Source organism: Eublepharis macularius, chromosome 10 (genome assembly GCF_028583425.1).
Source record: "Eublepharis macularius isolate TG4126 chromosome 10, MPM_Emac_v1.0, whole genome shotgun sequence".
In the NCBI taxonomy this organism is placed as follows: domain Eukaryota; kingdom Metazoa; phylum Chordata; class Lepidosauria; order Squamata; family Eublepharidae; genus Eublepharis; species Eublepharis macularius.
Genome location: NC_072799.1, coordinates 35,328,621 through 35,472,799, shown reverse-complemented (window position 1 = coordinate 35,472,799; position 144,179 = coordinate 35,328,621). Strand labels below are relative to the sequence as shown.

At 41.5% G+C, this 144,179-nt stretch overlaps 1 protein-coding gene across 1 annotated transcript; it reads right to left on the bottom strand.

The window, feature by feature from the left end:
- Window positions 1–53,044: 53,044 nt before the first annotated feature.
- Window positions 53,045–89,817, bottom strand: UGT8 (UDP glycosyltransferase 8). Its single transcript, XM_054990304.1, has 5 exons — window positions 88,996–89,817; window positions 66,704–66,846; window positions 58,779–58,855; window positions 55,650–55,869; window positions 53,045–55,240 (listed from the first exon to the last, which is right to left on the bottom strand). The coding sequence occupies exons 1-5, from the start codon at window positions 89,815–89,817 to the stop codon at window positions 54,877–54,879; spliced, it is 1,626 nt and encodes a 541-aa protein (XP_054846279.1). The 3' UTR covers window positions 53,045–54,876.
- Between the last annotated feature and the right edge of the window lie 54,362 nt (window positions 89,818–144,179).

The following is a 144,179-nucleotide window of genomic DNA, read 5'->3' as shown; positions in this document are numbered from 1 at the left end:
AGAGTTAAAACAGTAGAAGACGCGATGGAGAATTTAATAGACACGCAACAAACAGAGATGAGATTGGTGAAGGGGAGGATGTCAGTTGCAGAAACTAAACACATGGAGAAGCAGCTTCGTTTTCGTGGTCTGCCAGAAGTGGAAGGGAAGTCAGCGCAAGAACAGATGACTGAGGTGTTGGCTGAATACCTGGGGAAGGAGGAGGAGGAAGTTGTGGCTATCCTAGATGTGGCGTACCGTGTGAACTCGAGAATTGCAACCCAGAGGAAATTACCAAGGGATGTGATTGTGCAGTTTACAACTAGAAACATGAAAGAGAGGATTGTGACAAAACAGTTTCAAGATCCATTGGAGATTGATGGCAAGACGATCATTATAATGAAGGAACTGCCCAGATCAGTGTTATTGGACCGGAAAAAATATAAAGTGCTAATTCAGACTTTGAAGGACATGAATATCAGGTACAGATGGGAGCTACCGGAAGGAGTGTCCTTTGAGTTTGGAGGGGCAAAAAAACGCATCAGATCTGAGCGAGAGATGGAGCGATTTATTAAGGACAATGAAAAAGACTTACCAACAAAACTATGAATATGGAGTGTAAAGTATTATCTTGGAATGTAAATGGACTAAACTCACCGAATAAGAGGAAAAATATTTTTCATTGGCTACTAAAACAAAAATGTGATATTGTTTGTTTGCAAGAGACCCATATCAGAAAACAGGATGTAAAATATTTAAAATCTGGAAAATTGGGCAAAGAATTTGTAGCGGCCTCCAACAAGAAAAAAAGAGGAGTAGTGTTGTACATAAAAGAGGAGCTGCAGCCAAAATTTGTTATGAGAGATGTGGAAGCTAGATTTGTAGCAGTGGAATGCAATTGGAATTTAAAGAGAGTGTTGGTAGTCGGACTTTATGCACCTAATGGTGCAAAGGAAAGCTTTGAGGATTTAAGGAAGCATTTAGACGATCTTGCATATGACCAGATAATTCTTGCTGGAGACTTCAATGGAGTGACAGATTTGGAACTAGACAAAAAGACTACAACAGCACAAAAGAAAAGAGGACTATTGCCAAAGCTCTTTTTTGAGTTGATTCAACAAGAGACTCTCGAAGATGTATGGAGGAGAGAATATCCTAAAACTAGACAGTTTACTTTTTATTCTGCAAGGCATTTTACACTATCAAGAATTGATATGATCTGGGCCTCAAAAGACTTAGCGTTATGGACTAAGGAGGTAGAAATAATGCCGATGGTAGGCTCAGATCACAACCCAATTATGTGGAAATTTGGAAAAAGGAGAAAAAGGAAAGCCTGGAGAATAAATGAGGACTTGTTACAGGAAAGAGAGAATATGGAAATACTGAGAAGAGAGACAAAGTTTTTTATACAATACAACGTGAATAAAGAAGTACCAACCAACAAAGTTTGGGATGCGTACAAGGCGGTTGTAAGGGGCATACTAATGGACTTAAATGGCAGAGCAAGAAAAAAGAAAGAGGAGAAAAGACAAGAGATTGAGGAGAAAATAAAAGCCAAAGAAACACAGTTAAAAAAGAGACCAGGGAAAAAGAAAATATACCAGGAAATCAAAATTCTTCAAGAACAGCTAACAGCAATGAGTAATAAAGAATTGGAGTGGAACCTTAAAAGACTGAATCAAAAAGCGTTTGAGGGTGCTAATAAACCTGGGAAATATTTGGCATGGCAATTGAAGAAGAAAAGGGAAAAGAAAATAATAAATAAAATCTGTGAAGAAAATAAAACGTACTTGGAGCAGACTACCATTAGTAGAGCCTTTTATAAATTCTATGCTAAGCTGTATAATAAAAAAGAAGTAAACAAAGAATCAATAGCATCATATCTGGAGAAAACCAAACTTCCAGAAATCTCGGAAGCTTGGAGAAATAAGTTGAACAGTGAAGTAACTGATGAGGAAATAAGCAAGGCAATACAATCCGCAAATCTAGGAAAGGCGCCAGGGCCAGATGAACTTACGGCTAAATTTTATAAGACAATGGCCAATGAACTGGCACCATTCCTAAAAGAGGTGATGAATGGAGTTTTTAGGGATCAAAGGATTCCAGATACTTGGAGTGAAGCGAATATATCATTGATCCCAAAAGAGGGCCAAGACCTGACTAACGTGAAAAATTACAGACCTATATCACTACTTAACAATGACTATAAAATTTTTGCGAAGATATTGGCGGAGAGATTGAAGGGGTGGCTCTCGGAAGTCATAGAGGAGGAACAAGCAGGCTTTTTGCCAGACAGACAAATAAGAGACAATTTAAGGACAGTGATCAATGCTATTGAATATTATGACAAGCGTTGTGACAAAGAGGTTGGTTTCTTCTTTGTAGACGCTGAAAAAGCGTTTGACAATTTAAACTGGGACTTTATGTTTGCCACTATGGAAAAGCTACAACTGGGAGAAAGATTCGTCAGAGCAATTAAGGAAATTTATAGAGACCAGACTGCAGCAATTGTAGTGAATGATGAACTGACCAAGAAATTGACGATTAGTAAAGGAACAAGACAAGGTTGCCCGTTATCTCCATTGTTGTTCATTTTAGTATTGGAGATTCTGATGATACAAATACGACAAGATGAGGAAATACGAGGAATAAAAATAAAGGACTATTCATATAAGGTCAGAGCATTTGCAGATGACATAATGTTAATTGTAGAAGACCCACTGGAGAACATGCCAAAAGTGATAGATAAGATCAAGGAGTTTGGAGACTTGGCAGGTTTCTTCATTAACAAAAAGAAGTCAAAGATATTATGCAAAAACATGACTAAGCAGAAACAACAATTGTTAATGGAAACAACGGATTGTGAAGTAACTAGTAAGGTGAAATACTTGGGAGTTGAGCTGACTGCAAAAAATATAGATTTGTTCAAGAATAATTATGAAAAATTATGGACTCAGATAGAGAGAGACTTGATCAAATGGAATAGATTGAACTTGTCATGGTTGGGCAGGATTGCAGCAGTTACCTTGTTACCAAGAGTAATGTTTTTGCTACAGACAATACCAATCATCAGAGACTCTAAACAATTTGAAAAATGGCAGAGGAAAATATCAGATTTTGTTTGGGCAGGCAAGAAGCCTCGAGTGAAAGTAAAAGTTTTACAAGATGCAAAGGAAAGAGGCGGAATGCAACTGCCCAACCTGAGACTTTATCATGATGCAATCTGCCTAGTTTGGTTAAAAGAGTGGATGACATTAAAGAATAAGAAACTATTAGCCCTAGAGGGATATAAAAAAATTTTTGGATGGCACGCATACCTATGGCATGACAAAGTAAAGGTCAACTCGATGTTCCTGCATCATTTTGTAAGGAGAAGTTTATATACAATCTGGAAGAAGTATAGAATTTACCTACAAGAAGGAACCCCCTTGTGGGTGGTTCCATACGAGGTGATAGATCCGAGAGTTGTTGATAATGAACAACAATGTTTAACGTACAAAGAAATAACTAAAACTGAAGTATCTAAACTTAGAATAAAGACGCAAGAGGAACTATCACCTAACTATGATTGGTTCCAGTATAGACAGATTAGAGACTTATACAATTCGGACTCTGCAAAGGGGGGCATACGAACAGAGAACTCGGAACTAGAGCAGACCCTTCTTAAAGAAGACAAGAAAAGAATATCCAAGGTATACCAAGTACTGTTGAAATGGTATACTGAGGATGAGATAGTTAAAACACAGATGGTGAAATGGGCTATAAATTTCAACAAAGAAATAACAATGGAGGCATGGGAATACTTGTGGAAAACTACAATGAAGATAACGACATGTACTAATATTAAAGAGAACATTTACAAAATGATTTATCGTTGGTACATGACACCAAAGAAGATTGCGCTAGGGAACTTGAATACTTCTAATAAATGCTGGAAATGTAAGAAACATGAGGGCTCCCTCTATCGTATGTGGTGGTCGTGTGAGGTAGCTAGGCAGTACTGGGGGGAAATAATAAGAGAAATGAGTGAAATTTTACAGTTTCAAATAAATAAGAACCCAGAACTCCTGCTGCTAAACTTGGGAATGGAGGGAATTCCAGCCCATCATAGGACGTTGATATTTTATATGACTGCAGCAGCTAGACTTTTGTATGCGCAGAAATGGAAAGTACAAGAAGTGCCAACTATTGAAGATTGGATCTACAAATTGCTGTATATGGCTGAAATGGACAAGATGACAAGAAAATTGAGAGATCTGGACTCAGGGCAGTTTAACACAGACTGGGAGAAGCTGAAACAATATCTGGAGAAGAAATGGGAGGTGGGAGGAAAACTGTGGCAGTTTGAGAACTACTGAAGTATAATAAAAGTATAAAAGAGAGGGGTGACTTTACCGGGGGAGGAAGAGAAATGTGAATTTATAAGCAGTTAGATTAATAGATTGATATATATATAGATATGTATAGGTTAACTGATAGAATATTGATAGAGAATAATTAATGATAAGGTTTAAACATGAGGATTGAGTAACTAACAATATTTTCTTTCTTTGATAAGATTTATATGCACCAAACTGAATGTACAGAAGAGTCAAATTGATTGACTATGTGATGAGCTATATAGAATTACCATAAAAAGATGAAATGAGTAATATATAGAGAACAAATCAAATTGTTTGATTTAAATGTGGAAAATTTTTATGGTTTATGATATATAGGTTTATGATATATAGAAATATTCAAAACTGGGAAATGGGATAAATTGTTTATCCAAAGACGTACAGTTTGGGTGTATAACAAGAAAAGTAGTTAAAGATGTACTGCTTAATATAAAGGAGAATGTATATCTGTTTTAGACAGAGGAATTTAATAGAAGTTAGAGAAAAAGGGACAAAGGGTGGGAAAGCTGTTGGAAGTCAATAAAAGGGGGGGAAAGGGAGGGGGTTAGAAACGAAAAATTTGGGGAAAATTGAATGTAATGTAAAAATAATAATATTCTAACCCAATAAAAAAATTTTCAAAAAAAAAAAAATTGTCTCAGGCAATTGGTTGTCTTCTCCCTTCTCCTTTGCCTTTCCAGAGAGCACAGGTATTTCAGTATCCCCAGGGAAGGTGGGAGAAAGACTGCCTGAACTAGTTTTTCTCAGGCTCTTGGTAGTTCCTTCAGGAACTGATGGCATGACCTTCCTGGGCCAAGTTTCCTTGTCTTCTTGTCCCGTCAGGACACAAGTCTTATCTTTCAGTGCACTGAACAATGTTAAGGATCTCAAGCATATTACAACCAAAATAATACTGTAACATACAGCCTATTAACAAAACCATGTTAAGAATGCAGACTATAGAACAACTGGTGTGTAATCTAGACCTCCAAGAGAAGTATGACTTGCCCTGAATTCTGTTGTCTTGTGAAGGAGAAAAACGAAGTTCTGGACTCGGCTGAAGAGAGCTTACAGCCCTATGAACTAGCCAGCTCTTGAAGTAAAACATTCTAGCACCTGAGCAGGACCAAGGACAGGACTGGCAACCAGGGCTTCCACATGCGTGGGGAGGAGACTGAGCATGGCTGGGAGCAGGATTCACAGAACACGCCATTCGTGCTTCAGCAAGAGAGGCAGGCTCTGCGTTGCATCGAGGCAAACACTTACATGTTCGGATGTTCCAGAAATAGAGATCAGTCTTTTTCTGAAAGTCTCAGATAGGACATGATTTCATAGTCTCTTACCACACAGCAAGTTATGCAGCAAATACATTAGAGACAGAAGCATAATTTACGAGAGTATATCAAAACATCAGTCTCTGGGTAGATGAGGATCAATATACTTAAAGAAGTGCCTCTTATTGATCTGCAGGATCAGAGTGCCTTCTGCTCTGGCATCAGCCCTGTACGCACAGTTCCAGAGCTGTGTATACCAGGGGAGGAGGGAGAAATGCATAGCCGGTTGTGCTATATTGATTAAGTAGATAAAAGGTCATTTTGGAGGATTTATTTCCAGATCTTCCAGAAGTATACAGCTCAACAATTCACCAAGACAACCTATATATAGCATTGATATTTTAGGGGGGAGGACAACGTTTGGGAATAAACAGTCCAACTTAATATAGCAGAATGAATATCAGCATGGCTGTTTTGTTTTCTAAAGATTTCCTCCCCCCACCCCCCCACAGCCCAGAGGAGCAATCTGCCACATTTGGTTCTGAAATAAATTTTATACTCCACAAAAATAACCATGACAGCTCTGCACTGAAGCACTAGATTGAGCTTTATGAATACTGATGTTAGAAAAGATGCAATACTTCGGCTGTTCAAACAGCCTGAGATGGTGGACATTGAACCTGCAGAAAAAGTTCCTGGCAGGCCACTACCAGAACTGCAGGGGCTGCTCAGCTCAGACCTGGCCAGTGGCACCAATGATGAGTGTTGGCTCACCGGCTGTCTCCTGCACTGCTGCAAACCGATAGCAGAGCAGGAGGGAGCAGTGGGTGGATGCAACACCTACCATTGGCACTGCTGGCCAGAACTAAGCTCTGTAGCCCTGGCTTGTAGCTCTGAAGGAATTGCTCTACATAGCATGTTCCTGGGCCATTTTAACTTCACAGGATATCCCAAAAACGTTTGTGAAGAAGAGAGTGTGTTCAAATGCAAGACTACTTCAATGTCATATCCAGGGCAGAATTGCCAAAAAATGGGGGTCAGGGGATGAGGTTGCCAAGTCCCCTTACCCTTGTCATCAAATGATGGTGTGATGTTACTTCCACAGAAATCCTGTAAGTGATGTCACATCTCTCTAGGATTTCTAGAGAGGACAGATGTCACTCTGCAGTTTTCCCCAAAAATGACAGCGTGCTGTACTCAAAGGTGATTTTTTTTTTAACATTAGTCTTCACTTACCAGCTGCAGGAGTGGCAGCAGGAAATTGCAAGCCTGGTCCAGTGCTAAGTTTCATTTTCGTGTGTTTACACTTTGCAAGCTAGGTACGACTTTCAGAAACCAACAAGAATTCTGGCAACGGAGACTTGTGCAATAACTGGAATTAACACCTCTGTTCTCTTAGCACCACAAATAGCAATCTCAGAGCCTATGTAGCCTTCCACATGGGGTTTGCTCCATAATGTGGCCTACTGCCAGGCAGCCAATTGCATGACTGCTTGCCTGCCTCCCACCCCGACTGCTTCCCCACCTTTCCCCATCCAGAGGAGACCATACTCCTTCCTTCTCAAGGCCTCTTTAAAAGCAGCACAGCACAAAACACATGCCAGTTCCCAAATTCGCATGGGAGTCCTTCTTGTATCTCGCAAGAGTGCAGGAAACCCTACCTGTGCAATTTTTATGGAGAGCTGGAATAGGAAAGAGGCAAGGAGGCTTATTTGTCTCCTGGGTAGGGGGGCAGCAACAAGAACAGCAGCAATGAGGCATGGACAACAGGGTGGGAGGTGTAGGGATACCATACCCCCAGTGTAGGGATACCATACCCCTCACACCCCACCCCCACTTAACTGGACGGCGGGGGGAGCACCTTCTGTGCATGCTCCCCTGCGCAGCACCCACATGGATCAGCCCAGTTTGGCCTGGTTTGGGTCGCTGTGGAGGGCAGGAGCACTCCTGTGCTCTGCAGCTGTTCAAAACGGGCCCGGTCTGTGCCAAAACGGGCCCGAAACAAGCCCGTTTTGGTGTGGATTGGCCCCATTTTGGGCCGCTGCAGAGGGCAGGAGTGCTTCTGCCCTCTGTAGTGGCCCTGATTCAAGTCTCTGCGGAGCATGGGTGCCCTCCAGGTGGGGCTGCCACATGATGACGTCACTTCCCGGAAGTGACATCATCTTGCTTGCGGGAGCGTGCGTGCGCAAAGCGTGCGCACCCCCCACCCCCCCAGAAAGGTGAGTTCCAGGCCCCAATCCCCCCACTGGGAGGTTGAGGGGGCCTGGCAACCCTAGGGAGGTGGCAACAGGTATTGCCAAAAAATACCTTGAGCCATAATAATGATGACAACTGCACTTATGCACCAGAAGTATGCTGACTCACAAAGCTCATATCCTACCACAAATTTTGTTTGTCTTATAGGTGCTACTGTACTCTTGCTCTTATCCACCAGTCTTCTAGATAGATTAGTGCCTCGGTCCTCTCAGAGCAGTGAATCAGGGTTATTATTATCCTCACAACAAAGCTGGGGAGCTGGGGCTGAGAGGAGTGGCTTACCCAAGGCCACGTGCTGAGCCCATGGCAATATTGGGATTGGAACAAGCAGAGTGCTGAAGAGCTAATATAATGTAGTTGTCAAAGTTTCCAAACTTTGTAATTTCAAGTTTGATTCTCTGTCAGGAATTCATGAGGCAGAAAGCCTTGTTTCTTAGCCACTCCCTCCCCAACTGCCATGTGGAGATTATAGTATTTGCCTACCTTATGGGGCTGTTGTCGAGACAGCATATTTATTTATTTAAAGACGCGTAGCCTATCAGTAGCAATGGAGAGCTGCTGCAAGTCAGATCTGACAGTACAGACCTGGATAGACCTATTGTCTGACTGCATGTGCTAAATCCAACCAGAGTGGATATCGCTGTAGAAGTGTTAGTACTATTTTGTGTATTTCATCCAAAAGTTTCCATGCTCAGGCTTGCTTGCTTGCTTACTTACTTACTTACTTACTTACCCTCTTGTTTCTGTCCTTCTTTATTTATACCCCACTTTTTTCCCTAATGAGGCCTCAAGCAGATTACAGCGATGTTCCCCTTTCCTTAATTTCATCCTCACATCAAGAACCACACGAGGCCGAGAGTGTGTGACCGGCGCAAGTTCACCCAGCAAGCTTCCGTGGCAGAGTAGGGATCCAGCCTGTCCCAAATTCTAGCCTGACTCTCTAATCACGCTATAATGCTGGCTCTCCACTTAACTAAAATCCAAGCAGAGAGTTTTATAGAAATATAATAATTTCTTTTTCAAAGATTGTATTGAGTTGTTAGTTAAGCAAAGGTGTGGAGAACAAGCCCTGACCTAGATGGCCCAGGCTAGACTGAACTTGTCTTGTTTATTTGTTTGTTTATTACACTATTTATAGTCCGCCTTTCTCACTGAAACTCAATGTGGATTACACAGTGTGAGTCAGCATTGTTAATTCCAAGACATTTCTATAAACATGTAAAGGGTATATATATCTGTAAATTTGCAAAGATTTAAAACTAGCAGAAATCCAATATAGAGTCAAAGAAATGGTCAGGGTATATGAAATTCTAATATAAACAGCCAAGAAACTACCCAATAGGATGAACTTTCAGCAACAGACAGTACATAGCAGTAAAGTCTATAGTATCCCTTTCTCTTTACTGAGGCATCTCTTTTGAGACCACTTTCTTACAGTACAGCCCTCCTATCTGAGTAAAACGCTCTCTTGAATATTCAATTTTGCATCATTTGTGGAAAGCCAGGAGAGTCTGAGCTTCCCTAACTTCTTCAGGTAGGCAATTCGATAAAATGGGGGCCACCACAGAGAATGCACATGTATGGGCAGCTGTTGATTTTATCCATGTACAAGATGGCACCTGCAGAAAGTCCTGTCCTAGTGAGCAAAGCTGTCATGGTTGAACACCAGGAGAGAGGCAGTCATGGAGTTATGATGGATCAAGAGCATGAAGAGCTTTGTATCAGGTAGGTAGCCACACAGAACAGCAGTATTTGAATCCAGTGGCATCTTAGAGACCAACAGGATTTTCAGGTTACACTTTCTCAAGTTCATTCACTTGTTCATTTTCCAAGCTTATATATGCTATCAAGTGCCAGCATCAGCAATGCCCTTCTGCCCTCCTCATTGGAAAAAACAGGTCATTACAAAAGAATAAATGGACACAAATCTGATATTAAAGATCACAACACTCAAAAACCAGTGGGATAACATTTTAATCTTCCAGGACATTCCATTGCAGACCTAAAAGTGGCTGTCCTCAGACAAAGAAGCTTCAAGAACAGATTACATGAGATTGCTGAACTTTAGTTCATTTGCAAGTTCAGAACAATAGAAGCCTTGAGACTGGCTAGAGACACAGGATTCTTATCTTACTACAGATGCTAATTTCTGCTCTATCCAAGCTGCATTGTACCATTACATCCTGACTAGACATGGGCATGAACCACATTACGAACCAAAAAAACCCCACGAACCATCTGATCTTCTGTTCACAATCTGGCGGTTCGTGAGGGTCCATTAGTTGGAAGCCCAGTTTGTTGCGTTCGCCCGCGGTTCGTGAAGCCAGACAATCAAGCACCATCAATCAATTCCCTTGGAAATGGAGCGGGGGGAATGCCTGAACTTTGTCTGCACTCCTTCTGTCACCCTGGAAACCCGAATTGAAGCCCAGCTTACCTTGATCGGCAGGTCTTCCTTCCAACCATGGAGCCGCAAATTGGTTACAATTGGTTACATGGGAGAAGACACCCGGGGGGAGGGGGAGGGGATGTTCTGTAGCCATGGGCACTCCAATCTCATCCCTGCAAACTCTGATAGGCAGTTCTGATGGCCAACCCCTTGTACACTGGACCAACGTCAACTGGTGGCTCTAATTGTATCGAGTGGGAGTTTCCTGGGGGCCTCGGATTGGAGAGGGTATAACTCCAAGATCCCTATTGCAATCTTGACCAAACTTGGTTGCTGGCTGAAGGAGAGCCTGCTAAACACTCCCTGTGAATATGGGCTCTCTAAGTGCAACAGGGGCCGTTCTGACGCCCACAAACCATGCACCGCAAACCGGTTCGGTAACAGGAAATGTTCATTTCGGTTCATTAGTTCGGGTTCGTCGCTGGCACTGAACCACGCACCACAGGTTTGTTAATTTTTTTTGGTTCGTGCCCATGTCTAATCCTGACTCCCTTCATTGCTTCACTCCATCCACTTCCTGACTGGGATATAAAGGATCAGGGATCTCCACTCCTCCTTGCATCTGAAGAAGGGGGCTTTGACTCTTGAAAGTTTATACTTGAAAATCTTGTTGCTGGACTCAAAAAGCTTTGCATGCAATAGCCAATACCTTACATTGATTTCAGTAACTGATAGGTAGCCAATGGAGTGACTGCAGAATGGGAATAATATTCCTGCTCCTCATAATAACTGAGCTGCAGCATTCTGCACCAGCTAGAGTCTCTGGGTTAACTATGTACAGGGCATTACAGTAGTCAAGTCTTGATGTTATCATAGCATGGATCCAGGTGGCCATACACTAAGCAAGGTTGGCCCTGGTTAGTACTTGAGTAGCAGACCACCAAGAAAATCCATGGTCGTTATTCAGCAGCAGGCAATGGCAAACCACCACTGTTACTCTCTTACCTTGAAAACCCCAGCAGAGGTCGCCATAAGTTGGCTGTGATTTGAAGGCACTGTACACACCTGATAAAAAAGTTAATTATCCATGATTAGATCTTTTGCTGTTTTGGCTTGGCTATTTCTATTGCTTCCTTTACTTGTATGGCAGATTGTTAACCAAATAGATTTTTAAAAACTTACAGGAAGACTGTCTAGTTTCTCCTTTCTATCTAGAGCTAAATTCTGAATAATGTGTCAATGTGTGTTTTGCTGGGAAGCAAACACAAAGAGCAATGCAAAGCACCCAGCCCACTTTCCACTACAATGTCTGTGCCGTGTTTTCTTTATCTTACAGCAGCTGGCTTCCCAGATATTTCTGGATCTTTTTGTTCTGACATTGTGAGGTAGGCGATGAAGCCAACAAATGGAAGCAAGAAGCTACTTAGGGGGATGGTGAGAGACAAGACAGTCCTGCTATATTTTGGCTTTTCTCTAAAATCATAGGCAATGGATCAAAATGTATTGAAGATGGAAAGGAGACTATAAACAGAGACTATAAATATTACCCAGACTGCAGTCCTTTAATTCTACTGAAGATGAAAAGGAAGCTATCAAACATTACCAAGACTGTAATCCTATGCACATTTATTTGAGTGTAAGTCCCAGTAAACACATGCAGAATAAAGATGCTTATGATTTAAGTGATCTTTATGGTTTATGGGAATCAGGTAATTCCCATTGAATTCCATGGCTCTGAGATCATGGGTATTTTCAAAGCACAAGAGATGGTTTTAGCCATAGCAGAATGGAAGTCACCGTCTGCTATGCTCAGATAGATACAAGAAGCTGCCATGGGCTTTCCTCGGCAACTCCCCTGAAGAAAGCTAGAAGCAGCTTAGGAATCATATTCTCCCAATTCCCCTATGCCTCTGCTACTCCACCACCCTAGAAATTTGCAGTCTTTGCCCAAGACCTTAGCTGTGTTCTGTATAACAGTTGCTAACCATTCAAGCAGTCATCTGTTGAAATTTCTTCAGAGATACTCACATCTTGGGATAGGGTATAAGAAAGATGTAGACTGGTACTAATGTGCTCCAAACATTTTGGTCCTGGAAAGGTGCAGAGAAATTGCTTTCACATTCATGGAACTGATTGTGATACATGAGGTCAAGAAGAAATGTTTTAACAAGGTTCTCTTGACTGAGAACTTAGAGGCTATTCCATTTGCCCCTTCCACCAATAGAATGCAGCACATCTTACTTGTTTGAGCCACAACTTCCATGCTTGAACACAAGTTCCTCATACACAACACAATGGACCACAAGCAAGGATCTGTGCATTTGACTATGGTCAGCTTGGTCCTCCCCCAATCACCTGTTTTGGAGGAGGGTGAAGAGCTAAGTTCAGTCTTCACTCTCTAAAGAGGTGATTGGTGGTGTCCCCAACAGAAATACTTCTGTGGACTCAGTCCAGCCTAGATCACTGTGCACAGACCTACGTTTTGTATGCAGGGCTTTTATTCCAATCGGTGAGCTTTGATCAGGATTCATCAAGAGGATCTCTACCTGGAAACCTGTTCCTGCAAATGGACTAATCTTCCTATACTGGGGTGCAGATATGAATTTGAGATGTGCAACCTCTGGTAAAGAAGTTAAGGTTTGGGGAACATGCAAGTTTTGTGCTTAAATCCACTTTTCTGTTACTACAGACATGTGCATGTTGAGTCATTTTCTGACCACCTGCTCGCTTTTTTGTAAAGTAAAAGTGACGAAGCGTACCACCTATGATTGCATGCCTTTCATTTCTCATTTGAAATCTTTGACTAAGTAGACATAAATATATGTATATACAGACTGCGCTTTGCAGATTTAGAGGAAACCGTAAATTACAGCTCAGATTTGCTAGAAGATTTTAAAGAAGTTATAGATTAACTCTGACTTTCAACCTTAAATATCTAAAGCAGTTCACTTTATTTCAGTCGCACTCTGGGGTGCTAATGCTGTTCTACAACAGTTTAGCACCTTTTGTCAACATGGTATGTCTCCTGGAGTTCAGTCTTAAAATCAGAAGTGTTATTTTGATTTCTCGCACAAACAGCAGTCCATTTATTTTCCTTTAAATAAATTTAGAATGTCCCTGAGGAGGGAAAAAACGGCAACAGTGAGCCATCTCTATAAATTATTTAGCAATTCTTACAAAAATAAATTAAACCCAGAGGATAGACATTCTTTGGTGAAATTTTGTTGTATGTACAGACATGAAATAATAATGCTTAGCATTTAAACACATTTACATCATCAAAGGGTAATGCAAATATTAACTATTCAGTCTCCCTGCTGTCTTTTATAGAAGCTTTCTGATACTTAAGTGAGTTTTCTGGGGGGACATCCAGGACCAATAGCACCATAAAGACCAACTAGATTTCCAAGGTATGAGCGTCCAAAGGTCAAAGCTCCTACCTTGTAAATCTAGTTGGTCTTTATGGTGCTATTGGACCCAGATCTTGCTCTTTGACTGCAGACCAACATGGCTACCCACCTGAAACTATCTTCTGGGGGAAGGAAATCCTGAATCCAGATTACACCAAAAATAATTTCATGTTTTGGAGGTTTGTAGACGTTTATAGCCGTGTCTCCTTCATTTGTAAGACAACCTTGTGGGGTAAGTAATTGTCTTTCTTATTCTGCACACAGAACTGGGGTTAAAAGTTGATGATTTATATGCATCCACATACTGAATGGGTAGTAACTTCACACTAGAAAACACATCTTTAGCTCAAGAGTTTCAAGTAACAAACCTTTGATGGCACACTGTTAATCAGAAGGCAACAGTAGACTTAAGGGCCAAGGCAACCACAACAAATTCTGGTTTCAAGTCCTGTTCTCATATCTGAAGGTCATTTGCAACTGTGACAGAAGAAACATTGGTTAATTCCCCCCAAGTTGGCTCTGAGCGCTAGACTGTCCATAGCAGGACTCACTGCTGCTTAAAATGAAGTGTTAGCATTTTTTTCTGACTCCAAATTCCTATACTGCTTGTGCACTTATTCTATATGGATAACTCTCTGACAGTATTAAGTGTCTTAACAAAAGATAAAAAAGACTTCTTTATAGTGGTATCAAGGGTCATCCCAAAGGGCAGCAAGGGTAGGTGGTGTTCCCCCCCCCCAAATATTTCCTGTACTTATTAAGGTCCCATAACATGGATTTGAATGATAGAAGCCTACAGGTGGTTAATTTTTTTTCATTAATTCACTCCTGTTCTCCATGCAAGCTGCTTCAGTCAGGCCAGGTCTAACTCTACCAGAAGCAGGGCTGGGGAACTCATCCATGTGAAGCCAGATGCAAAGAAGAGGGTTTTTTTTAACATGAATTCACCTTGCAGGTATTAGAAGACACTGACACTCACAGTCATATGAGGAAGAGGAAACTATCTTGTGAGGTCCAGACCAGAGAGCTGTAATTCTAGAACAGAGCCAAGCCCCTTAACTAGTCACTGGTATTGAATCATAGACTCATAGAGCTGGAAGGGGCCTTACAGACCATCTAGTCCAACTCTGTGCCCAATGTAGGAACAGCCTAAAGCATCCCTGACAAGTATTCTTTCAGCCATTCCTTGAAGACTGCCAATGAGGGGGAATCCACCACATTCCTAGGTAGCCAATTCCACTGCTGGAGTACTCTTAATGTAAAGAAGTTTTTCCTGATACCCAGCAGGTACTGTCCCACCTGTAGTTTAAATACAGGTAGTTTCAAGTCCAATCCTCTGTTGTCAACAGGAACAGCTCCCTTCTAAATACTTAAAGAGAGCAATCATGTCTCTCCTCAGCCTCCTCTTCTCCAAACTGAACTCCTCAGTCTTTCCTTGTAGAGTTTGATCTCCAGGCTCCTGATCATCCTGGTTGCTCTCCTCTGCACCCGTTCCAATTTGTTCATATCCTTTTTGAAATGAGGTTTCCAGAATTGCACACAATATTCCAGGTGGGGTCTGACCAATGGGGTATATAGTAGGACAATGACTAGAAGTGTATCCCTCATCCAGTATGTATGTTTTGCATTCTTGCTACCCAGGTGGAGACCCAGCACTTATTGATGTTAAATCGTATCTTATTCAAATCTGCTCACTTTTCCAATGTGTTCTGATCTTGTTGAATTCTATCCCTATCTTCAAGGGTGTGTGCTACTCCTCCCAGATTGGTGTCATCTACAAATTTAATGAGTAATCCCTTCACACCATTGTCCAGATCATTTATAAAAATATTGAAAAGCACTGGGCCCAGAACCAAGCCCTGTGGCACTCCTCTGGACACCTCCCTCCAACCAGACATGATGCCATTGACAACTACTCTTTGGGTGCATTTATCCAGCCAATTCCCTGTCCATATAACCATCCTAGACTTGAGTCTACAGTACTTCACTTTACCCACTAGAATAGCATGACGAACCATGTAAAAACCTTTACTGATATCCAGATAAACTACATCGACAGCATTCCGGTGGTCCAGTAAGCCTGTCACTCAATCACAGAAGGAGATTAGTTGGTCTGGCAGGACCTGTTGGGGACAAATCTGTGTTGACTTCTCCATATCACCATGTTGTCCATCAGATGCTTGCAGATTGATACCTTTAACATCTATTCCAGTATCTTCCCTGGGACAGAGGTTAGGATGACTGGCCTGTAGTTCCCAGGATTGTTCTTTTTCCATTTCTTGAAAATTGGGATGACATTTGCCTTCCTCTAGTCTTCTAGCACATCACCTGTTCTCCAAGAGGCCTGGAAGATGATCAACAAAGAGCCTGCAAGCTCTTTTGAAAGTTCTTTAAGTACTCTCGGGTGCCCTGCATCTGGGCCAGGTTATTTGTACACTTCCAGTGCAGCAAAGTACTTCCCAACAACTTCTCTGCCCATGTCAACCAGCACCTCCAATGCCAAGCCTTGCCTGCTGCCATCTCTAGGCAGTTCTATTCTCTCCCTCAGGGGAAAAAAACTGAGGCAAAATAGGCATTGAGCCTTTCTGCCTTCTCTCTGTCCTCTGTCAAAATTTCTCTATTTACATCCAACAATGGAGTTATTTCCCCCTTTACCTTCTGCTTGCTCCTCAGGTATCTGAAGAATGGTTTTTGTTGTGGCAAACATTTCCTTCCCTCCATTTCTTCTACATCTCCTTTTTCTTCCTTCGTTCATCACAGAGCTCTCTGTTCATCCACGTTGGCTTCTTAGATCCTCTACCACATTTCCATTTTGCTGGAATGGTGAAAACTTGAGCCTGCAAGAGCTCTTCTTTTAGGAGAGCCCACCCTTCACTCACTCCATTCCCTTTCAGCATTCTTGTCCATCAAGTAACTCTCATCATATCTCTACCTACTGGAGGGGGGAGTTTTGCAAGTTTCTTGCACATGGATTTATTGATTCTGCATAAACAGTTGCACTGAGCTTTATTAAGGGCGTAGCTAGAAAAGACACAGGGAAAGTTCAGACTGGATCTTTCCAGTGTCTTCTTTAGCTATAGCCAACAAGATCATGATACATATCAGGGATGCATGGAGAGTAGATTGCTATGGCTGAGTACCAGTGTTGCTTAGATAAATACGTCAGTTCCTATTTTGGCATGACAAACTGGAGGAAGGTTGGGGCCCACATAGGCTCTCATTTCAAATGAAGGTCTGAGTTCAAACAAAAGCTCAATGTGTTTCTCAGGACAAACACCTGTTTGCATGGCTGTAAATTCAAACAACCGTATATACTTTCATTTGAATGTGAAAATGATGTCCAAAAAAAATGGAATGTGAGTTATTATGAAGCAGCTAACCTAACTGTGACAGGAAAGGCTACTAGCCATTTTAGTTCTCTTAAGTTTATTTCAGAAGTCATTTGATGAATTGCAAGTTAGTGCAAAATAATGAACTGTTTTTGATAAATAGGGTCTCTGGGGAAGGAGACGCTATTAAGGAAATATGTGCCGAAACATAAAGACCAGAAGAGAACCTTGGATTATGAATCATACTCTGTGCCAGTGTCAACTTGCTTTCTCAATATTTGGCATTGCAAATTAATTTGCAAACCGCAAGCCAGATATGTTAACTTAAGTCGATGTTGACTACTGCATCAATGGCCGTAGTAGCCAGAGACTCTGAATGATTTGCAGCATCGAGGCTGTGAAGTTTCCAGTCGCTAAACATTACCTTTGGTGGATTTCAATAGTATTCAACCCTCAAGAAACGTGGGATTTTCTCTTCTAAATTGCTGCATAAGATTATCAGATTGTATTTGTGCAATTAAATAAACATGTGGATTTGATAATCTGCATTATATCTGCATTTTGATTTAGGAAGAAGCAATTACTCATTAATAGATCATACAGTACCAGGGTCAGTCACTAAGTTCTACATTTAAATATCTTAGCAGTTTGGGGGGAAGCCCTTTCTCCACCTTTACCTCTGGAAAGCAGTCAGATTAGATAATGTGATGATCTAAGGCAAAATATGATTCCAGTGGCACCTTATTAAAGACTAACAACATTTATTCCAGCATAAACTTTTGTGCATCAGAGTTTACTTATCAAATGCATTGAAGTGTACATCAGTGCATTTGATTAAATAAATTCTGAGTCACAAAATCTTATGCTGAGATAAATTTTGTTAATCTTAAAGTGCCACTGTACTCCTGTTTTATTTTGCTGCAGGGCTACACATCTGGAATTATCAGTATAAGGCAGTTTCATTTGCAACACAGTCATGTTTAATAATAATAGTAGTAGTAGTAGTAGTGCTTATATACTGCTCTTCTAGACAGATTAGTGCCTCATCCAGAGCAGTGAACAAGTTAGTGTTATTATTATCCCCACAATACAGCTGGGGAGCTGGAGCTGAAAGGAGTGGCTTACCCAAGGCCACCTACTGAGCTCATGGCAGTAGTGGGATTCGAACCAGTAGAGTGCTGATTTCGAGCTGAACCACTCAACCACTGTGCTACAGTAGCTTTCTGGTGAAATTATCATTGGGAAGGTCTTTTTGTGTGAAGATATGATATTGTGTAATCCCAAGGCTGCTGTTCAGAAAAGTGTACAGAAAAGGTTGGTCCCACTCCCACTCTATTAAAGATCATTTTGGAAGGAGTCGTCGTTATGGGACCTTATGCTGCTCTCTACAGTCTCTTATCATCTTAGATGGGTTAATGCTGTCTTCTTTGCTATTTGGACTTCACAAGTGGGAATGGGCATTCCCTGTACCTTCTCCCCTTCCCCCCCACCGCCCAATACCATGTCTCATTTTCTTTAAGAGAGAGAAATGATTGCTGTCACACATACTCACTTTTACTTTCTCTCTCTTTCCCTGCCCCCCACCCCATCGATCTATCTCTTTATCCCACTCCCATCACTTACTGTAATTCTCCCACTCTCTCTTTCTTTCTCCCCCAACGCCTGTCAGTATTTCTCTCATTCACTTCCCCCAACCCCAGCTGTCATTCTTTCTCTCTCTTTCCCGCTATCTTTGCCTGCTGTCTCTTCCTGCTCTCTTTGTCTACTGTGACATACACTCACTCTCCCTCTGTAACTATAATTCAAAGGGAGTTTTCTATGTTATCCAGTGTCCCTGCAATTTAATGTATGTGGAAATGACTAGTAGACCAGTCAGAGTTCGAATATGTGAATATAAGAGCTGTACTAGATTAAAGAAACTGAACGCCCCACTTGATAATCACTATCTCACTGCTGGCCACACGGAGAAGCAGCTGCGATTCTGTGTTGTGGAATGTATACAGAACACATCTTCAGGCTTACAGGAACTCCTGCAGAAAAGAGAAGTATTTTGGATCCATCACCTCCAGACATTGATGCCTTGGGGACTAAATAAAGACGTGGACTGCACTTGCTGTGTCTGATAAAGATTTGTTTTGGACATCTCCTTGGGTTCCTAATTTGACAGTGTTGTGTTCTTGTAACTTTAGTGTTTTCTCCCTTCTTGCATCTCTTTTCTTCCCCCTCCTCCACCTCCCTTGGGAGCATATCTCTATATCACATGGGAGATATCGCATCACCCTTCTACCTTTTCATGTAGTTGAATTTCTTGAGGTTAAAGTGCTACTTTAGTTAAACGGCATATTGATTGAACACACCAAATACATTGGAAACCAAGCCTCAGGTTTGTTTGAGATTGGAGAGCCCTGGGGGGTTTAAAGAGTTTAGTATGGACTAATTAGTTCGTAATATTTTTTTCTATAGATTACAATATCAAATGAAGAGCATCGTGTGAGTGCAGTCCTTTGTCTGCAGCAACATTTGTTTTATACCGCAATACAAGAAGTAAATTTTGTTTTAGTGTTTTTCTAAAAATATTTCTAGAGCACAGTGGTTGCCAACACTAAACATAAAAAATTTTCCTCCCCCCCCCCTTCTCTTTATGATGTTTTAGCTAAAGCAGTGGGAGCATCTTTATGTTGGTTTCTGAATGTGTGGTTTGATTATAAATATTGGACAATTGACCACTGAGGAAGGCCTTGGGGCCAAAATGCGTATGGTCTGTCTTTGTGTTGGTTATTAGATTGTATCATCATCTGTGTGGAGAACATTTTAGTAATTCTTAGCATATGCATGTAGCCTGCCATTCAGGCCTTATGTTTTTAACTTGTTTTTAACCTATATTTTGTGCACATTCATAAAAAATACTTTTTTTGAAATATATTTTACATTTTAGGTTGTAACTTGACCCCTCTATCTTTTTTCCCTTGCAGACCACAGAACCAAACATGGTTGTTGCTTCTTCCAATTAGGATACCACAGCAAACTGAGGTTAGTTACAGCTGGGAGGTCTTCAGTTTGTCAACTGCACATGAAGAGATGAATGGTGCATGAGCCTGAGGACTCTTAAGTAAACCAAAGTTTGTTTATGCCAACGGAATTCAGAGACCATATATAGTTGAGCCTGAAAATGGAATCTAAAATGAAATTGAAGGTAAATCAAGTTGTCACTGAAATTTCATTTAGAATCCGTTTATTTCATTTTTATCCAGCTCTTCTTTCAAGGAACTCCTGATTTTCTCTTTCTCCATTTTACCTTTACAACAATTCTGTGAGATAGGCTAGGTAGAGAGAGAAAAAGAGTAAGTTTTTTAGCGAGAGCAAGGATTTGAACCTGTGTTCAGCCAGACATAGTCCAATATGCTAACCACTTAACCATTCCCTGAACACAGTTATCTATTCTCTGATTAGGCTACTATCCTGTCTTGAAGAGAGTGTTGCCTTTGAATGGAAACTGGCTCATTGTGTTGCCTGGTCATTGATGAATGACAAATATTTTATCAGCTCTTTTCTAAGTTCATTTCCATCTACAGTTCAAGCTGCTGGTTTTGATCTATAAAGCCGTAAAGAGTTTGGATGAGGGTATCTGACAAACTACTTTCTCTTACACAATCCTGCCTACCTCAAGGTAATTTTCTGATGTCTGCTGTGAGACTTCCTGAGATTCGGTGGCTGGTGAGCAGAGTCAGGACATTCTCTTCATTTGCGCTTAACCTGAGGAACTCCTTCTTGAGAGATCCTGAACAGGCACCCAGTTGCTTTCCTGCAGGTGCCCTGCCAAGACATCTTTATTCTCATAGGCATCCGAGGGTGGTATAGTGGTCTGGGAGACCCAAGTTCAACTCAGAGCTAAGCTACAAGTGATGCCTGACACAGTTGGACACTTGTCAGCTTCCCTCAAGTTTTGATGGGAAATGTAGGCATCCTGGTCTTGCAGCTGTAATGGAGAGCCAAGCTGTAAAACCAGGACGCCTACATTTCCCATCAAAACTTGAGGTAAGCTGACAAGTGTCCAACCTGTGTAAGGCGTCACTTGTAGCTTGGCTCTCAGTGCTCGACAAGGGAATCTTGCTGGGTGACCTCCTGCCAGTCGCACACACTCATCCTAGCCTACCTCACAGAGTTGTTGAGAATGATGTAAGCCACCTTGTTTCCCTATCGGGGAGAAAGGTGAGGTACAAATAGAGTAAAATAACATAAAATAAAATAATGACCCTTGCTGTTTACTGACCCTGTATTTTGACCTTTTTTAAAAAAAAAACAAAACTGCAGTGTTGGTTTGAAGTTCAATATTGTGCTTATGTTTTTAACTGTGAACTGCTTTGAGAGGTCTTTTTAAGTTAAAGACCAGTATAGAAATGTCTCAAATAACTAAATAAAATGTTGGAATCTCTCTTTCTTGGCAACCAGTCCCGCAGCCATTCAAAAAATACTTGCATGCTTCCAGTACTCAAAACAAAAAATGAAACAAAAATCCTCATTAAGTGCAAGGCATGAATTTCTCAATTCAAGCTCTGGGGCTTCTGTGAAGAGCAATTGTTTATGAAAATGAACAGTCAGGGGGTTATAGTAATGCATCGTTCATTCCTTACACAATCCCCAATGCATGAGAGCCATCAAATAGAAAACATATTTTAACAGTGTAGCAAATATTCATGATCTTCACTTAACTGGTAAACTACACGTTTTTTAATGGACCCTAACAGACTTCTGGAGGGCTACAAATTTATCTAAGTGCTCATTAACCATCAACAAATAAAATGAGAAAAGCTTGCTTTGTAATTATTACCATGACATTTGCCATTATTAGTGTGTTCCTCCTGTTCGGCAAGAAAAACAAAACTCAGGGACATTATAGCAACAAATATATTTATGTTGGAAAGTTTTGCACAGGGAATTGTATGCCACTGACTTGAAATGAAATTCTATTTATTATTGAAAATAAAAGCTTCACATACAAACTTCCTAATGATTTTCATTAATGCAAACGGGATACATTTGTCATAAGGTTTTCTAAGCATCACAACAAAAGCGATGGTTAGCTGCAGATATCATGACATCATTTAAATGGTAGTAACAATAAATTGCAAACAAGAAATCAGGAGATTGAGACTTGGAGGGGCAGCCATGAAGAACAGCCTTAAGGAAGTGTTGCTAGTGGCCAAGATCAGGATAATTCATACTATGTAATTCCTCATTACTATGTATGGCTGAGAAAGTTGGACAATGGAGAAAGCTGACAGGGAAAAAATTGATTCATTTGAAATGTGATGTTGGATGACAGTTTTACACCAAAAAGACACATAAATGGGCTGTAGATCAAATCAAACCTGAATTCGCTGTAGAAGCAAATATAAAAACTGAGGCTATTGTACTTTGGTCACATGATGAGAAGACTCACAGGAAAAGACAATAATGCTAGGAAAAGTTGAGGGCAATAGGAAAAGAAGAAGACCTAATACAACCTAGACTGACTCTGTAAAGGAAGCCACAGCCTTCAGTTTGCAAGACCTGAGCAAGATTTTCAATGATAGGATGTTCTGGTGGTCATTCATTTGTAGGATTGCCAGAAGTCAGAAGCAGCTTGACAGCACATAACACACAACAACAACAACAAATCAAACACGTTTCTCACACACATGGACTTTACAATCAAGACAGTATTGTCTACTTTGACTAGCAGACATTTTCCAGAATGTCAGGTAAAGATTTTTCACATCACTGGGTCCTTGGGTGCTGGGGAATGAGTTTGGAGCCTTTTATATGCAAAGTAGATGTTCTACCACAGAGCCAAAGCCCCTCCCTTCATTTGAGTGGTCAACCGTGGATTGAACTGTGAATATTCCTCTAGGAGAATATGCTACTCAGGGCTTTTTTTTCTGGAAAAAGAGGTGGTGGAACTTAGTGGGTTGCCCTCAGAGAAAATGGTCACATGGCTGGTGGCCCCGCCCCCTGATCTCCAGACAGAGGGGAGTTTAGATTGCCCTCTGCGCCGCTCAGCAGCACGGAAGGCAATCTAAACTCCCCTCTGTCGGAGATCAGGGGGTGGGGCCACCAGCCATGTGACCATTTTCAAGAGGTTCCAGAACTCTGTTCCACTGCATTCCTGCTGGAAAAAAGCCCTGATGCTACTAGAAAAGTGGTGAAAATCTCTCCAGCAAAAATAGAAACAAAACAAAATCATGTTTCCGTATAGCAATGGGAGTCTGATTTGAGATTGCTTCTATATAAGATAATAGTGCTTCTACACTCGCAGATGTATTGTTCCTACTCATCCACCTGAGAAAAGCTTCACCAGATGGTATTTAGTGCAGCACTAATGTAAAATAAAGAGATTAAAAAGAATTGATGGGTCCATCATCAAGCTGGAGAAATCTGTGGGCAACAAATTGGATTGATGGCTGAGATGTTCCAAAAATAAAACCTCAACAAGTGTTGGAACTTATTAGAAGAGTGACTAAAAATACTCATACACAAATCCAAACCATAGAGTATGAAAAAGGAGTCTTCTAGAAATCCTGTACCCAGGGGTTGCAAGGGCTATGACTTTGGCAGGAATAGGGCTGCAGTACCAAAATTGTTATTGCTCTCTACTTCGATGATGCCAAGTATCATCGACAGGTGATGATCAGCACAATCTACGCCATGATCATTGTTCTAATTGATGGGCAGATTGCTGTATATACAGTGCAACTCCTTTCGATAATGATTTCAGGACCGGATCACTGAACAGCTCCAACAGTCACACCGGCCAGTGTTGTGTTATGTTTTGTGACAGTTGTAATGACTTTAAGTGTGTGTGTGTGTGTCTTTAAATGTTTGGTGTGGTACAGATGAACAATGAGGGTGAAAGAGAGGGATGAGTGAGTAAGCTGATTGGTTGACGACTGAGAATATGGGCAGAGTGAACTGCAGTTTTAGTTACTGAGCAGAGAGAAAAGTTTCAGTCTGGGCAGAGCAGGCAACCTGCGTGGAAGCCTGAAGTGTGTGTGTCTGTGAGAGAACATTCATCCTGCTTTCTGGTTTTGACAGGCAAACTGTGTGTGCACCTGACTGAAAGTCTATGTGTATCTGAGTGAGAGAATAATTTTTCTGAAGCAGGCATATTGTGTGTGCACCTGAGAAAGTTTATGATGATCTGTGTGACTGAGCCTATGAAGAGAAACTTTAAGAACTGAGAACTATCTTTGAAACCATCAAGCTTAATTATCAGTATGAAACCGATACACTTCTTGTAAAAATAAAAGTTGATTTTGTTTTTTGTTTTTTATCCCAGAGTATCTGTTATTCCTATATCCCATTCCTATCCTCAGGGCCACATAGACCCACGAAGGAGCTTGATGCTTGGGCAAGTTATTAAAAAGGAAATTTAAATTACTTATTTTGGAATATAGTTCTTGGTGGCAGCAATCTACCCAGTGAGTGTAAGAAGAGGTTTAAAGGAAAAATCTGAGAAAGAAAGGGCCTCGTAACAACAGTACTCACTGGTACTGAGGAGCAACACCTTTTTACAGGACTTCCCCAAGTTCTGATCTTCATGTACCAGCTCATCCCACTCAGCCAGAAGAACAGAGAGTGGACTCTCAGCAATAGCCTAGCGGGGAATTTGCAAAGAGAAATCTTATATGAGTACTGAGACTTTTTTTTTTTAACAAAAAGCACTGGTTATGATTATTTCTCTCATATCTTCATCAGTTTAAATGGGACATTTAAGAAACAGAGCAAAATATTTGCTGTCAGAAATTGTGTCATTCCTCCATGACCATAGATTCACCCTAGAGTCTCCTGGGGGTCCCATACAAACCGTCCACCAACCTTACTTCAATCAGACTGATTACTTAGGACCTAATATTTCAACAAACATTATACTGCTTGTAGATAGTGCAATGGCATTTTATTTGACTCTGCTTCAAATATTTGACTCTCCTCTGTAGAGTGGAAATCATTATAAATAATTTAGGTGTATTAATTTGAATAAAATTATCCAGATAGTACTCCCATGTGAATTAAGGATTCCATAATGTAAATGAAGTGCTCCTTGTTGTTGTTTACATAAGGTTAAGTATGCAGACTTCAATGTGTGTACAGGGACACAAGCACAAGGATACCTTCAGTCAAGATTTTTTTCATCATTTATTTTTTTAAAAAGAGTGAAAAATACTGTAGTGAGGTTTGTATTAGCCTTGCAAAAATCTGATTTTACGAAACTTCCTTACATAGCTTTTAGTCTAATCTTGAAAATACTTCATCTCCAACCTTCCGTTTTCTAGTTTCTAGGAGAAATTCTTGTGGGACCTATTTTTTAAAAAAACACACCTATGTTCAATCATTGGTTTAATAGTATTTCATTCTCTATTGTGCCATCTAGTGGCTAATGTAGGTCATAGCCTATAAATTTGCTCCAGTCCTGCTTTGCTTTCTGACAATGATCAGGCAGAATTTCAAAGGGGACATTTAGAACACAGTCAGCCTTTGTGACACATGGCAAAAGAGCATTATGACTGTTTTGATCCTGAAAGCTCACTAGATAAAAGGAAAGGTCCCTTCGGCCCATACAATGGCTGAAATTTGAGACATTAAGGCCTGAAATAATGCTATATCATGAAGAAACTCTGTCATTTTCCCCTCCTCTTTTTTGCAATGTTCAGTTCTGATTTCCTATATGAATTCCCTTTATAGCAATGGCCCTCACAATGCGGGCAAAAGGAAAGGTCTGTGAAGGGTTAAAAAATCCTCTCTCTTTCCCTGATGCTGCCTACAAAAATTCTTGTTTCATCTTGTTCATCTTTTCGAAAATCTCCATTCTCTCTAGAAGAAAAATTAGCATGGCCACATGTTCTTTGATATACAGGGAAAGGAAATTAAGATGGAAATGATTCCAGAGGACGATGGTCTTGTGAAGAAATCTATGAAAAGTCGGAATGTGTGAGTTGCACCACAGAGCTTTATCTTAGGCTGTCTGTTTATTTTAGAATACATATGCCACTTCCCCACAACTCAAAACAATGCATAAAATCCATAATACTTTCAGTAACCAATTTTTAACAATCGTTCAAATAGGGCACAAAATAATCAATGCGGGTTTGAATAAAAAACCTTCACAAAACACAACAGCCAGCTTAATCAAATACCTGACAGAATATCTGGCACCCCTATTGAAAGCCCTGCAGGAATAAAGCTTTCCAAATATCTTCAGGGAAAGGGTTCTAAAGCAGGCAAGGAAACAGCCAATGGAAAGGCCCAAGTCCTTAGCACCATCCCTCTCACCTTTTGGAATGGTGGTGCTGCCAATAAGGCCTGGTGTCAAGATCTTAACTATGCTTCTATAAGAAGAGGTGGCTTTTCAAGAGACATTCTGTGTTGCAGTGGACGAAGAATTAGAGTAAAGCTTGGAAGACGCAGCTTCAAATTCTTGTTTGCCATTAAAAAACCTCAGTAGATGGCCTTGCACTAGGGTTGCCAAGTCCTCTTGGCAACCATTGGGAAGATGGGAGGACAGGGGGGGTATTTACAAAGATCAGCCCTCAAAGTGCATGTGCACACCGGGAAGTGTGATGCCCAGAAGTGACATAATCAAGTGGAGTGGGAGGTGCAATCCTATGGAGAGCTACTCAGTGCAATCCTATGGAGAGCTACTCCAGTCTAAGCCCATTGAAGTTAATGGACTTAGACTGGAGTAACTCTCCATAAGATTGCACCGTTTGAGTTACTTCTTAAAGAATTGGCCCTTGTGCAAAGTTGTTCATGTTCATCATCATATCGGGCATGAGAGCATTTGTGTAGCCATATGCCTGAACTGCCTGTTGATGATAGGTGATCTCTGGGCAGCCTGCCTCTTCCCCCTGATCACCAGCAATTGCTGAGCAGAGAGGCAAATTGCTAGAGTTTGCCTACCACCTGTGGGCACCTGGCAAACCAACCTCAAACCAGTCTTTCTCTTTACCTCACAGGATTGCTGTAAAAATAAAAATAAGGAAGAACTATGTATGCTGCTCTGAGCTTCTTGGAGGAAGGGCAGTGTAAAAAATGTAATAAAATAAACTTGGGTACTCTATTGTGAAAGCCTTTAAAGATTTGGATCATAGGGCCAAATTAGACATTGCAGCTTCCATGGGTCCAACCCATGGATGCCAAAGCCATTTTAGAGCTGAATGCAGCCATTAATGAGGTCACAGCACAGTGGGACCAGGTGATCTTATTCCCTTTCCATCATGCCTTTTCACATGCCGATATATCCTGTATGTGTGAATAACAAGATCACCAGGTCCTGCTGTACTGTGGATCAGGAGAGAATCAGGCCCTCGTTGCATTTTTAAATGACCAAATACAATTCTAAAATGCAGTCAACATTCACAGGTCAAACCACGGGTTGTCTAATTTGGCCCGTAGGATGCTCCTTTGACCAGTTTGTTCCAGATATTGCTGGGAGCAAAAGTAAGAAAAAAATCTACTCTTAGAACAAAATGGTACAGTACAAGAAAACCTCATAGCCACAACTGTCCTTACCAGGCATTTGGGGAACCATGTTCCAATAGGTGACTATATTCCTGCCTTTAGCCGCTAGGTCTGTGTGTCATTAAAATGAGTAAAGAAGCAGATTTAGTTCAGTTTTCATTGCAGAGGAGAAATGAACATGGTAGGCATGTCTTCAAGGTGGGCTGTTTATCCCAAGTGATTTCTCTGCCCCTGAGGTTCTGCTGGGGTCTTTAATAAGTGGCCTCCATGCTTCTTAGCTCTCTCTTGTTGCCATCAGCTGGAGCTGTTGGCATCGATCTAGCAATGTGCAAGTGGATTAAGCTCTGTTTTGCTTGCTCAAGATCTAGTGCCCAGAAACTGGTTATGCAACAACAGAAATACAAGTGATGATGTAATAAGTTAGCACAAGTGACTATTGCAGTCTTTTTCTTGTGTTTCTGCTTGCACAGGAATGATAGTGCAAGAGGATTTTTTGCTCTAGGTCCAACCTATTGGCCTTTATTTATTCACTGAAGACAGTAAGAGTCTTTTTACATGAGACACCTTGGCACATGTTCATCAAGTGCAGGGAGATGCAGTGTTAGCCAGGAAGCGTAGTTTAAAAAGACAGAGTTGAAAGAGATCACTCCTCAGAGGGCTTGTTAATTTCATATTTGCCAACCTCAAGGCTCTGTCAATTTCACCTCTCCAGAATAAAACTGTGTGGAGATGAATGTATTGCCAAGAGTGATGTTCTTGTTACAAACAATTCCAATTATCCGAGACTCCAAACAATTTGAAAAATGGCAAAGGAAAATATCGGATTTTGTGTGGGCAGGCAAGAAACCCCGTGTGAAAATGAAAGTATTACAGGACGCCAAAGAGAGAGGTGGAATGCAGCTGCCCAATTTAAGACTATATCATGAAGCAATATGTTTGACATGGATAAAAGAATGGATGACGCTGAAGAATCACAAATTACTGGCTTTGGAGGGATATAAAAAAATATTTGGATGGCATGCATATTTGTGGTATGATAAAGTAAAAGCAGACTCTATGTTTTTACACCACTCTATTCGGAGAAGCCTCTTCACAATTTGGAAGAAGTATAAAAATTACCTACAAGACGGAATTCCTTCCTGGGTGGTTCCGTATGAAGTAATAGATCCGAGAACTGTCGATAATGAGCAGCAGTGTTTAACTTACAAGGAGATAACATGAGTAGAATTTTCAAAATTGAGAATAAAAACAGAGGAGGAGTTGTCCCCATGTTATGGATGGTTTCAATATAGACAGATCAGAGATCTTTACAATTCGGATTGTTTGAAAGGAGGAATAAGAATGGAGAACTCAGAATTAGAAGATGTAATTTTTCAAGAAGGTAAAAAGGAAATTTCAAGGATTTATAAAGTACTTTTAAAATGGTTTACAGAGGATGAGACAGTAAAAGTCCAGATGGTGAAGTGGGCTATAAATTTTCACAAAGAAATAACAATGGAGGCGTGGGAATACCTGTGGAAAACGACTTTGAAGATTACGACATGTACAAGTATTAAAGAGAATGTCTACAAAATGATTTATCGTTGGTACCTGACACCAAAGAAAATTGTGCTAGGAAATATTAATATGTCGAATAAATGCTGGAAATGTAAAAAACATGAAGGATCACTATACCACATGTGGTGGACTTGTGAGGTAGCGAAGCAATACTGGGGAGATATAATTGAAGTAATTAATGAGGTTTTGCAAACCCAAATAAATAAGAACCCAGAATTGCTGCTACTGAACTTGGGAATGGAAGATGTTCCAATGCAGTACAGAACATTGTTATTTTACATGATTACAGCAGCAAGACTTTTATATGCGCAGAAATGGAAAGTACAAGAAATACCAACTACAGAAAATTGGATTTACAAATTGCTGTACATGGCTGAGATGGACAAAATGACAAGAAAACTTAAAGATCTTGATCCAGGACAATTTAATGCAGATTGGGAGAAATTGAAACAATATCTAGAAAAAAAATGGGACGTGAAAGGGGAACTGTGGCAGTTCGAGAATTACTGAAATGTAATAGAAGAAGAGAGAAGTGACTTTACCGGGAAAGGGGGAATTTAATTATTAAAATCTAAGCTACCATTGGGGTTATGATAAAATTAAAAATTATAGAGTATTAAATAATAGATGTTTTACTATGGATATATAAGATTAAGCTAGTTAGATATTATTTACAATATATAGCTTAAGTAAAGAGTATATAATGGATATTTGAGTATAACAGTTACCTTATAGACTTAAAATAAGCTTAGAATAAGAAATAGTAAAAGATGGGTGTGTAATAGAATATTAGAGTCTAAGCTAATATCAGAATCAGGATGATTGTGGAAAGTAAAGAGTTTAAGTAAACGGAAAGTAAAATGGATATAATGTTATATTTTTAATATCTTGATTGCTAATATATATTATTATGCTAGCATTATCTTATGTAGAATATATGGTTTAACTGAGGTATTTAAAGGGAAACTTGTATTACAGAGATATTTTTAGTAGAGATTTAACAAGCTTAGAGAAAAGAGTATTAAGTGTGTGTTTAATAGAATATATGAGATACTAAGTAATTAAGTAATAAGATAGACTAAGGGTTGGAAAACTGTTGGAAGTCAACTAAAAAGGGGGGAGGAAAGGGAGGGGGTTAGAAATAGACTTACAAGGGGGTAATGTATGTGTTGAATGATATTATAATCTAATCCAATAAAAAATTTTATTAAAAAAAAACAGAATAAAACTGTGTGGGATTGCAACCAGAGGGCAGCGAGGAATGGAAATGGGCTGGAGCTGCCTTCTAGAGCTGGGCTTGGACCTGGAGAGGTTATAATGAGCTGAAGTTTCCCTTCTGGCATTTCACAGCCTCTTCATACAGCTCCAGTGTATAGCAAAGCCTTTGCCCTGCCGCCAGCAATGTCTTTTAAAATTACCCTGTCCGGCTAACATTGCATCTCTCAACATGTGTTCTTCACGTGTCAGATGTCTCGTGTAGAGAGATTCTTACATGCCAGCTTTTCTCCCAGATAATTGGGAACCAAAGGTGTTTTTAAAAATGTCAAAACAATTGTTAAAAAAACAGCCCACAAAATATAATAAATAGCATCCATTTCATCATATCATGGATGAATGAGTTAGTGATATCCAAGTATCTTTATATTATGAATATATGTGGAAAGATTTCCCCATAGGATTCATTAGTGATAATTGTTAGGGAATTTCTATGACCCCTGTTCTAAAAGACCTATGTCTGAGCATTTATTGGAGTTGACCTTTTGCACAGAAGGCAAAAAAAAATTTTTCTTGTAAGCAGATTCCTTCTGACACTGTGGTTAAGTAAGGTTAGAAAGCTCTATTGCAAGGACAGTATCTCTCTTGTTGGGAAATGTAATCTGAACGCAGAGTACCTTTAAATAAATTTTTCCTTAACAATAATGATCAAGGAATATGTGATAACTTACATACACGTTATTTAGAAATTCAAATGTGAGATTTCTCACTCATTCACCTTGAGATAACACCAAACTGAGAGGAGTAGCAAACACTGTTGAAGATAGGGATAGAATTCAATTAGATCAGAACACATTGGAAAAGTGGGTAGATTTGAGTACGATGCAATTTAACATGGATAAGTGCCAGGTTCTCCACCTGGATAACAAAAATGCAAAGCATGCTAACTGGATGAGGGATACACTTCTGAGTAGCTGTGTGTGTGAACAAGATCTTGGGATACAGGTGGAAGGGAAGCTAAATATGAGCAGTCAGTGTGATACAGCAGCAAAAAAGATGATGCAATCTTGGGATGTATCAACAAAGGCATAACATCCAAAGACCAGGATGTCATCGTCCTACTATATACTTCATTGGTCAGGCCCCACATGGAGTATTGTGTGCAGTTCTGGAGACCTCATTTCAAAAAGGATGTGGACAAACTGGAACGGGTACAGAGGAGAGCAGGCAGGATGATCAAGACTATAGAAATTGGGAATGTTCCGTTTGGAGAAGAGGATGTTGAGGGAAGAAATGATTGCCCTCTTTAAGTATTTAAAAGGCTGTCACTTAGGGGAGGGAAGGAAGCTGTTCCTGTTGGCAACAGAGAATAGGGCTCAAAACAATGGATGGAACTACAAAACTACAGGACAGAAAGTATCTGCTGCATATTAGGAAAAACTTCTTCACATTAAGAGTAATCCAGCAGTAATACCTAGGGATGTGGTAGGTTTCCCCTCACTGGCAGTCTTCAAAGAGAGGTTGGACAAGTACTTGCCGAGGATACTTTAGGCTGTTCCTGCATTGGGCCGGGGGCTGGACTAGATGGTCTGTAAGGCCCCTTCCAGTTCTATGATTCTATGGTGTTGGCTGTCCATTCCAAAATAGATCCTTCATTAGGACAAATTCCATTCACGAGTGCTGTTTTCCGATGTTATTCTCCATTATCCTGAAACTACACCGGAAGTTCAAAGCATTTGACTATAGGAGACATTTGTTCTATATAGCTGTGTTTCTGAGGGAAAAGATCAAGATATTAAGAATAAAGGTGGTTTAGCTATTACAGATAGAATTCTTCAGTGAGTGGAATACAAAATGTTTGGTGGTAGAAATGTATTGGTTTCGTGTGAATTGTCAAGGGGAAGGCAAAGCAGTTATCCTGATAATCTTGGGCATGCGTTAGTATTCAGAACGTTATTCACAAAACAGTTTTGCCGCACAGTATTTACTGTTTACAATTTTAACAGTTACTTAGCAGTAGTCAGGTTTATCACAGAAGAATGATCTGAAAGGGTTTCATTATGTGATCCAAGGGAATTGACAAGACAATATCTAGACAGTGAAAGCTGCTACCAAGAACCCGACCGTTCAGGCATCCCCTCACTTTTTCTATTTTAGCAAAGTGAAAAGAGCACAACAGGAGGAGGGCAGCTCCAGGGAAGTGCTGACACTTGTCAGAGCACTTCAGATTGGCACAGAAAAAACAACCAGCCCACCTCCACCCAATTCCAATAAATATAATGCTGAAAATGATATATCCCAACCAAATATGCTGGTTTTCCTTCTACGTGTCCTCTCCTTCCATTTTGTCTTTTTTGACTGAAAGAGCATACAAAATATTGTTTAAAAACAGTTTTGCAAATGAGTGCTATTTTCCCTAGGATTCTTTCCCAGGTACCTTGTAGCATGTTCCAAAGAACAGTCAATTTTTAAAAATATTATTGAGTTGGATTGAGATCACCACTGTACAGTTAGAATGTCACTTCCAGCTGCAGAAGAATGTAGATGGTTTCCTCCTTCCCATTGGAATTCCTCTGTCAGGAGCCTCAGGACCTTCCCTGGATCTTCCTTAGCTAGGGAGGAAGACTCCTCAGAGGAAGACTCCTCAAGTGCTGAAGAGCACCCCGTGGTCACTAGTATACTACACTCCAGAGCTGTTAAAGGCCCAGCAGAACCAGAAGATCATGTACCTCTTCAGTGAATAAGTCCACCACCAGCACCCCCGTAGTGTTCCAATGACACAAGGAATAAAGAAGGCAGAGGACTGGGCCAATGCACCCCTGGCAGCTCAAGGCATCCCGAAGTCTAGTCTCATGAAGGAGGAAAGCACCACGCTCAAGAAAGCCCTGAAAAACTAGTGGTGAGGATCAAGGGGGAGAAAAGTCCTGTGGAATAGTCTGACAGTCAAATAAAGGGAGAAATTTGGTTTCCCTTTGGAGCTGATACTGTCATCAGCGAGTGTGATAGGATTATGCAGAATTGTGTAGTATCTTGCTCTCTCTCTCTTTTGGCTGTAGGGTTTTGTCTTGTAAATGGCTAGAAACTTTGGGGGGTTGGCCTCATTTGACTGGCAGAAAGGATGTGGTCCCAGCACCAAGAGGCAGAAAGGAAGGGGCCAAACAGGAGGCCTGATGATAACAGCTTGCTGAAGGTCACTCTGAATGACAGCCTAGAGCAGCCCAGATCTAAGAATATTCAGCTCATATTCTTCTTGGCTTAAATTATACTTTCATTGAGTAACAGAAACGGTCTAATCCTAAAATGAATGGATGAACACTGCATCTTTGTGCCTGGTTGCTGAGAGGAACTAACAGAAAAAAAGATAATTGTGCATAACAATTGTGCAGAACATGAACACTTTGATCAATCTGACTCACCTTTTAATTTGTATTATTTTGATGCTTCCTATGTCTTTAATAGTAGCAGCTGGCCTACAAAATGTTCCAATTCATAGCATTTAGCATGAGGAATTTACTAAGAGTTCAGTCATTGAATAATAGCTAATGTTACAGCCTTGGATATATTGTTTTCCCCAACAAGGCAGTGTCTGTGCAAGACAAAATCTATCTGATGATTTTTTGTTTTAGAAGATGCCATTAATCCAGAGTCAATGGGTCTTGCTTGGCAGCATCTCTGGTTTATCTCCAGAATGTGAAAGGTACACCTTGTAAATGGTAACATTACTAAAAACATCTGATTGTTTGGAATAGTTTTGTATCCCCCTCTTCTGGCTTTCTTTTTTGCAACTATTAATAGATTCAATTTCTTAAGTGTAACAAAATGCAGTTTCCTTCAGCCCTCTTAGCATCAGCGCTATTCTTGATGACTTCATTAAAATGGAAAGCTGACAATAAAGTTTCAGTGTGAAATGTGAAATGAGCATTTGGGGGCTTATATTCTAAAACAAAAACTCAACAAGCTTTTGGACACTTGAATTAATTGAATAAAACCCAATATATTGCAGCCAGATAGTGTGTACAATTCTGAATGTAAAAATCAAATTACTTACCTTTTGGGGTACCTTTAATGTAGAAATGGTGGGAATAGTCTAGATGAGATTGCACAGTGAAACACTTGTATCACACACAGGTGGTGTGATTTTTTTCTTTGTTATTGTGTGTTCATATCATATTTGTAACTCCCAAACCATCAGAAACCCCAGTATGAAACTGATATACTTTCAGGGCTATATACTGAGGAGGACTATAGGTGCTTTACTCCACCTGGAGCACTATTTTGCTCCAGTTAATAAAACACCCTTTCCGCAAGGAGCTAAGGGCAACATTTGTGGTTCTCCTCTGCCATCCTCACAACCAAGTGAAGTAAATTAGGTTGAGAGATGACAACTGGCTCATGGTTGATCCATGAGCAGGGATCTGAACCCGGTTTCCTCTCATCCTTGTCAGACACTTTTGGTAACCTGTTCTGTTTATTGACTTCATAGATTTGTACACAGATTTGGAGTATAGGGATAACTGGAAGGAATTCTGAAAGGAATATGTTGATTTGTCAACTGAGAAAATATACAATACTCTTCTGTCTGGAAGAGTATTGAGGTGGTGGCAAACTTTGTTCCCTGCTCAAGAATTTAATCTAAAAATAAAGAGGCTTTCCCCACTAGTAAATGCCAAACAACAAGAAATCCACACCAGGGAAAGATTGTTGTTTGGCAAGAATTTAATCTGGCCACTGATGTATCCCACCCTGAACGTGTCACAGTCCCTGCCTTCCATAGGAAACAGTAAATGCAACACATTGAACTGACTAGGTAATTAAAGGTATTCAAACATTTCAAATTATTCATAGAATTTAGATCACTGCAGGAGGTGGTAAACTGTTGTAGTATAAAGCAGCACAAGCGATTGCATGTTGACCAAGAACAACGAGATCTGGTACTTGAAATTAGGATTATAGGTCTGCTAGACCCACAGGGGATTTGGAATGTGTCTTGCACCATGGGAAGCAAGCAAATTATTTAATCAGAATGACTACAACAGTTTAATTGCAGATATGCTTGGGAATTCAGTGAGGGTAGTTTGACATTCTCAAGATTATACCTGTGCTGAGATTCTAATTATTACCCACCCACACTCAAGTGAAATTGTGTCTTCTCTTAATCATCCATGAAGAAATTTCATGGGATGTACGTCTATTTTTCCATTTGCTGATCTTTAACCAATATGCTACACAACAATGGCTATTAGGTAGATTTTACAAAATGGCTGTGGTTTACAGCTGCTGATTGTAAAAACATATTTATGTTGCCCTGTTTTTATTTCTGTTTTCTGAGCAAAATGCCATTTTGAGGTTCAATTTAATATGCCCATGCTATTGAGCAAGTATTTTTAAAGGGGATATTCAAATATCTTTTTCTAAAAAAAAACAACCTACTGACAATTATTTGTACCAAAAGATGAAAATTCAGCTTTATTTGCCTGGGTTTCATGCCCTGAAAGGAGATTTGATCTCGTGACCTTTTATTTCTCTTTGGATCCTAAAGTGTGAATGTTTTCAGCTAATGTTTTCAGTCCCATTGGATAGAGGGCTGATTCTCAAACTATGAGTCAGGAGTCAGGGGACTCCAAAGTGACCTTCTTGTAAATGGGCTTTGAGGACAGGAAAGAAGAAGAGGACAAGAGGCTCAGTGGAAAATCTGGGGTTTTCTTCTGCATAATGTGCAAAAATACCATGAAATACAGTCTGTAGCTCATTGATGCTCTATAGTTATAAATGGTAAGCATGAGAAATTATAAACTAGTTTAATGATAACTAATCTGAGATTCCTGTGGTTTATGTGGGGGAGAAAGTAGCACCAAGTCACTTTGCAAGTATGTCTAGAAGTGAGTTCCCACTTCAAAACGTTTGCGAACCACTGGGTACCGAACTGCAAAGCAAGCCATCCACAAGGGGAACAACAGAACCAAAAGGTCTACATGAATGAAATCTAATGCACTGGGATGAGATCTGAAGGGTTAAGTTGCAGGCTGCTGCACAGCAAAGAATGAACACACGTTGTGGTGATGGGGCAGCTTCAGCTTGCCCTGCCCCTGGCATTTGGCTGGCTGACCGAAACCGAGTCACGGCTTGGACAGGGCTCGGAGAGTCGGAGTCTTTCAGCTCCTACCAAGGGGCAGGAAAATTGGGAAGGGTTACTGAGAAGTGGAAGCAGCAACCATTCCAATTAGCTGCAGAGGGTGTTTGACAAGTAAAGCCCCAATGGGTGACTCAGAAGAAGCCCTCTGCAGATGACCCATCTGCCATGAGTATAAGTGAAGGCAAGTAAGTGAAGGCAGGTAGAGCAGGCACAAGTGAACTGGCTCCACACCCCATGGGATCACTGTGTGGTCTGCATGGGGTAAACGTGCAGAGGAAGTGCCCGCAAGTATGCCTCCTCCTTATGATTAGGGATGCTGCTGAAATGTGATGTAAATGAGATCCAGTTACAGGGATTGGAAAGTATTCTGTTACATTCTTATCCCTAAACTGTAACAAATTGAGGGCAAATACTAACAATTGTGGAAGGGGGGAGGGTAACAACCATGGGTGACCCGGGTTCTCTATAGTGCCTAGCCACATAGTAAGGAGAACTGGCAGGGGAGGGATACAGGGTAATATCACTCCTGGGAGTCCTGGCTGAAAGAACTGCACTGGCTGCCTCTCTGTTAGGCCACAATTCAAGGTTTTATGAAACGTGAGATGTTTTATGCTGTTCTGATCCTCTGGCTGCATTTTAATAGATATGTTCTCTGGAGAAGCGGAATTAAAATCTCTGAATGAACATATTAATTTTTAAACTTCTCCCCAGATTTCTGACTGAAAGAGCATGTATGGTAAAATCCTCTAGGCTTGTGGGTGTCATGGCTGGTAGTTTGCTCAATTCATATTTGAATGTCCATCAAAGGAATTTGTAAATGATAGCTAGCCTATGTTTTTGCAACCTCCTCTGTGTTTACAAAGGTATGCAGTGAGTGGGCATTATGAGGAGGCGCAGCAAGCACAGACAATGCTAATCTCACAGAAATATCAGTCCAACATGAAAGATAATTCCCTAAGTTTTACACAAACCACAGGCATTCAGATTCTCTCCAAACTCTTGTAGCTGCTGCTGCTTAAGCTATGCATATGATTTTAGCCTTTAGATGAGGGTATGGTGCTGACAGACATTGAATTGTTTTTACCACTAGGTGGCACCAAAGACTTGGAGATAGTTTTCATGAAACGTTAATATATTAGATCAGAACACCCTTAACAAATAGATCTTTATATTAAAAAACATGACAGCACAATCCAAAAAATATCTAACAGTTTTCCTGATTGTATGCATTTAATTCTCTTGCTGACAACAACTGAATGTAGAGATAGCTTTGCACATTCATAGCACAAGATCCAGCCAAATATATGATGTGTTCCCTTCTGGGTGTGTTAATTCAATGGCGTATTTCATTTATTTATTTATTCATTCATTTGTTTGTTTGTTCATTCATTTAAACCCAACCTTTCTCCCCAATAGGAACCCAAAGCAGCTTACATCCTTCTATTTTATCCTCACAACAACCCTGTAAAATAGTATGTTAAGCTGAGAGCCTGTGACTAGCCAAATGACATGTAGCAAGCTTCCATAACAGAGCAGGGATTTGAACCAGGGTCTCCCTAATTCCTAGCCCAACCCTCTACCTACTACACTGTGCTGGTTATCCTGCATGGTGTGTACACTCAATGGTTTCTGTTTTGCAGCTTAGGAGCTCCTATTCTAGTAAAAGTCAATTGCCAGCTATTTTCCAGATCATCTGGCTCATCATGTCCTCTAATTAAGGTAAAGTTTAAGGGGGGGGGTCAGTGGTTGGTCTGGAGTGCTCCAGTTTCTCAACAAGAGATTATTGTAAATTACTTATGGTAAGGTGTGACAGAATCGGCATGAAAATGTCAGGACTGCCAAATGCTGCATCCAGCAAAACGCAAGAAAAGACTTAAAACAACAGTAGGAAGGGAGGATGACTGACATGTAGTGTAGTGTAGTGTAATGTATTGGTTAAGAGCAGCAGGACTCTAATCTGGAGAACAGGGTTTGATTCCCCACTCCTCCACTTGAAGCCAGCTGGGTGACCTTGGGTCAGTCACAGCTTCTCAGAGCTCTCTCAGCCCCACCCACCTCACAGGGTGATTTTTATGAGGATAATAATAACACACTTTCTAAACTGTTCTGAGTGGGTATTAAGTTGTCCTGAAGAGCGGTATATAAACCAAATATTATTATTATTAAGAGGGTTTTAACTAGAGGTGGGCACGATCCCAAAAAAATTAACGATCAAACTGATCGTGGATCCGCGCCGGCGGCGACCCCAAATCACCGACCCACACCGGTCATCTCCCGTTTCCGATCCGTGGATCGGGGATTGGGGAGGCCAAAGCAGGGCGCTCTGTTATTCCCAGCTATGTGGGAAGGTGGGTGGTGGCGGAAGGTGGGTCTGAGGCTGGGGGGGGGCAGCTTCAGGACTGCTCCTGCCCCCTTCGTGCGCATGCACACACCCGGACTATGGGGCGGCGGGCGGCTGGGCAGGAGGGCTGAGAGGCTGCTGGCCCAGCCAGGCACAGCGGGTGGCTGGGGAGGCGTGCGTGCGTCCTCCCAGCCCTCCCGCTCCATTGCTTTGCGCACCACTCCAGACACCTGCTGCGCCTGGCCCACGGCTGCTGCGCCCAGCCGGGGGGGGGGGTGTTGGCGGTGGCAGCAGCACAGCTGGGAGGCTGCAGTAGCTGCAGGCCAGGCATGGAAGGTGGCCAGGGAAGCACATGGGCAGCTTCCCTTCCCTCCTGGTCAGCCGCCCACGTGCTGCTGCTGCCAGCTTTGCAGCATGTGCCCCCGGCCCCGGAGCCGCCTCCAGCATCTCAGCACTGGAGGCGATCGCCGGGGTTTCCTCAATGGATGCACCAGCCCTGCCTCTACGTAACCTTGGCTGGGTAACATCACAATCTATACATTCTTTAAGGGTGAGACAATGAAGAAAGTTAAAGTTACAGACACAAACATGCTACTGAAAGCTTCCCAGCCCAGGAAACAGCTTCAAATATTTCAAATATTTTTAATGTCTTTTTATCTCTCGTTTTACATTTTTAATGATGTGTTGATGTTGTTTTAGTTGGTTTTAATAATTTTAAAATGTGATTTTATTATATATATTTTAACATTAGCCGCCTTGGTAGCCTTTATGAAAGGCAGGATATAAATTTTGTTAAATAATAAAAGAAATGGGGGCTTCCATAACACCATCAAGTCCAGAGTCTAAAATAGCTATTGTGCCACTGACACCTCCATCCCAGAATCCTCTGCAGTCCTCTGGGTTGCTCATGCAGTTGGACTTGTTCTGGTGAATGCCATGGAAATATGCCTGACTATTCATAAATGATAAAATATGAACCTATTTTCTGCTTGCTTCAATGAAGATTCAAAACCTAGAACAAAATAAACATGACCGTAGGTGCTTATACATTTCCTCCTGTGAAGTAAAAAGGAGTCCCGTGAGGTGGTGGTGGTATCGATTTTGAGAAACCACATACAAGAGTGTCTTGGAGCATAGGGTCTTGTGGGGGCCTGCTATCCCCTCCTGGGAGCCCCCCAGCCCCACAAACACACTCCTTTCCCTCCTTCCCTCTTCACCCTTGGAGCAGGCAAGGACCTTATACCGGCTGCTACCACTCTGGTTTGGGAGTTCAACTAGGGAGAGCCTTGAGTACCACCCCCCATTCTAGGAAGTGACATCATCATGCCGGCCATGGACATGCTCCCACGCTTTGTGTAGGGCTGATTCTGGCCATTTGGGGACAAAATTGGGCCCAGCAAAGCGTGGGAGCACGTCCATGGCTGGCATGATGATGTCACCTCAGGAAGTGATGTCATCACGACCCACTGGGACACACCTGGTAAGCGCTTTCCTGTGTTGCCTACCAATGGCAGGCGATCGCTGGAGGGTTTGCCACCTCCTGCTAATTGCCAGTGATTGGCGGGCAACCAGGCGAACCCCAAGGAGATTGCCCGCCACCGGCGGGCAACTGGTAAGCCTATTCTTGACTCTAACTTCAATTTCATACACCCACAGCAAACATTTTCCTTGATGAAACACATCTAGTATCATCCTAAGTAGAAAAATATGCAGAACTGCCCTGCTTTTCATCCATCAACTGCTACCTCACATCTAGGCTTGCCATTTTCCCCACTCTAAGCCTCTGCCCCCTGCCCCCTCTCACCTGGCTGGCGGAGGCGGAAGGTGTAGGAATGCAGTAGTGGGGCAAAGCACATTCCTGCAGGCTCCAGAGCACCCCTGCATGCCCCGTCAGGAATGACATCATCCCTGAAGTGATGCGAGGTGCTCTAGAGTGTGCATTGGCTTCACATGAATGCAAAGTAAGTGCCCCCCATGCCCCCTAATCCTCCAATTTGCCCCCCAAGGGACCTGGCAAACCTACTCACATCATAATTTGCAGAAGCTTTGGTCCCCCGATGGATAACCTCAGCTGGGAAAGAGACAGAATGCAACTCTTTGGGTCCTCCTGGATATGTCCTAGGGATCCCATTCTCCCAGCCTCTGCCCCCTGCCACCGCTTACCTTGTCAGCCAGGGGGAGGGGGGAGAAATGCAGGAAATGGGACTGGGAGCCCAAACACTAGTTTGGGGGCCTTCACTTCCTTGTCACACTGGGAATCATTCACACTGACATCATTCCCAGAGTGACAAGGAAGGCCTCCAGAGTGTGTGCATGCCTCCCTTGACCTTGCCCACCCCCCACCCCCAGTTTGGGCCTAGGGTTACCAAGCTCCAGGTGGTGGCTGGAGATGTCCCAGAATTACAACTGATCTCCAGGCCACAGGCATCAATTCCCCTGGAGAAAATGGCTGTTTTGGAGGGTGGAATCTACGACATTATACCCTGCTGAGGTTCCTCTCCTCCTGAAACCCCGCCCTCTCCAGGCTCCACTCCTAAAATCTCCAGGAATTTTCCATCCTAGAGCTGGCAAGCCTATTTGGGCCCTACAGTACCTGGCAACCCGAATATGCCAGGAGTTTTCCACGCCACCCATCATAGTGTCCTTCTGGAGCACCTTTCTGGGCTGGGCCTGGGAGAGACTGTTTTGCAGGGGCTCCAGCCCTAGCTGGAAGGTCGGCTTCAGAAGGTGGTGCTGGGAAATGGCTGCGGTGCCCCTTGGCCTGTGGGGTTCTGCAAGGCTTATCTCCTACGCTTCTGAACGTCTAAATGAAACCACTGGGCGAGATCATTCAGAGGTTTTGGGTGGGTCATCACCAACATATGGATGACGCTCAGCTCTGTCTCGCGCTTCCAGTTGATTCCAGGGAGGCTGTAGAAGGCCTGAACTAGTGCTAGGAGGCAGTTTGAATGTTGGCTAATAAAATGAAGCTTAATCCTGGCAAGACGGAAGCGTTGCTGAGGAGTGGCAGGTCCAACCCAGGATTGAATGTGTTGCCTGTTCTGGAAGGGGTTGTGCTCTCCTTGAAAGAACAGGTCTGTAGTTTGGAGGTGCTCTTAGACCCAGGGCTACTGCTGGATAAGCAGGTGACAGCTGTGGTCAGGAGTGCTTTTACCAACTTCAACTGGTTAGCTAGCTGCAGACTTTCCTAGGCAGAAAAGATTTGGAGATGGTGATGCGTGCCTTGGTTATAACTAGACTAGATTAATGCAACACGCTCTATGTGAGGCTGGCCTTGAAAAGTGTTAGAAACTTCAGTTGGTGCAGAATGCTGCAGCCGGGATGTTGACTGGTGTAGGGATGATATCAGTGCAGTCTTGGCCCATCCGCACTGGCTCCTAATCAATTTCTAGGCACAATTCAAGGTGCTGGTGTTGACTTTTAAAGGCCTATATGGCTTGGGACGAGTATACCTGAAGGACTGTTTACTCCCTTATGAACCTACTCAACCTTTATGGTTCTCCTCTGAGGCCCTGCCTTCTGAGATTAGGCATGTGGCAACCAGGGAAAGGGCCTTCTTAGCTGTGGCACTAAAACCCTGGAACACTTTCAAGATTTATTTGTTTGCCTGACATTCCATCAGTGATTCCCTTTTCCTGACCTATGTTTTAATTCTTGTTTTTTTCTGTTATGTTTGTTTTAGCTTTAGGTTTTAAATATTTAATGGTTTTTAAGACATATTTTTATTATGTATGTTTTTAATCTGCTAGCCACTTTGGTGGCCCTCATAACAGCAGAAAAGTAGGGTATGAATTTTGTGAATTAATAAATGAGGTAATTCCTGCTTTTGTTATTAGGGATAGTAACATAATAACAACGTTCGATTTATATACCGCCCTTCAGGATGACTTAAAACCCACTCAGAGTGGTTCACAAACTATGCCATTATTATCCCCACAACAAAACACTTTGTGAGGTGGGTGGGGCTGAGAGAGCTCCTAGACGCTGTGACTGACCCAAGGTCACCCAGCTGCCTTCAAGTGGAGGAGTACCTCTCCAAGCATTTTCATAGCTTAATTGTGAGTTTGCCTTTAATAATGTTAGAATGATAGCAGATGAGGGAAGGTATCATGGGAAGCTGTGTTATACTGAGCCAGACAATAGTTCATTGTTTTCCAGTCTGATTGGCAGCAACTGCCTCAGGTCACTGGGAGAGGTCTTTCACATCACCTCTTACCGAATTCTTTTAATTGGAGATGCTGAGGATTAAACTTGGGAAGGAAGTATGGCTGCTTCCAAATTGTCATAGGAAAGTCAAACTCATTAAGAACATAAGAACATAAGCAAAGCCATGTTGGATCAGGCCAGTGGCCCATCCAGTCCAACATTCTGTCACACACAGTGGCTAGAAATCCAGTGCCATCTAAAGGACTGTAAGTGAGGCCAGGACACCAGAAGCCCTCCCACTGCCTTCCTTCCAGCACCAAGACAACAGAGCACCACCTCCCCACAAAGAGAATACCATCTATCTCCTGTGGCTAATAGCCACTGATGGACCTCTGCTCCATATATTTGTCCAGTCCCCTCTTGAAGCTGGCAATGCTTGTAGCTGCCACCACCTCCTGTGGCAACGAATTCCATGTGTTTATCACCCTTTGTGTAAAGTAGTATTTTCTTCTATCTGTTCTAACCCGACTGCTCAATAATTTCATAGAGTGCCCACGAGTTCTTGTATTGTGAGAAAGGGAGAAAAACACATCTTTCTCTACCTTCTCTAACCCGTGCATTATCTTGTAAACCTCTATCATGTCTCCCCTCAGTCGTCTTTTCTCCAGGCTAAAGAGCCCCAAGCGCCTCAATCTTTCCTCACAGGGAAAGTGTTCCAACCCTTTAATCATTTTAGTTGCCCTTCTCTGTACTTTTTCCAGTGCTATGATATCTTTTTTAAGGTGTGGCGACCAGAACTGTACACAGTACTCCAAATGAGGCCTCACCATCGATTTATACAGAGGCATTATGATACCGGCTGATTTGTTTTCAATCCCTTTCCTAATAACCCCTAGCATAGCATTAGCTTTTTTTATGGCAGTCGCACACTGTGCTGACGTTTTTAGTGAGTTATCTATCATGACTCCAAGATCTCTCTCTTGGTCAGTCTCCGCCAGTTCAGACCCCATCAACTTGTATTTATATTTTGGATTTTTGGTTCCAATGTGCATTACTTTGCACTTGGCTACATTGAACCTCATTTGCCACATGGATGCCCACTCTTCTAGCCTCGACAGATCCCTTTGGAGTGCCTCACAATCCTCTCTGGCTTTCACCACCCTGAACAATTTCGTGTCATCTGCAAATTTAGCCACTTCACTGCTTAATCCCAATTCCAAATCATTAATAAACAAGTTAAAAAGCATTGGACCCAATACCGACCCCTGTGGCACCCCACTGCTCACCACCCTCCACTGTGAGAAGTGCCCGTTTATACTTACTCTCTGTTTCCTATTAATTAGCCAGTTTTCGATCCACAAGAAGACTTGGCCCTTTATCCCATAGCTACTGAGCTTACTTAGGAGCCTTTGATGAGGAACTTTGTCAAAAGCTTTCTGGAAGTCAAGATAAACAATATCTATCGGGTCTCCCTTGTCCACTTGTTTGTTCACTCCCTCAAAGAACTCTAACAGATTGGTGAGAAAGATCTTCCCTTACACAACCCATGCTGAGTTTTCCTCATCAGCTTTTGGTCATCAATGTGCCCACTAATTTTATTTTTGATAATAGTTTCCACCAACTTACCCGGTATTGACGTCAGGCTGACTGGCCTGTAATTTCCCGGATCTCCCCTGGAACCTTTTTTAAAGATGGGGACAACATTAGCTACCTTCCAGTCCTCAGGAACAGATGCAGAGTTTAATGACAGATTACATATTTTTGTGAGGAGATCTACAAGTTCACACTTGAGTTCTTTCAGAACTCTTGGATGTATGCCATCTGGGCCCGGTGATTTATCAGTTTTTAAATTATCTAGCAGTCGCATAACCTCCTCTCTCGTCACCTCAATGTGACTCAGGTCTTTCAAAACCCCTCCCAAAGTCAGTGCTTCCGGAGTGGGCATGCACTTCTTATCTTCCACAGTGAAGACAGAAGCAAAGAACGCATTCAGCTTCTCGGCCATTTCCCTATCACCCTTTAGTAATCCTTTTACGCCTTGGTCATCCAAGGGCCCCACTGCCTCCCTAGCTGGTTTCCTACTTCTAATATATTTAAAGAATTGTTTATTGTTTTTCTTTATGTTCTTTGCAATATGCTCCTCATATTCCCTTTTTGCCTGTCTGATCACAGACTTGCACTTTTTTTGCCACAGCTTATGCTCCTTTTTATCAACCTCACTCCGACTAGTTTTCCACTGCCTAAAAGAATCCTTTTTACCTTTTACAGCTTCTATTACATTGCTTGTTAACCATGCTGGCCTTTTCCTAAACCTATTTGTGCCTTTCCTAACCAGCGGTATATATTTAATTTGAGCTTCCAGGATTGTAGTTTTAAATAGTCTCCAAGATTCCCCAAGTGTTTTGACCTTTTTTACTTTCCCTTTCAGTTTCTTCTTCACGTACCCCCTCATCTCAGAAAAGTTACCCCTTTTGAAGTTAAACATGGCTGTGTTGGTCTTATTTGGCAATTTCCTATTTATACATATGTTGTACTCAATAACATTATGGTCACTGTTCCCAAGTGGTGCAATCACATTTACATTTCTCACCAGGTCTTCAGCATTACTGAGGACCAAATCCAGGATCACCTCTCCCCTAGTAGGTTCTGTAACCATCTGTTCCATAGCACAGTCATAGCAGTCATATGTCATAGCATATGACATAGCATTATATAGATGAGCATTTGAAGTTGCCTTATATTGAGTCAAGCGTTTTATACATCTACTTCAGTCATCTTCTCTGGCCGGTGGCAACTTTCCAAGACCTTAAGTTGAAGGGGATCTTTCTCCTACCAGAGAAGCTTTAACTGGAGATGCTGGTGATTTTGCACTAGAGGTGGGCACAATCCCCCCCAAAATACTGATCAAGCTGATCGTGGATCCACGCCGGCGACAACCCCAGATCACCGATCCACACCGATCAAGTCCCGTTTCCGATCTGGGATCAGGGAGGCCAAAGTGGAGGGGCACCCCCCCACACACACACACACCTAGAGCAGAGGAGGGGAAAAGTTTTTAACCCAGCGACAAGCAGCCTCCCCTAAGGGAGGGGACGTTTTCACACACACACACACACACTTAGAGCAGAGGGGGGAAAGTTTTTAACCCGGTGACGAGCCGCCTCCCCTCAGGGAGGGGACGTTTTCACACACACACACACATACACACTTAGAGCAGGGGGGGGAGTTTTTAACCCGGTGAGGGGCTGCCTCCCCTCAGGGAGGGGACGTTTTCACACACACACACACTTAGAGCAGAGGGGGGGAGTTTTTAACCCGTCCCTGCCTCTCCAAATAGAGTGAGAGAGAGAGAGAGACCCCGTCAATATGTTTCAGCCAGCTTTTTAAAAAAAAGCAGGGATAGAATCCTCCATTCCTCCCCACCCGATTTTAAAAGCAAGCAGCCAGTCTTCCAAAAGCATATTTTAAACAGGAAGAAAGTAAAACCAGGATCCACACGGATCCTCGCGGATCCTATGGTTTTTTTAAATAGGAAAAACACAAATGAAACATCAAATTACATATCACAGCCAGGTCCACAGACTGAAATATAAAAAACACAGATCCAAAAATATTTGGTGCTGCCACGGTGAAAAAACATGAATCTGAGACATGGATCCTCATGAATTCATAAGATTTTTACATTGAAACAAAACAAAAAGGCTGTCATATTTTAGATCTTTTGGTCCTGTTTGTGGCATTGGACATGATCTGGGACAGTATACTGGATTTTGGGTGGCCCCAAGTAAAAACCTAGAGGATCCATGCGGATCCATGCTTTTGAACCGTATTTTTGTGCCGTGGCGGTTCCACGAAGTAGTGGATGGCTGAATTTTTTGGTCCCATTTGTGGCAACAGACAGTCTGTGATTGTGTGGTGGATTTTGGGTGGCCCCACTTAAAAATCAAGAGGATCCATGTGGATCCGTGCTTTTTTAGCATGTTTTTGTGCCGTGGCACCACCACGGATTAGTGGATGCATGATTGTTTTGTTGCTGTCTGTAGACTAGGACATGATCTATAATATGACAGCCTTTTTGTTTTGTTTCAATATAAAAATCATATGAATTCATGAGGATCCGTTTAAAATAATCTGGATCCAGCTTTTACCCACTCCCTTTTAAACACACACACAGAGCCGTGAATGAGGTTTTCCCACAAAATACAGTGTTTTAAAAGCAGGTTAAAAACAGAGAGTGACAGACAGAAAAACAGCCATTCCTTCTACAAAGCCCCATTTTTTTAAAAAGCAAAAAACGTTTGGAGATCCCATGGCTACAGAACACCCCCTTCCCCTTCCCTCCCCTGGCTGTCTTCTCCCAACTGGTGAATGCTTTGCTGCTCCATGGAAGGAAGCCCTGCTGATCAAGGAAAGCTGGGCTTCCATTCGGGTTTCCAGGGCGACAGAAGGAGGGGGAAACACAGCTCAGGCATTCCCCTGGCTCCGTTGCCAGGGCAATAGAATGCTGGCGCCACAGTGTCTGGATCACAATCAGATACCGATCGATCCGATCAAGCCCCGAACAAGCCCCCCCCCCCCCGGACTGGTTGCTGTGGATGGCACCGATCAGCCGGGTCCCGATGGCACGGACGCCATTATCGTGGTTATTTTCCTATTGTAATGCTGATCGTGCCCATCTCTATTTTGCACACCGGGCATAGGCTTTACCACAGGAGCTGTGGGTGTCTCATGTTATAGGTACTGTGAGCCTTATGTTATGTTATAGGGTAGGTTTGAGCCTATATACATAGTGAAAGTGTTGCATTAACCATAAACTGGATGCTACTCACACAGAACATCACAACAGTTTCCAGGTAATTGCCACTGTGTGGATGAAGTAACTTCTGACTAGTTTCTGCAGTTCTCACATGAACTGGAATATTGGTGGTTTATTATAGATCCTTCTCGGAGTACTGCACTTCTTCAGAAATTGCAGTGGTGGTGATGAGTGCTGAGACTAACAGAGATTGTTTGCCACTCCCTGCCCTGCATAGCAATCCTTGTCTCCCTTAGGGATCTCCCATCCAGTTACTAACCACAGCTGATCTTGCTTAGTTTCTGAGATCTGATGAGATAGAGCTTGCCTCAGCTATCTGGGTAAGGGTTATTCAAAAATTAGTTGAGGGTTAATCAGAGATAGTATTTTCTGTAGTGGCTTCCCAGTTGTAGAACACCCTTCCAAATCACATTAGTTAACATCTTTTAGGTACCAGGTAAAATTTGCCCTGCTTGGCTGCGTGCTTTTGAACACATAGATTATTAGTAACAGCTTCTTTTAACATACTGAGTCCTACTGCTGGGTGCTTAAATAAGTTTTAAGTTGGATCTGTTGTTGTACAGAGCTTTTGTATTGTTGTTATATTTTTAACTCTTAGCCACTTTGAAAGTTGTGGTAGACACTTTCTCAATAAACTAACTCTTCCTAGGGGTGAACTACATGAGCATGTCTGTTCAAAAATGTGTTTTCCTAGTTACCAGGTTACAACTAGGCATACATCACTTCCTTCAAAGGATGCTCACTGTGGAGTGATCTACAAAATATTTCGCCTGACTCTATATGATTGTTTTAATTCTGGGTTAATTTGCTTTGCAAGAGACCGTGTATAAATTGAAGGACACTATATACATTTATATACATAAGTGTTAAAAAATAAAGTATCTGAATGTGGATAAAATAGCTTTGTTTGCATTTTGTTTTACATGTTTGCTGTAGTGGTTAAGAGCGCGGGACTCTAATCTGGAGAACTGGGTTTGATTCCCCACTCCTCCACTTGAAACCAGCTGGGTGACCTTGGGCTAGTCACGACTCTCTGGAGCTCTCTCAGTCCCACCCACCTCACATGGTGTTTTGTTGTGGGGATAATAATGGCATACTTTGTCAATCGCTCTGAGTGGGCATTAAGTTGTCCTGAAGGGCGGTATATAAATCGGTTGTTGTTGTAATTATTATTATGTTACCATTTATCAGGCAATTCTTTATTTGCCAAAACAAAAGGTTATCCAAATAACAGATGCAGCTCATTCACTTAAAGTAGCACCTGGTTTATTGAAAATGTTGTACTACTCAATAAGAAGTTTGTGAACTTCTACATTCTCATCAAAATTGACCAAGAAAACAGGAAGAAATATAATCAGTAACAACAACATTCGATTTATATACCGCCCTTCAGGACAACTTAATGCCCACTCAGAGCGGTTTACAAATTATGTTATTATCTCCACGACAAAACACCCTGTGAGGTGGGTGGGGCTGAAAGAAATTCCAGAGAGCCGTGACTAACCCAAGGTCACCCAGCTGGCGTCAAGTGGAGGAGTGGGGAATCAAACCCGGCTCTCCAGATTAGAGTCTTAACTACTCTTAACTACTACACGAAAGTGGCTCTCCAGTTCCAAATTCTGAACAAGAAATGGCTTTAAGGCACAGTGGCTCTCTCTCACTCTTTGTGCATGTATAAATGAAAACACCTCTCCCCATGTGAAACATATTCAGACTAAAGACAGGAGTATAGGGATCCTGAATGGGAGAATGCTGCTGTCTTTTTTGCAAGAGAGAGGATGCTAACAGGAGCTGCTGCTTACAGCACTGCATCTGCTTCACCTCTGTGGTCTTACTTGTCCATTTCCATGGCTGCGCATTCCATCTAGAACAGCAATTGTGTTTCACGCAAAGCAGGATTGTTAACTACACACTGTTTCTTTTCCGTTACTCCAGCCTTCCTTCTTTTATGCCCATCAAAAGTTGCCTTCTCTCTTGTCTTATGCAACAGAGAAAATGGAGATGTAGATTGGTTTTCACTCTGCCTTTTACAAATACCTCTGTGAGGTCACTTTGCATCTCTTCTCCAGGCTTGATAATCACAGTCTTTGTATCACAGTCACAATCACAGTCTGAAACATAAGGCAGTTACCACTTCTGTTCTCCATTGTATTGGCACCCTAAGGGCTTATATAAAGGCAAAAGGGGAAGGGGGAGAGATAAGAGAATAGCATCTGTGTTCAATTTTTATTTTCTTTTTGAGACAAATATTGGTTTTTTTAAGCATTAGTTCTAATACCCTTGGCTCACTTCTAATGCTAACTCCCTTTGGAAGACATTAGTGAGCTCCTACCAGCAACATTTGACAATATGTGTTGGATGGATTAAAAGAAGTACAGTTACTTCAAATACTTCAGCACACCCACTGGAATGTGTTAATTTTCATTTATCTAGCACAGGGTTCTGCAGCCTGTGTTTCCAGAGTCAAATGCAGTTCAGTATAGAACCAAACATGGCTCTTTAAAGGAGAAATCAAATCTTGAAGTTGGAGTGGTAGGTGGGATGCTACAACAGAGAGCATGTGAACAGAGTGGCATGTACATTTTATGGTGAAAGGACTTCTTTGAGATGATTTACAGAAAAGGAAATAATAGAGGTGAATGGGTACCAGTAGTACAAGTGCAAACTATGCAGAGATTTATACTGGTGCACTAAAACAATTGCACAGGGTAGTCTTTCTGCATATTTATTACTCGTTGCGAGATCCTGTATGCCACTTGCAAATAAATGTTTGGGCTGAGGAAACTATGTTAATTATCCATAATGTTTTGTATTTTGTTAGGCAAATGGACTTTCTTATACTGGCTCTTTGGTGACGTCATGCTCTGAATTTTGACCTAGTTTGGCTTGTTCCTTGTAAAAGGTTGCACAGTCCTGAACTAGCAGAACTTCACCTGGTAATCCAAGCTGTTTTTTAAACTGCTGTATGGTTCAACTGTATTTTATCACTTTATCCAGTGAGCTGCTGTTCAATAAACACAAGACCAATGTCCTCTTGGGCTCATAGAACTTGTGGAATTGTTTGGATCTCAGACTATATACATAGTACTTATGCTATCTATGAGTTATTCCACAAAATACCAACTATATAACATGTATAATCATTAACCAGCATATAAAACAACATGTTGAACTGTTTTCCTTCCCCTCTATAAAAGAAAAATGCAATATTTACAAAAGCAAAATGCAATATTTACATAAGAGATTTCCGCACTGAAAGGAATGGTTTTTGGTTTCTTTTCAACACAAAACAAGTTCCCAGGCAATCTGAGGCAGAAATAACGGAGTCTCTCTCTCTACATGAGACATCTGACACGTGAAGAACATGTGTCGGGAGATGCAATGACAGCTGGGAAGGGTAGTTTAAAAAGACAGAGCTGGAGGCAAGGCAAAGAGAGCTCCAACCCATTTCCATTCCTCGCTGTCCTCTGGTTGTGATCCAACACTGTTTTAGACGGTAGAGATGAAATTGACAGAGCCTTTCGGGAGGCAAAGATGAAATTAACAAACCCTCTGAGGAACCATCTCCATCCACTCTAGCTTTTTAAATTACGCTTCCTGGCATCTCCTACACTTGACAAACATGCTCTGAGGTGTCACATGTAGAGAAACTCTGAGTCAGAGATAAATGGAGGGAAAGAAGAATTAGGCATGCCTTTCATAAAATTGGTAAGAACTTGCATATTGATGGGCTTTTCAGAAAGTTCTTGACAAGTCCGTTTATCTACTAATAAAAGGGACCTGTGGTTCTTAATATTTCAAAAATTAGGCCTAATGCCACTTCCTTTTAAGATAAATGAACATATTCAGTATTTTAGAGTGATTCAGTTTAGAAAAAGATCCTACATTTTCATTTATAAGGTTGGATATAGCCAGCTTTTTCACTTACTTGTTCAATTATTAAAGCCTCTGAACCACAGGTAGGTCCCATGACCCCCAGCATAACCTTTAGGTGGTCAAAAGAGGCCCTTTCTCCTTTTTCACCACAGGAAATTTGGTTGAATGCCACCCATAACCCATCTATTTGTTACCTAATCCTCTGAGGAGGCCATTTCTGCATAGTGCCTCTCCACAAACAGCAGCGGCATCTTATGACGTTCGCTTCATGGATTCCCCTGACTCTGTGGAAGCTTTAAAATGGCTGAAGCTACTGTTGGTTTTGTTTCCTAGTTTCAATTACCTGAACTGCTGATCAATAATACTATGAACCTGTTTGTTGCTCCAAGTTAGTGAGCTTTCTTTAATGGTTCTCTTGAAGCATCAAAATTGTCAGTTAAACTCTTCCCACAGTATCACCTAGACAGGCTCGCCTTTGTTGGATTCCTTCCCAACAACCTTTTCCAACCATTTTTTTTTTAGTTTGTCAAAAATTTCATCCCATGATTCATCCATTTGTTGTATTAAAACACATTTGTTAAAAAAGTTATTCATCAGTTGTAAGTCTCTGCGCCGTGCTGGTTGCACAGAAGGGTTGGATGACATTCAGTTTAACGGAAAGGATCTCTTGTATAGAATACGGGTAATACAATAAGAAATGAAAAGAGGGCCATGTTGGAGGAGTTCTGTGATGGGGTGGAGATTCTTCCTTAACTTTGGCAAGTCACTCTCCTTTTTGTAATATGGGCAATAGAATTCCTTCTGCCCAAAAAGGCATCAATTTGATTGTTTTTCCTGAGGAAGACTGTAGCCTGGTTTCTTTCCAGACAGCCCAAGCACACACTGCAGTAGAAGTAGTCATTTTAAACATCTTATCTTTTATAAGTGAGACATCTTTTGGAAAAAGCTAGGGGAGTATGAAAGTGGGAACACAGATGAAGACAATGAAAAGTACCATTTATATCCTCTTTCTTGGTATCCTGAATAACTTTTGTGGAAATAAGTTCCACTGAATAGACCTGAATAGGATTCCTAGTGGACCTGTTTGCTTGCTCTCTAAATTAAGCACACCTGAATATCAAAAGATACGTATTGTGGTTTTGTTACCAGGGGATGAAAACATGTTAGATCAAAGGTATAATTATATAGGAATTGCTTTCTTACCAAACAAATCAGAGTCTGAACTCTGAAGTAATTTCAGGGCTCATTATTTCAGCAAAACTGATTGTGCAAACAGGGCCTAGGAAACTGAAGTCTATTCACACCATCATTTTTGAGGCTCAAGAATCATGACTAGTTGAACAAATATATTAATCCATACACTGTGTAGTATAAATGGTATAAATGGACAAGCATGTTTGAACAAAAATGTGCTTCCAACAATTTGATTCTATATTAAATCCATGTTTATTGCTTAAGTTTTTATCACAGTGGAGATTAAATTATTCTTAATCATCCGGTCAGTGCTTGTGTACTTTCTTCAATACGAAAAACATTAAAACCAACTCATCCATACACTCTAGGTTCTGTCACTCTCCCACCATTCATTGCCTCTATGTGTTCCTTTAGTTGCCACGTATTGACAGGATTGTAAAAAGATAAAGCTAACAGGCTTATTTATAATATTTTCTTCAAGTATCTGGAAAGCAGTACAATTGCTTGTACTGAATATTAGAAACATATTTGCAGTGCTACTTTATTGCTATTAAGATTGAGGCTCCTGATGGGATAAAATGAAATTTCATGTCACCGTGTACAAAGATGATCTTAGCATTCTGTATTGTTTCAGAACGTTTCCCATGTTAGTGAACAATACTCATTAAATGGACTCCCCCCACCCCCCACTGCTGTCAGACATGGGATTTTCAAAATGTAAATAAATAAAGTATACACTCACAACATGTGTAGTGCAAATTCCAAGTAAACAGAATGACATGAAAATTAATAAACTCATAGTTGCCAACGCTGGTTCAACAGGACAGTCCTGATTTTATGTCCAATGCCCTGCGTTCCCATTCTTTGTGTTAAAGCCAGAAAAGTCCTGTATCAGTACAGTGATTCAAAGAGTGTTGTGCTGAAGGGCTGTTGTGGACATGGGAAGAGGCAAACGTCCTAATCAGGTTTAACGTCATACATGAAATCAAACCTCTAAGATAGCGGCAACTGACCAATAGATTGCCTCCGTTTTATTCCAAGAACTGATGTTGGCAACTATGTAACATGGATTTGTGACCCAGACCAGTATAAGGAGCACAAACAGAACTATTCAAAGTGAACCTCTGAAACACTGTGATTTAGGGAAAAACTTAATTGTAATAATATCCATAGCAATAATGCAGTAATTAAAAGGAAAGACGTTCAACGTTATATCAAACCTCCAAAGTGGTTTGATTCTGCGTTGCTCAAGGGATATGGCAAAACCTTCTCCAAAGAGCCTGGGGAATATTTTTTCCCCTGCACTTCATTTATTTTTGTTAACTATCCAATCTATTCACACAGCCCTTTTAATTCCTGGAGTAAAATACCCATATAATGGCAAAAATTATAGTTATAAGGGAAAGGCAAAAATACAGCTAAAGTATACATAAATATAAAATTACAGCTTACTGTACTCTTGTGCAATTTCCATTTCTGCACAGAAATGGAAAAGTAAAGAAAAGTTAAATAGTCTATCAAAAGTCTGGTGTATTAGTATCATATTCTTTGGTGCTTTTTCAGAATATGATTTATATGGCTGCATTTTGATCCAGCAGTTGATTAACTGCTGTGTACCAAACTCCAGAAAAGATGACTTTAAGTAACATCATTGAACCTTAGAGAAATACAACAAAGCTCTCTCCTCTAACGTAAGATTGAGTCTAGGAAAATAGGAAATACCTTTGCAAGTAATGGGAAACCTTTTCTTATTGGGGACATATATGTCTAGATTCACAAATGGAGAGTCCATAAATATACTTACTGAATTACATCATAGAATTAAGGCTTCTAAACTTCAGTGCCAGAATAACCTTTCTGCATCAGTATTAAGAATAAAATACATTTTGCATTTTAGGTTGTGCTTTGTTTTTTTTTTTTAAAGTGTTTCTTTAGTTCTGTAGAATTTAATTGCATAAGATTACATACTGTAGGGGAGCGTTAGAACTGTTTATTGAGGTTTTACTTTAGGTAGGTGTTAAACTAAGTTACAGCTATAAAATTCAATTCTAGAACTGATTCTCTGCTAATGTACATAGGGTAGTTGGCTCATTTCACCTTTTTTTCATGTTTAATGTGGCCATTTCTTCTATACTTGCCATTTGGTATCCCATTTTGGTAATGTCCATTAACAGTAGTGTGTTCATCAACAGACCAAAGATGTTTACTTTGCTTGCGGACAAATTTTGCTATCCTGGCCAAAACGTAGCAGAGTAAGGCAGTACTAAGCAGTATAACAAAGGCAACATCCAATAAGAAATACTGATATAAAGATATGGTGTAAACAGCAGCACGTAGATGGTGTGCTCCATTGTGCCGAAGGATATAATTAATCCAGTAGACGGTTCGATCAACAGGATGACCAGGTTGGTCTTTGTGAATTTCAGACAGCTTCTGAGCCCGTTGTCGGTAGCTGTGGAAACGAATAATTAGAAGACAAACTCAGAATATTATGCAGTATTGCTACACATTGCTTCATCATCCACACATAATGTTATACAAATTAACCTATTAGACTCAAAGTCTTGGATCCAATGCCTTGCTTCCTCTTGTCCAGCAATGTTCTCAGTTGCAGAGGTTATATTATCTGCTGCAGTGTGCATTCCTCCAGTGCTTCTGCTCACATAAGACACGTCTCTTATAGTGAGACAAAGGCACCTATTGCCTGATTAAGACATTCTGCAATGAAAGATCTCCTGCACAACTGATGGAGAGCTGTACAAAAGGGAACAAGGTACAGGATCAAGGCCATGGTTACTAGCTACTTCTTAAAACTTCTATCAGTGAAAATTTGGCAAAAGAAAAGAAAATGGCAGCATTACCTGGGATTATTAATAACTTTCACCAAAGCTTCATATAATTCATCCTCAGTAATAGTCTTCCAGTTTAGTAATATCCCCATGCCTTTGGACTGAACTCGGGTCATAGTGTCATAATGGTCTCCAAAGAGAGGAATTCCTACCACAGGTACACCATGGTACATAGTTTCAAAAATGCTGTTCAGACCACCATGACTAAGGAAGGCCTTAATATTAGAATGACCTAAAGAAGTAAAAGGCAAGTTATAGGAAGAATTGCTTTTCACATAACATATTTTATCATTCAATATAGCAGAAATCTATGCGTATGAAACAGGAATGAAAATAAAAATGGGCATTTGAATAAGCAGGACATTCCCATCTGCATGAAGTTTCTCTTGTCTTTTTTTTCCAAATAATTTTTATTTTATTAAAGCAAAAAGGGGTACAAAAGAAGAAAGAGGGAAAGAAGGGGGAAATCAAGACAAATATAAAACTATGTGCTACAAGGGTTGTTAAAATACAGAGTGCAAAAAACATGATCTTTATCAATATTAAAATAGAAATTATTATTATTATTATTATTATTATTATTATTATTATTATTATTATTATTGAGTCTAATTAGTATATATTTCCCATCGGAACTACACAAACCGGATTCAAACCTATTCCTGCTTGTTATTTGATAGTAAGAAAACCTCATTATTTCATTATTACTCCAAATTATCCTTTCCATTTTAACAATAACAATTATTAGCAATATCAAGTTTCTCTTGTCTTTTGACTTGCAGATGGGTCAATTGTTTCCTCTACTGCAGCCATATCTGAAAATCATGTAACGAAGTGATTGCTTCCTGACTACCACCATCCCCAGTTTTCCATGAGATCAAACATCTGCATCCTTGCTTCCTGATGTTAACAGCAATAATGTGAACAAAATCAAATGCTTCACTTTCCTAGTGACAGCACATGAGAGGCTCGATGAATGTCTATAGTAATATTTGTAATAGTATATAGTCTATAGTATATATAGTCTATAGTAATCTTTGTAATCTCTTGAACATAAGGCACAGTTACCACTTCTAGACTTCAATTTTTTAGCATCCTAAGGGCTTAGCTTCTATTATTGTGTTGATGCATAAGAAAGACCTTTACATCATTAGTAGTAAGGAAATAACATCAGTGGCAAGCACTTACAATTTAATGTACTGTCGAAGGCTTTCACGGCCAGACACAATGGTTGTTGTGGGTTTTCCGGGCTGTATTGCCGTGGTCCTGGCATTGTAGTTCCTGACGTTTCGCCAGCAGCTGTGGCTGGCATCTTCAGAGGTGTAGCACCAAAAGACAGAGATCTCTCAGTGTCACAGTGTGGAAAAGATGTTGGCAGGTCATTTATATCTACTCAGGAGGGGTGGGGTTGAGCTGAGTCATCCTGTAAGGGTTTCCCAGGGTGTGGAATGCTAATGGCGGGAGGCTTCACTGTATCCTGAGGAGGTTCTTTTGCATATGCATTGATGCTTGATGTGCTAATCTTCTCTGCAGGGCTATTGTCAGGTGTAGAGTGTTTTGTTAGCCTGGTGTTTTTCAGAACTGGAAACCATGCTCTGTTCATTCTTAAGGTTTCTTCTTTCCTGTTGAAGTTTTGCTTATGCTTGTGAATTCCAATGGCTTCCCTGTGCAGTCTGACAAAGTAGTTGGAAGTGTTGTCCAGTATTTTGGTGTCCTGGAATAAGATACTGTGCCCTGTTTGAGTTAGGCTATGTTCAGCCACTGCTGATTTTTCAGGTTGTCCAAGTCTGCAGTGTCTTTCGTGTTCTTTTATTCTTGTCTGGATGCTACGCTTTGTGGTCCCGATGTAAACTTGTCCACAGATGCAGGGTATACGGTATACTCCTGCAGAGGTGAGGGGGTCTCTACTGTCTTTTGCGGATCGTAGCATCTGTTGTATTTTTCGTGTGGGTCTGAATACTGCTTGAAGGTTATGCTTTTTCATAAGCTTTCCCATCTGATCAGTAATTCCTTTGATATATGGCAAAAACATAGATGGATGGGGTGGCCATGGGGAGCCCTCTCAGCCCAGTTATAGCAAACTTCTATATGGAACATTTTGAAAAAACAGCTCTAGAATCAGCACCCCACAAACCTAGTGTATGGTTCCGGTTTGTGGATGATACATTTATCATTTGGAGCCATGGGGAGGAAGAATTGATGGGGTTTTTGAATCATCTCAACAACATCCACCTGAACATACAATTCACAATGGAGAAAGAAATCGAGGGAAAACTCCCATTCCTGGATACCTTGGTCATCCACAAAGCAAACTTTCAGTTAGGTCACAAGGTCTACAGGAAACCAACTCACACTGATCGGTACTTACACAAAAACTCACCACCCCCGACAGAAAAGAGGCATAATGAAAACGTTAGTGGATCGTGCAAGACGGATATGTGAGCCGCACTTTCTCAATGAGGAAATTAATCATCTAAACCACGCACTTTAGGCAAATGGCTACTCCAGAAATGAAATCCGAAGAGCAATCAAACTCAGGATGAATCAAACAACCAAGGAAAAACAGTCTCCTACAGGGAAAGTGTTTTTGCCATATATCAAAGGAATTACTGATCAGATGGGAAAGCTTATGAAAAAGCATAACCTTCAAGCAGTATTCAGACCCACCCGAAAAATACAACAGATGCTATGATCAGCAAAAGACAGTAGAGACCCCCTCACCTCTGCAGGAGTATACCGTATACCCTGCAGCTGTGGACAAGTTTACATCAGGACTACAAAGCGTAGCATCCATACAAGATGCCAGCCACAGCTGCTGGCGAAACGTCAGGAACTACAGTGCCAAGACCACGGCAATACAGCCTGGAAAACCCACAACAACCATCACTTACAATTTACATCATAACTGGAAGAAGTGTTTTGCTCAAAACATACATGAACAACTCAGATAAGGTTACTATCAGTCTGGACTTACTCAGTTGAGTAATCTATTTTTCTATACACATTTAGGTCTTGAAAGCATTTGTCCCTAATCCAGCAATCAAATAATCTAGCAATCAAATATCTAGTTAAAGTAGACATAAAAGGATATTTGTGTCTGAGCATGTAAGTTTAAAGACTATCACTGTTTCCCATACTCACCAAGCAAATCATTTTGTGGTAACCATTCTATGAGTTTTGTATTGTTGCCTAAATTCCTAGGTTTATTTCCTGAAAACCTAAAATATACAAGAAGAAAAATCATTTCAAATTCAGGTTCATAAGAAAAAAATATGTATATATACATTTGTTAGTCATTTTTCTACTGATCAAAGTGACTTATCACTAAAGGTAAAAATCCCTGACAGCAAAATGCAATGCAAAAAACTATACAAATATAAACAAACAAAAATATATGAAGTGTAGCACACAGAAGGCTATCCAGCCCTCATGCTATGCCTTGGATTTGCAAGTATGTTATTGCAAAGAAAAATCTTTTAATTTTGTGAGATCAGAAAATGTTCAACATGCATACGTTTTTATTTTCAAAGCTTAAATTATCATTTCACAACTGCTAACATCTAATTTTTATTTATTTATTTATAGTCCGCCTTTCTCAAGGTAGATTACACAACGAAAGTGAAATACAATTAAGCAACAGCTAGGACATTCAGTGAGCAGATACAACAGAGAATGGTAGCAGAAAATTTGAAACAAGCACAAAGGCAAGGACAGAAATGAAATCTTTTTGAAACAAAGTGTAACTAGTTAACATGGCATATGTAGATATGCTCCCTAGTAGGAGCATATCTACAGCAGCAGAAAGTTCACAGCAGCACAGTCTATAGTCCCTGTCCCTACCAATGCATCTCTCTGAGCTATTTCTTATGACACAGCCCTATAATCTGGGTAGAAAGCCCTCCTGAATAATTCCATTTTGCATAGCTTGTAGAAAGCCAAGAGAATGGGAGCTTTCCTGACCTCCTCAAGAAGGCCATTCCATAAGGTGGAGATTACCACAGAGAAAGCACTATTTTTAATGTTCATCATCACTGAAATCATCTTCTGAGTCCTCAAATTCAACTGTAAAGTCCACATTTGGGTGTGTGTTTTTTCTGGTTGCCACGTGTGTAATTTACATACAGCAGTGCAAGTAAGTCCACTGGGCAGATATGAGCAGTTTGGCAGTTGACAGGAAGACACATACTTGCATGATAACATCTGCAAAATTGCAATTGGTGCTGGTAGTTCATGCATCCAAGTGGTGACAGGATTGTCATCTCTATCATCCATCTTTGGCCTAGGTACATTTGGCTGGCTTTCTTAACTGTATCTCCACATTCCTGCTGGGAAGCTGGCCCTAAGCATGTGCATGAATAGACAATCCTTGCATAATGGATGCTGGCTGAGCTCTGCCTCTCCATGCTTGGCACAAAAGTGTTCCTAGCATAGTTTGTTTACAGAAGCAGTTCAGTTATTTGGAACATACATTTGACAGGTGAACTGCTGTGCCTTCTCAAACAGCTCTGTAGAGATATCCCATGTCTTCCCTAGTTGACTGTGTTCTAGTAGTTCTTGATTTTTCTCAGTAGTTTCAACTGAGTCAACTTTCCTCAGTCTGCGAAAACACTCACAGTTTGTGAAGGCATGTAGTCAAGGCAACGGACACATTCTGTCCAAGGTAACTTCTGTGTTTGCTTATGTCAATAAATCTTGTGTGGCTCTTTGTTCCACATTTAACAAACATGGGGCATGGTATTTCACTTACAAATCCAAGGTATACTAATATGTGTATCTGTGCCTTATGAAACAACAGATTTTGTCCCAGCCCTTGCTGCGTGTAATGCATGTAGTAGCAACCTAGTGTCTGTGTCTTCTTGTTTAGACCTCAGCTCACATACTTCTTTCCCGATGGTTTCTGGTAATCTTGAAACAGGCCTCATTAGTTGCTCTATAAAATGTTTTCTCTTCCAACCTCTTCATGTAATTCGACATTGTTGGACTAGGAATTTGATGAGCACAGGCTCAGTGGATGAGCTGCACAGATATCATTTTACTGATGGATTTGGTGCGATATTATTCTCCTGCAGGCAAACAGTTATTCCTTGCATCTTTCAGCATTTTTATAGACATTTCCAGGTATACATCAAAAACACTGCCTATCCTTTCACTGTGGGTACCTTCATGAAATATAACACAGAATATAGATTCTGTTAGCAGCTCATTACCCTTCCTCTTTTGTACTAAATTCATTCCATCAATGATGCAGGTAGATGGGACTGGTCTGTTTTCTGCAGAATATACATTTTTCTCCCAACACCCTGGCAAGCATAGCCTTGTTAATCTTCCGGACTGATCCATTTTCTTTTGCAAGTGCCAAGGCAAAAGTCTTTGAGGATGAGTTAAGCCATTTCTGATATGCATTTGTCTAATTTGGGCAGCAAGGACCATATGCCCAAAGAGGTTTCAGTCAGCCTTGAGGTCAGCTTCCTTAGTTTTACCATAATAGCATAACTTTTATTGATACTGGAAAATGTTCTCAGGTTCTGCTTGGACAACTTGTGATGAAAAATGGTAATTTGTAGAGTTTACTTCCAAATGCATCTTTTTAAATTCCTAATACGCTGCTTCTCTAATTTCATGAGCTCAAATGATGAATCATGCCTTTCAGCTTCAGAAACATGCTCCTGAATTCTGATGTTAGATAAGACTTACTGACAGCTCCTGGACTGAGGCTGTATCTCTTTGTTCTTCCTGGTGTTTGAGTATCTATGTTCACTGTTGCTTCTATTGTCAGGTATACAGGAATTTACCCAAATGGGTTGCTAGATCCTAACTGCACTGAAAATCTACCTTGCATGAAATAATCATGTATGTCTGGATATTCAAAGGGAAGAGTGGTCATGTGGGCATAAGAGTATGGAAGGTAGTGGGCATCATTCTGACAAGTGAAGAACCATGGGCTCATTGCCCAGATCCATGTCAAGTGAAACATCCAATCACCTTCAGGTGATGCTCTAATTAATCCCAGAAGAATTTCTACTGTGTCTAGATAAGATACTCAGAATGCTGACAGACATATCTGAGGTTATTACTGAAGTCCTCAAAGAGCTCCATAATCCTTGAACATGATGGATAATCAAGGATTTCCTTCAGTAAAGCTGTATGTACATCTTGGCAAAAATTGCTGTTTATTATCATTACATTCAAATACACAATGTCTTATCCATGAATGTCCTTCTACCATAACTAGAAACCCTGCCATGAGCTTTGTGAATTAGTTTGTGAAGTTTGACTGCATGTTTATATTTGTGACCATCTATTACCTTAGCTAATGAATCTTCTGCAATTGTGCCTAATTCAATGGACAAATGCCACAGTCCAGCATTTGTAACTGGTTATCAATGACAGCCAAAGAAGTGCATACAATGTGAAATACACTCATTCCATGCTTACCTTTTTAAGGATGTTTCCATACATTTTCTACAGCTTTTGCATAAAGTGCTTGATCAAAACCACTCAATCTTAGACAACTAGATTGAATGAGGTTGATAGACTGGTTTAAGAATATAGAAATAATTGACATTTCAGTTTTAGGAACATTTATTGTTGGCAAATAGCTAACATTGTCTTGCATCACAGACATCATCACAGACAAGTATGTTAAAACCTGTCCAGCTGCAAGTTGATTGTTCTTCATTGTTAGATATGCATGCCAGAAAATATGAGATTCTTCTGCAAAGCACAGCAAAACAATGTCTTGGTGAATATCTCTAGACTATAAGTTATAAGAAGGCATGTGAGTAGTCAGCCCGGCCTCCACCATTGAATAGCTGCTTATGATATAAAAATTATAAGCCAGTGAATCTGATGTGCTTTAATTCGCATTAGCAAACCAGCCAGCTGAGCAAAGCTTTGCTGGATCCCGCCCGGGAGAATGAAACATGAATGAAATGTGAATACAAGGTGAGCAACTGGGCATGGTTGCCTCCTGCCTCCCCATGCTGCGGAACGTGCTATCTTTGACAATAGAGGTGGTCGTGAGTCACCACCTTAAGCATTCCAAACTCCCCTCTTCCCACTGAGTAGATCCTGTCCTGCAATCGAGGACCATCAATCAACTCTGATAAGTTTGCAGTTCTTCCGGGAACATTTAATCAAACCTCTAAATTCATCAGCCAAGCTCTAGGAACATTTAATTAACTGCCTTTTCTTTGTAAAACACCAGGAGTAACTAATCTAATGTCTTTGTCTCACCCCAGTAGCACCAATCAAAGGTACTCAAACCTTTGTCATTCCCCAGAGGTGACCATTAAGATCCTTTGTCTTAACGGCTGAAGTACTCTCCACAGGAGAGTACTCCAAGTACTCTTATAGGGCCTGATTTGCCCTATAAGAATCTGAGCTTTGCCCCACTCAAACTGTGCACGTTTATTCAGATCCGAGCACTGTACCCTCAGAGTCTCCCTTTCTGAGCCTCTCCTGGTCGAGAACGCTGGCCATTTGAAGCCCTCTTCCTCTGTGGACTACTTTCTCATCGGAGAGGTAATTATCTCCCAAAAATCCCTGAAACCTATTCCAATTTTCACCGCTGCTTTCCTAGGAATCTTGTGTGCTTTTGACTTACTTCCTGTATGTATGCATTTTCCCCTTTAAATAAAAATTACTCTTTGTTTTTGACGAAAACATGTCTTGTCAGTTTCTTTGGAGTCCATAAAAATTGGTGAAGATCTTGCTTGTTACCCCTCTTGCATTGCCTTCTCCTTGCTGCTAATTCCCCCTACTCTCAAGGACACCAATTCAGGTAAGAATGGTGGAGCCCGTGAGCAACATCCTGCACTTCTATTACTCATGACATGTTATAGATCTACAGACATAGGGAATCCTGCCCGTAGGCACTCTCGAGAACAGGTGTGTGTGATTGTGAAACTTTTGTGCTTGAATCTTTAGTATCCCCTGATTTGGGGGTTGGGATTGGAACCTTTCCCCCTTTTCACTACTTTGGACTATGTTGTCAAGATGCCCCTACATTCCATGTGTCGCAAGACTGTGAGTTTAAGTGGATTGCAAATGGGCAGCACGGATTCATCCTTCCGAGCTCATCCTTGTTCCAGGGCTATATGTGGGTTGGGTGAAGTTAGGATAGGCCTGGCCCATTCCTTCGTAGAAAGTAGAAAGCAACTGTTAGGAGTCAGGGTAGGCTCCCTCCAGTCGTTTAGAGGTCAGGACAGGCCTCTCTAATAGACATGAGAATTTAAATTTTGGCTGCTTAGCTGTGTAACTTTGAAAATCAACCACTGTGCTGCATAACTTTAAATCAGCCGCCAAGTTGCACAGCATGTTAAGTAGGGTTAGCAATTATCCCTGTTGAAAAGTACGCGCTCCTCCTGTCTGAAAATTAGCCAGATTAATATACCTTACCAGTTGGCCCAGATTGATTCCTTAAAACCCTCTCTCCCCTGCGCACTGCAAACCCCAGCTGAACTGCAGACTTAAGTTCCACCAATTTCATTTCCCTCCTTATAACCCTGCCAGATAGCAGGACCAAGGTTTAAAAGGCTAGAGTAAGCCCCCATTCCCTAGGACCTGGTTCATTTGTCTAGGTCCATTGCTGGGAGGACAACCAGCAGTGGTTCATGATTCATTAAGGGCTCTACAGCTGAACAACCAGGTAGTGTGAGCAGGAGCTCCCTGGCTAAGGAGTGTGGACCCTCTCTGACCAAGATTTCTTTTTGAGGGAAAAAAGGTTAAAAATGTTCAGAGTCCAAGTCTTGATAAAATTGAGAAATTGATCATGAAACAGGGTCAGAATCTCTGGGAGGTGGTCTCCTTTAAAGGTCCACATCCTGTTCAAACTTTAAGAGAAGCATTTAAAAAGAGTGTGAGGAGAAATGAGAAGCTCTTGACATTGGAAGGTCATGACCTGGGATTTGGATGGCATGCTTATTTGTGGTATGATAAAGGTCAACGGAGACTTCAAAAATCATTATATTAGGAGATCCATTTTGAGAATTTGGAATAAACACAAACCGAGTTTATCACAGAAGACACCACTTTGGATTTCAAAACAGGAAGCATTTTATAGAAGGGAGATGACTACCAAACAGGGATGGTTGACTTACAGAGACTTACTAGAATTCTCACATGGAGACTGTAAATTAAAGACAAGGGAGAATTTAAAAGCTAAAGGTTATGAATGTCAATGGTTTTTCTATGCTCAACTTCTAGAAAGGTTCAAATCAGATAAAAAATTATGGGGCTTTGATTATGAAAAGACAGTTTGAAAAAGAAGGAACATTTAATCATCTTTGGTGGACTTGTCCTAAAGCTAAAAAATTTTGGTCACAAATTCATATAATAATACAAAAAATGTTGAAGATCAATATACAATTTAAACCAGAAGCCTTTTTGTTGGGATTAATGGATAAACATTTGGAAAATCAACATGGTATTTTATTTCTATATATGACCACGGCAGCTAGGCTTTTATATGCGCAAAAACAGAAAAGTACAGTATTGCCTTTAATCGAGGACTGGATTACGAAAATGACGAAGTTAGCAGAGATGGCTAAACTTACAGCTCTGATCAGAGATAAAACATTGTCTATTTTTATGGTTAACTGGAAATCCCCTATTGGAGTTTCTTCATGAGAGAGACAAGGAAAAATGAACTGATGATTTGTGGATTTAATTTTTAAGAAGATAAATTTGGGAAAAATAAATAGAAGGGGGACAGTATTGGAAATGACAAATTTTGGAGCTATCAAAACTAAAAGTATAATGTTTGTTAAAATATGACAGGTGTATAGAAAAATGGAAAATAAAGCCTGTATTATTGTTCTTTGTTATTTCTAATCTTTGTCTTTCTTTTTTGTATTCTTTTTTCTTTACTTTTTAAAATTTCTTTGCCCTTTTTACTGGGCTTTTAATCTTACTAATAAAATTTTAAAAATTCATGAGAAAAAAAGTGTGAGAAGAAGCTTAAAAGTTCTAAAAAAGACACATGTGCAACATGGGATTTATGGATCGCCCTCAATGACTGAGCAAGCACACCCCAAGAAGCTCAAGAAGCAATTAAAATTCAGGCCCAGGAATTAGATAAGTTAAGGTCAGAAAGATTCGACCACCTGGTAGATAAAAACATATTTGTTTCCGCTGCCCAAAGGAACGAGTTAAAGTTAGCTGAGTCCCAAGCCTGTACCCTAGATCTTGAACTCTAGGTAGCCGAGTTACAAGAACAGCTTGCCCAGACGCGGCAAGCCATCCAATTCCTTGCCAGCCAGGCAAAAGAACAGCATGCTGCAGTAAGTCACGAGGCATACCAGCAGAAGAACGATTCCCTTAAACAGCAGCTAGGACTCCAAACTGCCCTGATCACCTCCATCCACCTGGAGATTCTCCCTGATCTCCCAAGCCCCGACTCCTACTGGTCCTTACTGAGGGACTCTGTGCCCTCTGCCCCATTTAATGTTCAGCCTGAGGAGAAACCACTCGTTCTCCTCCACCCAGTCAAGGAAAAAATTGTAGAGAAATGCACTGTGAATAGCAAATGCGAGCACCAGGAAATCATGCAAGAAGCCCCCTGGATGCCCACCGAGGCCCCTTTAATAAAGAAACAGGAATTAGCTGGCTCACAATCATCTCTAACGCTCACCTCATGGCCACCGGAGATGACCTGACCCAATTAGCTAGATTGTGTGCATCTGGAACAGACGTGCCAGCCACTGAAACTGCCATTGCCACCTGTGGTCTCACTACCCTTGAAGCCAAGCAATGGATGAAAGAAGTTGTCCACTTAATTTGGTCAGGACAGACGGCAGAGATGCTATTTGTTATGGAGCGCCAGCTCCAGGCAAGAATCCCAAAGCTCATGTTGCCCGTTAAAAGCTCCTTGCTGTTGTGGCCAAGAAAGTAGAAGGCCAGGATGGGGTCTACAATTTTGACTATAAAGTTTTTAAGCAGCCCCTATATACCAGCTTAAACTCCCAATCTAAAATAACCTTGGACCCCATAGATACGATCTACATCTGAATACACTAAAAATGCTTTAAACCTATTGCAAAAATTCATTGTAGTATTACACTTACCTCCAAATAACTCTTTGAGGAAGTCTTGCCAGAGCATGTGCCAATTTATGTGCTATATCTTCAGACAAATATTTCACTCCTGCTCCAAATGAAACAAGTACAAAGCCATTTTCATTAGCACCATCCACCCATGTCTGGAGATCCTGAAGAAATAAAGACTTGCTGTCAAGACTAACAAGCATAATACTGCTTACTTTGTATCTAAATATTGGGAAACACCTTTATTAATAAAGGATGAGATGTGGAAAATCCACATGATGCTAAAACTTCCATTGAAGCTGTGTCAGCAATGTATTTGTTTATAAGCACCATCCAGTCCTTCTACACAGGGCATGAGTAAAATGCAAATAACACTGCTTTGTACCAGATCAGTGCAGAATAAGCAGACAATCCAAGGGAAAGGAAGCTCCCACTGGCACCCCATTTATGGAGCTGGAGGTAGAAAATAGGAAGGGATCAAACAAAAGTTTGGGCACATCACTTTAGAAGGTTCCTTTCTATTTCTCTTCAGTCCCATAAGGAAGGGGATACTATTAGGGGTGTGCGGTTCAGAAATCCGTTTCAGGGAAAATTCCCGAATCGGAACCGATCCGTAAAGATTTGGAAATCCCGAATCAAAGCTTTCTGAAGCATTTGGAATGCCTCAGAAAACTTCGGGGCTTAGTTTAAAGGGCCCTGCTGCTGCTTGCAAGCAGTGGTGGGGCCCTTTAAACACCATCCAAACAGCCTCCACCCCCACTTACTTTGGCCCTGCGATGGCTTCGGCTGTCCCCGCCGCCCGCAGAGCCGCAGAGGGGCGGAGGAGGCGGTGTGGTAGGAGGTGGTGCGGCAGCAGAGGAGCCGGCTGGCTCCAGGCCGCCGCTGCCATGCGCCGCCACTGCAGCTGCCACCATTCAGCTGATCACCCTCCCCCCTCCCTCCAGCACAAGGTAAGTGGGTGAGGTGTGGAGGGGTTGCCGTGGGGGTGGGGGTGGAGGAGTCGCTTCAGTATGCTCCGAATATTTACAGAGCATACCGAAGCGAGTAAAATACCACAAATCGCTGCTTCGGAATTATGGTACTCCCGAATTTCCCCCCGCTTTGGGTAAACCCGAAGCGGGAAACCTGAATCGACCTGGCCCTGCACATCCCTAGATACTATGCAAATAAACCATGAGCAAATAATACATCCCTCTGAATAAACTGCTGAGAGGACTCGGAGAGCCCCCTATCGCTGCTCCATAATGGTGCACTGTGCTTGAGATGGCTATGACACTGCATACTTTTTATGCACATACAGGGCCTGGATACACTGAGTAGATACACTGACTGCTCGGGTCCTCAGCCTTCACAATTTTCTCTCTATGCAAGCAAAGAAATATCAAATTGTTCCCAAAGAATGTGCCATAACAGCCATTTTACTTCCTAAAATAATATCCAGCAGCCAAGAAGTGTTAGCCTAACAGTTATAATCAACAGAAAATGAAAGGCTTTTTACTGTAAGTCTTAGAATAGTTTACTATTGAAAAACTAGAAACCTAAGGTATCTTTCTATGTTTTAGAAGCAAAAGGAAATACCACAAGGAATACACAGGTGTTACTGATAATAATTCCAACTGAAATTAACAGCTTCCCTACCCTTTCTTTCGTAGGTTCTGCTAACATTAACCAGTAACAGTTTCTGTACATCACAGCTATTTCTTGCTTATTGAAAATGTATTTAGAATGGAAACAAAATTAGCTATCTATGAATACAGCCATATATTTTGTATAACAGTGAAGAAAACCATGTTTCATACTAAAAATCTAAATTTGTGGTAAAGAATGAGTGGAGTATGTAGAGGTGTTAAAATTGCAACTCAGAACGAAGCTCTGAACAGTTCAACAATAGCTACTAGCTTGGGAAAATAAACAAAAACTTTGCCAGACAACAGAGGTGCAGTGTTGGGAAAAACAAGTAGGTGAGATAGAGACAGCAGTGGCATGAGCTGTAGCTATTCTTGGCTATACGGAAGCAATGTTATGCGACTCTTATGTTTCAGTACACTTATAATTAAGAAAAGCCTGAAAATTGGAAATTTTCACATCTCTTAGGAAAAGCCCTGACCATGAAATTTACCTTGTACAATCCAGCACAAAGCAAGCCAAATCACACATGAGGCAAGTTTGGATGTCCCATTAAATACTTCAATCAGTCCTGGCATTTTCAATAGTCAGAGAGAATACATATCTAAGCTTCTGGAACACAAGGTGTGTCTATTTACGACCTCAAAACATTACAAAAGGAAGTACTCCTCCACGGGCTGAATATAGACACTGAAAACTAAATGTTATTTTCTTTTTAACCTATCAACTGTTATCATCTAAGAAAAGCTGCACCTTTGTACACTACTGCTATTTTTCCAAGCCTGTAGGGAAGTTCTTTTGATTAGTTTCAGGAAAGCATTTTGGTACACACACATTGTAAAAATATAAATAAGATGTGGCTATCTTACAGTGTACTTGTATCCATAAAACCACCAATAACACATAGATCTGAGCATGAAACCTTGGCATATGCAACTCTTCACGTAGGATGGGCAAGCATAGAAGCCCTGATAGCTGGTGGTTCCTAGCAGGCATGGAAACATTTGCTCCAGTCCAGAGCTGAGCAATTTCCCTAGCACGTTAACCGTCCCACCCCCCGCCCATACACACACACATACAGCTGCCACTGTTCTGAGCTGATATAGTTTCTGATACCAAGAAGGCAATAAGCCAAGCCAATGACAGCACATGCTTTCCAAGTATGCAAGAGCAAGCAGTCCCATGTTCCCCTTTCAGAGGTTGCCAGGAGAAGCAACCGTGTGCACAGCTTGCAGTCCAGTCTTATCCATTTTCACCTATTGAGTACAGCGGGGAGGACTACTCTCAAGAACAGGGTTTTCTCCTCTGGCTGGGGAAGTGAAATGCAGTTGAAAAACCTGAAAGCACATAGAGCAAGACTACAGAGAAGAAGTGGGAGGGGGGACCCTGAGCACCCTTTAAACTTGATTGGATGTGAAGAATGGTTCATATGCTGTGATGTGAGAGAAGAAGAAATCAATGAGGAATGTATCAGCCATGCTGCTCCCAGGCACATTTTTGAAGTAAAGTGGCTTAAGGCATAGTTGGAAGACAAACAGTTGAATTTTCCTTTCTAGTCCACAACTAGAGATCTAAATAAAAAGAGATATTTTTGTTTTAATTTTTGCCCAATATTACTACTGTACTCAGAAATACAAACTGAAGTTTAAATGGCATTAGATCAAAGAAGGAAAAGGAAAGTATAGATACATTACTAAACTGAGATATAAGGCAGATGAAATACTTGAATTGTGTGATCACAATCTGATTAAGTGTTTGAAACAGTTTAAATTGCCTGCACACTATTAAGTTTCCACACCTATCATTGTAAAAGTACTTTAAATTCTCTTAACTCTAGACCACTTCCCATAGTAGTCCAGAATACAGTGCCCTAATGTAAAACAGCAGGTGCATGTTAATTCTTTAGACCAGTGGTTTCCATGCTATTTGATGTATTGACCCATAAATCCAAATTTACTTGATATGTGACCCGCTTAAAACAAATAATAGCAGGCACATATCAATAAAACAGGCAAAAGCTTGGGACTCACTTTCACAGGCTTCATGATCTATATTGGGGGTTGGGCCCACAGGTTGGAAAACACTGCTTTAAACAATCTAATCTCAAGGTCTGCTGGGCCAACAAGTAACTATTCAAAATGGATTGCAAAAACCTTTGTGTAGGTGTAATGTCACAACTCTTGGTTTTCTACTGGTCTCACAAATTATCCATTATTACCTGATACTGGCACTTTGCCAAAACACCACACATATCATTGGGCTATCACATAGCACAGAAATGGATGGAGACAAGGTGTGAAGTTAGAGAATCACTGAGGCATCATCCACAAGGCCACACATAAATCTAGGTTAGCATAGCCCCTTAGTCAACATGTTGCCTTGTAGCACAAGATGCAGGTGAACTGACAGGATGTCACTCTGCTAAAACTTGTACCTATGCACTATCACACTAATTCACAATTACAGCCAATACATTTTTTGCAAGATAGCCGTCTAATATGCTAGTGGACTAAATAAAAGTTATCTGGGAGCTACAAATAATGTTTTCCTCCATGAACCAATAGCTTCAAAACAGTTATCTGAATTAAACTATAACATCACTCTTACGAATAAATCATATCAAACTAGCATTTTCTTTTGTCAAAGTAGCTTGGGTTAACATATTATGTAACCTTCTTTAACATCTTGGCATAGATCAGAAATCAATTAAATTAATTAATTAACTTTAGAAACATAGGATATAGGAATTAGAGATAGGAAGGCCAGAAAAAAATTGGGAAAATGAAGGGGGGGTTTCCCCTCAAGAACTTTTTTACATTTTTCCAAACTGGGAAATCTGGTGAAGCACTGAAACAAGAGCACCTATGAAGTATTTTCTCTCTTGTAATAAGTAAAATTCCATATTTTCTCACTCAAAATAAATAAAGGTCTCAGAACTTGGCTCCCCCCCCCATTTTTCCAGTTGAAAAGAGTGTGACTGGCACAAAGTCACACAACAAGCTTCCACAGCAGAGTGGGGATTCTGATCGGGACATCAGATTCTACTCCACACTGCTAATTACTACCCCACACTGGATAATAATAATACTATACAGTGTATGTTGTATCATATACTGTACAACATATTTACAAGAATATAGTTTGTTGAAATGTAAATAATTTTGGCAGTGATTAATGCATTATAGTGTGTTTAATGTTTCAACTCTGAAAGATGGCCCCCTTACCTAGGCTTATCTGGCCACCTGGATCCATGTCACAGTAACATTGAGACTAGACTACTGTAATGCACTCTACACAGGTCTGCCCTTGAAGTCAACTCAGAGACTCCAGTTGGTACAAAATGCTGCAACTTGGCTACTATCAGGAGCTAGGTGGAGTATGCATATTATACCCGTTCTGTGGTTGAGCCATTGACTATCCATCAGTAGCTCAATTCAAGATACTGGCTATCACATATTAGCCCTTATATCTGCAAGATCACCTCTCCCACTATTTCCGGTTACAAGTTTCACTTATCTGAGCAGGCTGTCAGTCCCTGGCAGTTAGGTTCCCAAGTTCTCCACAGTTAACACACAGATATTACAGTCGAAGTAACTTAATTAGAGATCCATTCAGTACAAGGTTCATAGACAGTGAAATTGGCAGAAGTGACGTAGGTAAGACTAGCAGTGTTAGTTATAGGGCATATTCCCGCCTTAATTTGGACCATTAGGAGGATTGGAGTGAAACATTATTTAGAGCAAGCAGTGAGAAAGATGGACTTATCTTTGGTTCTCAGGAAGAGCACACCATGAGCCAGCTTCGGCTCGCTGTCAAGGACACTAGCTCAGTGGAGCAACAAAAAGGGACCCTTTTCTGTGGCTTCAAAATTTATAGACATTTTCTCTCTCTAGTGAGAACAGTGCTTAGCATCCAGCCTTATGGAGCCTACTTATGTGTCTTGCAGATCCCATGGAATGGGGAGTCTAGAAAGCAGTGGTTCTCAGCATTTCATACCTTATGTCCTACCAGTCCCCCTCTCAAAGAACCTAATGGTGAATTTGAAGACAGTTAAGCTAGAAAAGTATAGAGAACTTGAAAGAAAGATAATCATGAAGTGGTAAAGAACTCCTGTCCAGTTGGCATACATGCTTAAAGGGATGAAACCTAACTGCTGGCATTGCAATGCAAAAGAAGGGCGGTACTCCCACTTATGGTGGGAGTGTCCAAAGGTCATAGATTTTTGGGAAAAGATACGGGGAAAAATAGCATTGGTATGTGTTAACCTTAATATAGATGTAGATCTATTATTCATGGGTGTATTGAGAAACACTAGAATTGAGAAACAAAACCAGGATATTTTTAAAGCAATGTTACTAGGTGCACATGCAGTGATTGCATACGGTTGGAAGGAGAATTTAAAATGGACCTTAGAAAGATGGAATGATTACTTGTATGAATATATTCAATCGGATATGTTGGAATGTTTAAAAAAAGATAAGGCATGGGATGGAAAAATGGAGGAGATAAAAGAGAAATGGTCTGTATATTTTCAATGGGTATATAATGGAGAAGCCAATACAGCTATATTTGGAAAATTGGAAAAAATGTGCTCGTGGCTAAAAATTTAATTTGTAGTTATAGGATGGCCACCTTGCGGGGGGGGGAGGGTTACAAAAGGGGTAAAAGATGTATCATAGGAGAACTGGGACTGTATTGTAATGTAATATGTGATGCATTAAAAAAAAAGAACCTGAGTCTTCACCCTGATGGGAACAAAAGGCCACTTTTTCCAAGAAGGCCACTTACATGTTTACAGACATTCTGTTATTAAATTTATTACTTACAATAAGTTTTAAGGATATTAAAACAGTACTTTGGTGCAGTATTGCTAGAAGTAATTTTATTGCTATTAAACAAAAAGTTATTATTTTGTTTAGTGGTTAAAATTATAATAATGCTGTTTTAAGTATAAATTTTATTGCTATAGTAACTGTAAAACAAATTCAAGTAATATTATTGGAACAGAGAGAAACTGAACTCTTACAGGGCAATCTTAAGCATAGTTAGTCCCGTCTAAGCCCATTGATTTGCTTAGGATTGCACTGTTAGTTATTGTTATGAAATCCTGTGTCTCACCTAGCTCTGTATCCCACCAGTTTACACATCGCACCAGTTGAGAACTACTAGTTTAGAGAGTTCTCTTCCTAACTGATTGATCCCTTGTTTGCTTAGAACCATCTTCTAAAACACTAACCTTGTATTCTGACCAAGCAATGACCCCAATTCATATTATTACCCTGATATTTTCTGGCATTCCAACCTCATATTTTCTTTCCTATAATGAATTCTAATGCAGGATGAACCAAATGTTATTTTCACTGCCAGGAAAAATTCAAATTTCACATAAGTGATCGTGCAAAGGGCATATTATGAAATTAGCTGAATTTAAATTAGTGGTATGCAAAACTCCACATTTATAAGTGAGGATATCAAGTGTGCAAATGTGGTATACTGAAGTTCTCCTTGTAGTTGGATACTCAGAATTATTGCTTAGTTCTCTAAACATTTTAGTATTCATAAAAATATCAAACAGAAATGGTATTGTGCTTAGTCTACTATGTGATCTTTGTTCTCTTTGGTTTTTCTAATTAGCTATTCTTAGCAGGTTTAAACGCTAAATGCACAGCTGTGACTATAGTGTGAGGTCCCAGCTGGCAGTAACCAGTGGTGCCTAATACTGAGCTTTGTTTCAGAAAAACAAAGCACACAAATACAAATGTAACTGGACTTCTTAAAATGTTTGAAGCTTTCCCTATTCAGCTGTTGGAATAAAAATGTGGTCACAATTCACAGAAAAATATAGACGATTCCACTGCACAAGAAAAAATATTCATAATATTTAATTTGGAAAATAAGATGAAAACCACATTAATAAATATAATGGTGACCCTTATAAGGATTCCAGCTCATTTATTATATGTTACACGTTTCCAGAACCTTAAAATGTTGTGAAAATCAGAATCGTAAGCACTGGTTTGCTGGTGTTTACTTCTGAGATCATCATTTCTGAAGTCTTGGTTAATTATTCAGACTAAGAAAGAGGGACACCTCAGATTGGTACACTGAGGATTTTAAGAATTTCCCCAACAGTAGGTTCATATGGGAGACTTCTGAAGTACATGCTTTACCTGCGAAAAGCAGCAGTGGGTGTAGTATGTGACATGGCCTGATCTGCTTACAACAGCTGGGTAACAAAATGTATGCTGAACAGGAGAGGAAATTGGATCAGCCTAATATGGGGTTTACATACCTGTAACTGTTGTTCATTGAGTTCTTCTGTGCAGACACACATGGGGACTGCGCAAGCGCAGGCCTGCCGACGGAGGAATCCGATAGCTTCCAAAGAGCTCCGCTAGGGGTCGCCACCGGCCAGTCATGTAGCCCAACCGCCTTTCCCACCTAAACGGGGCACGTGACCTGGGCGGGGCGACCCCCTCTCCCTCAGTTCTCCTGAGCCGCCGCGAACTCCACCATTCCACATCTGAGAGTTCACAGCGGGACAGGAGGGAGGGATGTGTGTCTGCTCAGAAGAACTCAATGAACAACAGTTACAGGTATGTAAATCCCGTATTCATTTTCGTTCTTCTGTGCATCCCCACATGGGGAGAGTACCAAGCTCCAGACACAATAAAAGGAGGCGGGTGAGAACTCTGCAGAAGAAGTACAACTTTTATTATCAATAAAAAACCAAACGTGAAAATTCAGACTAAGATGACATCTCATAAGAACACACAACACAACAGCAATCACCCAAAAAACTCCTCCTTGCTTTATTATTATTATCGTATTACACAAACAAAGAATGCAGAACGGCCTTGGCCACTGCCACATCCTGAGAAGTGTTGACGTCAATTGCATAATGTTTAATAAAAGTGTCAGATGAAGACCAAGTTGCAGCCTTACATATATGCGCTAAAGGGACCCCCTTCAAAAACGCAGAAGATGAAGCTTGGGACCTTGTGGAATAAGCCTTAACTTGCAAGGGACAAGACACCTTGGCCTGACTATATGCCTTCTGTATGGCCGAAACGATCCACCTAGAGATGGTTTGGGAAGAAGCTCTCTTCCCCTTATTGCCACCTGCAAAACAAATGAACAGGTGCTCGTTGCTCCTAAAGGACTTAGTCCTAGATAGAAAGACAGGGCACGCTTCAAATCCAAGGAATGCAAGGCCCATTCCCAACCTGATTGAGGGTTCGGGAAAAAAACGGGCAAGGCAATGTCTTGTACCATATGGAAAGACGACACTACCTTAGGCAAAAATTTAATACATGGTCTCAAAACCACCCTATTAGGGTGGAACTGCAAGAAGGGTGGGTCAATTCTCAGCGCAGACAACTTGCTTACCCTCCTCGCAGATGTAACAGTAACGAGAAAACAAACTTTCCAAGATAGGAGTTTCAAAGAGTATGTCGCCAAAGGCTCAAACGGTGGCAACATTAATTGCGACAGCACGAGGGACAAGGATCACTGCGGAACAGGGTGCAACAGTGGAGGATATAAATTCATCATTCCCTTTAGAAACCTCTGGGAGAGCTTGTGTGAGAATACTGAGGTTCCCTCAACCTGTTGATGAAAAGCCGAAATGGCATCCAAATGCACCTTGAGAGAGGACGTAGCCAGCCCTTGTGTTCTTAGGTAACATAAATAATCTAGCACAGCGTAGAGGGGGCAGGAGTCAGGTAAGTACCCCTTAGTTTGAACCCACTTGGAAAAACGTGTCCACTTAGCCTTGTAAGAGAGCCTAGTGGACGGTCTCCTAGCATTAAGCAAAACTGACCTAACCTCCTCAGAGAAATTATCTATTGAGGGTATATTCGCCAAGCCGTCAAATGTAGCCTTTCGGGGTCGTGATGGAATAGAGCCCCCCATGTCAGGATATCTGGGGCCAAGGGAAGGGATATGAACATCTGTTTGGACCGCTCTAGAAGTTTTGCCCACCAAATCTGCCTTGGCCAATACGGGGTGACTAGAATACAATCCGTGTTGTCCTGCTGAACTTTGCAGAGCACCTTGGCAATGAGGGGAATTGGCGAGAACATGTAGTAGAGGCGACCTGTCCAAACCAACTGGAAAGCGTCCCCCGTCGAGCGGGGGTCGCTCCCTGCAAGGGAACAGAAAAACGGGGCTTTTGCATTTTGCATTGTGGCAAACAAATCCATATCTGGAAAGCCCCACCACAGAAATACAGGCTCGAGGTACACCATATTCAGCGACCACTCGTGATTGGAGAGCACCAGTCTGCTGAGCACATCCGCCCTGGAGTTGTCGGTTCCTGCTACATGAATAGCGTGCAGGGCCACACCATTCACAATTGCCCATTCCCAAAGGGCAGCAGCCTCCCTGCACAGGGTTAAGGATGCAGTTCCGCCTTGTTTGTTTACATAACACATTGCAGTGGTATTGTCTGTACGAATCTGCACACTCTTGTTCCTGACGAGAGCTGTAAAAGAGACAAGAGCGAAGCGAATGGCCCTAAGTTCCAACACATTAATATGAAGTGATTGCTCAGAATGTCCCCACACCTCATGAATAGAAAGGGAACCACAGTAAGCTCCCCAACCATATGTGGAAGCATCCGTAGTAACACTCAGCTCCCAATACTGGGGTCCAAAACTGACGCCACAAGTGAGGTTAGAACCCAAGGTCCACCAAAGTAAGGAGCGAAGCACTGACCGAGGGATAGCAAAACGTCGGTTTGGAGAATGTACAACTGGGTTAAAGCGTCTCACAAACCAATTTTGCAAGCTCCGCATATTAAGGCGGGCAACGGGACTACCGCTGTGGCAGCAGCCATGTGTCCCAGCAGTTTTTGAATACCCTTGGCAGTCTGATATCTATTCCTAGAGAACAGTGAAACCATGGAGCGAATTGTTCTAACCCTGTCAGGGCAAGGTCGCTCTACCCAACCTAGAGTCAAGGTCTGCTCCAATATAGGACAACTTAGTACATGGTACCAGCTTAGACTTGGCGGTATTTATCACTAGGCCCAGCTGCAGACAGACCGTAGTGACCAAGGTGACATCCCTTCTCAGCTTATCTTCCGATGGCGCCGACAAAAGCCAGTCATCCAAGTACGGGAAAATAGAGCAACCCAGTGTCCTCAGGTAAGCAACTACAGGGGCCATACATTTAGTGAACACCCTAGGGGCGGTAGCCAAACCAAAGGGTAACACAGTGTATTGATACACCCTATCATGGTATTTAAAACACAGGTATTTCCTATGGTCCTTTCTAATTCCCACATGGAAATAAGCATCTTTGAGGTCTAGGACCGCAAACCAGTCCCCCTGGGAGAGAAGAGACAGGACCTCTGAAAGGGTGACCATCTTAAATTTAGAAGATCGGAGATATAGATTTAAACCCCGCAAATCCAAAATAGGTCGTAGATCACCATCTTTCTTTGGTACTAGAAAGAATCTCAAGAAGAAACCACGAAAAACAGGCAAACCAGACATTTCCTCAATTGCCCCTTTATTTATTAGAGATTGAATCTCCATCTCTAATTCAGGCATCGTATTAGTGAGCGCCTCTGCAGTTAACATGCAAGGAGGCCTGGCCACAAACTCCAACCCATATCCCTGTCCAATGATGGATAAAACCCAAGAGTCCGACATAATCAATTCCCATTCAGGAAGATACGGCATCAGTCTCTCAGTGTAACAGGGATCAGGATCGGGTGGCAGTGCCGGAAGTCAAAACTGTTACCCGGGGCCCTGGGCATCCCTATTGCATTGAGCAGGAGGTTGAGGTGGCCTCTGTCAGTAAGGTTGCCTCTTGGGCTGGTGAGGTTGGTAAGGTTGGAAGGGCCTTGAGTAAGCATACTGCTGCTGCTGGTAGTGGCAGCCAGAGCGGTCGTAGCGCTGGTACCCATAGTGGTGTTTGGGAAAATACCTCGGCTTGTAAAAGCGTTGATCACCTGGGACAATGCTCAACGACTTCTCAGTCAGGCGGTTTTTTCCGTTTCTGGGACAACACCTCATCAATCGCAGCCGAAAATAGGGTAGTCCCCTCAAAGGGCATGTCTTCCACCTTAGCCCTGGTGTCAGGCGGCAAGGCAGTGGACCAGAGCCAAGTGTGTCGTCTCAGCAATATAGAACTCGCCATGCCTTTCGCCGAAGTTTCCGCAGCATGTCTGCCAGCGTTCATCTGCTGTTTAGATACCCGAATAGCTTCGGTCTGCAACAGCGTGAAGAGTGCTCTTTTATCGTCAGGGAGGCCAGTAACATACTCCGATAACTTCTCCCAAAGATATAGTTGGTAGCCTCCCATGACCACCTGGTGATTGCCAATCCGAAGGCCAAGCGCCGAAATGGAATACTGGCGTCTGCCCAGGCCATCCAGCTTCCTGCCCTCCTTGTCAACTGGGGTGGGGTGCACCAGGCCGCTGCCGTTGAAACTCCTCGGCCACCAAGGATGAAGGGACCGGGTGCTTGAACAAAGAAGGCCAGGTATCTTGTTTCACCTTATACATCGCCTCGACCCTCTTGGAAGTAGGTGGCATTTCAGCTGGTCTCTCCCATGCCTTTAGAATGACCTCGTCTAAGCCATCAACGATGGGGAATCCAATGGCCGCGGGTGCGTCACTATAGAGCCTTCCCAACAGCTTCCCTCCTCCCTTGGGAACCGAGGAGGAGACATCAAGGTCCAATGCTTGCGCCATTCTGGACATCTGCTCAGCGTAAAGCCTCAGATCCTCATAAGGGGACGTAGCCACAGGTCCCACATTTTCATCAGGTGGTGGATCCGAAGCCTCGGATCCGGCATCCTGAGACGCCTGTTGGGGAACTGCACCCTCCTCTTTGGAGTCGATAAGCTCCAGAACCGGGGAGGGGGGAGGCAGCCACGCCATTCTGGTCGGAGCCGGAGGCCTCAGATCCGGGTAGTCAGGAACAGGCAGGAGCCCTGGACAGCAATAATGACTCGGAGGCGCACAACAAGGCATCAAACGATGACGGTGAACAGGTTGCCCGATCCGACAGACCACCGAGCTAGAATCGCTTCTTGCACCTGAGTCGGAGGGTGAGACCCTTTCCCCGATTTCCCCGATGTGGAGGGGTTGGCTGCGAGGACCTTTTCCCAAAGAGAGGCCTTAAGGCACTGGGCTCGCTCATTCCGTGCCTTGGGGGTGAATTGTTGACAGAAACGACAGGTCTCCACCTTGTGGCCCTCCCCCAAACAAATAAGGCACATATCATGCTGATCGGAATGCGTCATTTTCATCCCACATTGGGCACATTTTTAAAAAAGGGCCTTCTGTGCCATTCCAAAAGATCAGGCAGTCTGAAAAAACGGGCCGTGAGTGAAAATACCGAGATCAACTTTACCGAGACGACGAGAGACAACGAAGCGATATCCAAGAAACCAGTCCTAAAGTTCAATACCAAAATTTTCAGTCAGAGAAAAAATAGTGAGATGAGCTCAGAAGCACAGATCCTCTCTTCGCGGCAGCTAAGAGAGAACTGAGGGAGAGGGGGTCGCCCCACCCAGGTCACGTGCCCCGTTTAGGCGGGAAAGGCGGTTGGGCTACATGACTGGCCGGTGGCGACCCCTAGCAGAGCTCTTTGGAAGCTATCAGATTCCTCCGTCGGCAGGCCTGCGCTTGCGCAGTCCCCATGTGGGGATGCACAGAAGAACGAAAATGAACAATTTCTTCTTCCATCCCTTCCAATAAGTGACAGTGGGCCACATGTGACCATCACATATGTGAAGAGGGGACAAGGGAGGGGTAGGGCAGCTCAGCCACTCCTCCCTTTGCTTGCCTCTACATGTACCATCTGCACACTGAGAGCAGGATTGTGTCCAAAAAATTAATTCGAAGTAGTTACTACAGAGGGAGATTATATAAAAAGGAATTGCTGAATACCATAACATCCAAATGTATTATCCAATCATGATTTTAATCACCAATATTTTATGCCATCTACCCAATCTGTAACAGTTAAGCAATACAAAGCCTTTCAGTTTATGGATAACCATAAATGTAGATTCTATAGCTGCAAAGGGCAACATAAAGAAATAGGACAAGTTGCATGAGCTAAACCTTGTGTACACTACAGTTTACTGCATGGTAAAACTGTTTCTGGAATGTACCAGACCAGAATTCATAAATAGAATATGTGTCTAAATGCCTTGTCCGGGGTCTGAGTCCCAGCCCCCAGACTTGCCAGGAGGGAGCAGTGGGAGGCAACCGGGAGGCAGTGGCCCTACCACCCCAGCCAGCAACCAGGTCCAGAACCTGCCCACTCCAGGGGGAAGGGGCGAAAGGCCAAAGCCTCAGAGGGCTGGAGGGAGCAGGGAGAGACCAGCCAGTCCCACCCTCCAGGGGGAAGAGAGGGGGCTAAGCAGGACAGAGGAAAAGGGCCAAGGCAGGGGGAACAGGGACCCAGCAGCAGCCCAAACAGAGCCCTTACCAGCCAAGGAGGAGAAGCAGCCACTACAGCCCAGAGCCACACCCCGGCTAGAGGACAGCAGCCTGGCTCAGGTGTTGCTAGGAGCCAAGCCCCTCCAGGTGGAGCTGCCACAGGCATTCTGGGGGAGGAGATGGGTAGCCTTGCCCAGCATCAATGAGCAGGCAGCCCAGAAGCTGGCCAGGGCAGCTCCTTGTGAGCAAGGCCAGGGAAGCTCAGCAGCGCAGAAGCCGGCTGGGGCAGCTCCTCACGAGAAAGGCCAGGCATGCTCAGCAGCACAGAAGCTGGCTGGGGCAGTTCCTCATGAGCAAGGCCAGGCAAGCTCAGCAGTTCAAAGGCCTACTGGGGCAGCTCCTCATGAGCAAGGCCAAGGAGACCTCAGCTGGGGATGGCTCGCATTCAACCCCACCCTGCCAGCAAGGCAAGGAAGCCAAGAAGGGATTAGTGGTAGGAGGGAAACACCTGAGGGAAGGCACAGCTGGGCCAAGTCAGGAGAGGGAACAAACCTAGAAGGAGGGCGGGGCGGGGAAAGGAAACCCTATATAAGATGGCTAGGAAGAGCTTTGAGGTGGTGGATGTGAGTAAGGAGTGATGGTGTGGAGTGAGAGCAGAGCAGCGTGAGAGCAAAGGCTGGGAGGAAAGTGGATGAAGGAGATGGCAGAGGCCAAAGAGGGTGAGTGGCACAGATTGAACAGGCCAGCGAGTGGATTGAGAGGGAGTCTGGGTGATGTATACTGCCCCTCCTTCCACAGAGCAGGGTCCTGCAGAATCCCTACCCCCCCTTTGATGTCAGAAGCATGCTGTCCAGTGCCCCGCCCAGTGGTGGCTGCTGCAAGCCCTGACATGCCTCTCATCAATAAATCAACCAATAATAAAAATATTATTCCTACATGTAGAAAACTAGCATGTCAGGAGGAGGCTAGGCTTAAAAAACATCACCCTGATCCTCCATTTTTAATGCACAGTCAGTTTATTTATACAGGGAAATAATCATACAGTAGAAAAGAACAAGAGTGCAGTAGCTCTTATAAGACTAACATTTGTGGTAGGGTATGAGTAGGGTTGCCAGCCTCCAGGTAGTGACTGGAGATCTCCTGGAATTACAACTGGTCTCCAGGCCACAGATATCAGTTTACCTGGAGAAAATGCCTACTTTGGGGTGTGGACTCAGGAATTATGCCATGCCAAGGTCCTTTCCCTCCCTAAACCCCACTTTTTCCAGGTTTCACCCCCCCCCCCCAGATCTCCAGGAGTTTTCCAACTTGGAGCTGGCAACCCTAGGTATGAGCTTTCATGAGTCACCACTCACTTCTTCAGATACAGCAAAAATGTGAGTCCATCTATCCTTGTATCTTGGAGAGTGAACTGATTTCAGATGCTGAATGACAATAGCAGGTAAATGATAGTAGCCAGTGAATAACAATAGCAGGCATGATTTGACAGAGTGGGGTATGTAGAGGGGTAGTACGTGTGGTCTCGATTCAATCCAGGTGGATGCATTGTCTTGCGCTTCATTATCAATTGCAATTCAGCAGTCTCTCTAATCTCCCTTTGAAATTCCTCTGCAGGATAACTGCTACTTTTAGGCCAGCCAATGAATGTTCTGGAAGGTTAAAATGTCCCCCCACTGGTTTTTGAATGTTGTGGTTTCTGATGTCAGACTTAAGACAAACTACTCCTCCTCATCCTCTAATGTGATTTATGCTATCACCTGTCAGCAATGATTTTCCAACCTTTACATTGGACAAACTGGCCAGTCCCTTCATAAGTCTGACATCAGAAACTGCAACATTAAAAAAAACCAGGGGAGAACATTTTAACTTTCCAAGACATTCCGTTGCTGACCTAAAAGTAGCAGTTGCCCTGCAGAGGGAATTTCAAAGGGAGATTAGAAAGAGAAACTGCTGAATTGCTCTTTTCTACCGCTACAGACAGATTAACATGGCTACCCATCTCAATCAATCATATAGTTTTCTATTTACAATTAGCTGTTCTCTGCCCAAGAAAGATGTTTAATTAATGTGAATCTTAATAATTACATCATATATTTGTGACTATTAACGGAATGATTAGATATGGCAATGAAAGTTTCTCATAATTACTTCCGTAAAAGTTAGAAAGATACTTTAGGACAAGATTGAACGAATGATTCTCATATTATAATTTATTATTGAATGATTATTCCAAAACACAACTAAAACAAAGCTGAAATGCACATGAATTTTTAACAGCATTGCTATTAAAACTTATGTTCCTTGAGTTCTGATAAAAAAGAGTCCAGTAGCACCTTTAAGACTAACCAACTTTACTGTAGCATAAGCTTTCGAGAATCACAGTTCTCTTCGTCAGATGCATGGAGGGTAAAAAGAAACTGGTCAGATATATCGGTGGAGAGGGGAGTAGATGCGATCAGTGGCTTCTGACAATGGGATCAGTTTGCTTCTGATAATGAGATAACCATTCATAGTCTCTATTCAATCCAAGCCTGACTGAGTCAAATTTACATATGAATTCCAATTCAGCAGCTTCCCGTTGGATTCTGTTTTTGAAAAGTATCTGTTGAACTACAGTGACCTTTGATGGAATGTCCTGATAGATTGAAGTGTTCTCCCACTGGTTTCTGGACGTTGCCATTTTTAATGTCAGATTTGTGTCCATTTATTCTTTTGCGCAGAGGTTGGCTGGTTTGTCCAATGTACAGAGCAGATGGACATTGTTGGCACATGAGGGCATATATCACGTTGGAGGATGAGCAGCTGTAAGAGCCAGAGATAGTGTAGTTAACACCATTGAGTTCAGTAATTGTATTTCCTGGGTAGATATAAGGGCAGAGCTGGCATCTGGGTCTGTTGCAGGGTCTGGTACCTGTGTTGTTGACTCTGCTAGCTGATTCATGGTTGTAAGTGAGAAGTCGTTTAAGGTTGGGGGGCTGTCTGTAGGCAAGGAGAGGTCTTCCACTCAAGGCTTGTGAGAGAGAGGCATCATTTTCCAAGATGGATTGTAGATCGCTGATGATACGTTGGATGGGTTTGAGCTGGGAACTATAGGTAACATCCAGTGGTGTTCTGTTGTTAGTTCCTTTAGGTTTGTCCTGGAGCAGGCTGTTTCTGGGTACTACTGTAAACAACAACTGGGCGGAGACTTAGATATATAAATTCAAACTGTATTATCAGTGCTAAGTGCAATAAATACCAATACAATAGAAAAATTCATACAGTAATAAATACTACCAACTTGATGATCTGTATCAATATGTACAATATATACAGAAATCTTCCACTCTAGTGAGTTGTGACAATAAATACATCAAAACAAGAATATGGCAATAGGCACAGCAGGTAAAGATCTATAACAGCCACCAGTCCAATCCCATATAGGGAATAATCAAGCCAATGGGCATAGTTGCCGACGGGATGCTGCAAAGCAACTTTCTCCAATACCCGTTTCGTATTTCTTCCTCCTGGGCACTCTGTAGTCTGGTGAAACTAGAAGGAGCCTGCCATTACACAGCCATACAGTCATTCCATGAAGATAATGATATAATGTATCATAATCATTTCACCAGACTACAGAGTGCCCAGGAGGAAGAAATACGAAACGGGTTATAGATCTGTTATAGATCCTTACCTGCTGTGCCTATTGCCATATTCTTGTTTTGATGTATTTATTGTCACAACTCACTAGAGTGGAAGATTTCTGTATATATTGTACATATTGATACAGATCATCAAGTTGGTAGTATTTATTACTGTATGAATTTTTCTATTGTATTGGTATTTATTGCACTTAGCACTTTGCACTAATAATACAGTTTGAATTTATATATCTAAGTCTCCGCCCAGTTGTTGTTTACAGTAGGTCTGTTGCACTGGGAGGCTCCGTTTGTGGTTTGTTTCTGGGTACTAGTCTGGCCCTGTCGATTTGTTTCCTCACTTCATTTGGTGGGTACTATAGCCCCAAAAATGCTTGTTGTAAATCTCTTAAGTGGGAATCCCAATCAAGAGCATTGGAGCAGATATGATTAAAACGTAAGGCTTGGCTGTAGACAATTGACCGAGTGGTATGTTTAGGGTGGTAGCTGGAGGCATGTAGATATGAATATCGGTCAGTGGGTTTCCGGTATAAGGTGGTATTTATCTGTCCATTATGTAGTTGTACAGTGGTGTCCAGGAAGTGTACCTGTTGTGTAGAGTGGTCTGACCAGTTTCTTCTTACCCTCCACGCATCTGACGAAGAGAACTGTGATTCTTGAAAGCTTATGCTACTGTAAAATTGGTTAGACTTAAAGGTGCTACTGGACTCTTTTCTATTTTGCTACTACAGACTAACATGGCTAACTCCTCTGGATCTATGACCATTGAGTTCTAATGCGAATTATGAAATGTCTAGCACAGACAAGCAAAAATAGGTCACACAATTCATCTGAGAACTACTAGCCAGTTTCCAAGGGACCTTTCAGTGCCTTCTCGTTATGAGATTCTTGCAAAGAATGGTTTTATAACTCATCAACAAATACCTCTGATGTTCTTAAGCAACAGTACATATTCAGGATCCTAGAATAATTACAGATTAACTGTTCAGAAGAGACACTGAGTATGTACTCATGTTTTATTTAAAACATGTGGGTATACTAATTATTTTTAATTCAAAAAATTTTAAGTATTGAAGTTAGCTCTCCCCTCGTATTATGAACCTGTTCTACAATAAAAACCCTTTGACTCCACATTCTTGGAAGCTAAAAACAGAAATGCAGTCAGTAAGTCCCTGGCTGAAATGTTGCTTCCACTACAAATTTATTAGGAAGTCTTAGACAAGACCTCATATGGAACCACACTATGTGCTTGCTGTAAAGACTACAGGGCAATGTATGTGAAGCCCTTTAAAGTGCTTATCCTTACTAATTCAAAGTAATACTGCACTGGGGTTATCATCCTCTAGGCAGGGCCTGGAATACATCCAGAATGATCTCCAGACTACAGAGATGCATTCTAGAAAAACTGGCAACTTCAGAAGGTTGATTCTATGGCATCACAGCCCTGCTGAGCTCTCTCTCCTCCCCATGCTCTGCCCCCAATTCTCCAGGATATTCCCAACCTGGAGTTGGCAACCCAACACTCTTATATTTTCTACGCTGTTATATGAATGACTTGGAGGAAGAAACTATTAGCTATTGAATACTTATTTGTTTATTTTATACAGTTTTAAAGGTAGCATGCTAAAAACTTTCCATTTTCTTTTAAAAATTCTGGAGTGTTCATTTTTTCAGAAGTTGTAAAAACAGTATGAATATCTAAAAATCCCATCAGAATTCCTAACGCAAAGAAAAGCCTTTTGCTATAGTACTGCTCTGTTCTACATCCTGTCCTTTGTTCATTAAGCTCCTTTAACAGATTATTAACCCCCAAATGTTTTAATAACCTTTTGAAATGTCTATCTAAAATTGCAGCAGTGTTGCACAGACATGGTTTCTTTTAATCTAAATAAACCCTTATATAAATATTTATTAATGGTGTTGATCACCTGACAATTCAGAGTTTGTTCACGTTATATTTCCATGGTTAGATCCATGAAAGCACCTCCTAACCAAAAGTTACACCCTTCTAAATTCATTGAAGTCAATGGGTTTAGAAGGGTCCAAGTGTTTCAGATAGCCCTGTTGGTCACATAACCAGTGTTGACATATCATAAACAACAACTGTTTTCTTTCCTTTGTATGGTTCTAACCTGAAATGATGCCAACAGCCTCAACAGGCATCAACTATACATTTTATTTTATTGCAACATACAAACACACACAAAGGCAACACGGCAGGAGAGAGAATGGTTGCACAGAACCTTTTTTAAGGGGCATCAGCAGAGTCTAACTTATTCTCTACAATTTTTTTTACAAGTTTATGAAGAACTGCATTTTTCATTCCAGCTATATTATTTCCATGTGTAATATTCAAGAAACAGAGAGAACAAGTAACTTTTTAAATATACTTCAATAAGCTTAATTACATTAATAAGGAAAAGATCTAGATAAATACTCATTTAATTATTCATATGCAAATATGTCTGGCAGGTTCTTGCTGAAAATAAAGGAGGGAAGCAAGTCTCTATCTCTTTTTTTTACATAGCTGTAAGGGGAAAGGTGAAGGCTGTGTATTTCTCCTCTGTAATTTATTTTAAATGAAAACTGGTAAGTAGTACTTTGGTGCAACCATGCAACAGATTGTTATAATGCTAAGGGTATCTGCAAACTGTTAAAAAAAACATAGAAAATGACAGCCACAGGAGACTGGTTTCAAGAAAAGTGTGGGAGAAACTCTGCATTTGCATCAGCAACTAGAGCTACACAGAGAACTGTTGCTACATGGAAACAGCCTATATCACTGGTAAATAATTCCATTTAAAATCTGAGACAGAATTATCCAGCACTCATAGGACCTCTCAATGGAAATAATCATATACAATTATATAATAATTATATAATCTTGAACCTCCCAATCAGCACTGTTAAGGAGCAAATTTTTAAAAAATGCTTTTGGTGCACGTGTTTAGGAGGAATGAATTCTAAACTGCATTCTGAGTGATAAGTGAGTGGATGGTAGTTCCTCCAGTAAATTAATCAGAAGTAAGACTCCTACTGTATATGTACATTCATAGCTTATATATCCAGTCACTTAACCAGATTAATCTTAAAACAATGTAATTAATTTGTATGGGCAATCAGCATAATTACAAAGAGTGCACAGAGAGCTTTTATTGAAATTTGGGTTGATTTGTTAATAATTTTGTTCAGATTCTTTAACATCACAATGGCATGCTTTCAGATTGGTTAAACAAATCCATTTCAACAGAGAAATGTCTTTTCACCTGTATCCCCACAATCAATTGGGATGAACATTTTAAGGACTTTTCCCCCTCATCCAGGGGATCCTACCTCCCAAATTTCTGAGAAATGGGAAAAAGGATCCATGTTTTACTAGTCTTTAAAATTCTTCTTACAAAGCAGGCACATGTGGGCAGAGGCTGAGCTTTTCCTCCATCCTTTCCCACCACTGGGATCCTAAAACAACGGGGGAGAAGAAATGCTAACCCATTTCACATCAACACAAATTCTATGCTAAAGTCATTCATCACAGAATTGATCTTAAAGCTGTATTATGGATTGTAAAAACAAAATCAAATGATAACACTTCAGATGAACTTGTGCAGAATAATCAAAAAGAGAGATAGGTATATGTACATATAGCATATAAATGAATGCACACGTTAATTTTTACCACAATGCCCCCCTCCATTCACTTGTTAGTTGCGTTTTTCTTTTCTTCCCACCCCCCACCCCTCTTTTTCTGGAAAGCATGTAGTTTCCTACTCAATTTCTGCCAAGGTATCCCAATACTACACCATGTATTTTCTTGTCATAAAAAAGAACTATGAACACTTACTGTGGCTCCATTCACTACCACTGAAAAAGTCCTACCCACATTTTTAGATTATGACCCTAAACAATGGTCTGGTCGAAGCCAAAGCAACAGCCAGGCTTACTAAACATTCAGCTTTCTGCTCTGTTTTCCCATAGTCACAGCAGTAAAAAAAGTAAAAGAAAAACACCACTTAAATTTCTTGTATGTTTAGGGGTTTGTTTTCTTTTTACTATTTTCTATGTTTAGGACTAGTGTCTTTAAATGTAACACTATCACTATATTTCGTCTAGTCAATTTTAATTTACTTCTATGTACTCTCTGTTGCTGTAAGTATGATCCTATCAGATAGTTTATATGTTGTTTAATATGTCCATCTCAGAATTTTTATACTCTCAGCATTTCCTCAACTCTGTATTGAATTTCTGCTGATTTTAAATCTTAACAAATTTGCATGTATATACCCAATTAGATTGTTTATTGAAATGTCTTTGAAATTGACTGTACTGACCTACATTGTGTAATCCACCTTGAGTCTCAGTGAGAAAGGCAGACTATAAACAATGTAAATTAATAAAATAAATTAACAGTTCTGTTTATTTACGGACTTCTCAGCTAGGCTCGAATTCACTTGCATTTGTGAACAGCTAAGACATTTTCCTACTACTGTAAATGAGAGGGCAAAAGAAATCATAACATAAATTCCAACAGCTTCAAGAAGCATTATTAGAAAGATGACAAAATATGAAAGTATGCAAATCACTTGAGTATAAAATGCAGTAAGTAGGAAATATCACCACAAAAGTAAAAAACTGTCAAACCTTACTTCTGGTAGAGGACTGGCTGGTTTGGTAAGGATTCCTCCCACATACACAACATTTGGTAGTGTGGGTCTTGGAAATTCTAATGCTACATCCGTACACAGCATCCACAGGCTGGATTCATGAACCAGTTCATACATGGCCCTTTCTGGCTGTACACTGTACTTCTGCATTATCCTTTCATATTTTGGCAGAACCAAAAAACTGACTCCAAATCTTGAAACCAGATAAACAACAGTGTTCTTAATCCTCTCGAGCAAATTCATATGATCTGTGAGAAGTGAATTAAATTCTGGAACGTATGCTAAAGGTGCTGGAGCACCTACTTCTGCTGGATACCAAAGGCCAGTGGAAAAAACAGCATATTTAACCCCTAACAGATGAGCAATAACAAATCCACACATCTCATTAGGATCCACTAGCAGCAGGTCAAATTTTTCCCGTTTCATGGCATGGAGCAGTTTCTTGTTGCCCACAATCATGTCACAGTTCTTGGTATAGTGATCCAGGATGTCAAAGAGTTCCAGAATTGTTAATCTCCCAGAAAATATATTCCTCATTTTGGACTGAAGAAACTCATCGGAGGTGGTGCTATTAAAGATCCCTGGGTATCGCAGCAGTCTATAGTAATTAGATGGAGGGATTTCTCTGCCCTCAGACACGAGGAAAACTGTCTGGTGGCCTTGCTCGTGCAAGGCTGAGGCCAGGGTCTTGAAAATATAGAGATGGCTTTCAAACATAATTGGCGGCACAACAACGATTTTGGCAGCCCTTGCAATCCCAACAGCACTCCACAGAAGAATGAAAACTGGAATGTAAGACTTCATAGCTGAAACGACAAACACAAAATTACTTGGATATACCCCACATATCAAACCCTCCCAAATAACACACATTAACAAAGTAAACACTGGCATATGCAATTCACAGTATTTTATTGCCAACCCGTTTCATACAACTAATCTCTCTCTTTCTCCTCCTCCTCCCTGAGAGCACAAATGAATTACTCCAATAATTTAGTACATGAGGGGGAACTGGTAAAGATAATGAAGTTGGTATCCTTCTCAGGATTTCATATACCTTATTTCACTACAGCCAACAATCAAGGTAACAGTTTTGTCATGAGCAGACCTACCAGTAACACTTTTAACGCAATGTAGCACTTCAGGCTCCAGATGTGATGTTAGATATTTTTAATGCACCCTGGGGGGGGCGGGGGGGGGAAGCACTGTATCTGCAAAAGCATACCAAGAAAAGAGAAGACTGAACCCTTATTCTTGAACACTTATTCCTAAACATGAAAAAATGTTCACCTATATTTAGAGCCCCTTATGGTAACAGTAAACAGCAGTGTAATGACTGAGTTTCTTAAAATACTGAAGTTATATTTCAAATTGCTACTGCAGTTTCATTTAGGGTTGCCAACTTTTCCACAGGATACTGCAACAATTTGATGTGTAGACATCAGCATTTAAAAATGTTTCTTCCCAGTACATGAAAAGCTTCACCTGCTGATTTCTGAAAATCAAATTACTACAAAAGGTAAAAGAGGAGGACAGGCTTTTATATGTATTTTTCCATTCAGCTCACAACCCTACCTTTGTCATTTATGCCATAAAAATGTAGAGATATAATATCTTGAGATAGTTTCACTCCAGTCAGACTGCAGAAACTCTGAGTGGAGGCATTTACAAAAATACCCATGAACTGCTGTTTTGTAGCCATTCCAGAAATACTTGAGAGGTGGGCAGAGCACAGTGAAAGACAGGCTATAAACAAAGTAAATAAAATAAAATAAATCATGATATTAACAAGACATAGTACAAAGCATTTCACACACAAACACAAATACCCCTCAGAACATCTGAAAAGAAGTCAAACAGACTTTACAAAGGACACTCTGAGGCAACCCCTGTGAAGGTCATCCATGCCTGAAAGTCACCCTGGCTCATTCACAAGATGGAAACTAAAGGGAATTCTCACCATCCTCCCTGCACACTAATGGACTAGAATTTGTACACCATTTATTCATTTTGTTCTTCACTAAAACTATTCTAGATTCTCTACACATTCTGGACTCTGAGTTTTGAAACCAGTACATTTCCACGGCACAGTCATTAAGACATATGTCAGTCCCTGCTTATATAAACTACGGCGTGGTTCAATTTATTTTGAAAACGCAGACAATACAGAAAAGTAATAACGACAACAACAACATTTGATTTATATACCACCCTTCAGGATGACTTAACACCCACTCAGAGCGGTTTACAAAGTATGTCATTATTATCCCCACAACAAAACACCTGTGAGATGGGTGGGGATGAGAGAGCTCCAGAGAACTGTGACTAGCCCAAGGTCACCCAGCTGGCTTCAAGTGGAGGAGTGAGGAATCAAACCTGGTTCTCCAGATTAGAGTCCCGTGCTCTTAACCACTACACCAAACTGGCTCTCAATTGATGGGACATCTGTAGATGTGTAAGTTTAATGTAAATTAATGAAGCTTGAATAAACACTGTATAGAAGTGTGAATTTGTATTTATGTATTTTTCTTTCCCCCTGAAGGCTAATTGCTGTTTAAGCAGAATAATAATAATAACCACAGCAACATTTGATTTATATACAGCCCTTCAGGACAACTTAACGGCCACTCAGAGAGGTTTACAAAGTGTGTCATTATTATCTTCACGACAATCACCCTGTGAGATGGCAAAATAGTAAAGAGTCCAGTAGCTCCTTTAAGACTAACCAACTTTACTGTAGATGCATCTGACGAAGAGAACTGTGGTTCTCGAAAGCTTATGCTACAGTAAAGTTGGTTAGTCTTAAAGGTGCTACTGGACTTTACTATTTTGCTACTACAGACTAACACGGCTAACTCCTCTGGACCTGTGAGGTGGGTGGGGCTGTCAGAGCTCTGGAAGAGCTGTGACTGATATGTGGAGGAGTGGGGAATCAAACCCAGTTCTCCAGATCAGAGTCCTGCCGCTCTTAATTTAAATTTCAAAAATGGCACGTATTTGTGTTGAGGATGGTGGTGGAATTAAACACCCCCAGTGTCACTGTTCCAATACAACAACACAGAGGGTTCTGGTAAAGATGTAAAGGCACAGAATAATACATTTTTTCTTAAGACTTTTATTGCAATTTTTCCAATGGAAAAAAATGGAAACTTTGGTTATGGCAAATACCAATATGTCTCTATTTTGATGGTAACACTCCTCACCCTTTTAGATAACACTTCCCATCCAAGCCATAGATGGAATGATTGAACCTGAACCGCCAGAAACAACAGCTGGTACATCAAGGAAGGAGTTATGGTATTCAAAACTTTTAGAAGTGTTCTGGGAAGCGTATACAATGCTTCATGAACAAGGTGCAGTAGCTATTGAATATTTTGACCTGGTAAAGTAATCAAAATTATAGTCTGGGCAATGCCTGCCTTCATGCACTTCATTCTGAAGATTCTTTTACAGTCTGTTCTTGTTCAGATAGACAATCAAACCTCTTCCATGCCTCTAATCGCTCTTCTCCATCTCTGACTGGAGGAGCAGAAAACTTCTGATGTACCTTACCTCCCTCCTACACAAATCAGAAGTGCTAGCTCTTACTTTCCCAGGCTTTCTCCTAGTAAGCCCATTAAAAGTTATTTCACTATTGTTCTCTGTCTTTATAACTGTGCTCCCTTCCCAAATGCCAAATTGCACATTACTAGCACACCCACTCCATTCTGCACACTGCCTTTGGCCTAATACAATAAACTTTACCTACCACTGCCAACTTGAACATACCACTCTGCATATACAGATGTTCCTGCACTCTTACTTGCTTCCTATCTGTGCCTGGGTAGTGGCATGCTGATCAGATCAAGCCATGATGGCTCTTTGGAATTATTGCTTGAAATTGCTGCTCTGTCACTTGGTGGCACCCCTTGCAAAGTGTCCTTCCTCTGCCCAAACTATACCTAATATGCCAGTCTGAAAGGAACTAGATACTACTTTCCTCCTCCCCCATTTCCCTTCCCCCTTTTGCTTGCTTCCTGCTCCCTTTTGCCGAGGCACTACTGGGTGTATACCAGGACTGGGCACTTAATACTGAGGGATTAAATGGTATTTTCTATGGAAACGTATGGAAACTGCTGATTGCTAGTCTGTAACCCTGATTATCCTCAATAAATTATTTCTGATTATTCCAATTTATTACAGTCATTGTTTTCCTTGCTAAGCCAGTTTTGGAGCTTCATTACTTTTAATTGCAATCCAAATGCTGGGGTATGCAGTATACATTCCCATTCATTTGAGCCTGGACCTAATTCCTGTTCACATGGACAAGGAAGTTTACGTATGACATATTCAGCACATTTTGTTAGCATGCAGGGATCTGCAAAAACTCCTATAAAATATTTTCTCTTTTGTAATACTTTTAAAGAGGAAGTTTACTCAAAACATGTAGTATCATTTTTCATGTAAGCATCAACAACATTAGATAATACCTCCTGTGTATACTTAGGGTTGCTAGATGAGTTCAGCAAAAATACTGAACATGCTTGATAAAAATTTGTTGACCTTGCAGGAACTACATGGCTTGGCAAGGCAGTTTGCAAAGCAGGAGTCAGAGAAAGGCCACACAGTGACATTTCTGTTGTGTGTGCTTCATGCCACACCAACACTGGCAGGCCGATCCCCCACCAGATGAGTGATTCTGAGGGCCTGGCAAAAGTCAAAGACTCCTTTACTCCCACTCAACCCCAACTTACTGATTTTAATCTACCTTATATAGTTAGTATGAGGATAAAATGGATTAGGCAGAATGTTGTGAGCCACTCTGGATCCCCATTAGCGAGAAAACTGGGGTATCAATAAAGCAAATAAATATTTACACCATTCAGACACATAAGCCAAAGTAACCCCTGCCTCCATCCCGCCTTCATAGTCTCTGGAGTCATGGCAGCAGGGGCTATAAGGGAAAAGCTGCTGTCGTTGATTACCAAGGTAAGAAGGAAGGCAAAGGGCAGAATGGGAAAAACAAGTCTAGTCCTCTGGGGTGAAACCGCCCTCTGAAGTGATTTTTGAGAACTGCTGCACTGACTTTGCAGCAGTGACAACTCCCCCCTCCCCCATGCACAGCCAGAAATCTCACCAGATGGCTGTTGGACACTATGGGGATTTAAGTTCTTCGTAATGCCTGCTCCCAACACTTGCTTGGACTGTGCCCCGCCCCTCCATTCTTTTATGCAGCTACCTCCCATTGAGAGAGACAAAGAGAAAAGCTGTTTTTTCCCCAGATGGGAGTCAGAAGAGACTTAGAGGAGGTAAATGAGGCAGAGCAGGCAAAGCAGCTCCCCAAGTGAGAAAGGGAAAAGAAAAAATACAACACGAATGAGCAAAAGTTAACCACTAGAGACAGGCACAAACTGGAAAAAACCCAAACCATGCGGTTCATGGTTTGTCGCATTTCACAAACCACGAAGCACAAACTTTCACGAACCTGTCCCGGTTCATGAACTGGTTCGTTTGATTCGTGAAAATGTCACATCTGGGCCAGCAGAAGGCCACTTCCGGGTCAGCAGAAGGTCTGCAGGAAGTCCATCCCCTGTTGCCTAGGAAACTGATTAATCGGCGCCAGACTGTCTGCAGTGACAAACCAAAAAATGAACCAAATGAACCAGCCTAAAGTTCATGGCAATTCGTCAGAAATGGGCTCTGACAAACCGCCAGTTCGCAAACCATGAACCAGCCCGGTTCATGCCAAACTTTGGTTCGTATTTCAGTTCATGCCCATCTCTATTAACCACCCACCTTGCAGCACAAGAGAAAGCCTCCACACATGGGCAATAAAACTGTACCTGCTTCTATCAGAGACGGAAAGAAGCCACTCTGTTGCTTGTAGAGGGGGAGCTTTATCTTCTCCTTCTCCCAGGTGGGGAACGATGGAAATGCTGGCACTAGCTACAGTTTCCATTCTACTCCCCCTTGCTCTACTGCCAAACTGTACGTTTTGATTTCTTGTTTTGTTCCTTTATTTTCTCACTTCCCTTCTATTTTGACCCTTGACTCCCCCTTCCAACTCTATCCCTTTGGAACTGCTTATTTCTTGGAACTCATAATTAGAAAATACCAGGCATTTGTATGTCTGTTTTTTTCTCAATTTATTTCCTGGACAGCAAGCACAAATACTGGATTGTCCGTATCAAAATCAGACACCTTACAACCCTATATATATATTGTAGATGCCCTGAACTGCATAGCCCAGGCTAGCCCAAGCTCATCAACTCTTGGAAGCTAAGCAGGGTTAGCCACCATTAGTCCTTGGAAGCTCTAGGTTGCTAGACAGAGGCAGCCAATGGCGAATCACCTCCTCTGTTCTCTTGCCTTGAAAACCCTACAGTTGCTGAAAGTCAGTTGCAACTTGATGACACTTTCCACCACCATACTGTAGATAATACAACATACTACTAAGGATATGGTTATTGTTCAATTATGCAACTAATTTTGCCCACAACGAATATGCTACAATGTGTATGATGATAATACAGTACTGAAGAGTTCATTATTCATTCAACTCAATTTCCAAGAATGCTGCTAGTCTTATTCTGACTGTGTAAGCCTATTCTGTCCTAATAGTACACTTGCTTTTGTTTACTACAAGATTTGTTTTCTTTTGCAAGTTTTCACTCTACCTCTGTGATGGCAAAAACTTACATACATTTGCAAAGATAGCATAGGATACAGCAGTTCGCATCTCTGCCTCAAGGACTCACAATTTTGTTTGTGGATTTATACTGTTTATACTATTATTCCATTAACATGCCAAACACTACAACTTTATATACTATGCTATAAATTATGCATTCTATGTTGTTAAAATAATAAAGTAAGATTAAGTTTGATGAGAAATAAGTATTGCATTTATTTAAATCTTTTCCTCAAAATTCTCCACAGCTTCAAGCTTTCTAAAAGCACATCTCTAGAATCTGACTTTCAAAGCTGAAAATAAATAAAACTGGAAGATGTGGTCATGGATCTACTATGTTAGAAATAGTCTGACCCGGAATTAAGTGGCCAATCGGGTATGAAATGATACAGCTTTACTAATTTTAAAAAATTATTAAATAACTATATTATACAAGTAAAACATCTTACAAGGAAAGATCAACGTCCTGTTTTTCCATTAGCTCCAATAAAGGAGAATCTGTAGCACAGGCATATCAAAATTCATGTTCTCTACTTGCTATATTCCACATTATATGTTTTGTTATGCCATTACTGAAAACACATGAACTAGACTTTTTGGCCTGCTGCTGATGGAGTAGATAAATTCTCAAATCAACAGAAATTATAAATTTTGCTTGCAAACAAGGAGAACATTCAAAAGTTGTCACTGTTTCAAGGCAGACAAAGCAAATTTAACAAAATATTTCCTGAGAATAATTTTAAACTGGATACATAGCATCTATTCCATGGGGTTTAATACTCTGCTTCAGATTATTTTCCTCAGATCAGGTTTTTTTGTAATGAGAGATGATATCATTACAAAAAACCTGACCTGGGGAAAATTTAAAATATGTTGAAAAATGCTATGATAACTTAATATGTATTCTATAAACTGGGTATATTTGAACCAAAAGAGAAAAAAATGATGTACTTTGATAATAAAGTTATTAAAGTCATATGAAACTGAAACCATCACTTTTATTATCCAAAAGTACCTAATGCAAAATTAGGATTATATTTATAGACATATGCTTATAGTAATATAAATACTATGGAATTTCATAATGGGAGTGTGGAAAGAAAAGTTAAACTTTAAACCTATTTTAACAGCCTTGCACAACCTATGTAATAAGCCTTAAATATCTGTTAAAAGAAAACAGAAATACAGTTTATGTATTTTTAAAAAATCATTATGCTGAGACTTGAAAAGTTACAGAAACTTTCCCTAGTCTGCGAACAATGCTATAAATCTCTCACACACATTCATAGAAAGACTAGATAAACATAATTAAAATGTAAAATGTCCTTGCCATGATGCTCTTGTTTAAGTATTATATTTGGTGATTATTAAAGCTGGAGATACAAAAGAGTAATGATACAGGTTTTGCTTACACTAAGGTGCCACTGGGCTAAAATCCTGCTGTTCTACTGCAGACCAACACAGCTACCCACCTGCTTACATTCCAGGTTACTCTACTATAAACATGCAATCTCATCTTTCTAACTGGGCATCTAGACTTTTGACTGTGACCAAATTATAAGGATGTCTGCATTTAGCTCTTGGCAATTCTGTGCCAAAATGCTTTCCTGGATTTGCTGCTATAGTTTTCACCCTCAGCCTTGTTAAAGAAGGTACTGTTCATCTGACATCTCCACTAGGGTTGCCAGTCTCCAGGTAGTGGCTGGAGCTCTCTCAGAATTACAACTGGTCTCCAGGCCACAGAGATCAGTTCATCTGGAGACAATGGCTACTTTTGGGGGTGGACTCTATGGAATTATACCATGCCAAGGTCCTTTCTCTCTCCAAACCCCATTTTCTCCAGGTTTCTCCAGGTTTCAACCCCCCCCCCCCAAATCTCTAGGAATTTCCCAGCTTGGAGCTGACAACCCTAATCTCCACAGATCATAATGTTTACCTTTTAAAGGCTGAAATTTCACAATTGTTTACTTGCACAAAACCACACAGAGAAATGTGCAAGTATACACAACGGGTCATCTCTGGTTAACTGAACTGGTATAACAAACAATACTAAAAGAGGAAAAAGAAGGAAGAAAGGCCCAGCTAACATGAAGCCACTTAGAGCAGCACAATTCTAGTGAATTTATTAATGTGGCAAAATATAAAAATAGGGGAAACAGTGTTAAATGTATTGATATTACCTTATGTCTTCTTTTTCTTTGTTAAATTCACTTGTCTTTTACTTGAGCAAGAAATAAAGCCATGGCTAAAGAGAGATCCTTCAAATCAATCAGAAAACTTCAATTCCAAGTGCATAGTCCTTTTCACAAGTGATCAGAAGATTTTGTTATCTGTTACTTTGTGAAATACAGCAAAGCAGGGCAAGGAATCTGGGCCCTGCTTAATTAGTGGGACTTTTACCTATATTCACATTTTAATTAGCAAAGAATTAATTAGGAATTGTAATGCCCATGAATCAAGTAAAACAGTGACGAGAACATCCCCAAAGAAAACTGACCTATCAGAGACAGTGAGACATATAAAGCTTCAGATATCCCCTCCAACACACACACAGATATCCCCTGCAATAGTTTCTTTTCTGCTCGCCAAGCTCTTAAGCTTTACACATCTCCTGAAAGAACTTGTTTGAAGAAATTTGATAATTTAGCTGACTGTTGTGTGAATCAGCAGGCTAATCCCCTGTTTGGGTTGGAATTTCAGTTAGAATGTGGAGGTTTGAAATCAGGAAAGCCATATCTAAACAGTTCCAGCCAATAAGCTTCAGTTATGCAACTAGGTTGAAGGAAAGGTTAGTCACACTTGTGACTTATGATGTTTTAAGATCCTTTATTCTGTCAAAGACTTAAGTTTCTCTGCAGTGGATGATACTGTTATTATCATGTTCATCGTCAAACCTTACCTATAAGGGCAAGACAACATCTTCTTTACTAACAGCTTCTATTACTAAAACAAACAAAATTCAATTATACAGATCTCTTCATCAGAAACTATGCAAGCATCACTGATTTCTGGCTACACTGAAATATATATCATTTATGGATTCAGTATATATAGAATCTCAGGCCTCCCCAGTAGCCAACTGAGTGTCATCTGATTTGGGAATCTTATCTTCCAGCAGTGTATCTTCTTTCATTTTGGATTGTCTCATCACAGGGTTTTCAAAGTAAGAGATTAGCAGAAGGGATTAGCTTTCTTCTGCACAGTACTAACCAGGGTTGGCTGAAGTGACGCTGCCATTGTCTGTGAAAGATCCTCCACCAGTATCACCTTCCACTACTGCTGTTGCCCAGTAGCTAGTCTTCAAGAATTCTTCTGCTCCCATCACCACTGGAAGAGTCAATCCTCTTCTGCTGATGTGACAGTTGAATATTGAAGGAGGTGGATGCATCTTAGTCTGGTGTCTCAGCTTTGACCATTCCGCCCTGAATGACTCTTCCAGGAGTTTATACTCTTGACCAAGCCTACGCTCCTAAAGGTATTGCTTTCAGCTTCTCTAACACACTCAAACCCTCTCGCCACATGAAGGTGTGTAGCCACGACTCAATAAAAGAAGCCACATCCTCCAGTCTGCAAGATCTGTGCAAGTCTCTTAATGATAGGACATTCTGGAGGTCTTTCATTCATGGGGTCACCACAAGTTGGAGACGATGTGACAGCACATAACACGCATATATAGAATAGAAGCCTATTCATTTTAAAATACAAGACCACAAAACTTGAACATAAGAGATTACAGGCTCTTTCATTTTATCTCCAACCCTAATGACCTTTTACTCTTCAGATGTATTCTTGAATACATCTTCTTGAATACATCTTCTAATATTTAGGCCAAGAACTGGAAAATCAGATGAAGAGTAGTTATTTGGGAACTGATATTTTGTGAGGAGGGATCAAAAATATTTGCTCTCTACTCTATTCTCTACGTAGGTAAATACTTCATCCATTTTGTGACTGATGAAGAATTCTATGCAGTTTAATCAAGATTCCACAGTGAATTTCGGTTTTTTCAAATACAGTCCTTGATCCCATGGAAAACATATAAAAGGATCTACAGGGTTGGATCTAACAGAGCTGTCGGTGACAGGAGCACTATGTTCACTGCCAATTAGCAATCTCTTCTGACTCCTATAAAGTCAGTTCCCAGGACCTGTGTGCCTCCTTCAGCCATATGGGTTGGGGACCACACTGAGGAGGGAGAATAGGGCTACCAATCTCTAGGTGAGGCCTGGAGATCTTCTGAAATTACAAATTATCTCCAGACTACAGAGATCAGTTTCCCTGAAGAAAATGGCTCCGCCAGAGGGTGATCTATATATCCTGAAGCCCCTTCCCAACTAAAATTCTACCTTTCCCAATCTCCACCCCCAGATCTCAAGAAATTTCCCATCCCAGAATTTGCAACCCTGAGCCAAAGGAGGAGAGATTTCACACTCTCTCCTGTTCCTCACTGCTGCAGTGCTGCCTCAGCCTATACGGCTGTTAGTTTACACAGGTCTGGTGACTCTGGACACCAACTTTCCAGAGGTCTGAAGGCACTACTGATGAAAGTGAATTTCTACTCTACAAAATGTTCTTTGATATTTTGCTATGTGATATTTTTCTTACATTTTCATTATCTACTACATACAAACACTATATTGGATATATTTTGTTTAAAATAGCTTTAAATAAAAGAAAGATCTCCATTTCCATTTATCTGATACTGATAGAATTAAAATACCGCAGAAACAGCTGGGGGAGATTACATTACTGAGTGATATTCATAGTAGTCGATGGATCTATTTTATATAGTGATATATAACATATAACTAGGAACAATTTCCACACAAAGTATAAATCATCACACAATTAAGGGTTTTGTACACGATTGTTATAAAATAAGCCTAGGAGAGGAATAATAAAAGTATTCCAAGCCTTGTACAATCATAGTCCACAGTAAATCAGCAAATGAATCTGGGCTATTGAAGGTCACCCTTTATACAGAAGGGAAAAAAAACCCTTAGTATTATAGCAATACAATACCTTAATGATTAGCAAACCTGTGTCTGCATAATCACCTGCTACTTTGAAGGCTTGCATATGTTACAAAACATTGATAAAATTGATAACATTTTCAAGAAAGAAAGAGGGGGAGGAAGAAAAAACTCGTAAGTGACACATTCAGGTTGAACAGAATGACTCATGAAAAGAACCCCAGAAGCTAATAAAGTGTCATCTTAAGCAAGGGTATTATATGGCTAAAAGGATGGAAAACATAATTGGTACGTCATTAAAAACAGAGAAAACACAATGATAATAATGTCACACATTTTACACAAGATTTAATTCTACAGATTAATTAAAATAAACAGTTGTGGGGCGTGGCGTCAACGCGGAGGAGGAAGGGCGCTTAATGCAAGGGCGTCCCCCCCACCCCCACCTCAATCTCTCTTTTAAAAACGTCACAACAAAAAGAGACACATTAATTATGGGAAAGCAGATGTCCAAGAAAAAGGCAGCAGGTAAAAGTGATAAAAAACTTACAGGACTTTTTTCCGAGCCGGGAAACAGCACTGGAGTCAGGGAGACAGCAGGGAGAGGAAAACAAAATGGCGGGCGCAATTAAAACTGCTGAAATAAGCCCACCCTCCCAACAAGACAGTATTACTGAGCTGATAAAACAAATGGAACAAAACCTGCTTGATAATATGAAAATGCTATCACAGCAATTTACAGCACAATTTGCTGAAATGAAAATCGAAATAAATAAGGTGAGACACAATGCTAACAAAGCGGTGGAAATAAGTAACGCAGCTCAGACAGAAGTCAAAGAGCTTCAACATAAAAGTACTCATCATCAGGAAAGATTATTAAGATTAGAAATGGCTGTAAGACAGAGGAATGTTAAATTTAGAGGATTTAAAGAAAATATTAATACAAATGAAGAGTTACCAATCTTTCTGGCCTCATGGCTAACAAAGCAGCTGCAGTGGAACGAGGATTAAGATGAGGCTCCAAAAATAGAAAATGCCTATAAAGTGGGTCCAAGGAACGGTGGAAAGAATAAGTTCCCTAGAGACATCATAGCTACCTTTCAGGATGGGAATATTAAGAAAAAGATTCTTGTGATAGGCAGAGTGAGGGGAGCACTAGATTACAACGGAACCCCAATATTAGCCCTCACTGATCTACCACCAGAAGTACTGAGCAAAAGGAGAGAATTGAAAAGAATAACTGAAGCACTAAGGAAAGCCCAAATTAACTATAAATGGACCAATCTTTTTCATCTAGAGGTCACACATCAAGAACAAAGCTACAAAGCTACTGATCAAGATTCTGGAGAAGCACTTCTTAGAGCTGTTGGAATTGAGCCCTCAATCGAAGTGGACAGAAACACACAGAAAAGAAGAATGCTATTTGCCTTATCTCCCATTAAGAACAGTAAAATACTAGTTCATTTGAATTAGCTGATTGTTCTCAATGCTCAGGACAAAATTTTTCATGTTGTGAAATAAAAAAGAAGCATTTAATTAAGATGTCATAGGGGATTGGGGTGGTGGGGGGATAGGGGGGTATTGCATTTAGCCCTCATTGTCTTTTCCTGTTTTTGGAATTGGTTTTTTTTTATACCAATAACCTGTTGGATATCTACCTGCAGGTCACCGGGTTCAGGAGTGTCTGTATGTAAGAGAGGGGAAATGAGGGATGGGGGGGTAGAGAGGGAGGGGATTGGAAAGACAGTAGAACTTGTGGTTGTTAGCTACCTTTAGGGAGGAAGAGGGAGGAGGGAGGGAAGGAGGGTTTGTTCTAGTACAGCTGTAGTGATCTAATTATAGTTACATATTGCTGCCTTTTCTCTCACTATTTTTAAATTCAAGTTTATGACCAAAGTTAGATTACCATTTTGTGAAACATTTCTTAGATTACTCATTAGAAAGAAATCTTGTGCACTATACTTAGAATATCTTAATATGAACATTTATCTATTAATATCTTGGAATTGATATCTTTAAAAGCTTTGTAACTATTTGTATTTATAAGCATTATTATAATAAAAAAATTAAATTTTAAAAGGGGAAAAGAAAAGTAATAAAGGACACGTCAACTTTAAAAAAAAATTAAACAGTTGCAGTTTTCTGAAAGCACAACAGCTAAATGGTGACAGGTAATGAAGGAACTATGCATTCAGACTATCATGCCAATTTACATTAATGTTTTACTTTCTTCTCATATTTAAAAGCATTATATTGCAAATCTGTGCCAGGAGATCTACAGAACTAATGGATAAATTGTAATGGGCAAATGCCAAGTTATATTAAACAGCATAACACTATCGAAGTTCATTCTGATGCAACACTACTGGTTTCAATAGAGCTGTACCAGTTACTACCTGACCTGATCTCAGCACAAACAATTACATTTGAAAACATTGATACGGAAAAGATTATTATACACCCTAAATTCTCTGCTTTGTTACTGATATGCTTTATTGTGGCCGATAAGGGATTAATCAGATACCTGGTTATATGCAGAGAACCAAAAGTGTTGTTTTGTGCAGAAGTGCCAAGCACCTTCACCAGCTCATGAGAAGTAGTTAGACAAAACATGCAGTATAGAGAGAATAGCTCTAATACTGCCACTTTTGTCACCTGCTTATCTAGTGTGACGTTGGTATCTGTGTGCTCTCTTTATATTTACTGTTTTTCATCCTTTTTTAAAACTAGGAGTGAGTCTGAGTAGAGAAGTTACTAGTAAGTCATATAAGCAGGTTCAGAGGTATTCAAAAGTAGAAGACATGTAAAAAAGAGAGCCAGTATGATACAGTTGTTAAGAGTGTCAGACTAGGATTTGGAAGACTCAGGTTTGAATTCCTGCTCTGCAGGGGAAGCTTGCTGGACGAATGGGCCAGTCATGTGCTCTTAGCCTAATCTACCTCACAGGCTTGTTGAGAGGATAAAATAGAGGAGAGGAGAATGTTGTAAGTCACTTTGGGTCTCCACTGAGGAGAAAGGTAGGGTATAAATGAAGTAAATAAAAAAGATTTTATGAAAAGAGCAGACCCTTCTTGAAAACACTTTAATGTAGTCTAGATCATAAATGCTTTTTGTGCTCATATTAACCTGATTCCTCTCATTTTCAAAGGTAACCACACAAAAAGATTACATCCAATCTTATGTATTAGTCAATGTAGGCTGCTGCTTATTAAAGGTTTAACCAGTTGATCCTTAAAAGGCTATAGCACCTAGTCTTGCGCAGCTGCCATTCTGAAATTTCTCCATAAACTGAAGGCTTTTCTAAGTGAAATGAGATAACATGATCTTTGTCTTTTAATATGTTTTTCAGGAAAATCTGTGCAGCTGGTCACAAACAATACTCTTGTAGAGGCAGAGTTTTTTGTTTTAAAAAAGATTACATGACCACATTTTTTCTTTATTACAATCCTTGTCCCCAAACATTTCTATTAGCTTAAACTTCTAATGCTGCCCCACTTCAAAGCATTTCATCGATCTCTCCTAAATAAAACTGAATCACAGATTCACTGCCAGAAAAAGATGCCTGCAGAATAGGCATAACCTGAAGAGGAAAGTAAGAAGTACATATAAACAAAAGAAGAAACCATATTTTACCTGCTGAGGCCTGCAGTGTGATGCAATGCAGCATTGTTGGAGGAAGAAATTCTTAACAGAAAATCCCCCTGGTAAAATTTCTGGTGGGGGAGATGAAAACAAAGGGAACATCTAACTTACAGCCTGTCTGCAAACAAAAGTCCAGAAATGCTGAAGAAAAATAACCTTTTTTGGTCCAGAGGAGCAGAGATATAGGAAGATGGACACCCTGCCCCAAGGCCTTAGAGAAATGAAGGCCTATCTAAGGCCTTAAACTTTACTGATCTCCATCTTAGTAAGGCTGACACAGTATCATATTATAAGGAGCACAATCCCCAGAAAAAGGCATGTATGTCTCGTCTCCCTCTAGAGGACAGGAGGATGTAAAACCAGGCCACTGTAAAGGTAAATAAATCTTCTAATAACTTTTTTAAAGAATATAACTTTTATAATAAACATTTCCACTCTAGTATTATTAATGAAAATACACCAATGGTTACAGTTTATGAATGCATCAGGACTGGGTTTGTTTGTTCATATACAAGAAAATATAGAAGCAAACTTTAGCTCTTCAGCATGATTCAGTGTGATAAACATAAAAATATTCATTATTTTATCCCTGTTTTCCAGAGTCAGTAATAATTTTTTAGCATAATAACTCTGTAAAAACATGATGAACCTTAGTTTGGCACAGAAAGAGGAAATAAATATTTGGATTTATGCCTTGAAATTAGGCCTAGGTTGGTACAAGCTATCTCAAAGTCATAACAGATGATGACAGCCAAGAATCTAAATGCATTAGAGCTGAAATAAAGAATCTTTGTTATACTTCTGACCTCATCTGGTCACATGACATTTCAATAAACCTCACAATTACAATCTCAAGGTAAAATACACCAAAGTCACTTAACTAGTATGTCTTCTCCTATTTAGATGGCACATTAATTTTATTTTACTTAATTGATACTCTGCCTTTCTTCCTCCCTGCATTTTATCCTCACAACAACTCTGTAAGATACATAATGCTGAGAGTGTTTGATTGGCCCAAAGGCACCAGCAAGCTTCCCTGGCAAAACAGGCATTCAAACCTGGGTCTCCAGATCATGTCCAGCATTCTAACTACTAAACGTCACTGACTCAACTGGTTTAGGACATTAACTGGTGTAGGGTATGATCAAGAACACTTTAAGGGATATTTATGTCTAAATACATGAAAACTCTGTTTGCTTTTATTTAGAAATTGCTTAGGAAGGGTGACAAGAGACAGAGAAGAAGCAGAAATTCTGAGATTAGGAACTGCATCTCCCAACAGTCCCTTTTCTTGAGGTGATGAAAGGAAAAGGGAGAGGCAAAGAGAAGGAGGGAAAAGATAAAGAAGAGGCTGAAGAGAGAACTGCAGCCAGGAACTGCCCTGTGAGCGATGGAAAGGGAAAGGTTGATGCAAAAGTTGTTGGCCCTTAAGTGCCTTCTTCAACACTTGTCTCAAATCCTAACTGCTCAGAGACACTATTAATCTGTATCAGCATTACATGTCATCTACTGTTTAGATGCTACTTAAGGTATGTTGCAGATCAACAATAATATTCTAAGATATTTACAGCTAGATACGTTGAAGTGGTATCTCTCTGTTTCCAAATTGTTTAGGATTACCATAGGGATTCCCAGACAAGAGATCAGTTCCTCTGGAGAAAATGGCAACTTTGCAGGGCAGACTCTATGGTATTATATCCGGCTGAGTCCCTTCCCCACACCCTGCTATCCCCATGCTCCACCCCCACAATCTCCAGGAATGTCTCAAGCCAGAATCAGCAATCTCAGCAGTACACAAACAGAATTCCAGTCCTGTCTCTCAATCCCAGCATTAGCTACATGTACTCAGAAGTGGAAGAGTCCTGGAAGGGGTACTTTGCTAGGGTGATAGAATCCTTACAGACTACAGCAACACCACCTTCCTGCCCACTAGATCTATGCTTGCTGATGTATCACCAAATAGCCTAGGGGACACAGCTGAGAGAGGATAACCTCCCCCCCAGCCAAGTCTCAGTGATATATGCCATGCCAGCCCACTCATCCAGAACTAAATACCGGATGGTCACTTTTTGTTCTGTGACTGACTTGGCATTTAGTAGTAGGATTTTAAAAACCTGTTGTGTTGTTGATATGGTATCCAACATCACTTCAGCTAGAAGAAGTGCCCAAAAAGGCCTCAGCACGCCTGTTTTCCCTTCCCTTTACCTGGCATTTTCTTCGTCCACCACCACATCTCCCCCTACTCCACACACAATGAACTGTGGAACATCTTTCATCCCATTCCCTCTCCCCAAGCACATCTCTCCCAACAGCAGAGAAAAGTCAAAGTGAAGCTAATACTCAATACACAATAATCCAGACCCACCTGGATTATTAGATACCAAAGTGAGGAATTCTGTGATAGAGGTATAACACAATCAAGAGTCTATAATAGCAGACAGCTCTCTATATGAGCTTTAGCAATCAATTTTCCTGGCTTGTATGTGTGTAGATGTAAACACTAAGCATTGCATTCACGGAGACAAGATTCAAAGTGTTGGCTTGCCTTTGCTAAAAACATCAAGAAGTGCTTACAGCCAGTCTGAGAGCCAAGCTACAAGTGACGCCTTACACAGGTTGGACACTTGTCAGCTTACCTCAAGTTTTGATGGGAAATGTAGGCGTCCTGGTTTTACAGCTTGGCTCTCCATTACAGCTGCAAGACCAGGATGCCTACATTTCCCATCAAAACTTGAGGGAAGCTGACAAGTGTCCAACTGTGTCAGGCGTCACTTGTAGCTTGGCTCTGAGTTTCAAAGGTTTTATCATAATCCTGTGTGCAGTTTCTTCACACCCATAGCAACAGTCAAAGCTTATTTAACAATTTAGGCATAGCTCCTTTCAGTTAAAGTCACAGTAATGAGTGCACCAGTATCATCAGGCAGTATGTAACTAAGGACAGCTCTAACACCAAATGGTTAAGGCATCACACATAACAAACATTGGAATCTGGTATCCATAGAAGAAAACAGGCAGAGCTAGAGATTGGCAGATTCTCAACATTTTAAAAGGCTTCAACATGCTGAAGAGTCCACTTCCATTAAGCTTCTTTATCCAGCAATCAATGAAGGAATTCCGCTATGGTGGCTTTATCCTTCAACAATGTGATAAAAACTGAGTAATCCTAGAAAGCCTAGAAGATATTAACTGCATTTTGAAAAGGGAATACAATGTATTGCCCCTCACTTGTCTTCAGCTGTGTGAATCTCTGATACTGGAAATTCTGAGGTGACATTCTCTTTCTTATCTCTGACACCTGACTGCATGAATCTCTATGGAACTAATCTGAATCACTACAGCCAGTTTGATATAGTGGTTAAGAGTGCAGAACTCTAATCTGGAGAGCAGGGTTTGATTCCCCACTCCTCCACTTGAAGCCAGCTGGGTAACCTTGGGTCAGTCACAGCTCTCCGGGGCTCTCTCAGCCCCACCCATCTCACAGGGTGTTTGTTGTGGGGATAATAACAACATACTTTGTAAACCGCTCTGAGTGGGTGTTAAATTGTCTTGAAGGGAAATATAAATCGAATGTTGTTGTTATTGTTATTATTCTATATTAGTTATTCTTGAGATGGGCCTACATCAATAATAGAATAATCCCATGATTCGCGCTGACAATATTTCTATATGCTGCTGGAAAATTCCCAGTTCTACAGATATTACAAAGATATTTGCCATGGAAAATTTCTTGAGTAATTATTGTTGAACATTATCAGAATTATAATCTGCTATCAATTACTGTCAGATTAAATTTTGTTAATGACAGACACTGGGTATGGATCCTGCTCTGGTGCCTCCTCTGCAATGCAGTTCTAATTTACACAGATGTGAACACTGCTAATAGGTGTTCTATTTGTTGTCCTCACTCTGTAAACATAGAGTCCCCAGGACGCTTCCTTTCTGACATCAAAATGCTCTATATAACCAAATATGGCTACTTATCCAGAGCTTGTCCTTCTGTTTATCTATCTATGCAGTACATTTGTTACCTGTTCAGTGTGACGTACATTGTTCTGCTTTCCCAACTGTGTCTCCTCCCCAATAATCCCAGTGAGGTAGATGAAGCTGAATCAGAATGTCTGATGCAAGATTACCCATCTGAACTTCATGGTACAGTAGGGATTCCAGGTCTCCCAGATTGTAGCCCATCACTGAGTGGAAACAGATGCTGAGAATTACCTGGGGATGCTCAAGTGTAGGATTTTATGTGGTCCTCAATTCATGTGCAGGCTGTTTCTTGTTCAGCACACATGAATGCCGCTTTCACGGGAGCTTCCTTTGTGTGATTGCATTTGCAAGTGAGTACAAATGCCACCAACGAGTCAGGAGGGCAGGGCTCCAATTCAGCTCTGTTCTCACAGCAAGAACTCTCAGGGATGGACACTGTAGAGCAAATATTGGGTGGGGGAAACTGAGAATTAGGCAGCTGAGGAGGCACTGACATTGTAAACGTGAATGTACTCACGTGGAGCAAATTGAAGTGTGACAGTGTGAGTCAGTGCATGGGAAGCTGGAGGAGGGGACACATGAAATGAAGTTAACTTGAGCATCCCTAGGTACTTTGTAACATGTATTTCTACCCACTCTAACCACTGCACTACACTGACTCTCAGAAAATTCTGTACAACTACCCTGAGAATTCCTTTAGTGATAAGTCAATCTAGTTTGCTATGGAATAAAACATACAATATGAAGCATAGGCTATGAAGGATACAGATGGGTGCTTTTATAGGATCCAACTAGAAACTCACAGGTAGAACTTTCAAAGCTCCTAAGTCAAGTTATTTGCAAATTTATTAGGTCTCTTTGTACAAAAGTCTTCACACCTAGAACACTGATTCCAATGGTGTGAATCAGTTCCTTCACAGGCTTTGCAATATCCTTAAATACACAGAGCCATATTATATGTCTACATTGCAAGATCTAATAGTTTCACCCTCTTGTCCGCTGTGGTCATGAAAGAGACATTGGTTTCAGTAACTTGGGAGGATGGTACTTAAACAGCTAAAAATGAGTTTTGATCTATCATAGAACCTGGATCCTCTTCCATTTTAAAACTGTGACCAGTAATTACTGATTACTATAGTTATGATTGTCTCAGAGCTTTGAGTGTTATTTTACAGTAAGGGTTAGTCTCAAATGTATGACTGGTTTGGGAACATGCAAATTTATCATGGTATCATTGCTTCCCAGACCTAAGCCTTAACCAGCAAACACTATGTGGCCTTTCTTCTTGCAGGCATGATATGCAGCCATTCCAAACCTAGAGCTATTTTGTTTATATTGCCTTTCACAACTTGAATATGTATATGGATTACTAGGTTGAAATGATGCAGTCTGCTTGATTTGCTGTTGATAATCTGATCTCTGATCATTTCAGGGGCAGGAATTTGTGTGAGGAACTTGAGTGAGGAATTTATTTCACATGATGAGATGCTGCTTCAGGTGCCAAGGGCATTTCTTGTGTAGTAGAAAAGATTAGATTTAGCACAGAAAAAAGTATTGGATTTTATCAGCAGGCCATACAGGAGATTGCCCAGATCCTCAGAATTAATCAAGACAAATGAATTCAACTACATAGTCTGTGATATCATTATTGTCTTTATGATATTGGTTAAAAATGAGAACATTCCCTAGGCAACAGTGTGGTGTAGGTGACCAGGGCTTAGGCAACAATGGTATAGGTATAGTCAGGAAGATTAGTCGTTTCTCTTATACTTGCTGCCCCCCATGCTTTAAGCATAAAGAGTCCCAAGATGCTTCCAATCTGACATCAAATTTCTCTATATAACCAAATGGCTATTTATCCAGATCAGCCACAGCAGTATGGGATTTTATGTGAAAAGCAGATTCATGAAGTCAGCAGTAGATAATCCAGCAGCAAGCATTTCTTTTCCTTAACTAAAAACTATTTATTGACAAAAAAATCTAAAAAACTCAGACAAAAATGCAAGATGTATAAGAAAATCACATATTTGCCCAGCTTGATCTAAGGGCCAGCCTACCCAAGAGTTCTTTCAGATCACTATTAACAAACTGCTCAAAACTGGGGGGAAAGTCTATGTCTGTGATTTTAGTTTTTCAACTACTGCAAAGCTGCCATAGAGCAACTACTGAAACTGAAGCAAGATACAACACTGTTACATGCCTAAATTACTAATTTGGAGCCTCAAATGAATAAAAAGACTCAGCCAGTTTGGTGTAGTGGTTAAGATCGCAGGACTCTAATCTGGAGAGCTGGGTTTGATTCCCCACTCCTCCACTTGAAGCCAGCTGGGTGACCTTGGGTCAGTCACAGCTTCTAGGAGCTCTCTCATTCCCACCACCTCACAGGGTGTTTTGTTGCGGGGATAATAATGGCATATTTTGTAAACCGCTCTGAGTGGGCATTAAGTTGTCCTGAAGGGCAGTATATAAATCAAATGTTGTTGTTGTTATTATTATTATTTTGTAAGATTTCCATAAATAGTCACCAGCAGACAACGCTTACTCACCACTCGTGCCAAAATGAGAGGCTATTTTATAAGTCTGCAAATACTTCTTCACACAATTGAAAATTCATTGATAAAATGTGATGTAGTGATGGCTGTTTTTTTAAGATTAGAAAAATGGATTTACCACCAGTAGGGTTGCCAACTTCCAGGTGAAACCTGGAGATCTCTCAAAATTACAACTGATTTCCAGACAACAGAGATCAGTTCCTCTGGAGAAAATGGCTCCTTTGGAAGATAGACTCTATGCCATTATACCCTGCTGCACCCCCTCCCCTCCTCCCCCGCCCTTAGGCTGCACTTCAAAATCTCCAAGGATTTCCCAACTCGGAGTTGACGACCCTATCATTAGCTAAACTATAATAAACTTAAAGTGCATTCCTGCAGTGAACAGGCATTAGACTCCTGTTTATTTCTGCTGCAACAGACTAACATGGCTATTCCTCTAGTGATTATTCGCATACAGGCCTTTTGAATGCCACAATGCCAGATTCAAGAGCAAGAAAAAGGAGATGGCAATCAACATCATGCCCTGCTTGTGAGCTTCTCAGGAAACTTAGCTGGACCCTGGTGTGAAACAGAAAGGTAATTCTCACTTTTTTTGTGATACTTGCACCTGCAACGAAACAATCCCCCTTGCCCCCCCCCCCGCCTCAGCCCCACACACTGCTGGAGATACATAGGAACTGAGAAGTAAAGTTACAATAGGAAACCCAGAATGTTGAAGTGAAACTAGCTTGATCCCACAATTGGACAAAAACAGACTGTTAAAAAAATAACACTTCAATGAACATGGAATTTGACCAGCTTTATCAAATCCTTCTTCAAGGCTATAAAGAGTCTCCTTTATCTGATTTACAAGCTATTTTCTAGTCTAGGTCTCCCAGACTTTTAGACACCAAAAGTAAAGTCAGACCTCTTACTACTCTGCAATTCGACAGAGAGAGAGGAAGAAGCTATGTACTCAGCTGTCCCACAAATGGTTTCAGACAAAAAGTTATTAATGGGCACTGCCTTTTTCCTTTTCCCTGATGCCCAGCATCTCTGGGAGGAAGACCATCCTGCACAATGCTCCTCTCTGCCTCCATTTTGTTCTTTTTCAGGGAAGTATTTAGACATTTACTGAACAGAATTGGCAACATTCAAACCAGCTTTATCAAATCCCTCTTTAAAAGCCATGTTTGGTGTAGTGGTTAAGAGCGAGGGACTCTAATCTGGAGAGCTGGATTTGATTCCCCACTCGTCCACTTGAAGCCAGCTGGGTGACCTTGGGCTAGTCACACCTCTCTGGAGCTCTCTCAGCTCCACCCACCTCACAGGGCGTTTTGTTGTGGGGATAATAATGACATACTTTGTAAACCACTCTGAGTTGGCATTAACTTGTCTTGATATCAAATGTTGTTATTGTTGTTGTTGTTGTTATGTTGTCCTCGGGGTCTGGGGAGCTGGGCAAGATGCTTCTAAAATTCCTCCCTTCCTCATTTTATTCTAAAAATCACCCTATCAGGCAGATTACACAGACACTGAGCAGCTGGCCCAGTTAACCCATGATCGAATGAAGATTTGAACCCAGATCTCTCCAATCTTAGTCCAACACTAGCTACACTACACTAGCTCTCATCACATCTTCAGTAATGAATACTGCAGGTTAATTATGTCCTGCATGAAGAGGTAGCTTCTTTTGTTTGTTCAGAATCTATGCATACAAATTTAAATGGGTGACTATTACCTCCAGTAGCATAGAAGAAAAAATGAACTAACATTGCTATCCTAAGCAGGTCTACTTATGATCCTATTCAGGTCTATTAAATGAGGCTTACTTCCAGGAAAGTGTTTTTAGGATTGCACTGTAAGATCAGATGTTGGCACCTCTCAGGACAAAGTCTAATCAGTTTTGTGACTGTTTCAAGACACAGTAACTTATAGCACTGAACTTTTACAAGTTGGGACTTAGAGCTGCCATTTTCTTTGCTGCTGTTTGACTACCAGTGTGCAGGCAGAGAGAGCATGTCTCTAGGGATCCCAGGGCTCTGCCCTCAAACACCAGGAGCTTTTGGGAATGGGGCATGGGGAAGGGAAGTATCCATAGGCAATGCAATGTCACCCCCTCCATTTTCCTCTCACTGCTCATTCAAGCAGTGGCGGAAGGACTCTCGCTCTTCCAGGTAATCTGGCAACCCAACCCTACATGCCACACTTCCTGCATCTCTTTACATGCATATGGAGGAGCAGCAAGCCAGTGGGCTGAATTCGTTCATGGTTAGATCACTGAGCATCTGACCCTTCTATTCTCTTACTCTTTATTTCCTTCAGTAATTTTTCCATGCTAACTTTTCTTTTTAAAAAATATTTACATTTCTTGTAAACCACTGATTCAAGTATCCTCATTTGCAGTTTAGACATGCCATGCCACTTCTGAGGAAATGTGAACCAGGATGAGTAGTTTAAATGCCACACAGAGGAACATACATGTGGTAGGTGTTGCAGTATTTAAATTATACATTTTACTTTTATTTTGACAATATTTTTGAGGAATTTAAATTGCCCATCTCTCCAAATTTAACTGAAAATTGACCTGGAGTTTTAGGTGCATAGCTGTGTTGGCCTACAGTGGAAAAGCAGGATTTGAGTCCAGTGGCACCTTAGAGACCAACAAGATTTTCAGGGTGCAAGCTTTCGAGAATCAGAGCTCCCTTCTTTAGATACCAAGATATTAACTGTTTTTATGAACTGGTATATGAAGAAGGCAGCTTTGATTCTCAAAACCTTATATAAGGTGCCACTGGACTCTTATCCTGCTGAAGGAATTACAGTATACTATACAATCACCAGAATGGACATTATATATAAACAAATTTTGCAGATTGGATTTAAATTTAAAAAATGCTATATATAACAAGTGAAATGGTATATAAACATGTTCATTTTTTCTCACCCTTGCTAGAACTGCGAATCCACTGATAGGTTATGTTATAATTTGTCTGTTATATTGCATCCTCTTTGACTATTACAGGATGAAGACAATTGTACGACATTAAATAAGTTGAAGGCTGTCGTGCTAAGCATAGAAAGATACCTTATACCAAGTCAGACCACTGGTCTAGCAAGCCCAATCTATTTTGGCGATCAGTATTTTTCCAAAGGCTCCAACAGAACCCTTTCTTAACCCTACTGAGTTACTTTAATGGAAGATATTGGGGATAGTAACTGGGATTTCCTGTATGCAAAGGCATGCGCTCTGTCAATTAACTATGGACCCAGTTCAGGGACCTCAGGACTTTGAAGGCTATGCTGATATGGACAGAGGTGTCGTTGCTAGGTATGCATCCACTCCTTTTGTACAAGTGTTGCTTCTGGCCAAAGAGATTTCGCAGGTTTCTGAAGCACTACAAACCCCTACAAACCCCACTCATCAAAGACAACAGTTCAGCACATTGTTGGTATTCTACCACCAACTCTCAAGGGAGAGGAGAACCCACAACTCTCTCTCGTTCAGTATGTACAAAAGAAACTAGTTCCTGTGTGCTTTCTCTGCCGCACTATAATGCAATCAAAAACAGGACCCAGGTCAGAGTGATACAAATGAAGGAACAGAATTATACAGACATGAGCAAACTTTTCTTTCAAAAACTCCCACTGCGTTCTGTGGAACAAAATAAATTAACTGCAATCTGTAACACAACAGGGATAGAGGAACGAAACTTGCCTGCTCCCTCAGACACTCAGGACCTTAATTATTGTGGGACATGATAATTAAAAGATAGTTGAAGCAGTCACAATTGGAAAGAATATAAAAAGAGCCCTGCCAAAGGTTCACTGCCTCTAAAAACTGAAGTTTCCTTTAGTCACTGCGGCTACTAGGCACTGATGGATCTATCCTTCATGAATCTGTCTAACCTCCTTTTAAAGCCATCTTTGTGACCATTAGGGTTGCCAGGTCCATGTTGATAAATTTCTGGAGATTTGAGGGGTGGAGCCTGGAGAGGGCGGGGTTTGGGGAGGTAAGGGACCTCAGCTGGGTATAATACCATATAATCCACTTTCCAAGTCAGCCATTTTCTCCAGGGGAACTAATTTTTGTCATCTGGAGACCACTTGTAATTCTGGGAGATCTCTAGCCACCACCTGGAGACTGGCAACCCTAGTGACCATCAATTCATCCACTGGCAATGAATCCCACAATTTAACTACTCATTGAGTAAAGAAGTCTTTCCATTTTGTCTGTCCTGAACCTATTTCCCAACAATTTCTTCAGGTAACTCCTAAGTTCTAGTATTATATGACATGGAGAAAAAAACGATCCACTTGCTGTACCTTATGCATGATTTTATATACCTCTATCATGTCCCTCCTTAGTTGCCCTTTTCTTGGATGCTATCAGTCTTGGAACTGACTAGCTCAGTACAGAAAGTATTTGTCCCTCTTTAGAATACACTATTCAGCTTGCCTTTCCAATTCAGTATCTATTAGAAACACATGCACACTGAGAAGGATCATTTACTTTTCTGACTGTATTTTCATATGTGCTCAACATAGTAGCATACCACATCTATAGCCAGGGTGCTTGGTCTCATTTTGTAATCTCTTTTCTTCCCCCTTCCTTTATTCTATACATGTTGGTGAGGATAATACTTCATACATCTAATAAAAGCAGGCTGTGACTCGTGAAAGTTGATGCCACAGTAAATGTTTTTGGTTTTTTTGAAAAAAAATTATTTTTAATATCTAAAACAAAAACCTACAAAAAAAACTACAAAAGTACTAGGAAAGGGGAAAAGGGAGAGAAGAAAGGGGGAAGGAGGGCTGGAAAAGGGGGGGAGGTTACATACAGACAATAAACACTACACTACAATGTTTTCCCTTCATACTGCCATAGTTAAAAATTTAAACCTTCATAAAGTAATGATGGAGTGGTTGACCTTGCAAAATACAGAATACAACCCATATTAAATTTTCTTCTCTCCCCCCCCCCCCCCGGGCGATGCCACAGTAAATGTTAATACTTAAGGTGAATAAGACACTGTTGCTTTAGCTGCAATAAACTACCATGCTACTATTCTAGAAGCAAGACACACAACTTTGGAAGCTAATTCTCAAGTGCTGCTTACAAGAGCTGACACATAGCAGTTGCCACCAAATTTCAACCCAACCAAATACAAGGTGAATTTGATTATGATCAGGAGAACTGCTATAAGAAGTTCAGAAGGAGACACAAGAATTTCAGTAAGATTTGCTAGCATTGGCTGGACAGTTTTTCTAATCTTTCCCAATATACTGAAAACCACAGGTTGGATCCAATCATTTTTTTTGCAGATGAAAAAATGAGGGGTTCCCTCTGACCATTCAAAAAGTCTATGTTGGCAATCATGTAAGCTGCATGGACAAAAACTATTTAGGACAGGGACATAAGATAGAGAACTAAGTGTGATTGAAGGAGAAAGCCACTGTTGCTATTCTATTATATGATAAAACACATTTAAACAGTTATTCAAATGGATGCATTGAATTATGCCCAGTTAATGGAAGATTAGCAATAAGTACATTTTTGGAAAATTGGTCATTGCAATTCAACATTCTAAGATGCTTTTTTAAAGTTTATGCTATTTTTTAAAAGAATGGTGTATATCAGTAAAGCTAACATCATACTATGGATTTTGAAAGAATTTGCCAACACTGCTTTAGCAGCTGCTTTTTTATTTTCATATCCAAATCTGAAAAATGTGGACTTCTTTCCCCTGCCCCTTCCCATGGTTTTATGTCCTAGGTATACTTTGGGGGAGAACAGCAGTGCTGCAATTGCCCCAGCAGTGATCCTACAGAAAATAGTCAAACATTATAAGAAGGGGGAGATAAGCCTTGCTCTAAAAGAAAGCGAGTGGCCTTGAAATCAACTGGTATTCTCAACAATTTTTCTTTCTGAAAGCAGAGAAAAGAGAAGGAATGACTGATTGTGCAGATAGTGTCAGGCAAAGAAGTTCAGTTTCTGGGACCTCCATAGCCTAAGCTTCCTTAATGCAGGTCTACTGGCATAAAGTGGGCTCTACAGGACAGGGAAACTTTTGTTTGGCAGATTCCCGGCAAATTTGGTCAAGAGGGCTTCAAACTGTATCCTCTGGTGGATAGAGAGATATAAGCCGAAAGGTATCTACAAAGATAGCTATAAAATTCATGCTACAGTAGGAACCTGGAGATGTGGGGTACCTTAAAAACTGGGGGGAAATAGCAGGAGATACAGTGTTCATGGCTTTCAATGTCTATAGGCTAATGCTCAGAATATGGATAATAATAAAAAGCTTGAACTCGTAGTACAAGAATATCGCTAAATAAATTTGACTTATAATTATATGGATGGCTCCCTTGGTTGGAACAGTAGTTGACGGATACAACTTGTTCAAGAAGTATGATACAACCAAAAGGAAGAAGTAGAAATGTATGTAAAAACAAAACAAAATGCGTACACCAGAAATGAAAGGAAGTGAACAGGGTATCCTTGGGGAGAGCATTTGGGAGGAAATTAATATTAAAAAGTTTTTAAAATTTGTTTGGAGTCTATAACAGACCATCAAAGTGGGGCTGCTTCCACACAAGGGCTAGGGTCCACAGTGGTCATGTTGCTGTTGAAATTGTTTATCAGTTCACACTTGCAACAGAAATTCCAAACACAGCTGGGTAATCTATTTTTCTACAATTATCTGAAAAAGGGAACTTTGACTCTGGAAAGCTTGCTATTTAAGGTATTACTAGACTCAAATTTTGCTTTCTCACCATTGTTTGCTATGTTTTCCTTTTCATACCGGATGCACACTGTATTACCTCCTCCCCCAGGGCATGATTCTTCACCTACCTTCTCTTCTTTTTTTCTTTTGGAATACTGCTCAGAAAATAGCTGAAATCTGAAACCTTCATGTTTGAGCAGCACAGATAAGGAATAATGCAATACATGAATCTTTCTGCCATGCTCCCCACACTTGCCTCCCTTTAATGAACTGACTCCTCCCTGCCTTTGGACAACATTTCTGCTTAGGGAAATGAAATGGGGACAACTGCCCTTCCCCTTCCTGATTAATGAATGAATTAGTTCCTTGCTAGGTTGGTCAATAAATAATAGGTCCAATAAATTCCCCACCCATTGAATTAGTTCCCCACTAGATTATAGCCACATTTCAGCTCTGGGAAAGCAAATTCCCCTCTCCTTCTGTGTTGAAGAATCTCTTTGCATTCTAGGCTTGGAACTGAAAATAAAAAGGACATAGAAGGAGAGACAAGTCATTGGGGATGTCTACAGATGAACATCCTGGACATGTAGGGACAGTGTAAGGGAAGCTGAAGCTCAAAATAAGCTGAGGCTGGTAAAGAATGCTGAGAACAAAAAGGGCTTTTCAGATACATTCGAAGGAAGTGGAAGAAACAGTAGAGCTTCTATTCAGTGAGAACAGTGAAATGGATGGCAAAGAGAAGGTGGAACTACTCAAACGTTTTGCCTCCTTCTTCTAAAAAGGAAACTGTGTTCAGTCTTATAAAAAGTGAGCAAAGAGTAAGTCACAGAATACCCATCTACATTAAATGAGTTCTGGTTCAGATGAATTGCAACCCAAGATATTCAAAGAACTTGTTGATGGACTCTCAGAGTCCATCAACAATATGTTGATATGCCAGCAAACAAGAGTAGGTGGGTGGGTGAGAGTTGCACCTAGCAGACATAATGGGAGCCAGCTGAGCTATAACTTCACTACTAATGCTACTGGAGATTGCCTCAGACACAGTTGGTAGCCGCATGGTTCCAGTAGATAGTAACAGACATAAACCATGCTCAGTTCCCTTCTCCCATGCCACTGGCCACAGCAACATAACCAGCACTTCAGGGGGACATCTTAAGTTGCTTAAGCAGAGAACACCCTGTGGGTCAAACAACACAGTCTGGCAGGCCATTGTCTGGAACATATGCCAGGAGGTGCCTATGTAACCCCTGTGAGGTTAATTGGTTTGGCTCTGTAATTAGTACAGTACAGGAAAACATGTTTCAAGGTTTCTATGTCCCGCCGAGCACAAGTGCATAACCTGTTAGCCTATGGCGTTTTGTGAAATCTCTCATAAAGTATCGCAGAGGGTAACACATTAAATTGAGCTAGAAACAAAGCTCTGAGATAATGTGGGGGCCATTAAATAGGTAAGATACTCTGCCCTATACCCATGGGGTAAAAACACCAAACCCAGGGGTCAGCATCTGCCTTTTGCAAGACTCCTAAGTTTCTAAATCTCGATGTCAAGGAGACTTTGTCTAATTAGTGCATAAGCTGATTTTTCTGTGAGGGAAAATAAATCTTCGATATTAATCCCTATTGAGTTAATTTTCTCTTCTATGTGGTCTAGTCACATGGATGACTGAGAGTCCATCAGCATATGAAAGATAAAGCCATCCTCATTATTCTTAAAATGTAGGTGTAACTAAAATTTGATAGTATTAATCCATGCTTTAGTCTCAAGGAGTCTTTGATAAGTTTCAAGGCAGATGGCCGCATATGACACACACATGGGAAGGCCCAATCTTTTCCGTACAAAATTAGATTGTATTCTCTCCACTTCCTTGTTGAAAGCTATAATCCATATAGGTATTCCATAAAACAATCCATATTGGCCTCATTTAGGAAAAAAAAGTTATTACATTGGTCATTTGAACAGCTAACTGTTGGGCCTCCTCGGTATGTTGTTTCTGTGACAAGTTATATTGAAAAAGTATTCCCAAGTATCAGAATTGTTTAACTTGTTCTGCTTGTGGGGAAGGCAGAATAAAAGTCTAAAGTAAATAAATAAATAAATAACTTTTGCCCATTAATTTCCCAGTTATAAATTGGAGGTCACTGTTGCTTAGTAAAAATCATAACCTTAGACTTGATTTCCAATTTTCCTCCAGTACAGTACTGAGAAAAGGATTTCAGCAAATGCTGGAGGCCAGCAGGTTGCAGGAAAAAAGAGTATTATCAGCATATAATACAGGAATTTCAACATTGGCTAGGAAAGGAGAATGATGGTTGGGTGGGTGATTTTAACTGTACAAGCAAATCACTCATATGTAAATTGAACAATAAAGGAGCCAATAAACATTCCTGATGGACCCCTCTCTGCAGAGAAAAAAATCTAGAAGCACAACAACCAGGGTCACGAAAAATCAAACAATCAATGTTAGTATAAATTATTATATTATATCAAAAGTGCAAAAGTGCAAATACATATCCAACAGAGTTTAAAGTGCATATATATACAGGAAGAGGTAGTCTATCGGATGAACAATAAATATATTCCTATATATAATTAATATTCTGGTGGTGGGAGAGTACAAACGGATGGAAACGTTCCGCCTATGCGTGGAAACTGTCCATATGTCCAAGGGTGGAAGTAGGACGTGTCCTAAGACACCTAGCCGACGGGCTTCAGCTTGCTATTCCCAATTCCCGTTTCGGTTTTTCTTCATCCTGGGCTAGACTCTATGGATGTCCACTGGCATCTCTCCTCACTCCACACACCATTGCAGTTCCAAGTATACCGATAGTTACCTAGACAAAAATCTAGACAAATGTCCAAGATTGCTAAAGCAGGCACATGCATAAGAGGGCTCATATAGTCTTTCAATTAGCCTTAACAGTCTGTAGGCTATAGAAGTGGTCCTCAACTTGGTCCATAGCTGGTTTCTTGGTACGTAGTAAAAAGCTGCTCATTCTTAAACATAAAAGGCAAACTGTGTTGCCGACAACTCACCGCTTATCCCCACGCACGTGCAGTATGCGGGGATAAGAACTTAGTTGACCGGCAATAGGGTTTGCCTTCCTGCCACCTTGAGGCTTCCAGAGGCCTGGAAAACCCGAGCAGTGCAGGCAAGTCAGGCATGCCTGGCTCTCCTGCCCTGCCCCCCCCAAAGCTGCAACAGGGGCAGGGGCGAGGGGGGGTGGGCAGCGGAGGGCATGTCTCGCTTGCCTGCCCTACCCCCTCAAAGCCATGATCGGGGGTAGGGGGCACACAACAGCAAGCATGCCACCTTGCCATCCTCCCCCTGCCCCAGATCAGGGCACTGGGGAGGGACAATGCTCAGCCAGACCAAACTTTCCTTCTCCCCCACCCTGCCCTCCTCCCCCACAGATTGAGGCGCTAGGGAGGGGGCAATGCCTGGCCCAGCCGCCCTGCCCTCCTCCCACCACCCTAGATTGTGGTGCTGGAGAGGGAGCTATGCCCAGTCCGGCCACCCTGCCCTTCCCCAGCCGGGATCAGGGCGTGGGGGAGGCAGCAATGGCCAGTTCAGCCTCTCAGCTCTTTCTAGAGCCCATTGTATTTTTTTGCCACAACAGGCTTTGTTGCTAGTAAATCAATAAAGGCAACACATAGGAAACTGTTTCAGATCATATATTTTTCTGCCAGATGGTACAGAATTGCACACTGGTCCAGCATAGAGCAGTCATGCATAAATCCTGCCTGCACAGGGCCAATAACATGTTCTGATTGAATCCAATGTTCAAGTTTCTGATGAAAATATAAAGCATATAATTCCTCTGTACCGACAAAAGACTGATCGGTCAGTAATTAGCTGGATTGCGTTTGTCCCCTTTTTTGTGAATTGGTACAATAATGGCGATGCCAGGATGTGGGCATTTAGCCTCAGTTGTTGATTGATGTAAAAATGGGTGCTAAAAATTGGGCCCAACCTCCACAGCCAATCTGATCTCCAGCGGCCAATCAGAAGCCCTGTTGCACAAGAGCCCATATTGCCCATCATGCTTTCTAAAAACACAGGAAAAGTGTTGGCAGGCACAACAGGACCACAGGCACCATGTTGGGAACCCCTGCTGTAAACACAGCACCCAAATAATGAGAATTCAGTTTTATTCGATGCCAGTATAGGGAAGTGTCTCCAGTCCCAGGAACCATACTTTAAGAAGGATGTAGAGAAAATGAAAAGTTCAGAAAAGGGCAGTGAAGATGACTAGAGACCTGGAAAATGAGTCCTATAAGAATAATTTTAATGTTTATGCTTAGCTTGGACAAAAGAAAACTGAGAGAAAACATGACTGCAGCCTTCAAATACCTGAAGGGCTATCATATAGGAGAGAGGATGTAAATTACGAAACATTTAAATGGTGGTTCATTTACCGTTTATATCTCTAAATATTTAAACAATAAAACCAATGATGAGTGGGGGAAGGGTCTGTCCGGAAAAAAAACAGAGGATCTGGAGGATTGACCCCTTTCCTTGTACGTATCTGTGATTTTTAATTAATGTTGTTGTTTTTATAAAGAAAGGAATTTAGATCCCTGAACTAGAGATAAAAAAAGAAATTTCCCAGTTCATGACTTGGAACAACTGACTGGCCCCTCTGGTACTACAAGCCAGTGCTGCAGAGGTCGCTCAGTTCAGTGGTGCAGACAATGGGTAATAGCTTACTCATTGATCCCTCCTGAAAACTGACAGCAGAGTGGGAAAAGGCAGTTGGTGAATTGACACCAATTAGTACTGCCAAAAAAGGGTCTTGGCCAGAACTTGGTTATGCTTGCTCTTGGCCACCAGTAGCCTCTAGGGCAGTGTCCCACCGGGAGATTTCCTTGTAAGTTATATGGCCAGTCCACCCCTGAATGGGCTAATACTAGTGGCCAGTTAACTTACTATCTGATTGTGTTTGCTCAGCAATTCAGACCTTTGTTATATGGGGTAGTATGGAAGACAAAAGTTTAATTTAAAGATACTATGGTCCTTGGTTGGTTTCAAAACACAGTAACAGTTTCACTTCACAAAGATTTTTCTTAATGAGGTTTGCAGCGACAGCCAAGCACGTCGTTTTAGAAATGAGAATATTCAGCATCTCTTAAGGACCTTCAGTGGCAATGGCCAATGCCATTTATTTACATACACTTGCATTGGAATAAACATGCCTTTTGAAGCACAAAGTATCCTGCTTGCTTTATTAAGATGTAATTCTACAAAGCAAGTAGTGAACAAAAGAAAGTGGACAAAGAATAGTTTCATATAGTCACAATACCAGCATATTTGGATACTGAAGCAAACTATAACACTGAAGATTCTGAACTCTTTAATAATGTGTTATTAAACACATTGTAGCATATTAATTGTTGTTGAAATTATTCATATTTAAACAACATATATATTCTTGAAATTAGACTGTATGTCCACTACACAAGAATTAACATTACCCAGTGCTTTAGGTTGTCTTACATAAAAATCTTCACGCTACACATTTTTAGTAAGTAAAGCCTTCTCTTAAAAAAGCATTTCACTTATTTCAAAAGAGAAAATATTTCATAGTGGTTTTCTTGCTGCAAAATTTACTTGCTGCACTTAGTACAGTGACCCATTTAACTGTTTATAATTATAGCAACTAGTAACCAATAAGCTGTCCAGAAATATAGGTGTTTCTGAGACATAAGCAAATGTAATATAAAATACAGAAAGTGAGGCGACTACCCCTCCCGAATTGAACTTCCAGTTTCTTGTACAACATGGCCTCACTTTCCTTCCTACCATACTTTTATCACCTATTCTCCAAGCCCCCTTGTGTCTTTTAGCAAAAGCTTCCTCCCTATTACTACCTCCACCCCCACCAGGCTTCTGTCACCAAAAGCCCCTACCCATTCCTAAAATAATCCTTCGTTTACGCCCTCCTCCCAAAGTAAGTCCTTTCTGTCACTTTTCCAAGCACCTTTCCCAATACTATTTTTTACCTTACATACATTTGTGAGAACTGGAGACAAAACTATAGGCTCATTAGAAGGGGGACATTAGTTCATCAAGATGCATCCATCCATAGCAGAGTCATGCCTCTTTTCCATTTGTGCTATCATACCTCCTTGAAGATAAGCAAACATCAACAGACAGATTGACTCAAGCCTGGGAAAGGAAGGTGTCTATTATCTGTCACTTGCTCAGCAACCTCTCCAGTATGGGATGGACCTTGTCCACTGGGCTTGTACTCTTCCACAGAGGTGCACAGTACAACATCCAGCCCAAATTGATCAATGTTTTCTCATATATGCAACAAACATTCTTGAGCCTGGGCTCACTAATTAAGGGATTTGAATTCTTAATGGTACTACCATAATAAATGGAAGGCTGAACTTCATATATAATCCAAAATAACATTATTACTAGAAAACTTTGAAAACAGGGCATTTTTACATCTCTCACCCCAAACTCACCATAATCCCAGGAAGTAAACCTTGCTAGATCTCAGACAGAATGCAAAAATGTATGCTCCAAAACATTAAAATTACAAGATTGCTCACATACAGGGAACCCCATAGTTATCACCTAAAGATTTTCTGGCTAGACGTCAGAAGCCTGAATAAAACATCCTGCTTGATATTAAATTGGGAGCCCCTGAAACTGGCAGGAATTCATGTGAACACTTTAAAAAAAGGAGTAGCCCAGCTGCTGGAATACTCTATGGAGTACCCTGATAAAAGACCTTTTTATCAATCCTAGGAATAATTGACTTAAACTTGCTGAACAATAATCAAGCCTCCCAAAACGGCCAAATCCCCTTCCCTCCACAATGTAATTCAGTCAAGAGCCTGAGAAAGCCATCAAGCCTCTGCCCAGTTTGTGATAAACCAACTCAAGCTAGCACATAATCACTGCACTTTATTATCTACAGCATACCTCAGTACACAGCATGACCATATTTGTAATTCCCTCTCCCCTTAAAACTTTTGCTCCCCTAAATTCAGAATCTGCCAGTAAGAATCAAGACCCCACCCCACCAAATCTAAAAAAAGGGTACTCCAGCCCCTCAAATTTAGTAGCTGGTTTCTGGATCCTACCTGTTAACCCAGAATCTGTCAACAAATATGGAAAACAAAACAATGGCCAATGTATTGTCGAAGGCTTTCACGGCCAGAGAACGATGGTTGTTGTGGATTTTACTGGCTGTATAGCTGTGGTCTTGGCATTGTAGTTCCTGACGTTTCGCCAGCAGCTGTGGCTGGCATCTTCAGAGGTGTAGCACCAAAAGACAGAGATCTCTCAGTATCACAGTGTGGAAAAGAAGTTGGCAGGTAATTTATATCTACTCAGGAAGGTAGGGTTGGGATGAGTCATCCTGTAAGAGTTTCCCAGGGTGTGGAATGCTAATGGAGGGAGGCTTCACTGTATCCTGAAGAGGTTCTTTTGCATATGGATTGGTGCTTGATATGCTAATCTTCTCTGCAGGGCTATTGTCGGGTATAGAGTATTTTGTTAGCCTGGTGTTTTTCAGGACTGGAAACCATGTTCTATTCATTCTTAAGGTCTCTTCTTTCCTGTTGAAATTGTGCTTATGTTTATGAATTTCAATGGCTTCCCTGTGCAATCTGACAAAGTAGTTAGAAGTGTTGTCCAGTATTTTAGTGTCCTGGAATAGGATACTGTGTCCTGTTTGAGTTAGGCTATGTTCAGCCACTGCTGATTTTTCCGGATGGCCAAGTCTGCAGTGTCTTTCATGTTTTTATTCTTGTCTGGATGCTACGCTGTGTGGTCCTGATGTAAACTTGTCCACAGCTGCAGGGTATGCGGTATACTCCTGCAGAGGTGAGGGGGTCTCTACTGTCTTTTCCTGATCGTAGCATCTGTTGTATTTTTCTGGTGGGTCTGAATACTGCTTGAAGGTTATGCTTTTTCATAAGCTTTCCCATCTGATCAGTGATTCCTTTGATATATGGCAAAAACACTTTTCCTGTGGGAGACTGTTTTTCCTTGGTTGTTTGATTTATCCTTGGTTTAATTGCTCTTCTGATTTCATTTCTAGAGTAGCCATTTGCTTGAAGTGTGTGGTTTAGATGATTAGTTTCCTCGTTGAGAAAGTGCGGTTCACATATACGTCTTGCACAGTCTACTAATGTTTTTATTATGCCTCTTTTCTGTCGAGGGTGGTGATTGGAGTAATGACTACCCAGACCTAGACAGCCCAGCCGAGGGAAGCCCAATCTTATCAGATCTCAGTTGCTAAGCAGGGTCGGCCTTGGTAAATAATTGGATGGGAGACCTTCAATAAAGACCAGAGTTGCAGAGGCAGGCAATGGCAAACCACCTTTGACAGTCTCTTGCCATGAAAACCCCGCCAGGTATTGCCCTACGTCAGCTATGATTTGAGGGCACCACAACCACACACACCTAGGAATTACACAATTTTAAAGTTGACAATGAAGAAATTGAAATTGTTCAAGATTTTCTCTTTCTTGGCTCAATCATCAACCAAAAGGAAGACTGCAACTAAGAAATCAGAAGAAGACTGAGACTTGGAAGAGCAGCTGTGAGGGAACTAGAAAAGATCCTTAAAGATAAAGATGTCCCTCTGGGGGCCAGGATCAAGGTAATCCAAACTATGGTATTCCCCATTACCATGTATGGATGTGAAAGATGAAGAAATTTCAATGAAGAAACCTGATGCACTTTTATGATCAGAGTGACAAGAATCACGCAACTTCCTGACCTGCCTGTCCAATAACTTCCTTTTTCAAATGGTGGAAGAAGCTACAAGGGGCTCGGCCTTTTAATATTAACCAATAGGGAAGAATTGGTAGATGGGGTGAAAGTGGTGGGGACCTTAGGGGGAAGCGAACATGTCCTCCTTGAATTCCAGTTGCGGTGGGGGGCCAAGAAAGTTTGTAGCCAAACTCGTAAATTATATTTTTGTAGGGCCGACTTCAATGAACTCAGAGGCTTGATGAGCGTCATTCTGTGGGGGAGTATGATGGAAGGGAAAGGAGCAAGTGAAGGGTGGACTCTTCTCAAACATGAGCTTTTGCAAACTCAAGCCCTTACTATTCCGGCAAGATGGAAACATGGTAAGGGCTCCCAAGAAACCGATGTGGATGAACAGAGAGCTCCAGAATAAGCTAAGGGAGAAAAGGGAAATGTTTGTGAAATGGAAAGAAGGACAGACCTCTAAAGAATATATGAGTGTAACAAGGTACTGCAGATCAGCCATCGGAGAAGCCAAAGCTCAGTACGAGCTGGGTCTGGCCAAGAGGGCGTGCTACAATAGGAAAAACTTCTACAGATATGTGAGAAGCAAACGCAAGGTAAAAGAGGCAATCGGACCGCTGTTGGGAGTAGTAGGAGAAACTCTGATGGAGGACAGAGAAAAAGCAGACAGACTTAATGACATTTTTTGCCTTTGTTTTCTCCCTGAAGAACTTGAGCCTATCTAGAGATGGTAGAAGGCATGACAGGACTCATGGGTGACTAGTTGACATTGACAGAAAGGTTGTGGCAAGGCACCTGGCTGCACTGGATGAAATCCCCTGGGCCGGATGGTATGCACCCAAGAGTGCTCAAAGAACTTCCTAGAGAACTTGCAGAGCATCTGTCCATCACCTTCAAGGCCTCCTGGAGCACTGGGGATGTGCCACAAGATTGGAGAAGAGCAAATGTTATCCCAATCTTTAAGAAAGGGAAGAAGGATGACCCGGGAAACTACAGGCGGGTCAGTCTGACTTCTCTTGCTTGGAAGATAGAGCAGATTTTAAAGGGATCGATCTGTAAGCATCTGAAGGACCGCTTAGTGATCCAGGAAAGTCAACATGGTTTTGTCCCCAACAGATCTTGTCAGACCAACCTGGTTTCCTTCTTTGATCGAGTGGCAAACTTACTGGATCATGGGAACTCTGCTGACATGATTTACCTGGATTTTAGCAAAGCTTTTGATAAAGTTCCTCATGACATTCTAATAGGTAAACTGGAAGACTGCAGACTGGACTACAGGACAGTTCGGTGGATAGGGAACTGGTTAGAGGACCGCACCCAAAGAGTGGTGGTCAATGGTGTTTCATCAGATTGGAGGGAGATGTCCAGTGGGGTGCCGCAGGGCTGAGTTTTGGGCCTGGTACTTTTCAATATTTTTATCAGTGATCTGGATGAAGGGGTAAACGGGCTACTCATTAAATTTGCTGATGATACCAAATTGGGAGGAGTGGCAAACACCCAAGAAGATAGAGTTAAAATTCAACAAGACCTGAATACTCTGGAGAAGTGGGTAGTTGTGAACAGGATGCAATTCAACATAGATAAGTGCACAGTATTACATCTGGGCCACAAAAATGTGAAGCACAAATACAGAATGAGGGATACACTTCTGGGTAGTAGTGTATGCGAAAGAGATCTTGGGGTAAGAGTGGACTGTAAACTAAATATGAGCAGTCAGTGTGATGCAGTGGCAAAAAAGGCAAACTCAGTCTTGGATTATATCAAAAGGGCCATTGCATTGAAATCGCAGGAGGTCATAGTCCCTCTCTATACTGCCCTGGTCAGGCCACACCTGGAGTACTGTGTGCAGTTCTGGAGGATTCACTTCAAAAAGGATCTGGACAAAATCGAGAGGGTGCAGAAGAGTGTGACAAGAATGATCAGGGGTCTGGACACTGAGCCCTATGGGGAAAGGCTGAGGGCCTTGGGGATGTTTCGTTTGGAGAAGAGGAAATTGAAAGAGTACATGATTGCTCTCTTTAAATATTTGAAAGGCTGTCATTTGGAGGAGGGCAAGGAGCTGTTCCAGTTGGTAGTAGAGGATAGGACCCAAAGCAACGGGCTTAAATTACATGCAGAAAGGTACTGGCTGGATATTAGGAAAACCTTTTTCACTGTCAGAGTAGTTCAAAGGTGGAATCAGCTGCCTAGGGAGGTGGTGAGCTCCCTAGGCAGCTGTGAGCTCCCTAGGTGAGCTGTGGTGAATATTTGTCAGGGATGCTTTAGGCTCATCCTGCATTAGGCAGGGGGTTGGACTAGAAGGTCTGTATGGCCCATTCCAACTCTGTGATTCTGTGAGTGAGATTCTCCTATCAGTAGTAGTAGTAGTAGTAGTAGCAGCAGCAGCAGCAGCAGCAGCAGCAATAGTAGTATTTTGGCTTTTGTTTGTTAATGCAGGATTAGGCTCAAGGCTGTGGACAAAAGAGCTGTACCAGGAAAGGAAAGGAAATGTGATGCTGAAGGAGAGTTTTGCCGATACCATGGATGGCCAAAAAGACAAATAAGTAGATTCTAAATCAAATTAAGCCTGAATTCTCCCTTGAAACTAAAATGATAAAACTGAGGCTAACATATTTTGGTCGCATTGTAACAAGACAAGATTCTCTGGAAAAGTCAATAATAATAGGAAAAGTAGAAGGGAGTAGGAAAAGAGGAAGGCGAGACCTAAAACAAGATTGGCTGGACTCAATAAAAAAAGCCATATCTTCCAGTTTGCAAGATTTGAGCAAGTCTGTTACTAATAGAATGTTCTGAAGGTCTTTCATTCATAGTTGCCATAGGTCACAGGCGACTTGATGGCACATAACACAAACACCTGTTACCCCAACCGATTGCTGAAATCGCTAACCCTCCCTACTATGGATCTCACATCTTGTAGCTGGTTATGGAATCGAAGTCTGCTTCCCCAACTTTATGGCAGGTTCAGGATCCCCACTCTTTGCCTGAAATCACTGAGCTTTCCCCTTCTTTGAACCCCAGAAATCCATCCCCAGACCTGCTTTTCATTACTCGCTCCTGTACTGGATTCTCACCCATCTTCTCTCTTCAGGATCAGAACTGTATGTTTTCTTTTTCCCCTTTATTACTCCAAAGCACTACTAACTTGCCTAACTGCTTGCCAAGCCTCTATTTTCAGATTGGTCCCCAATAAACCAGTTAGGGTTATGTAACTCAGATTCATTGGGAAAATCGCCGCATACCTTGACATGGCTGGTCAGGCTGGTCACCTGAATTCACACCCCAGCAACATTGAGACTGTACTACTATAATGCACTCTACATCAGCCTCCCCTCAAAGCCAACTTGGAGACTCCAGCTGGTGCAAAACACTGCAGCTCAATTATTGTCAGAAGCTAGGTGAAGCATGCATATTACTCCCACTCTGCAGTCACTTCATTGGCTACTCATCAGTAACTGGGCTCAATTCAAGGTTTTGACCATCACCTACAAAGCCTTTCATGGCCCCGGCTCCTCATATCAACAGGACCACTTCTGTCCCTATGCTCTGCCACAGTAGCTTTGCTCATCTGAACAGAGCCTTAACCAGGTACCACTGTGCAAGTGGGCAAAATCAACAGCTGCCCATACGTGCACTTTTTCCTGTGGTGGCCCCCACTTTATGGAATGGCCTACTTAGAGAGGCCAGGAAGCGTGAGCGCCCGACTTACCGGGCGCTCGGTTTGCTGCCGTGGGGGGTGGGAGGCGATGCAGGTGCGGCGGCCGGACGCTGGCTTGCCCGAGCGTGGTCGGGCAGCCAGCGGCCAATCAATTCAAAGTCCCGGCGGCCTATCCGCGGCGGCCGCGGGGGCCGGCCGGGGGGCGGGGCCAGCGACCGGACCTCAGGGAGGCAATCTTGCCTCAGGTCCACTCGCTGGGTACTTAAGCTGGCGCCCGCCCGGCCTCGCCTCACACGGCGTCGGGCTGCGGAATCCCACCCACCGCTCCCCTTCTGTTGTGGGTTTAGGGTCTCCTTTGTCACAGCTTGTTTGGCGGTTGGTCATTGGATCGGATCTCTTTTGGGGGAATCAGGGCTTCCGTCCTGGTTTCTGGTAAGGGGATTCCCATAAGGAATCTTGGGGGGTGAGTCACGGAGGTGCATGCCCAGCTCGGGGGCTGCCAGGTCGGACTCACCACCAGGCAGCAGGGGTATCATACAGGGGTGTACACCCAGATAATCTCCCCCTTAATGCCGCTCCTTGGTGCCCCCCCTCAGCTGGTGTCCTGAGGGGGGAGGGTTCATCGGCTGGCAGGCGGGCCAGCCGATGCTTGGGGGGATCCGATCCACATGACTGCCTTCGCTCCTTCCTGCTGTTTCAATAAAGTTGTGGCCTATTTTCACCCAGCCATTTGTGTGGTCTCTGTTTGTCGCCATGCCTGCCGCCTCCACACCATCAGCACTAGGCAGCAAAGTTCCCACTCTCATGGTTTTCCACAAACTATGCAAAATTGAATTATCAACAGGGCTTCTTTACTCAGGTAACAGGGCTGTGTGGTAAGGAAAATGGTTTAGAGAGACGGTTTGATAAAGGGACGTGGACTGTATACTATAATACTGAGTACTGTCTGTTGATGTGGATATGCTCTTCCCAGGTAGTTGTTTAATCTGTCACACTGAATTGCTTATGTTTTGTTTCAGGAATGTTCCATCCTGTATTCCTTTATTTGAATTTATGCTTCTCTTAAAATTTCTGGAATCCTTACCCTATTGTACTGCTTATTCAATGTCCTAGCTATTAATCATATTGACTTACACTATGTAATCTGTCTTGAGTATCACTGAGAAAGGCGGAAAATGAATGAACGAATGAATGAATGGTTTTCTGTTTATTATACTGTCTCATTTTGGTATTCTTGCCTTTCAATTTTTGCATTCTGTACCTTGTTAGGAGAATAAAGATTTTTTTTCTTATTTAAGAGCTATTTTCTCCCTGATTCTTTTGAAGTGCTGCCCTGAATTAGAACCCTGGTATACATAGTTAGAAAATCCCAAAGTTAATTGCCAAGGCATGTGTTGAGTCTTACACATGTAAAGGATACTTGGCAGATTATATCCCTTGCATGGGTACCTATTTGGTTAACAAATCTGACTCTAATTGTGCTTTACAACAGTATTTGAGCATTTAATAACCGTGCCAGAATGGTGGTGGGTATTGCATCTGAGTTCATTTTCAAGTATACTTCCCAGTGAAAGCAATGAAGCAAGTACAGACAGCATCTTATACTCTGCTGTACATTCTGAAGTACATTTAGATGAGCATCTGATTTACCCCCTGAAATTAACAATTCAGAAAGTGACCGGTGTACAGAAACCTGCTTCTGAAAATGTATTTCTGAAATTATATCACTAAGAACATGATTCCAACTTTGAAAATAACATATTTTCAAACATCATCTTCCAAATTTGAATCCACTATTTCTAGCAAAAATTCCTAGAGATAAGACTGTGAAGAAATCTGAGTAATGTTCTTTACTTGTGTGATGTTTTGGCTGATCTTAATCTGCTACTTGGTGAAAGGATTCAGTGGCACAAAAATATTCTAAAACAACTAAAAGTTTGCATGAATAGATTATTAAACTGCTGTTATTAAAATTCCTTGGTTGCATTTAAATATTTGCTTGATGACTTACTTAATAATTACTGGGTGTAAAAATGTAATCCACAATCTAACGATATTAAAACAACTTACTTCATCTTCAATGTCATAATCACAACAGATTGTCACTCTGCCAGATTATCTCTCCATAAAATAGTTTTTTAAGTGATAAAATAGATAATATCTTATTAAAGCCCTTTTGTCATTTCTGTACTTTATTATCATATTTTTAAAATCCTGAATACCTTGCATGACTAAACAGGATTGTGATGTTACAGTTTTGAAAAGGACAAAACATTGGAAGAAACAGTAGCATTGGAAGGAAACAGATGGAGAGGAGGCTTTTACTGCAGTGGTGCAGCAGAAGAAAATCAGCAGAGTCAAACTGTACCTGTGTGAGAGAGTGTTTTTCCTTCTTAAAACCACAAGACCTTGCTACTCTTTAGTGAATAATGGAACTAGGGTACCACATGCCCTTTTTTAACACTATCCCCAACATGCTATTATTACATAAATACAGACTTCTGATAGGAAGGGGCCCAATTCAGCCTAACAAAATGTATTTGAGGTTGTAGACACTACAACTTTTCAGATATATCTTTCATTTCTCCAGTGGTGTGTTCTGTTACATCTTGTTTTGTATTCTTCTTAAATCTGTGTAGGAACCAGTTCAATGCCTATTTCCCAACTTCATTTCTGCATAGTGTCCACTTCAATGACACTGACCTACAGTTCCACACAAGAAACAAATTCAATTTCTACAATGCTGAGCCTCCCTACAAATCTAGACAAGCACTCTACTCTGTCCCACTGTATTCCACTTCCATCCAGGTCCTTTTTCCTGCTGTCCAAACTAGAGTCCCCTTGTTTCTCATTCCTCTCCTTGTTAAAAATTCCAGAGGTTCTAGAAAGCTCTTCTTTCTGAGCTACTAAAGCAGAAATCACAAACGCATTATACAATATTCAAATGTGAGTCTTGTGTCTATAAATCAACATTCAGAAACTTGTTAAAGTTGCTCACGAACAGAAAAACTTGAAACTTTCTTTAAGCAGCACATGCAACTCTGATGAAACAAAAGTCCATTAACATCATAAAGACCAACAACGTCTATTCCAGCATAAGCTTTTGAGAGTCACAGCTCACTTCTTCAGATGCTACAAAGAGGAAATTATAGTCCTCACTGTTTAGGCAAAGATACCAAAGGGGATGGGGAAAGGGCAGAATGGGTTGGCCTAAGACTCACATATGTCCATTTGGCAATGGGTGGAAGTTCTGACAAACCAGCTGTTTCTAGGTGAATGACCATCTACAAACATACCTCTCTACTTTCATCCCCTTTTCTGTTCGATCTATTTATTGTTGTTGTTAATGTTCTCTCTCTCCTGGGCCTGAACTCGTTGCCCTAGCTCCTCACTGACACTGGCTGCTTTTGTTTTTCCATGCCATGGCCAGTGGGTGTACTGTCCCAATTGGAGCACTAAGGATACAAGATGTGTCATTTTGATGGCCCCTAATAAAAAGGTAAAAGGTGTGTTTTCTTTGCTCTGCAGCACTAGGGGCCTAACCACACAAACATGAGCTGCAAGTTCTGTGCTGAAACTTAATTCTCAAGAGCATATGGGCCTGATTCAGACTGGGGCCATGGGACAGAGAGTGCTTAAGCCTCCCCATCTCTTCCCTGCATGATTTTCTAGACCTATAGCAGCCTTAGCTGCTGTTTGCCCCACTGAGGAAACTTATGTGTAGCCCATCTATCAGTACGCATATGGTTCCCAATAGAGCAAACAGATACACTCCAGGGCTCTTTCAATTGGGGAAATGGCCATGGGAAGCTTAATCCCTTTCTCCCACAGATCATAGTCTTGATCTGAATTGTATTGAACCACACACAAACACATCAGGGAATTAAATTTTTAAAATTGCTAGGAGCTCCAATCATCTGGTCTGACTAGATTGGGTGGGGAACTGGATCCAAGAAAAAAAGTAACACACAGTTAGGCTTGTCACTTTAAAAAAATGGTTTTTTTATGTCATGAAAAATTCTATTTAAATAATGAGGTTTTATTTTAACCCAGAAAATTTCAGGGTTCTTGTTGGCTTTGAAATCCTCTTTTGACACTATCACTGCAGGCATGATCAAGTGCTTAACAGGGGTAAGGCACCTGCTTCAGCCTGGGACCAGCCCAGGCCTGTGAGCATTACAAGGTCACTGTTTCCCTTCCCCAAAACTAACTGGATAGGGAAGGCTGCAGCCCCATTTCCCTAAGCTTTGACCTTCCATCTCCACCAACTCTTGGGTTTGCCAACCTCCAGGTGATAGCTGGAGGTGTGAAATTACAACTGATCTCCAGGCCACAGAGATCCGTTTCCCTGGAGAAAATGGCTGCTTGGGAGGGCGGACGCGATGGCATTATACCCTACTGAGGCACTTCTCCTCCCAAACCCCGCCCTCCCCGGGCTCCACCCCCAAAACTCCAGAATTCCCAACCTGTAGTTGGCAACGCTACATCTCTCTTCACCGGGAAGGGGGTGGGTGGACTAGCTTGCCACTGGAGCCAATGTCTTCCTCGTCGGGGATCGCCTCACGGTGATTCCCTCCTAAACGGGCAGGACAGGAGGAGAGGCTGGAAGTGGACAGGAAGGAGCCCCCTCAACGGCTCTCTTCAGCTCACCTCAGCAGCGGCGACCAGGCGCTCCTCCCGCGAAGGCAGAGAAAGAGGGCGCGTCGCCCATCGCCTCCCTCCCCAGTTCTCCCCCACCCCCAAACTGGGGCGAGACGAGGCAGCCGCCAGTGCCAGCGCCTCCCCGGCCCAAGTTAGGTGACCATTGTGATTGAGGGGGGCGGGGCGCGCACACGCTCCCAGCCGGCGGGGCGGGGGAGAGTGCTGAGGGCGCCGCTTTTCTCCCCCCTGCCCCCGCCACAGCGGGCGCGACTCCCCACCCCCTCCCTTTCCTACCCTGCCCAGCTCAGTTTCCTCTCTAGGTGGGTGACTCGCCCGCCTCCAGCCCCTGCCTCCCGCTCCTCAGGCGAGGCTCCGGCTCTCTCCCTCCCCAGCCTCGCTAACTTTCCCACAGCGCCCCTTTCACCTTCAGCATCCCTCGCCTCCTCCTCCCGCAGGCCACCAGCCACCCCGCCCCCGCGGCTTCTGGCTTCCTTACCTCGCATCAGGAACGGCTCTTGTCTGCAAAGAGGCTACACGCGGCGGCGGCGGCCGGGGGTGGGGGTGCTTCTTTTCCTCTCCCTCCCTCAGTGAGAGATCCGGGGCCCTTTTCTTTTTCTTCCCTCTTTTCCCTCTTTTGTCTTCTTCTGCCCCCCCAACCCCAGGAGAGGCGGCGCGGCGCCTTTTGCACCTCTGGCACTTCCTCTCTGCACCTGCTGCGGGACTCTGAGGCTGCTGCTCCCGGGTTTGGGTTTGGAGGCAGGAGGGCTCCGGCTCAAGGCGCCCTCAACTTCTCATCACTTCTTCAGCCTCTTTCTCTTCCTGGCTTCCGAACCGGGCCCTCCGCATCCACGGGGCGCATGGACCGCTTGCTAACACAGCCCCTCCAGGCACGCTTCCCGCAGCTGCACCAGCGAAAGGTCCCTGGACAGGGGAAGGTCACGCGGCGGCGGCGGCGGCGGCTCCCGGGTCTCTCCAGGAGGAGGTCTTCTACCCTTCCCCCTCGCGTGCAGCCCCCAGACACCTTCCGCTTGCATGCACTGGCGGGGCTCCCTGCACGGCAGGGACCTCTCCATGGGGCAGCCCCTATCCCCACCTCCCAGCAGGCGGGACCCGGTCTCCCTCCCTCTGAGCAGCTTGGCCACTTACAGAGAGGCGCTCTCGGACAAGAAGAGGAGGAGGAGGCATCTGCGTGGAGCCAGTTGCATGAAAAGAACAAGGCTCCGAAGAGAGAAGACATAGGCTAGCTGCCTCTGGGTACCCCAGCATCCTGAGCTCCCGACCGACAGCATAGAGGACCACTTGGATTGCAAAAGGGGGAGGAGGGGCTTGAACTGTTTTGTTTCACACTGAAACCGCCAGGAGCCCTTAAATCTTAGTACACTTGCCGAACTTCAGAGCATCCTGGCACAGCTGGTGTGCAGGCAAAAAAAATGCAGCATGTGCCTTCCTCTTTCTAACGCCAGCTAACTTTCAACCCAACAGTGTCCAACACTTCTTAGTTCCCAGTAAAACTCGGGGTACAGACTCATCACTGCCCAAAATGCTTTTTTACATTTCCCACGTCAGTAATGCAGATGTGAAACTTATGTGGTCTAGAAAGCACTTTATCTGGCATTAACAATATTCACAATTGCAAAGTGGTGCTCCCCCAAGCTGTTTGCAAGTATTGTGTGCAAAAAGTTGCCTCAGGTTGTTTTGAAGGAAAATGCAGAAAATGAATCAGCAAAGGTCTAGGCAGAACATTTTGATTTTTGTATGCAGACATTACAAATCACAACCAGGAGCCAGGGTAAAAAGTTTCAGCCTAGGATCTGGGAGGCCTCAACCAAAGTCCCGGCTCTGCCATGAAAACATACTGGGTGACCTTGAGGCAATCAGTCTTGCCCATCCTAACTTACCTTACAGGCAAGGACTAAAGGATGGGAGAAAAGTGGGGAATAAATAGCTAAATAAAATTCTATAATAAAAATAACAGATGCTTGCAGCCTGACATGACGCTGCATTGCTTGATTGTGGGTGCACATGTGCATCTAGTTGCAACTGACTTATGGTTGCCCTAACGAGGCTTTCAAGGTAAGAGATTAGCAGATATGGTTTGCCACTGCTTTACTCTGCAGAGCAACCATGGTCTTCCTTGGTGCTTTCCCAACCAAATATCTACTATGATTGGCTTCCAAGATCTTATAATATCAGGCTATACATAAGAGCCCCTTCCAAGGTCAGTAAAATGAATACCCAGTTTCTTGGAGGTAAAGTGTAGATGACTGGGGAAGGCAATGGCAAACCACCCCATAACAAAAAGTCTGCCAAGAAATCATTGTGATATGATGTCCCCCCCATGAGTCAGTAATGACTCGGTGCTTGCACCTTTACTTTTACCTTTATACCATGCTATTCCACCCCCCAGCACTGGTTGGTTGCCTCCATAAAAATAATGGATATTCCATATCCTAGCTCTTCAGCAATTAAAAACCCACATTGATCACATATCTTTCTGTCACAAAGCACATGATTATTACATGCAGACTACATCATCTAAGGAAAGCCTTGTGAAGTTTCCACACTGCAAATGGTAAGATCAATAGCTGTCTGTAAATGTGCATTGTCTGCTGTGGCCTCCACTTTGTGGTATAGCCTGCCTGAAGAGGCCAGGAAAGCCTCCACATTTCTGTTATTCTGCAAACTGTAAAACAGTTGTTCCAGGAGGACATTTTTTTATAGGTAATAAGGCAGGCAAACTGCTCTCATCAGATCTTGGAAGCTAAGCAGGGTTTAATCTCCATGATTTAATCTGGGTATCTCGAACATAACCTCTGCACATTCACTTGGTAATAAGCCTCATAATAATAATACACCTTGTAAACCACTCTGAATGGATGTTCAGTTGTCCTGAAGGGTGGTATATAAATCAAATATTATTTAACTAGAGGGCAATTACATCTGGGAAAATGCACATAGAATCATTCACACATATTCCTCAAATACCTTAAACTTTGTTTTATAGCTTCTAAAATAACTTCCATTACTTGCAACTCTACATGAAAGCATACTTTCAAAGAACTGTTGAGACTGATACAGTTCATTACTGAGTTAGAGTCTCTCTACATGTTATTAAGTACCAAGGGATGCTCAAGTGCAGGATTGTATGTGTAATCCTCAATTCACGTGCAGGATGTTTTTGCTCAGTGCATGTGAATGCTGATTTCACGGGAGCTCCCTTTGTGTGACTGCATCCGCAAGTGATTCTGGAGGGCCAAGCGCCAATTCAGCTCTGTTTTCTCTGTGAGGACAAGTACTATAGGTTTCTTTGAATTGCCAATTTGCATTTCTTTAAGAAAGTGTCAAGATCTGTATTTCAATTAATGGATGTGCGGGGAAACTGGGACACTTCTAGCAGTTGATATCAAAAGTGTAAATTCAGTCGGAGCAAACTGAAGTGTGACTGTGTGAGCAAGTGTGTGGAAAGTTGGAGGGGGGACACGTGAAATGAAATTCACTTGAGCAGGAGGGTAGTTTTAAAAGACAGAGCAGGTGGAGATCACTCCTCAGAGGGTTTGTTAATTTCAACCACCTCCCCAAAGGAGAGGTGAAATTGACAGAGCCTTCCTGAAGGTGAAGTTGAAATTAATAAACCCTCTGAGGAGCGATCTCTGCTGGCTCTGGTTTTTTAAACAATGCTTCCCAGCTAACATTGCGTCTCCCTACACTTGAGCATCCCGATGTAAGATAACTTGTGTAGAGAGACTCAGTCTACTGGTAAAGAGAATTGCTATGATAGATGATGCTTTGTTTTCAGTGTGAGATAGCAGACGGGGTGGGGGGTCCAAATATAAACATGGATATAATACTGAAGAATCCAGGCTCTTTATTATGCATGATCATTATTATTGCTTATCATCTTTCAAATTAGGAATGAAGATTGTGTGCAGTACTGGGACATTTGGTGGTGATGTTATTAGAGAGACAGAGAAGATTTATGAGACAAGGTAGATTCTTTATCTACATTTTAAATTGATGAAAATCTTGAAGGGTGCAATTTTGCCCAAGCACAATGCAAGAACTCTCTGGATTCCCATATTACATAATGTAGTCACAGCAGGCAGATATGAAGATGGACACTGAACTTGCTTGTTAAATCACAGGTTTTTATTATATATCAGATACTGGTCTAATTTCATTACAGAACTGGGAAGCTGATCAGAGGAAAGTAATATTTGCGCAACTTCCCAACATTTCTTAAAGACTCTGCAAATCACACACAGGTTTTTCCCAGAGAGAAGAGAAATGCCTTTATGGGGTGAGGCACAGTGGGGATGAAGATCTTCAGACAACCGTATATTCCAGTTATTTAAAGTGTGCTGAAATTTTTCACTATTCTGTCTTAACTAGGATGTAAAAGATAGCAATACCTAGCAAACACCAAGCATGTGTGGCTTGAACCCAAACCACATAATTATACTTCTCGTTAACTACTTCTCCACCTTGCAGGTTTCCTGCTCACAAGGCTAAACAACATGTGCACGACTCAGTTTGAGATGGTTTGTTGTAGCAAGCAATACTACACCATAAGCTTCTGGCAAAACACATGACTGGTCAACTATAAGACTGGAGCTTCTTCTAAACAAAGGATAACATGGTTGCCATGAGCAGTACAGTTGAGCACATCAAGAGAGAGGACAATTCTTACTTTATTTTTTTGTATTTACGCACAAAATTGAGGGCCCAGGCTACCCTGATGTTGTCAGATCGTGGAAGCTAATCGGGGTTAAACCTGGTTAGTACTTGGTTGGGATACCATTAAGGAAGTCCAGGGTTGCTACACAGAGGCAGGCAATGGCAAATCACCTCTGTTCATCAGTTGCTTTCAAAACCCAACAGGGTTGCCATAAGTTGGTTGTGACTGGATGGCACTTTCCACCACCACCAATTTGAGGCATGCCTTATGAAGTGTGAGGTTGCGCACATGGTACATTACCTATGTGACCTTTAACACACTAAAAGTGGAAACCTGATCTGTATATACACTTGATAGAGCATGCGTGTGTTTGGTACTCAAGTATATTTGCTGAGTAAATAAAGTACAGTGAAAATCCACCATTAGCCGTCTACCTTTGCAATGACATTTATGACCGAAAATGATACACTGTCAGAAGTAATGGCATGTTCTTTTATTTACAAAAAAGGTTCTGAAAAGTTGCAGGAAAAAATGCGTCCAAATATTAAAACATTTATACATAAAACTGAGATTTCAAATCTGCTTTCTCCCTTTAGTTTAAATGTTTATTTATTTGTTACATTTTTATCCCACCCTTCCTCAGGTGGTCTACATCAGTTTCTCTCTCCTCCACTCCATTTTACCCTCAAAATAACCATGAGAGATGAGTTAGGCTAAGAGAGAATGATAGGCCCAGAATCACGGCTAGCAAGCTTCATGGCACAGAGGGGATGTGAATTTGTGTCTCCCAGGTCCTGGTTGGACATTTTAATCATTGCACCAAGTTGGCTGTCAAGCTGAATATAATATCACTGTTATTTTCATTAAAAAATAAGATTTTGAACATGCTGAACTAACACATATCAATTCCTAGTGGCAAGGCAAAGATAAAGAAAAATGTGATCTTCATTTTGAACACTCAGATATTTTATCCTTAGCAGGTAGGTGTGAAGATCTGGCTCTTTAGTAACCATTTTATAATAATAAATGTAGACAATATCTAAATGGTCCCAATAGTCACAGAATGTGGATAATGCCTCGTATTTTCACATTGTTTTATCATTTTAAACAGCAATCCTACCTGATTTAATGGGAATCTTTTTACAATAAATTCATAACCTGCTTGACTGTTGTCATCAATTTGCATGTCTAAACACAATGAGCCCTGCAGATGAATTGTCTCAGATACTGAAAAGTGAATTATGTCAGTACTGGAGAAAACACTACTGTGGAGTTACTCATGGACTCTTCCAGTACTAGCAACTGGGCGATTTTTTGTTGTTGTTTACATCTGTATTTAATAACACAATCCTAAACAGAGTTCCACCCTTCTAAAACCATTAATCTCAACAGATTTAGTAGAGTGTAAATCTGTTTAGGACTGTACTGTTAGCCTTACAATGTCAGATCCAGAGAGCGATATTTGGATTCTCTCTCTTTGAAAAGACACCCAAAGCAAGGATGAGAGATATTAACAGCTTAATATAATTCCAAATTTTCTTTCTTGGGTTCCTAGAAACAATTAACCATTTGATTTCAAATATCCAAGACACAAATCAACATTCTTTAGGAACTGGTTTATGGTAGAATTGCCAAACTTCAGATGGGATCTGGAGACATCCCGGAATTTCAATAGATCTCTAGATGACAGAGATGAGTTTCCCTGGAAAAAATGTCTGATTTGGAAGGTTGACTCTATGGCATTATACCCTGCTGAGGTCCCTCCCCTCCCCAAAGCTCCCTAGGCTCTGCCCCCAAATTCTTCAGCCCTGGTTTCATCACGGAACAGAACAAAATGTCACGCATCTAAAGCATGAGATCACTCAGGTAGAGCAAAACATACGCAAGAAAAAAGAAACAGATTGCTGTACTTGAAACAGGTTATATTTCCAATATTTATATTGTACCTCTGTGACTCCAAGGTGGCTTACAATAAAAATGCTGGTTAAAACATCAGTGGAAAAATGCATCAAATTAAAAAAGAAGATACGTTTTAAAAATACTAAAAGCCACATAAAACCAATCATCATAACAAGAGTGCAGCAAAACAACTGCAGGGCACATAAAAAGCTTCACAAAATAACCTAAAAGGATACAGGCTTGTTGCCAGACAAGTCTCTCTAGAGAGGAGTTTCCAGGGCATAAGTGCAAGCATTGAGAAGGCCCTGTCCCTGGTGCACTCCCACCTAGCTTCAACATGTAGGGGCACACAGAGCAGAGCTGCCAATGCAGAGTTCAAGTACATATAAGAGAAGGCAGCCTGTCGGATATCCTAGGCTCAGGCTTTACAGGTCTTTATAGCTCAACACCAGAACTTTGAATTGTATCCTGAAGCAAATTGTGGCAATCCGTGTAATGCTTTTAAAATTTATGAGATGTGATCCCTGTACATTTCATCAGCTAGCAACCTGGCTGCTGTATTTTGAACCAGAAGTAGCTTTAAAGTGTTTCCATAGGTAGCCACACGTACAGCACACAGTAATAGTTCAACTTGCATACAATCAGAATATGGAACATTATGGTGAAACACTGCCTATTTAGTTATTTTATTTACTTCTCTTATTCCTCACCACCTTTATCCCCAATGGGAACCCAAAGAGGCGTACATCATCATCCACTACTCTGTTTTATCCTCACAACAAGCCTGTGAGGTTGGTTAGTCCAGGAGTGTGTGATGGGCTCAAGATCACCAAATGAACTTCCATGGCAGAGTGGGGATTCAAAACTGGATCTCCCAGATCCCACTCTGACTAACCACTTTACCACACTAGCTTGATAAAGCAGCCCAAGATGGTTAATAGGCTTATCAATCCCTTGCTAATGATAGGGGAGGCCCCACCACCAGTGAATGCTTCCTGCCGCCACTCAGCAGGCCAGTGGGGGGAGGGGGCATGAAACTGGGAAGATGTTGACAGCATCCTGACAAACTATGTGCCCAGAAGTGACATCACTGAGTTGCCTGTTACACTCTGGCATTTGCGCAAAACTCTATGGTTAAATCATAAGGTTTTGTGCAAGTGCCAAAGTGTCTTCAGCAACACCATGATGTCTGAACATACGGAGAGCGACATCCGTACATCGCCAGAAATGTCAGTATGTCAACAGTGGACCACTACCCCCTGACAGCAAGGTAAGTTAAGGGGATATTTGCCATTAGTTATTTAAACCTCCGGGGATCTATGTCTAAGTCTAAATCTCTTCTAGTGTAAGAAGAGATTTTAAAGGGCAGGATCTTCAAGGCAGCCCTCCCTGAACCAATAATGTATTACTCCAGTGGCTCAACCAGGCAATTTCCACCAATTACATGCTATAAGCCAAGATGGATGAAGGATGAGCATAGGTGCAGTAGGATGAACTCCCACAAGCAACTTGTCCATATTCTCAGGTTGCTACTACTGAAATTCAATAGTGAAAACCTGATGAGACTGCTCTTGGATGACATTGTGAGACTAACATGCTATAAAAACAGAGTTCAAGTCATTTTTTAAAAATTATTTATTTATTAAATTTATAGCCTGTTCTCCTCGCAAGTGGGCTCAGAGTAATAAAACCACATCAAGTAATAAAACCACATTAAACCACATTAAAACATAAAATTCAGTACAAGAAGGCAGCAACTGTACACAATAGCACATATTATCAAACCCAAACCATTACATCCCATGGGGTGAGAGACGGTATATGACATTGGGCAAGTCAGCAGACAACTTGGGAGAAGGGAGTTGTTATGATCCCCCCCCCCCTCAACAAGAGACTGCCAAAGGAGCTCACCCATACCTCAACCTCAGCCATATGCCTAGCGGAACATCTTTGTCTTACAGGCTCAGCAGAAGGATGACAAATCCTGCTAGGCCCTAGTTTCCACAGACAGAGAATTCCACCAGGTTGGTGCCAGGACCTAAAAGTCCCTAGCCAAGGCCAGACGAGCATCCTTAGGGCTAGGGACCATCAGCAGATATTTATCGGTCAACTTAAGCAACCTTTGGAGAATGTATGGTGAGTGGTCCCACAGATATGCTTGTCCCAGTCTGCTGAGTGCTTTATAGGTTAAAACCCACACCTTGAATCTAATCTGGAACCCCACTGGGAGCCAGTACAGCTGAGGCAAAACAGGTGTTATATGCGCCCTATATGGCATCCCCATAAGGACATGCACAGCTGCATTCTGTATCCATTGTTATTTTCAGACCAGACCCAAGGGAAGCCCCACATAGAGCGAGTTACAGTAGTCTAATCTGGAAGTGACCATTGCTTGGATCACTATCGTTAGGTCATGGGTTTAAAGATAAGAGACAAGCTGCGTGACCTGACGCAGGTAGAAAAAGGTAGATCTGGCAACTCCAGTGATCTGGGCCTCCACTGATAAGGAGGCATCCAGAATCACCCTCAGACTCTGACCATCAGAATGGGCACAAGTGACACCCCATTAAGGGTCAGGAGCCGGATTCCTGAACCCAACAGCCCTTGACCCAAGCACACGACCTCCATCTTTGTGGGATTCCATTTAAGTCCACTCTGTTTCAACCTTCCAGTCACAGTCTCCAAAGCTCCACTAAGGCCTCTGGGGCAGAGTCGGGCCGGCTGTCCATCAGCAGATACAACTGGGTGTCATTCACATATTGGTGACACCCAAGTCCAAAACTTCATACCAGTTGAACGAGGAGATGCATGTAGATGTTGAATAACTTTGGGGAGAGTATCACCCCTTGTGGGATGCCACACACCAATGGGTGACATGGTGACAACTTGTTCCCCATCACCACCATCTGTCCCCAACCATGGAGAAAAGAGACAAGCCACTGCATGGCAGTCCCTCATATCCCCACATTGGTGAGGCAGTGGGTCAACAAATCATAGTCGACCATGTCAAACGCTGCTGTA

Coding starts and splice junctions, on each gene's coding strand:
- UGT8 (XM_054990304.1), bottom strand. CDS start 89,817: ATGAAGTCTTACATTCCAGTTTTCATTCTTCTGTGGAGTGCTGTTGGG. Junction 55,870..58,778: donor ACCACAAAATGATTTGCTTG/GTGAGTATGGGA, acceptor TTACTTCTTTAG/GTCATTCTAATATTAAGGCC. Junction 55,241..55,649: donor AAAGTTATTAATAATCCCAG/GTAATGCTGCCA, acceptor TCGTTTCCACAG/CTACCGACAACGGGCTCAGA.